At 39.1% G+C, this 127,470-nt stretch overlaps 1 protein-coding gene and 1 long non-coding RNA gene across 15 annotated transcripts; one reads left to right on the top strand and one right to left on the bottom strand.

The window, feature by feature from the left end:
• Nucleotides 1-36,120: 36,120 nt before the first annotated feature.
• Nucleotides 36,121-37,275, bottom strand: LOC138918340 (uncharacterized). Of its 2 annotated transcripts, none has more exons than XR_011427662.1 (2): nucleotides 37,097-37,275; nucleotides 36,121-36,780 (listed from the first exon to the last, which is right to left on the bottom strand). It is a non-coding gene; the product is annotated as an uncharacterized lncRNA (long non-coding RNA). The 2 variants fall into 2 exon arrangements; XR_011427661.1 differs by having other exon boundaries at nucleotides 37,082-37,256.
• Nucleotides 36,696-116,301, top strand: KATNAL1 (katanin catalytic subunit A1 like 1). Of its 13 annotated transcripts, none has more exons than XR_011427659.1 (13): nucleotides 36,696-37,109; nucleotides 55,241-55,416; nucleotides 57,533-57,693; nucleotides 77,603-77,771; nucleotides 85,693-85,820; nucleotides 86,216-86,321; nucleotides 89,915-90,073; nucleotides 91,039-91,165; nucleotides 91,738-91,872; nucleotides 105,754-105,880; nucleotides 107,415-107,624; nucleotides 115,664-115,771; nucleotides 116,120-116,301. XR_011427659.1 is itself a non-coding variant. In XM_070239467.1 (12 exons), exons 2-11 carry the CDS (start codon nucleotides 55,255-55,257, stop codon nucleotides 107,611-107,613), a joined length of 1,473 nt encoding a protein of 490 aa, XP_070095568.1. In that variant the 5' UTR covers nucleotides 36,696-37,109; nucleotides 55,241-55,254; the 3' UTR covers nucleotides 107,614-107,624; nucleotides 116,120-116,301. The 13 variants fall into 13 exon arrangements, 10 of the variants coding, with proteins under 10 accessions (XP_070095568.1, XP_070095569.1, XP_023477236.1 ...); XR_002800970.2 differs by lacking the exon at nucleotides 36,696-37,109 and adding an exon at nucleotides 37,294-37,510; XR_011427660.1 differs by lacking the exon at nucleotides 36,696-37,109 and adding an exon at nucleotides 37,296-37,449.
• Nucleotides 116,302-127,470: the final 11,169 nt, after the last annotated feature.

Here is a 127,470-nt window from a genome sequence, read left to right as displayed (position 1 = left end):
CCCCCTCTAGGAAAAATTATTAAAGTATAGTGGTTGGATTAAAGCATATATACATTTTTAGAGCTTTTCCTATATATTGTCAAATTGCTTTCCAGAGACATTCTACCAGTTTATACTCAATGAAAGTTATTAGTGTGTCTATTTCCTCACACCCTTGCCAGCTCTAAGTAATTAGTTTTTATCTTTCTGGCCTGGTATTTGAGTGGGTAACACAAGGCTTTTTGAAGACATCTAGCTCACATTCACAAATTGGCAGCGGCTCGGAGTGTGAGCAAGCCCCACTCTCACCCAGTGCCCAGTCGAGCGTGCGGGAAACGAAGCTGTGAATTGACTCTTCCTCCCCCAGATTATGCTCAGAAGATGAGGAGAAAGATGTTGAAACTCAGATGTATGTGTTCAGGATGTAAGAAAGATAGCCAAATATAAAATATTCACACCCTTTGATCCTGTAAATATACTTTTGGGAATTTAGCCTAAAGAAAAATCCTAGTGAAAGGAAAAAGGGTATATATGTGAAAAAAAAGTGCATTGCAACGTTACTTATATTAGGGGAACATTGTAAACAATTCAACATGTGAGAAATGGCTCAAGAAATTGGGGTATATCAACTTGACAGAATATTATGCAGTTGTTAAATTAATAATTATAATGATTATGTAGAAACATGTTCATGATATAATGTTAAGTGCAAAAAGGATATAACATTTTTAGCATTAAAGTGGTATACTAGTCAAGGCCACGTAGATGAAGACTGGAAGGAAATATAAAAACTAAAAACAGTTGTGAAAGAGAGTGATACCCCATGTTTGAAAGTTTTCTTTGAAGTCATCGTTGTGTGGTTGAAGGAAAAGTAACAGTTTTGAAAGAGGCGGGAAGAGGTTCATATATAAAGAGGCAAATGAATGTGCTAGAGGAACAGTCATGGAAAATGCTTGGTCAGCCCCAAGGACGTTGCTTAGGAGGCGTTCCTGAATATCGAAAAGAGCGAGGCGCTGGAGGCGAGTAGAGCTGGGCTGGAAGCCAGGCTCCGCTTCATACCAGAAGTATGAGCCCAGACGAGTTACTTCACTTCCTACAGTGTAGTTTACATAGCTCCGAGAAGGGATGAAAAGTGCCTACTTGAGCAGTTGCTGGGGGAGGGGAGAGTGTGTGTTTGGAGGCAGGTACGTAGTGGGTGTTAAATGAGTGTGGGGATTATAAAAAGTGATGCTGCTCTTTTTCCGTATGCGCCTTTTCATAATTATGGATACTACAATAGAGAGAGGGAAACCCAGCTATGAGCAGATACTTGCCTATCTATTTCTGGCAGATGTAAACCACACAATTCTGTCCAGGACAGAAGAGAGCGAGTGAATGAAGACTTCTCTCAGCTGGCTGGGGACCGAGCATCCCTACCGCCTGCCTCTCTGCTAAGTGATTTATCTGGACAGCTTGATTGACAATGACATAGCATTAAAAGTGTCACAAAACTGCAAGCCTTCTGCTGTGTCCTGCAGGAGTGAAATTGGTCATGAAAAGGTGATGACCAGAACAAGAATTTTGGAAAACAGAAAATCTTACATAGTATCTATCTCCGTGTTATTTAAAAGAATTAGTTATACAGTCTAATTGGGGGTGTGGGAGGGGTAAAAACTCAGTGTTGGCTCCTGTTAATGCAGTAGTTTGAAATCAGCCCAGAAAGAGCAAGCTGTACTGAATTTTGCTCTCCATGACATCAACACAATTTGCCAATTACATTTGGATTTCCAGAATCTCTAGCTCCAGGGAAAACCCGGAAGGTGGAGAGAACATGGTCTGACTTACAGATGCTCAGCAGAGAGATTCTGCGGCCAACTGATGCAGCGAACCCTGTGATCTGAAAAAGTCTGTCTGTGTCTCCTCAGGGACTGCTGGCCAAGAAGACAGGGGCAGTTTCTCAACTATACCCACCCAATTTATAGGGAAAAAAGCCAGCACCTTGTTTGTACCGAGTCCCTTCCGACAAATTCCTTGTCATATTGAGAAGCTTTTTTTCTCTCTTCAAAAATCTTTTGCAGTAACAGCAGCTGCAATAACTTGAGTTATTTCAGCATTAAAATGCCAGCTTTGTGGACCTCTCATGCAGGTAGATGCAATTTCAAAGGAAACTTCTTTTGCTGAGTATTCAGCGTTACACAGGGATTTGGGGAGTTAATCGTTACTGTTTCTGTTGCTGGAGAAAAGGAAAGAGGATCTACCCATCCCTCTGGGCACGGTCTCCTTTCGTACCTGGAATCGTGGAGATGCGGGAAGCACTCAGTGGTTATCTGACTATGCCTCTTGAGGCAGGCCCGGCTCTCCTTAAAACCTCTAAGACAGATGGTTGGTGATGATAGTTTTAAAGATCCCAGGATAGACATTCTGCAGCCTCCCCGTTAACTGGTATCAGTGCTTAATCTTCTTTCATCCAAATAACCCATTTTTTAAAATTATACCAACAATAGTGAAAATTTTAAAGTGACTCCCTCCCCAAACCCACGCAAAAGCTCCCCACTCCAACAAATCACCTGTGACTCTGTTGCTACAGTTTAAGTTTACTGCAGAGGAGGCCAGAGTTTACAAGACCCAGCTTTATCAAAGTATAGTATTTTTTTCTTTTGGTGAGGAAGATTGGCCCTGAGCTAACATCTGTTGCCAATCCTCCTCTTTTTCTTGATGAAGATGGTCCCTGAGCTAACATCTGTGGTGATCTTCCTCTGTTTTGTATGTGGGACGCCACCACAGCATGGCTTGACAAGTAGTGTATAGGTCTGTGCCTGGGATTTGAACCTGTGAACCCCAGGCCACCAAAGTGGAGCATGTGAACTTAACTACTATGCCACCAGGACGGCCCCCAAAATATAGTCTTTTTGAGACAGAGTTAGAAGTACAAATCATCCTATTCCTCCTGGGGCAGGGGTGCTTCACCAAGGGCCCTGCCTTCAGAAACCCCAGCTGAGAAGCAAGTGCTGGCCTCATGCTCCCGTGTGGGCCCAGCCTGGCGAAGACAAACACCCTGCCATGCTCCTCTCACATGTTGCTTCACACCAGGGTGGGCCTGAAGTTCTGTAGCTCCTCTGGTGTCCCCTGGGGAGCGAGGTGTCACTGTGCCTTTCTGGCAGGTCCCCCACACTGTCTGCAAGTGACTCTCTGGATTAAGGGTTGGCAAACTATGGGCTAGGGCCAAATCTGGCCTTGTTGCCTGTTTTTGTATAGCCTGTGACCTAAGGATTTTTTTTTTAACCTTTGAAGTGGTTGAAAAAAAATCAAAGAAGAACACTGTTTCATGACACAAAAAAAATCATATGAAATTCAAATTTAAGTGTCTGTAAATGGTTTTATTTGGAACATAGCCTTGCTCATTCATGTATGTCTCATTCGTTACTTCTGTGGCTGCTTTCACGCCACAATGGTCATGTTGAGTAGTTGTGGTAGAGTCTGTATGACCAGCAAATCCTACCATATTTATCATCTGGCCTGTCACAGAGGAAGTTTACTAACCTCTGTCTTAGAGCTTCCCATCCCTTTGGAATGCATCTCCTCCCTTTCCCCACAGGGAGGGGGCAGTAACCTCTCCTCCTGACACTGCCATCCTTGCTCCCAAGGCAACATACCCCAAAGACTGTCTTTCTTTCCCCAGTCTTCTTTTTGATCGTGGGTAGGGCTGGTTCAGCCAAGGTCATATTTGGCTAGGAGTGGCGTGGGGCAGGAAAGATGGAGGTGTCTGCTCTGGTCCCAGTTGTTTGCAGTAATCTTTAGAATGTGAGATAATTAGGACTTGCTGTTTTCGGCTGTGGGGTGTAATCCTCATTCTAAAGAATTAGAACCAACAGGACATGGGACTCAGGAACCAAGGACAACTCCTCTGTCTTGGCTGTGTTTGGTGCTGTGTATGGAGGTAGGAAGAACTGGGGAAGGAACAGGTTTGGGGAAGGAGAAGGAAGATTCAAGATTCCACTTCGCATGGACCAAGTTTGTGGTTCTTTGAGAGGACAAGAAGACAACTGGCCCCCGAGTGTGGGATGGAAGTCTGAATTTGGGAGTCATCAGCAGATGGACGGTATGGAAGCCTAGGCAGTGGACGACATCACCAAAGGACTGATACAGATAGAAAGGGAGATGTCTAAGGTCCATAGGCCCCTCAACATGTGGAAGTCAGAGGAAGAAGAACCTATGAAGGCGGGATTCTGAATGTCTGGTTCAATGCTACATCCTTAGTACTGGATATAGTGCCAGGCACACACTACATGCTCAATAAAGTATTTATTGACTGTATAAGTGAACTTGAATTCCAATTAACTAGAACCTTCCACCTTGAACATATTTCACAATTCCAACATCATACTTGTCTATCATTTCTCCATCTTCCCCTTCTCATGCTGCCTCTCCTTCCCTTTTCATCTGTCTTCTTGTCTTTTTCTCTGTAATGTGTTAAATCCATCAGGGACACCCAGGCACCTTGGCCATGCTTACCTGGTTACAGTTCTGGGTGAAACTGGTTGACCATTCAGGGAACTAGTCAGTATAGATCCTTCTTTTTGTCTATATAGGTTGTTTTAAAAAATGTCTCACTTGTTCCTGTTGAACTTCCTTATGAACAGTTTCTTTACTCGGTTAATGCTATTTTCACTTCTATGCCTACCTTCTTACTAATGCCTCACAACTTGTGTCATCTGTGATCTTAATTAGGAAGTTCTCGGTTACGTCACCGGGGTAAAGATAGAGCTGTTCGGCACGGGCTCCAGCTCTGACATGAGTGAGAGCACGCAGGATGTTTCCAGGTTGAGGCTGAGTCATCGATAAGCCACCTTTCGGGTGATATTATTCAGCTCTTGGTGCCTGAGCCTAAGAAAGAAAAGAGTCTCTCTTAGTTCTTTCTATCTCGTTGATGAAAAGTCATTGGCGACGGAATCTAAGGTCATACTCCAGCATAGAGAGATTACATCTCTTTCCTGTTCCTTATCTACATAGCCTATCTATCATGGAAGAAAATTAAATTGGTCTGCCAAGATTTGATCTTCACATACCATTGAGGTGAGTGCAAACTGATTGTTTACTGTTGCTAGACTCACTCTTGACAATGAAGAGAAGTGGACTTGTATGATGGCCTGCTTGGCAGTTGCGTGGGGCAAGGGAAATAAGAGATACCCAACAAGGCTCGAGGCCATGCTTTGCACCAGGCATGAGGCCAGGCGCTTTACAGTGATCTGTTCACTTAATATTCACAATAGCTCAGAGAGGTTGGGGTGATTATTCCTGTTTTCTAGTTAAGGAACCTGAGGCTCAGAAGGTAGGGGATGCTGGGCAATGCCACACAGCTGGTGGGCGGCACAAGTAGAACTTGAACTTCAAGTCTTCCTGGCTGACTCCGGCAGTTATAAATGTATGGTATCCTGAATGGTATCGCATTGCGGGAAAGACCATCTTTAAACTCCTAAGGCTTCAAACATTGCCTGGGTACAGATTACTTCAAAGTTTGTAACTCTGCTCCAAAGATAAGACCCAGTCCTCATCTCCAACTGCCTTCTGGGCATTTCCACTTGGACATCATTCTAAAAACTACGGCTCAACGTGTAAACTCAAACAATTATCTTCTCTCCAAAACCCAGGATGCCCCCACCCGTCCCGCCACTGTCCTGTGTTTTTCAGTGGTACAAAATTCTTTCAACCTTCTCGAAATCTGAGTTATTTTAAGCCCTTCCCTGGGATCCTTTCTCTAAAATAGTTCTTGCCTCCATCTCCTGTTCTCTATTTCCACCACCCTTATGGCTTTATCGCCTAGGGCTTAGATTATCACAACAGCTAAATACACCTCTCACCAGCTGTCAGACTTTAAACACTCTTAATTAAGTCAGTTCCTTAAAAGTATGGCACTCAATTTTGTCTGCATATTGGAATTACCTGGGGAATTTAAAAAGTACTAAGAATTATCTAAAGTTTTAAGTCTCTCCTTTTCGGCATGACAGGGACCACATCAGGATTATTGGTATCTCTAAGACTCTTGATGTTGTCCTGAGGTTCTGGGAATCAGACAGTCCCCAGGCACCAAGGAGGCGTGACTGTAGCCATACTCTTGTCTCTTGGACTGGAGGAAGGCAAGTGGGCTTGACTGCCAGTAAAAATAGCCAAAGGATGGAATTTGGTATCATTTTACCCTCCACTTTCCAAGGTTCCCGCTGCCGGTGTCTGCTCTGTTTTCCAGTGACTTAGTCAGGTGAATGGTGCCTCTACAAGGTTTTTGACCCTCCCCCTAGAGGGCCATACTTCTGATTTGCCAGTTTCACAGTTTACATTTCTGACCAACTTTCTCAGAATTCTGTTGCAGAAGACAGTTGGTTGGCAAATCTGATCGATTAATCCAAAATACAATGGCCTAAAGCAGTGTTTAAAAATGTATGTTCCATATAACACCAGTACTATAAGTTGCTCTACAAAAACAGAGAATTCCACGGCCAAATGATTTTAGCATATCTCTTGAGATGCACTTTAGCATGCTAAAGGCTCTGAGAAGGGCTGTGTTAAAAACTTTTGTTTGATTTAGTTTATTCCATTGCTAATAAGTTCTCCAAACTTATTTGACCATGGAACCTTTTTATTTTCAAGCACCATATTCTAATAAAACTAAAATGCCAGTGCCTATAAGTTGCATTATGATTTCAGAGATGTTAAAGAAAGAGAAAAATGGTCAATGATGATTATAAGATCCACCAGTTGTAACAAACATCTGGATTTCAGAGACATTAGAAAGGGAAAGATTGTGCACCTTAGTCTTAGTTAAATGCAGTAATACACAATAACTTCCTTCGAGACTAAGGTTTTGTGGAACAACCCTGCAGGGAACCATTGGGCAAGACAGCTCTGTTTTTTTGTGTTTTTTTTTTGAGGAAGATTAGCCCTGAGCAAACATCTGCTGCCAATCCTCTTTTTGCCGAGGAAGACTGGCCCTGACCTAACCTCCATGCCCATCTTCCTCTACTTTATAAGTGGGATGCCTGCCACAGCATGGCTTGACAAGTGGTACGTAGGTCCACACCCAGGATCCAAACCAACAAACCCTGGGCCTCCGAAGTGGAACGTGTGAACTTAACCGCTGCGCCACTGGGCTGGCCCAAGATAGCTCTGTTTTAACATGGATGTTCTGGATATGCCCCAGTGGTGGAATTTGGGCACCGTAGAAAGAACAGGTAGAGGAGGATTTGAGGGGAGAAGGGATTTCCAGCAACTGCACTGGTCTATTTTCAGGAAGACTGGCCTGGAAAGGAAGGGACAATGTCTTCATTGCCAGCAGCCTAAGCTCTGACTGGGAGAAGAACACAACAGCCCAGTAGTAGAGAGCTGAATGGCAGACGCCAGGAGAAGGGAAAAATGCCGTCCTACCTGGCTTTCAAATGCTGAGAAAGAGCCTCTGACTTGTCCATGGGAGTTCTCATAGAATTGCAAAAGTTTCCTTTATTTTGTAATCAGGTGGCAGGGGGCGGGTAGAAGAGTTGAATACCGGCCGTGTGAACTTCGCTGAGTTTCTTAACCTACCTGGACTTCAGTATCTTAATACATAAGTATAATTACCACGATACCAACAACAATCAGACAGATACCGTTTGGGCTGTATGTAACAGATGGCCCACTATGGTGGTGTAACCAAGCAAAGCTTTCCGTTTTCACATTTCTCGAGAATTCCAGAGGTAGACATTTGGGGGAGGGTTGGTCACATCAGGAACGTTGCTTCTCTATTCCTGCTGCATGATCCTCAGGAGGAGGCTTTTGCCTTCACAGCGGTCTCCTCGTGGTCGCAAGATGGCTGCTCTACTTCCCACTGGACTCTGCATTCCAGGCACAGAGACGAAGGAAGGAAAGGAAGAAAGGAAAGCCCCCAAATCTTTCCCAGAGATGGCTAGCCAGCTTCCAGCCAGAACTTGGTCACCTTTGTTCCAGACAGTCACTCTTGGCTATGAGGGAGTCTGAGTCGGCAAGTGTAGCAGGCGCTTTGCCACGGTGAACAAAACTGGGATTCTGTCAGAAAGAAAGAAGGCGAATGTGGATATCTAGAAGTGTTTGCCACAAACGCTGGCCTCTCAGTGCTGTGAGAGTGTGAATGAGATCACACACATGAATGTGCCCAGCTCTGGGCCTGGCGCACGGTGGACACGCAACAAATATTCTTCTTTCTACACTTCCCACAGGGGATGATGGTTGATCACTTCCCCCTTCTTCACGGCTGGAAAACCTGTTGTAACTTGTGGTCATCATAACACAAGGTGGCGTGTAACCAAGAGGGAGCCAGAAACCTGGCTGTGAAACCTGTGGCCCAACACACACAGTGGGGAAGAACGGACAGGACGATTTGCAACAGGAAGCCCTGGGTGGACACCAGCTTGTAGCTGGGACTACAGAGCAGTCGTCAATATGATATTCTGTTTCAATTGGAGAAAGTCAGTGTTTGGGTTCCAGTCCTTCCCTCACTGTCCCAGCCGATTGCTGCCTTCTCCTCTAGACTCCCAGAAGGAACACTGCACAGTCATTCGAACCACTTTATGACATCTCTTTTATTGTTATTTTCATCTGTTTACAACAACCAGCTACAGACTCCTTTAGGTGAGGATCGCACCTTGTTTATAATCCTCCCAATAGGTCGGTGCCTTTGAGAGCCAGCCAGGTAAACGTATGAGTGTGAGGTGAGCCAGGGGAACATAAGCCAGCCCCCTGCCGTGTGCACCACACCTGCCTAGAGGCGCTCACATTTAAATAAAAACCACGCAAACACTGGGGACAAAAGGTCTCGGCAATGACCAGCAATGGCTGCTGAGCTGACAAAAAGAAACGGTTTATCTTGTGCCTTCTGATAGGAGTACACACCTAGAAAGAATTCTTGTCAAAAAAAATCAAACCTGAATCTGATCAAGCTTCTGGATATAACTAGCAACCTACAGGAAAGAAAGGAGATAGGGGAACATGTTAAATAACACCACAGGAATGCAACTAGCAAGATCCAGACTGTGGGAAACCCAGTAGGACAAAATGACCTGGTTTCTCCAACAAATGAATTGCAAGGAAAATAAAAAATTTGGAGGGCAAACCTATAGATTAAAAGAGACTTAAACAATATATCAATCCGTTGCAATATATACCTTATTTGGTTCCTAATTCAAACAAACTGTAAAAAAATATTTGAGACAGAGAAATTTGAACACTGAATTGATTAGGGAATTATTCTTTTTAGGTGTGTTGATGTCATGGTTATGTTTTTGAAAGCCTTTATCTTTTAGAGATGCATACTAAAATGTTTTAGAGATAAAATGATATCAGAGATTGGCTTGAAAATAACGCGGTATATATGGAGGAGAGCAGATGGGCTGTAGATAAATTAGGACTCTCCAAGGACTGATCAATGTGGAAGCTGGGTGGCAGATGCATAGAAGATCATTGTCTTAATCTGTCTAATTTTTGCTTTATTAGAAATGTTCATAGTAAAAAGAAGAAAAAAATAGACTAAAAGAGGAAAAATCATTGGGTCAAACGAAACTCGTGGTGGATAGAGGTAGATATACCACAAAGTTGATAAAACTCAAGCTTCAGAACCCATCACTATACAGGCCCCTTCTCAGAGAATTTTTTTCTTTTTTTTTCGTGAGGAAGATTGTCCCTGAGCTAACATCTGTTGCCAATCTTCCTCAAGCAAAAAGAGGAAGATTGTCTCTAAGCTAACATCTGTGCCAGTCTTCCCTCATTTTGTATGTGGGACACTGCCACTGCATGGCTTGATGAGTGGTGTGTAGGTCTGCGCCCAGGATCCGAACCTGTGAACCCTGGGCCTCCAAGGTGGAGCATGTGAACTGGATCACTACACCACCGGGCCAGCCCTGAGAATTTTGTATTCATGATTTTCCTTAAAGAGAATTCTTTAAATTGTAAAGGCGTCAAGCCTCTCAAAATGATTCGTTCTTAAGCAAAGATCTCCAACTAATGCCAGAAAGATGAAAGAACCATTAATAAATTTCCTGCCTTTTGCATTTCATGTGAAGTCACACTTTCCCCCTCTCTCACAGGTGCTACTGTATGAAAATATTGACTGCGCCTGCCTTTTTTGTGAAATGTAACTGTGCTTGTCAAGTTAAAATAGTTGTATTTATCAGTGGCCACGAAGGGTGAGTAAACAAGATACACACGTTAGCTGAAAGAAGAGCTTATTTAAAATCTAAATAAAGCAACCTCTGCATTTGCTCTCTGTTCCTTGTTTCTACAGAGAATAGCTAGCATTCCCCCTTTAGCTGTGACCTTTACTGTTGCCCTTGTCACTCTGTAATTATCTAATGTCTCACGTATGCTTTGCATCCTACTGTCATGGACCACACTGTGTCTCCTCCAATTCCTATGTTGACGTCCTAAACCCCAATGTGACTGTACTTGGAGATGGGGCCTTTAAGGAGGCAAGTAAGGTTAAATGAGGTCGTAAGGGTGTGGCCCTGAGCCAATAGGACAAGTGTCCTTATCAAAAGGGGAAGAGACACCAGAGCTCTTGCGCTCCCTCCTCCTCCCACACACAGAGGGAAGGCCATGGGAGGACACAGGGAGAAGGCGGCCGTCTGCAAGCCAGGAAGAGAGCTCTCACCAGATCCCGACCCTGCTGGCACCTTGATCTTGGATTTCTAGCCTCCAGAACTGTGAGAAAGCAAATTTCTGTTGTTTAAGCCCCTCAGTCGGTAGTATTTTGTTGTGGCAGCTAGAGCAGAACAATATACTCTGTAGACTATGCTATGTAGAGTAGAACACATAATAAGCATACTTCATTTTGAGAGTTGCTTGGCATAGCAAGGTTAAGCACCAATAAACTGCACGTCGGCACACACACGCTGACACACATATACACATCCTTGGATAAAAGACAATGAGGAGGAGGGAAGGAATGCTCATCAGATTTGAAATGACGACATCTTTAGGAACCTTATTAAGCACACTGCCTCTGCAGCATACAGAGATAAAATATGTCTTGGAAATTATCCAGGAGTGAATTGACTTGTAAACTGGTTACATTAGGAGGTTGAATTAGAAGGGAAGGGAACATGTGTAGGATCAATGTCAGTTTGGGAGGTATGTGTGTATTTTAAGGGGAGTGAATAAGTGAACGGGGAACATTGAATGATACATATTAGATCTGGAAGGAATCTCAAGACATCATCTGGTTCAGCGGTTGAAGACAAGAGTGAATGCTGTCGAAGCAGAGGAACCCTGGTTTCGAAGTAGAGAAGGGCATTGCTTCCCTGATCTGTGCTGGTCCTTCAGAGAAACGGGTGAAGGAAGGTCATGATTTTAGAGGTGAATAAAATTCACATGAAGATGGTAGCACTTGTGGAGAGCACTCATAAGACTTCAGTCATTTCAAAAGGTGGGTTCAATGAAAAAGTGACTGGAACAAAGAGGAGGTGACATGTGGGCTGTGGAGGTTGGAATTAAAGGGGTAAAGAGTCTTTCTGAGTCTTTTGACTAGGATGACTAATTTACTGTCCAAACAGGGAGTGACAGGTGTAAACCTGGATTGTTCCCGGCAAGTTGGGTGTATGGGCATCCTGCCACTGACCGTCTGCTTTCTGACTGGAGATTTGTCTAGGGGTCTCCAACTGTTTGCAGTGTGGACACTTGTCCTCTCACTTTAAGAACCTGCAGAGGAAATATGCCCTCCTCAGGGCTTCCGTGGGAGCAATGAGACAGTCAACCTTCGAAACTGAAGAAGCAGGAGAGGCCCTTGTCCTTGGGCAACACTAGTGATTTTGGCTGCTGAGGCTGAGCCTGATTTTCTTCTTTGTGATACAGAATCTGAGACAGAAGTTTTATTGTGTTGGATCCTAGAATGAGGGGAGTATCTTTTCCCAGCTGGTGCCAGCAAAATAATTTTCTAAAAAGTGCAGGAAAATACTTGTCCCAGAGCCCCTAGGTTTAAAAATTAACAGCATATTGAGAAAGCCTTAATTTCTTGGACCTGGTTTTTAAAAAGCTACTGATTTTAGAATTATTTCTAACTTTGTATCTCTGATTCCCTCTAGCTTAAAAATCACTTTTTCATGCCTCTGTCCAAACAACTGCCTGCCAGCACCTCTTCCCCACTCATTGGACTCAGCGCTGTCTTCTTTCTTTCTTTCTTTTCTTTTTTTTTTTTTTTAAGATTTTAGTTTTCCTTTTTCTCCCAAAGCCCGCTGGCACATAGTTGTGTATTTTTAGTTGTGGGTCCTTCTAGTTGTGGCGTGTGGGATGCTGCCTCAGCATGGCCTGATGAGCGATGCCATGTCTGCGCCCAGGATTTGAACTGGCAAAACCCCGGGCCCCTGAAGCAGAGCGCGCGAGCTTAACCATTCGGCCACGGGGCTGGCCCCACAGCCAAACTTTTTAACTCTTTCTGGTCATCCTGCCTTTCACCTCATTTGCTTTTGCCTACAAGAAGACCAAACAACTCCACTTCTGAATGCCTTGGCCATTTTCTTATTGGGTAAAGCTGGGAGGGATATGAAAGTCACCTAGTCCTACCTGCTCATTGTACAGATGTCTGGGGTTCTGCGGTCAAATGAATACAGGAAATACTAAGTTTAAAAAGTTAAACAGGTGCAACCACTTTGGAGAACTGTTTAGCAGTTTTTATAAAGTTAAACATATCTACCCTGTGGCCCAGCAATTCCTCCCTTAAGTATTTACCCAAGAAAAATGAAAACATATGTCCACAAAAGGACCTGCGCAAGAATGTTCATACCTGCCTCATTCATAACAGTCAAAACGTGCAAACAATCCAAATGTGCACCAAAAGGAGAATGGATACACAAATCATGAGATTTGCCTGCACGCACAATGGAATACAGCTCAGCAATTAAAAACAAAAAGAATGAACTGCTGAGATATACAACAGCATTGATGAAACTCAAAAATCTCACGCTGAGCAAAAGAAGCCAGACCCTTCCCCCACCCCTGAAAATCCATGTGGCATGAACGGATCTGTGTGAAGTCTAAGAAGTAGCAAAACCAGATTATGGTGATGAGAAGTCAGACACTGGTTGCTGCTGGGCAGGGATAGGGGATTGACTGGAATGGGGAAATTTTCTGGATTGATGGAAATAGTCCATATTTTGTTTTGGGTGGTGGTACATTGAGTATTCAACTCTCAAAACTCATCGAACTGAACACTTAAGGTCTGTGCATATGTTAATTATACCTCAATTAAATCTTTTAAGAAGTTTAAACATATTTCTTTACTATGGGACTTTTCAGAGGTGTTAGTCAAGCAAATATGCATCGTACATCTTTAAGAAGGAGACAACGTATAGAGTGTTTCTTAAACATATTTGTAGACAGACCACTCTTTGAAGGAGCATCCGGAGAACAGAAAATGCTTTAGAGGATGTTTTGGTTTGCACATTGACCTTAGTGCATTTCACTGTGCTGTTTCCTGTTGCTTGTTTCCTTCCTTCTGCTCAACATAGAGATGGACTACTCGTGCCGATCCATGAGGCAGGATGATGAGTCACCTTCTGTGGCTAATTCTCCTGCCTTCCCATTGCCAGACTGAGTCCCTCTGTCGGCACCCTCCTTTCTCTACTGGATCGCCACCGCCCATTGTCTCCAGTAGCAAGAGACATGGTTGGACGGAGGGGAGAACGGCCATCTGATGTATTTGCAGGACTCTGCCTATACGGTTCATTTATTCAGTCACATATGCATCCATTCACTAGTTTACAACCTACATTTATGTGAGTACCTCTATGTGTCTGCCTCTGTGCAAGTCTCTGGAGACACAAAACTGAGTAAGGCACAATTCCTGCCTTAAGGGGTCAAGAGTCACATAAACACAACTTTTAAACAATGTAGAACTGTAGTATTGGAATGGTGCTAAAGGTCTTTCTTTTTTCTTATTCCTTCCCCTGCAGACAGGCGGATTCCCTTTTCCTCAGACCTATGGGTCTGCCAAAGGCAAAACTAATAATACCAGCCGCCTGACACAAAAGGAGAATTATCACTTTGACCAAAAGGGTATCTGCTATAACAGAAATACTCTACATGTCAGAGAAGTGATAGAGTGGTAGAGTAGGCAGGGGCTCCAGGGCGTGCCAGGGGTTTGCTGCACTTTTGTGGGTGCAGCAGCTAGGAGAAAACTCAGAAGCTGGTGCTCCAGTGATGAGGTGACATACAGATCTATGAGTCCAGTGGATTTTTTCTTGCTTAGAGGGAGGGGTGAGGGGGTCAGCCTTATAGCAGTGTAGAACTAGAGGGCTATCACACAAGACGACTCCTGGCTTCTTAGTCCTCGTTCAGTTCAAGCATGTGATATTCTTTGTTTGAACTTGTAGCAGGGCAGGCGGGGTGGGTAAATTCAGCTATTAGCTGCACTCAAAGGCAGCAGAAACAGTCTTGCATTGACCATGGCCATGCCCTCATTGATTGCCCTCACAAGCAGGTGTCTAAGGGAGGTGGAGAAGCTTCAAGTATCATTCAAGGACTAGAAGGTTCTTAGGGAGCAACATCTCTCTTTGTTGACTTATTTTTTTAAATTAACATGTGGCAATATTGACTTGGTGTGTGTGTCTGTAGAGTTCTATGCGTTTTACTACATGTATAGAGATTTCTGTAACCACCATCACAATCAGGATACAGACAGCTTCATCACTCCAAAATTCTCTCATGCGATCCCATTTTACTCACACCCTCATCCCACCCCTGACCCCTAGAAACCACTGATCTGTTCTCCATCCCCATGGTTTTATCTTCTGAGAGCATCATAGAAATGAAGTCATTACTGCACATAACCTTTTGAGTCTGGCTTCTTTCACACAAAATAATTTTGTCTGAAGATCTTTCTTTAGTAATTCTTCTAGAGCATGTCTGCTGCCAAAAAGTTCTCTTTTCATTCATCTGAGAATGTTTTTATTTCACCTTCATTTCCGAAGGATATTTTCTTAGGATGTAGAATTCTGAGATGAATTTTTTTCTTTCAGCACGTTGACGTTGTTGTTCAACTGGCTGCTCGCCTCCAAAGGTTTCAGATGAAAATTCCACCATCATTTAATTGTTGTTGCCCCGTACATAATGCGTTGTTTCTCTCTCATTGTTTTCATGATTCTCTGTTTGTTTGTTTCTAGTTTTCAGTAGTTTGATTATGATGTGTCTGGGCATGGATTTCTTGGGTTTATCCTGTTTAGGGTTTGCTGAACTTCTTGAATCTATAGGTTTATGCCTTTTGCTAAATTTAGGAAGTTTTCAGTCTTTCGTTTTTCAAATATCTTTCTACACCATACCCTTTCTTCTGTCCTGCTGGGACTCTGATGACACAAATGTTAGACTTTTTGGAATTGTCCCACAGGACCCTAAAATACTGTTCATTTATTTTTCCATTTTTATTCACCCTGGTTAAGATTGGATACTTTCTATTGCTGTATCTTCAAGTTGTTTGGCCTTTTCCTCTGTTATCTGCATTCTGTTTTTGAACTCATGCTGTGGGTACTTAATTTTTATCATTGTATTTTCAGTTCTAAAATAACTATTTGGTTCATCTTTTATATCTCCTATTTTTTTACTGAGGCTTTCTACAGTGTCTATTTTTACTTCTTGGAGCATTTTTATAATAGTTGCTTTAAAATCTTTGTCAGATAACTTTTGTATCTGTATTATCTCGGCATCGACATCCATTGATTGTATTTTCCCATGTGAGTTGAGATTTTCCCGGTTCATATGTTGAGTATTTTGGGATAATATCACAGACATTTTGAGTAGTATGTTATGAAATACTGGGTCTTATTTAAATCCTGTAGAGACTGTTGATTTTTTTTTTTTTAAAGCAGACAATTGACACAATTGGGCTTAGGCGGCAAGTTCTGTCCAGATTTCTGGGGGTTATGGTTCCAATGTCACTTCCATTTGCAAAGTCTTTGCAATGCTCCGCAGATTTCTCCTGACTACCCGCCATCTCATGGTAAGGCTGGGGCCCAGATGGCAAGGCATCTGTTAGTTCAGTTCTCAAAGTCTCTGTTTGCTGTTTGTGGTCAAATCCAAGCATGCCTATCTTGGGAGTGAGCCCCAAAGTTAGCAAATAACTTTATGGGTTTTTTCCCAACCTCCCTCTCCCCTTGATCTCCCTGGTATTTTCCAGTCTCCTGGGGGTTCTCCTCTTTGTTCATCCATCCAGAAAGTTGGGGTTTCCTTTACCCTGCTCTTCTGTGCAATTCCTGTGACTCTGCCCATGTCCACGGCCAAGTGGTGGGAGCACAGAGAGAGGAAAACGTGTGCTTTTGGGACCACCTCTCCTTTGGTTGAAGATGCAGGCTGCCCTTCCTCAACATTTCCCATGCTGTGGGCCTTCCACTGCTGCTGTCACTACCAGAAGGCTCCTTTCTCACACCTTGAGCCTGAACTAGAAGGTTCTGCTGGAGCTCTCTCTGCCCACACTGAGGCCCACTTCTGGGTTTCAGGCTGCCTTGAGTCCTGACCAGGGACTACCAAGGGGAAAAATGGTAAACCCACAGCCAGTTTGATGGTACTTTGAATTCGTGTTTTCTTCCTCAATCAACCTGCTACTCTTTACTTTTCAAAGAGTCCTCAAATAGCTGTTCTGTCCAGGTGTTATAGCTGTATTCAGTGCGAGAAACAGAGTGGAGTGTGCTTACTCCATCTTACCCAGAACTAGAGCCTGTGCACTGACTTTTGCTGAGCCGTTTGTCCAATATCCCTTTGGTCTGAGAACTGGCAACAGTTTCCTAGTTACAAAGGTAGAATGGATATGTCATCATACGAGTTTATGATGACAATTGTCAAATACTTGAGTTTATATATTTGTGTGTATGTGAGTGCTAATTAAGTGCTAAAAAAGGAGATTGCAGGCTATTATGAAAGCTCCAAGGAGGGGCCAAATCCTTGTCCCAGACGGAAGTGGTGGTCACTATGCTTTTTTTTTTTAAGGAAGATTAGCCCTGAGCTAACTGCTGCCAATCCTCCTCTTTTTGCTGAGGAAGACTGGCCCTGAGCTAACATCTGTGCCCATCTTTCTCTACTTTTTATATGTGGGATGGCTGCCACAGCATTGCTTGCCAAGTGGTGCCATGTCTGTACCTGGGATCCCAACCAGCGAATCCCGGGCCACCAAAGCAGAATGTGCGCACTTAACCATTGTGCCACCGGGCCGGCCCCCACCATGCTCTTATTCTCAGTCACTGCTGATACGAGCAGAGCCTCCTCTGTCTGTGCAGCAGTTCTGGTACTGCAGGCAACAGCTGGTGTGTAGCTCTATTCCTAATGGTCTATTGGACACATAATATTCTAGATGTGGAGCTGTCAGCCCTGCATCTCTTTGTAGGACCCTTCTGAAACTTTGTTTTCTTATCTTTTCCTTATATCCATTTCTTCTGCCTGCCCCTTTTATGGAGTAATGTGATTTTAGGAAAGAATGATTAGATCTAAATGATAGAAGGAGACGGGTGGAGTGTTTACATGAAGAAATGAGGTGCTTCCATGTCGCAGATGTTGTGATCTAGGCTGGGGAGTCTTTTGTGGGGAGAAAAGTGGCAGTGCAGAAAACTCTTGATTGATCAAGATATAGTTGTTCTCGCCAATGTCACCCAAGGGATAAACAGCTTGCCCGGCATAAAATCTCATTAGTCCTGTCAGGTGAATGAAGAAATGTAAAGCTCTGTGGCCCCAGTCTAACTAAAGCCGTCATCTCGGGAATGTCTCAGTGATGCGGAATGGGTCTATCTGAAGATTTCAATTTACCTGTGGTAGGCTTGCTTTCTTTTCTTCTACTGGAGAAAACATTCAGCCTGTTTTATTGTTTTGGATTCATTTTTAGAGTACTGAAACTATCATAGCCCTCCCTCCACAAAGGTAGAAATACCAACCACTGGCCTGTCGTCCCCCAGCAGACAGTCTTAAAGGCGATTCCATTTCTGCAAGACAAGTGTCAGTTTAGTGGGTGCACAGTTGAATGATTTGGTTGAAGTAGTGGTGAACCCATTTGTGGATGAAAAGCATGCTGAGAATCTAAGAAAAGCTCAGAGTCTCTAAAGAAGAGACACTATAATTATTGTAATATTTTCCTTTTTTGTATATTGAATGTGTATCAGAAACATTAATTCTCTCAACAAGTGTTTACAAAGTCCCTCTGAATGTCTGGTCTTGCGTTCAGAGCTGCAGATGTAGGGAATCCATGGAGATCCTGCTCTCTCCGAGCTGGCAATCTGCTTGTGAAGACAAGACACGCCGGGGGTGGTGCTGTCTGAGTGTCGCTCAGTCACCAGTTCAGAAAGCTCAGGTCAATCTTCACCTGCACTGGTTCCCCACTTTCCACATTCAGCTGGTTGCCAAGTCTTCTTGATCCTACTTCTAAAATGCTTCTCAAATGTCCTTTGTTTTCTTTGTTCCACTGTCACTGCGCTCTATCGGGAATTACTATAATTGCCCGGACGACAGCAATTTCCTCCTCACCAATCTCCAGTCAAGTCACACATCTGATCACATCTCTCCTCTATTCAAAATTCCTTCATGGTCATTCGTTATATCCAGAATAAACCCTAAACTCCCTAACACATTATTCTGGCTCTAGCCTTGGCCCCAACTTCCTCTTTCACATCTGTCTTCCACTGAACCCAAAATATTACATAGTTACTCTCTGAGAAGGACGTATATATTCCAACCCTTATGACTTTGTTCTTGCTACTCTTCTGTTTATGATTCTTTTTTCTTCCAAGTAAAATCACATTTGTCCTTCAATACCCAGGTCAAATGCTACCCCTTCAGTGTGGTCAGTCAGTGGCTAAAGCTCCCATTTCTATGCTCCTGTAGAACTTTGTTTACATATCATTCACTCATTCATTCATTCGATCTATTCCTTAAACAATACAAACCGGGCAATAAACCAGCCGCTGAGAATGCAAAGGTAAGACATCATTCCTGCCCTCAAAGGACATAGTCCAATGGAGAGATGAATTTGAGTATAAACGTATGCAATGAGAGAAAATACAATGGCTATAATTGATTTGTGTACAAAGGGGTGTGTGTGTGTCATACGTGTGTGTGAGGGGTCCAGGAGAAGAAGCCCCTAAATCTGCCTGGGGGATTCTGGAAGAGCTTCCAGAAGACAGAGCATTTGAGCTGAGGCTCGATGAATGGGTGGGGTTTTTCCTGGTAGACAAGTGGAGGGAGGGAATTTCAGGTAGAAGCAAGGGCATGTGCAAAGGCACTGAACGGTGTCACAGCCAGGCACCCTTGGGGAAGGAGGTGGACCTCTCCTTAATAGGATGTGAACTTTGAGAGGCAGCTGGAGGTTTTGGTTGAAAATGGCTGCTTCTAAGGTAGAGGGCAGGACAACCACAGACACCAAAGCAGAGGCTGCACGACTCCTGCGCTGGGCGGGAGGGGAGAGCCTGCGCTGTGATTAGATCCTGGGAGCAAAGCATTTCAGGAAGATGTATGCTTTTAAAAATGTAGGTAAGGGGCCGCCCTATGGCCGAATGGTTAAGTTCACTCGATCCAGTTCGGTGGCCCAGGGTTTCACCTGGGCGCTGACATGGCACTGCTTGTCAGGCCACGCTGAGGCGGCGTCCCACATAGCACAACCAGAAGGATCTATGACTAAAATATACAACTATGTACTGGGGGCTTTGGGGAGAAGAAGAAAAAAAAAAAAGATTGGCAACAGATGTTAGCTCTGGTGCCAATCTTAAAAAAAAATGTTGGTAAGAGTGTCAATTTACAATAAAGTCTGTTTAAACTATGTTTAAGCTAAAGGGTACTCGTGCTCCCCCAAGTGATCACAATATTAGAAAAGGGTAACATATTTGTTTTTCGTGCTTGGACCAATATATACATGAAATTAGGTCTTCCCACTCTCTTTCCCTTATTTCTTCCCCTTCTGGAAATGGCCATCAGACAGTACTTAATGTATATAAGTGTTGTTGGATTTTGATTGGAAATAATAAGTTGTAAAATTTAAAAATAATTAGAGGAATATTCTGTCTCTATAGAGATATATAACTATAAAACATATATCTAGGGCCGGCCTGGTGGTGTAGTGGTTAAGTTCAGCACACTCCACTTCAGTGGCCTGGGTCCACAGGTTTGGATTGTGGGCACAGACCTACTCCACTTGTCAAGCCATGCTGTGGCAGTGTCCCACATACAAAATACAGGAAGATGGCAACAGGTGTTAGTTCAGGGACAATCTTCCTCACCAAAAAAAAAAAGTATAACATATGTCTATATATTTTTATGTAACTACAAAACAACTAAATTTATTTTATTTTTAGCCACATGGCTCTTTGTTGTGTTTCTGCTTCCCACCCGCTGTGTGGACCACAGCTTTCACACACACACAGAGCTTCCCCATTCCTGATTAAAATATGATTGCTGGATTCCTGGACCCCACCCCCACTGATTTGGAAGGCGTTAGGTGGGGCTCAAGCACCTGCTTTCTAATCCGTTGCTAGCACAGGCCCCCAGGTGATGCCACGCAGCCCCTCCAGAGACCACTCTGTGAGCAGCGCTGCTCCACACGCCACTGTCTCCATCATTAAATTCAGCACCGAAATCACTAATCTATACCTGACTTGCTGAGTTGAAAGGCGTTTTAGAGGTTATCTACACTAATCATCACTTTCAACTACTATCCAAGCACGGCTGCTCCAAGGAGGTGTTAAGTAAAAGCAGATGCCTGCAGTTTCACATCCTGATACTCATCGACATAGTTGTTCTGCTTATACAGTTTGTAATCTTGCATAAGAAGTGATCCCATGATACAATATGAGGCCTATTATCATACACATAACAAACGACACAGCCTTCTAAACTATGATGCTAATGCCTTGGGACTAAAGCAACTGATCAGTTAAGCTTTTTCACTTGAGCTTCAAGCTGTCATTGTCACCTCTCTGTATCTTCAATCATCAAACCTGTTTTTTTAATCAACTTTACTGAAGAATAATTTAGCTATAATAAACTGCATCCATTTAAAGTGTATACTATTCTAACCATTTAAATTATCAATTTACTAATGGCTTATTAATTGTTATTCACCAATATAAATAAAAAATAGTTTTAAAAACTCTGCACAATTGGGAAGTACCACGTGACTTTCAGAGGGAGTAAGACACAAATATGATTTTATCTTACTGTCTGGAATGTATTGGAAACACACGCGACAGAAAGGCAAGAGGGAGCAAATGGGAATCAGGATGAGACCGTCCACCGGGACACCGGAAGAGTTTCCTGGAAGCCTCTGGGGCCTCTGTCTTCTATCACTAAGAAGAGGGGAGAGGAAGCAGCAGAGCCCAGACATCCTCGGAAACCTCAGGAACGCATCTGGTCCTCCTGAAGTTGGCCTGGTGTGCTCAGATGTCAAGGGTCTAGCCTAGGGAATATTCTGGCTATGAGACTGGAGGGAAGGGGACAAATCTTAGTCATGCCTTTTATGGCTGTCCCTTCTTGTTCCTAATGTCCTCACCTTGGTCGAGGACCTCATCACCTCATACCTAGATTATTATTAAAAGCCATCCAACTTTTCTGTTTTCTTGCTTCTGTTCTCTCCGCACATGAACCTATCTTGCATAGATCTGAGTTTATGCCACTTCTCAACTAACAAAACTTCGAGGACTCTCAGGGCAAAATCAAACTCTTCAGTCTGGTATTTGAAGCCCTCCACCATGTAGTCTATACCTGGAGTAGCTTTGACAATCTATCTCACCTAATTTCAAACACAAATCACCTGTTCCAGGTGAACAGTTCTATTTGCTCGCCTTACCGTCAGGCCTCCCCTCCTGCTAGAACATCCTCCCATTTTCCTTACCTGTGCTTCATGGCCCACATGCAATTCTCCATCGACTTTATGTGCACAATGAAGACTTGATTCCCTCAGAATTCCTTCTCTTCCAAATTTTTGTAGCTCTTGTCGTCTGAACTGCTTATTTTTTTTTTTTTTTGAGGAAGATTAGCCCTGAGCTAACTACTGCCAATCCTCCTCTTTTTGCTGAGGAAGACTGGCCCTGAGCTAACATCCATGCCCATCTTCCTCTACTTTATTCGTGGGACACCTACCACAGCATGGCTTTTGCCGAGCGATGCCATGTCCACACCCGGGATCTGAACCAGTGAACTCCGGGCCGCCGAGAAGGGGAATGTGCGAGCTTAACTGCTGCACCACTGGGCCAGCCCCTCTGAACTGCTTACTTTATACACAATCATGAACTGCTTTAGATTTTTAATTAATGTTTCATAAGTGTACACTCTCTCTCAAATACAGCATAGACTGGTCGAGATCAGGGGCCACATTGTGGAATACTTCCTGGATTTAGGATTGTATGTAATAAGAAATGATACCCTAAATGTGTAACTCAATGGCTTGTTGAGACTTTCCATATAAATAAATCCACAAATCTGAAAACAATCCTTTGTTAGACCATATGTCTTGTTTTTTATGTTGAAAATTCATTAAATATTTTTATAGGCACTAAGGGAAATGCAAATGCGGTGATAATAATAGCAAATATTTGTTGAGTTCTTTCTTACTGTGTGTCGGGCACTTTTCCAAGTGTTTTCTGTGGAATAACTGCTTTAATTCTCCCGACATCCCAATGAGGCTGGTGCTATTGTTATCGCCCTTATACAGCCAGGGAAACCAAGGCACAAAGAGGTGAAGTCATTGCCAGGGTCAGAGAGCTTGGGCCAGGCAGCTGGGCCTGGGGCCCCAGGGCTTAACCACAGTGCACACTGCATCTCATTCATATAAGGAGCATATGAAACGTGGACTGTCTTGAGGAATAAGTGGCAGAATTACAATTAGAGGACAGAGGAAAAGATCTTGAAGACACGTCAAGATTTACGCCTGAGAGGTGGTGAGCTGGAACATAGCTTCTGTATAATGAAGGTGGTGTGTTCTAATGAACTCTGGAGATAGAAGTGTTCATTATCTGTAGAGTCTATTTTTAGACACTTTTTCTTATGTCATTGTAAAGAAAATATAAAGTCTCCAGTTTGATTACTCTGTATATGATAGCTGTGACCTTAATTACTACCTTTTTTTAAGATGCCCTACCAAAGTTTGTGCACTTTGCGGCCTTTTTATTAAAAATCTCCTTTTTGGGTTTAGCAGATGCTTAATCTTTTCCATTTCAACAGTTGGACATTCTCCCAAGGGGGTCCTAAGCTCTTTAAATATTTTTAGGCTACCAAATTTCTTCTGTTGGGTGTCCAGGAAGCCACTTTTGTTCCTAAGCCCCTGAGAGCAGCTTGGCTCCATCTTGCACACACTCGGGGCATCGCCACGAAACGCTGCCAAATTACTGCCTTTGCGGGTTCCAGAGGCCTGAGTATTTGTCTCCAGGCTATCGGTGGACCATACACTCTTCTCAGATGAGAGATAAACCTCTTCATTATTTAAATCTCCGGGTCTTATAACGGGGGTTTACTCCAAACAGATTGTTTCCAGTCTTGGTGAGAGAGGTGATCAAATGAGACGACGTGACTCACTTGAAGATAACTTCCAGTGGGACAAGTTTGAGGGAATGTCCTTTTCTAGCAGTGTCCAGATCTAAGGGGGGATCCTGAAAAATCAAATCGTTTATTCTGTTTCTTCATTTCCGGGATGAGAAGGGAGTTCAGAGGTGCATAGCCGAGGAAGTGTTACTTCGTCTCCTATGAAGACACCAAGTTCTAGTTATAGCTAGACTCCGGATTTTAGCTGGATCTCTTCTTCCAATAATGGCTTTTTAAAGGAATTTAAGAGAAACAGCTAAACCTATCTTTGTTCTATAAACTACTTTTAATAGATATGAAATAGATCATATTTATAAAGTAAATTTATGCTTATTTGCTTAACCATAAAATGAAACACATAGAACATGTTAATTTCTAAGTTCAGCAGGATCAAATGGAAGAAGCTAATATTAAATAGTGCATGATTATTTCCTTATATTAGTGGGAAAAATTATAGGATTGGCCAGTTGTAGATTATGTGCTTATCTTCTGAGTTTTTTTTTAAAATAAAGGTATTCAGTTTTCAAATCCCTGTGACATAGGAAAGTTACTGTAGAATGCTTTTAAAATTTTTTTAAAATTAATTAGTTTCTTCTTATTTTTTTAAAGATTGATGCCTGAGCTAACAACTGTTGCCAATCTTTTTTTCCTTCTTCTCCCCAAAGCCCACCAGTACATAGTTGTATATTCTAGTTGTGAGTGCCTCTGGTTGTGCTTTTTCTTTTTTTTCTTTTTTTTGAGGAAGACTGGCCCTGAGCTAACATCCGTGCCCATCTTCCCCTACTTTATATGGGGGACGCCTGCCACAGCATGGCTTGATAGGCGGTGGGTAGGTCCCTACCCGGATCCAAACCGGTGAACCCTGGGTTGCCAAGCAGAGAGTGCGAACTTACCCGCGTGCCACCGGCAAGCCCCTGGAGAATGTTTTTTGACAAGAGGATCTTAGTGAAGAAACAGGGACGAGGAAAGGGTGTTCAACACACTCAGGCTGCTCCGCTGGGCTCACCGTCTTTCCGCCACATACGCATTGCCAGTGCTTTCCTCCCACGCGGCTGCAGAAAGGACGGCTCTGTCGCCGTGGGACATTAGTATCTTTGCGGTATCTTTGTTGGTATCTTTGCGGTCCAAGGTCCCACCCCTGGATCTCTTCAAGTGACCTCAGACATACTCGGCTTCCGTACTTCCATCTCTGGAACAAATGGATGCATTTGTATTCTCTACAGCAATGGCTCCCAACCTTTGCTGCAAATTAGAATCAAATTAAAGAATACTGACGTCCAGTTCCTCCCCCTGCAGGTTAACATTTTAATTGCTCACAGTGGGGCCTAGACACCTGTATATTTACAGTTTCCCCCGGTTATGCTAATATGTTACAACATTGAGAACCACTGCTCTAAAGTCACTCTGAGAAGAGAGCTTCCTCTTCCCTCACTGGCCAGCTGCTGGTGCCCATTTAGAGACAGTAGCAACAGGGGTGTTATGTAGGCAATAATATGCTGCAATTATTGAATGGCTGCAATGGAAGCTATTGTCAAAATAAAAAGATGATAACAACTATTACTGTTATTATTTTGTTAGAAAAGATTGCCATGAGCTGACGTCTGTGTAGAGTCACACACAGCATAATAATGTTTCAGTCAACGATCGACCGCATATAGATGGTGGTCCCATAAGATTAGTACCATATCGCCTAGGTGAGTAGCGGGCTATCACATCAAGGTTTGTGTAAGTCACTCTATGATGTTCACACAATGACGAAGTCACCTAACCATGCATTTCTCAGAATGTATCCCTGTCAAGCGACACGTGACTGTATTGCCATCCCAGTTATAAAGCATTTTCTCACAGACCACCAGTTTTGTCCTCTTAAGCACCCTGTGAGGCAGACATGGAAGGGATTATTATGTACATTTTTCACAGGTGAGGACATGAAGCTCAGAAAGGCTGAATGACATGTCCAAGATCACACAGCTAAGTAGCCAGCAGGGTTGGTGTTAGAATCCAGGTTTCCGATTGCTATTCCCTTGTAACAAATTGGTACTATTGTAAACTAGAGTCCCATACAGCTCTAGGTACTCATGCACTGTGGAACCCATGAGCAGCTGTTTAACCTCTCAGTTTCCTCATCTATAAAATTGGGAAAGTGCTTGGACCTCCGTCACAGGGCTGCTCCGGGATCGAGTGAGATAAAGCTTCTTCTAGGCTCTAATACTCAGTACAAATACAAGCTGCTGCTATTCTTACTCACTAGTGGGAGAAAGCGGTGATTGAGAGAGGTCAGCTAATTTACAATGCTGTTTTCCCGCACTTGGGATTTTAAATCAACTGCAAAGTGTAAGTTGTTACCTTCCAATATTTCGTTCTTTCCGATAGAGTGTGCATATGGTCTTGGCCTGGTTTATTCAGTAATTTACCAGCCAGGATTGCAGAGTTGACCTGAGCGGACTGGGCTTCCCAAGGTCGAAGGAGGGTCTGAGTGAGACCCTGAATCCATTTTGGATTCACACTTCCCTTCCTGCTGCATTTCTGAATTTTCTGGCTCATAATGCCATCCAAAGCAGCTGCTGTATGTGTCCTTAGCCACCCTTAAAATCTGCAGCCCGTCACGTTACCTCATTTTGGCTCCCTGGGTCTATTCTGGAGGGCCCCGAATTAGTCACGTGGGGTCTTTGATCCAAAATCACACGAACAGTTCTGTTCCTTTGCTCGACATTTGGTCTCACTGATGGAGAGTAGACCTGGGTTAGGAGGGAACATCTTAGGGGTGTCTGAGGGTCTTTCATAAGAGATGAAAATAGGGAATCAAGAGAAGGGATGAAAGGAATGAGTTCTTTCAATCCCATTTTCATCATTCACTCTACTGTCAGTGAGACATCTGACAGTACTTAGTCGTAGATATCAAGACACTCCTTATCTATAAAAGCACATCATTTTATACCTATTTTTTAAATTTGTCACTGTCAACTTCCACTATTTTTTTCATAATTCCCTCCAGCACAATGTTCTGCATACAATAGATTTTCAATAAACATTGTCAGGAACTTTTTCTCTATGACATTCATTCATTTATTTATTCACATAAGGAATATTTATTGTTTTCACTTTATGCTGGGCATGATGCAAGGGCTGGGGATACGCAATGTAAAGACATGGTCCTCATTCTCAAGGAGCTGACTGTCCAGCGGGGAAGCAGAGATGTGAACAGATAAGTAGAATCAGTGTAAGTGCTATGATGGTGGGGGGCAGAGAGTTCTATGGGGCACAAGCAAGGGGGAAAGGGGCAGGGATTCCAGAGGGAATGCCTGAGCTGACTCGTGAAGAGCAGAGAAGAGCAGGAAGGTGAGAGGGACAGCGGGGAAGGTGGTCATAGGCAGGAGGGGGAAGAGCATAGGCACTGAGGTCTGGGAGCGTGAGAGGGCTGGAGTATAGAGAGCAAGCCAATCATAGGGAATATCAGGATGTATGATATATAGTTTTGTTTCATGAAACTTACGTTTCAATTATAGATATATGTTTGAGTGTTTATGTGTCTACACATATATATGTATGTCTGTACTGAGTACAGAGTTTAATAGTAAAAAATGGTTGAGATACTCTGGTGTAGGCTGGGAGTGCGATTGAAGGGCTTTTACCCGGAGGAGTGACAGGATTAGATTTGCATTTTAGCACAATTATTCTGGCCACAGTATGTAGAAGGGATTTTTGTGGTTGGGATGCAGTGTGGTTGCAGGTGCTGGAGAAGCTATCTTGTTCAGTGAGGTAGAAGCCACATGTTGTGAATGGCAGATTAATGAATAGAAGAAGCATGGGTCCCTGATGATTGTGGGGCTGCCATACCAGCCCTACACTGCCTATCCAGTCTTCTAAATGAGAGAAATGAATCTCTAGTCTTGTTTAGCCCACTACTATTTGGGTCTGTAATGGCAAGTAACAAATATCCTTAATTATTATACCTGCCTATGGCAGATAGACTCTAAGATGGCCCATAATGATCCCCACCTCCTAGTATTCACACTTATGGGTAATTCCTTCCCCTTGAGTATGGGTGGGATCTATGACTTGCTTCTAACCAATAGAATATGCAAAGGACGGCATTTCCTGAATAGATTACTGAAGATTCTGACTTCCATCTTGCCAACTAGTCTCACCTTTGCTGGCTTTGATGACACAAGTTGGCATGTTATGAGCTGCCCTATGAAGAGGCTCAGATAGCAAAGAACTGAAGGCAACCTCTGGCATACAGCCAGCAAGGAATGAAGGCTCTCACTCCAACTATCTGCAAAGAGCTGAATCCTGCCAACAACCATGTGTGCTTGGAAGAGGGTCCTTCGCCAGTCAAGCTTTCAGATGAGACCCCAGCCCTGATCAACACCTTCATTACAGCTCAGTAGACACCCTGAGGCAGAGGACCCAGCTAAACTGTGCCTGGATTCCAGACCCACAGAAAGTGAGATAATAAACGTGTGTTGTCATGAGCCTGTAAGACTGCAAATTTGTCATGCAGCGATAGACAACTATTACACTGCCTAATTTATATTTTACTTCCTCTGCTTCCTTGGCTTTAGCTTCATATTCCTGACTTGACAGCACTCATACAGTGATACCATCTCAAACCCAAATACACCTTCAGACTTTCACACTCAGCACCTCAGCAAAAATAAAAGTGTTGGATAACTCCAAGATGTGGTGAAGCAGGAATTTTCTTACACTGCTATTGTGTGTAAATGGATACAACCAGTTTAGGAAATAATTGGTAAAATCTAGGAAAATTGAAGATGACCATGCTTCACTATCCATTTTTTACTTCTTGGCATAAACCCTACAAAACTTGTCACATATATGAACAGTATCCAACGGTATTCATTGTACAATCCTCAATATTAGTGAAGTGCTAGGAGTGGGGAGCTGCTGTAACAAACACTTAAAAATGTGGAAGTGGCTTTGGAACTGGGTAACGGGTAGAAGCTGGAAGAGCTTTGAGGTGCATTAGTGTCCAGTGAAAAAGCCAACATTGCCCTGAACAGACCATTAAGGGCGATTTTGGTGGGAGCTCAGAAAGGGGAGAGCTGTAGAGAAAGCCTCAACTTTCTTAACTAATCCTGAACAGAATGTTGGTAGAAATAGGGATGGTAAAGGCAATTCTGATGAGGTCTTAGATGGAAATGTGGAACATTTTATTGGACAATGGAGGAAAGGCCATCCTTTTTACAAAGCAGCAAAGAACTGAATTGTGTTCATGTTCTAGTGTTTTATGGAAGTTAGAACTTGCAAGTGTCAACCTAAATAAAGAGGTAAACTGAGGAAAGCTCAAATTACCCGAAATTGAGTTTATTTGGGAATAGCAGAGGAACTGGCCACATTACCTGTCTGCAACCCACACTCCTGCACCGTGCTCCTCAGCTGCCCCAGGTGAGGCCCTGGCCAGCCCCCCTGAATGCAGCACGGGCTGCAGTAGTTTCCCCTCGAGAAGGCGTAGGCAGCAAAGTTTGGTGACATCTGCACTGCCTGCAGAGTGTACGATCCCAGGAGGCATGGCTGCCTCCACCTAGATTTCAAAGGACAGGACCAATGTCCCACGGAACCAAGGAGTGGTGCCCAGCCAGAGGGCATAGGGCAATGTCCAGTGGGAGCCATGGGGATGAGACCACCCAAAACCATGGGAGCAGGGCTGTCTGGAGTTGTGGGGGCCCAACTTATGCCCAGCAAAGCTGGAAGGGCAGGACCACCACCCCAGTGTGTCTGGAAGGTGGGACCCCTGCCCCCATGGGCCTGGAGGCAGAGCGTCAAGCCAAAGAGGATGATTCTCCAGGCTTAAGGACTGAAGCAGTTTGCCTCAGTGGGTTTTGGACTTGCAAGGGACCTGTCACTCCTTTCTTCTTTTGTATTTCTCCCTTTCAGAGTGGGACTGTGTGTTCTGTGCCTTCCCACCGTTTGTATTTTGGAAGTACATGGCATGTTTGGTTTCACAGGCTCACAGCTAGAGAGGAATCTGCCCCAGGATGAATCTTACCTTGAGTCTCATCCATGTCTGATTTAGATGAGTTTATATATTTTTTTAAAGATTGGCACCTGAGCTAACATGTGTTGCCAATCTCCTTTTTTTTCCTTCTTCTCCTCCCCAAAGCCCCCCAGTACATAGTTGTATATTGTAGTTGTGGTCCTTCTGGCTGTGCTGTGTGGGACGCCACCTCAGCGTGGCCTGATGAGCTGTGCCATGTCTGCATCCAGCATCCAAACTGGCGAAACCCTGGGCTGCGGAACTTAACCACTTGGCCACGGGGCCGGCCCCTAGATGAGATTTTGAACTCTAGACTTTTGAGCTGATAACATGTGAGAAGGACATGAATTTTCAGGGGCCAAGGGTAGAATGCTACAGACTGAATATCTGTGTTCCTCTCAAATTCATATGTTGAAATCCTAATCCCCAATGTAAGGGTATTTGGAGGTGAGGCCTTCGGGAGGTGATTAAGTCACGAGGGTGGAGCCCTCATGAATGGGATTATTACCCTTATAAAAGAGACCCCAGAGAGCTCCCTCTCCCCGTCTGCCATGTGAGGACAGTGGGAAGGTGGTTGTCTATGAACTAGGAAGTAGGCCCTCACCAGACACCGAAGCTGCTGGCACCTTGATTTTGAACTTCCCAGGCTCCAGAAGTGTGAGGAATAAGTTACTGCTGTTTATAAGCCTCCCAGTCTATGGTATTTTTGTTATAGTAGCCCAGATGCACTAAGACAGGAAAATTGGAAAGAAACTAAACATCCATCAATGAGAAATGAATAAACTGTGCTATGCAGTTACAGCAATTAAAATGAAGTAACTACGTTTATAAACATGGATAAACCTCAGAGACACAATGCTGAATAGAAAAAAGGCCATCTCAGGAAAGCACAGTATAAAAACATTTATATAGAGTCTGAAAACATATAAAGCAATGTTATATGATGCTTACGATATAGAGATACATAGTAACAGTAAAAAACATGCATCTGAAAAATAACATTAAAATCACGATGTGGTGGGTACCAGGTGTTTTTCTGATTGTTTTGCTTTTTTTTTTTGTTATACAACTCTCTAGAATTTTCATATATGTTTTAAATGTTAAAAAAAATCCTGAATTGTTTATCTGTCATGAAGGCATAAATCCTGGCACAGATCAGGGAGGGAGGAACATTACAAAACATAAATAATTGCTGTCCTTACTTTATTTCCTCCTAACTTTGCTTTCAGATAGTAGGACCAGGTAAGCGGTGAGGCGGGGAAAAGGGCCAGAGATGAGGTTGAACAAGGGCTGTTGGAATTCTTTCTTACAGCTGTCTGGGGGTTTTGGAGATGTGAAATTTGAGGTGAGATTTGAGAAACCAGCGAGGTAGCCTGGCGAACATAAGGAGAGAGTGTAGAGAGAATAGGGTGATGAACAGTTTGCTTGAATGGTTAACCATTTAGGGATGATTCATGGAGTCAACATCTACGATTTTTTTCATTTATGAACGTAAGTCACAAAGAAGACCTAAAATGTAGCAGAAAAACAAGAGGCAAGAAAGGAAATGGAATTTACCCCCCACACCCACCACTCTCAATTCTCTACAGCTGAAGTAGAACAGGACACAGAAAAATGGAGAAAAAACAGATTCCAAGAATGGGAGGGGCCCCCTGGAGTGGCTTGTATCTTAGAAGGGGAAATGGGATCCCAGCTGTCCTGATCCTTTTTCCACTCAGACTTAATATATTTTGTGATTGGGGTTGCTGGGGACAACACTGCCTTCTATGAATAGAAAACCTGAGCACAAGCTGCCTTTCCTCTGTGACATGCCACCTATGTTGTGACATGCTTCAGTGGCTAAATCAGAAGGTGACATGCTTCTCAGTTCACTGGAAAACATTCCTGCATGTCACAAATGAAGTAACTCTTGCCAACATTTGCCCGAGTAATTCACATTTGGTTATGTATTCATCTACTAAATGTAAGGTCCTGAAACCGTTAGGTGCGAGACTTGCGTATTAGCATTGTATACACGGTGACCTACTGCAGTGCTCAGTGAAAATACTATTATATGACTGCGGCTCTCAAAGAGGACTATATATTCATTCACAGAGTTACGTACCCACAACACTCCAGAGTGTTACAAATCCACTTAACAGCCTTGAGTCCTGGGTTCTCTGTTCATATTTCTAAATTAGCATAAAGAAATCCAAAATCATAAGCAAGAAGAATCCCCATGGGCTACTGCCAAGAGGTTTTGTGTTTATTTTAGTATACATAAGAAATATTTTGAATTCCTAAAATGTAGAGCAGTTCTTTTCATTAGGAATATGTGATTAAGGGCGGCTGGCTTAATAGTTCTGGTCTTTAAGGACTGTCTCAGTCTCTCTTCTAATGGGAGCACTGAAGCAGAAGCATAGTAAGTTCATGAATAAAATACAGCAAAAGCCTCATTTTGGCTGGATAAGGCAGAAACACAGGTATAAGGTTCCTCATTTCCTTCTCTTGTCTATTATCTCCTCATATTACCTGTGAGAAAAGGCAGCATCAGAGAGACAAAACTGCCACCCTGAAAATCTGTTTCTCTAATCCTTCTCTTCCACTCACCAAGTTCCACTCTATGAGGTCTCTGGCACGACTTCCTTGTTCCCACTAACTTTTTGATTCCCCCGCTTGCTAATAAGAGGTAGAAGGGTGGCAAGTTAAAAAGCTGAGTTTCTACATGTCTGAGAGAGGTCAGATTCCAGATGGAGCTCGGGGTTCCAGCCACGCTCTGGCTCATCTGAACCTACAACTGTAGGTTCATCAGCAGGGATCCTGACAGGCCAGGCCAGACCTGGGGTCCAACAGTAACAGCCAGTGTATTGGAACTGGCTCTTTGCTCTTCAAATGAAATCCGGAGCACCTCTCCATGTCAGGACTGGCCCTCTGGCACTTAGCACATCTGCTTACCTAAGAACTCTGCCACTCCTCTAAGGTCGTGTTTCTTAAACCTTTTGGACTGACAGTCACAGCAGGAAATACATTTTACTTCACAATCCATATTGGTCAGGGTCCCCCAGTCAGGAAAAAAGAAACCAGAGTATTTCAACAGAAAGAATTTAGCACAGGGAACTGATTTACAGATGTTGGAGGACTGAAAAAATTAAGAAAGGAACATAGAATAACACATGAGTAATAATGCCAGAAGCAGCTACCACCTCGGGGGCTGGAGATCAAAGTGAGGAGAGGCCGGGCTTGTCAGAACCCAGCACGTTAGAGGAGAGGTGCCATGGAGCAGGACCCAGATTCGGAAGAGGGGGCTGCCTGGCTGATGCTGCTAAGACTGGGGTCGAAGGAGAAGAGGCTTGAGGAGGCTGATTCTGGAAGTGCAGTAAGAAGCTGGAGACAGGAAATGCTGGTACCAGGCAAAAAGGCCACTGCTGGGGTGATGCTGACAGGCACAGCAAGCCAACAGGAAGCAACCTCGTGAGCAAGTGGCTTCCCCTCTTTTAGCCTGTGCTCTTCCTCTAGTGCATCCGGGAGCCAGATGACAAACGGGAAACGTGTTTGCTTGTTCCAGCTCCATGCACACAAAGCAGTAGATGGAGGGTACGCTGAAGCTGAAAGCGCAATAACTGCCATACACTTCTGCAGACTATGAGCATGCGCTCTACATGTAGATTTCTATTGCCTCTATTCTGTTTCACCTTACCCTACTCTACCTTACCCTAACACATTTTAAATATTAAACAGCTGGATGGAACCCATCAAATTGATTTCATGACCTACTAAACTCTGTTCTAGGACATCTTCAAGGGTAGTGGTGACTTTGAGCACTGGAATTCAGTATCACTCACCTCCTGAACTCCCTCCATATCAAGAATGGCTTAAAAGAATTGCCTCCCAATGTACCCAGCCACTGAATACATATTGGGACCGACACTTTTCCATAGGTTTCAGGGATATTTATAATAAGAGGCTGCAAATGTCCTGTATAGTACTCGAAGGGGAGAGCTACCAGAGAGGAGGTTTTACCAAGGACAATCAAAAATATTTCTTGTATCATTATTATATAAAAGGTATTACAGAGATATTTTGGGGAGTATCCAGAAATGTACATCATAGGAGTCTGAAATCTAATGAGAAGAAAAAACAAAAGCCAATGAGTAAACAATACATAAGTGGCCACTAGGCAGTATGGTTAGTTGTCAAGTAGGTGATATATGCAGGAAATATTGTGAGCACAGAGCAGGGTGATATACTGCGAGCAGGAATGACCTAGAAAGGCTTCACGTAAAGGCCTGAGTTAGTGTTTGTAGAATAGGTAGAATTTACAGCAGGGGGATAGCATTCTAGGTGAAGAGCACATTAGGAGCGATAGAGCAAGGGAAGGGAGCACACAGCATGCTTGGGGAAGTACTGGAACCTGGGGATCAGAACTAGCCTGGGGAATCTGAGCATCGCCATCACTGAGAGACGAAAGCTTCGAAATGGAGAGGGTGTGTCGACTGAATGTTGGGAACTACTCCCACATTTAAGGAGTAGGTAGAGGAGCTGGTGAATAACACAATGACGTGTGCTTTGAAGAGAACCAAGGGCACGGACCACTAGGGAGGGTGGCCTGCAAAGTCCAATGCTACAGAGGCCAAGAAGACTGAGAACCGAGGAAAAACTTCTGGATTTGAACCAGACGCACTAGGTCTCTTTAACAGGACAGTGGCTCTTAACCATATTGTGCATTGGTGTAGATCAATCTGTTATTACTTTCAGCTCCATCTTTTGAATTTACACAGTGTGTTTAACTATCGCTTGAACTGGTCCAAAGTATGTAGTGAAAACAATAAACTAAAGTTTATTGTCGGTCCTCATGGTGTCCCAGCTGTCCACAGCCATGCTAGCTTTTCAAGGCTGTGCTTCAGTGGCTCAGTCTTCCTTTGCGTGACTGCCCTCCTTCAGCTTACTGCAGAGCAGCTGTTTCCTTTCACTGCTGTCATCCATTCTCCTCAAGTAGCTTGTCCTGCTCAGCGGATGCTATGGGATCCTGACTTCAAAAAACAAGGAGGGTTATGCATTGGGTCTTGCTTTTGGAGACTTCCTCATGGCTGGAGGCTGCACTACAACCCAGCTGCTCGGCAAATGCAAGCGACTGGTAACAAGGAAACCAGATGAGGGATAGATGGATCAGGTGAAACGCTCATTCCCTACTACAAAAACATGTGTTCAGCTGATAGCGTATCAGTGTCATCTTCTCCAGGAGTAAAGGAGAATCTATTTATATGCTCATTATACATGCAGAGTTGTGACCAAATTGCTAGAGGTGACAGATCTAGGTGTTGCTTCTATAAGGATGTCATTATTGCTTAATACTCAGATTTCGTTCTGGATTTTATTGCTTGAATGTTGTCATTTCTTCCGTGCAATATAAACTATGATCATGGAGACTTTGGTTTCTTTTCTTTCTCAGACATCAGATTCCAGCTACTATCAACTGCTTCCTCATTTACACTAAATAGTTTTCGTAATTGAACCCACTATGTAGGTAGCCTGGACAGGTCATGTGTGTAAGCTGTATAATATTTATTGAATAACTACACTGTAGGCTGAATCAAACAGAATATGCAGATATATCCTGGGGCGAAGAACTATTATTTTAATAACTGGCACTACAGTTCCTCCTGGGGAACTTACTTTCTTTGTGTAGGAAAATACTTAGAGAAACAGCTTAGGAAGGGAAGGGAGCCCTGAAGGTATTGATTAGGAGACAGAGATAACTCAAAGTACTATTCAAAGAGAGAAAAGAGGAGGAGAGGGAGGGGATCAGAGAGATGGTGGATAGAGGGAAGTTGCAGTCTATGCTGAAAGAGGATGGGGGTCAGAGAATCCCAATACTGTGGGGATACTGAAGGATTTTTAAGAGCAGGAAATTCTAATTTTAGTTTATTTGCATCCTTCATTTAAAATCCCTCAGCTGCTCCAAACCTTCAGAAGAGTCTGCTTTACAAACAACCAGCGAAAAGGGCTTGATTTCCACATTAGTTGTCAGTAGGAGTAGAGAGAAAAAGAGTTGCAGGAGGTGAGATGTGAGGAAATCTAAGTGTTCAGAGAAAGCAAGAGCTCAGAGCCAAAAGTGACCCTGAGATGGTAAGCCCTCACGGAATGTGCAGTCTTGGAGAGGACACTGGCCTTTCCACAGGAGGTGCAAAGGGGACTTGAGTCAATTTCAACAAAAATCTCTGTGGACAAGGTGACCCCAACTGAGAACTGGATGACATACACAGTAGCTTGCTATTTTCAATCATAATTTCTCAAGAGATATTTATTACTAGAGAACGACAGGGTCAGACCCCTCCCACCCCCGATTTACTTAAATCTCTAGGCCTCATTTTCATCATCTGCAAAATCTGGGTACCGGACCTAGAACATCTCCATGGTCTGTATTAGCGTCTCTAGCTCTAATAATAACTAATATTTTTGTTCTTTTTGAGGTAAATTTACATGGTGAAGTGTACAAATCTTAAGTGTACCATTTCACGAGTTTTGACAAAAGCACATACCTCTGTAAACCAAACCCTCAGCAAGATCACGACAGAAAATACCCCTTTCCCTCAAACCCCACCCTCAACTCCAGGCTTCTCTCTTCTCTTATCCCAGTGGATTAAATAACCACTATTTAAAAGTTACTGTTAAATGCGAGGCGTTGTTTTATAACGCTTCATCAGTATCAATACTTTTATTTTTCACAAGCACGTTGAGATAGATACTATCTTCATTTTGCAGATTAAAACGTTGAGCATCAGAGTGGGCAAGCTGTCCCCGGTTATCAGCTACGAGCGTAGCAGCAGGACGTGACCTGAGCAACGGGTGAGAAGCCCGTGCTCTCAACCCCAGTTTACACCATACTGCATCTCTGAGGCGGGTCAGAGAGAGCCACACACGATTTCCTAAGGAAGATTACAGGTCAAAATGCAATTTAAATCAATGCCACTTACAAGTTCTCAAAATCCTAAAGGCCATATGCGTTACGTGTTGCTAAATGATTCCTTTCTGTCCCACTTCTCAGAAAATGGCAGAAAGAAGGGGTGAAAGACTGCAAATTCGACTTTACTGATGAGAAGCCTCAAGAGAGGTGGTTTAGGGTCCAAACGCGCCATGCGGCAGAGCCCAGGAGAAAGCCCGGATGGGCGCGGAGGAGGGCTGGACCAGACGCTCTTCACCGAGCCGGGCGCGGAGACGCCCTGCTGTTCCTTCCTCTGACGCCACCAGCATCCTCCGAGAACAGCGCGGGCAGCAGCGCGCTCCGCGAGGACAGACACGCGTCCTGCCACGGGGACGAGGCGCTGCCGCGGCAGGCAGAACCAGCGCTCAATCAGTCACGGCCCTCCTCAATGTCACCGGCTGCCTCCTCTCCCAGACCCACCCTCGCGCCCCGCTTCGCCCGCACCGGGGCGGGGTTCCCAGGCTCCTCCCGCCAGCTGACTGGAGCACCCGCCCTCCCCCCTACCGCGCGGCCCACGGCTGCCATGGCAACCGTACGCCGCCGCCGCCGCCACCGCCTCTTCACGCACGTCGCGAACTAACGGACTCCGGGGCGGCGGCGGCGGCCTGTGCCCCACCCCCACCCGACCTGGCCCGCATCACCTGCGGTCGGCCGACCTGCAGCACCTAGGTAAAGACTCCTAGGTAGACGGGCGCGAGCAGGACAGCAGGTGGTGGGGTGCCGGCCAACCCCCTCCACGGTTGACAGTCCCACCCCGTCTCCTGCCGCGGGAGACAGCAGGACAGGGCGCGGCGCGGGTTCTCCGGCGCGGGCCGCGGTGCGGGAGGGGGAGAGCAGAGGACGCGCGAGCCTCGCGGGGCATTATGGGGATTGTAGTTCAGCGGCTCCTCGGCCTCGCGGCCTTGGCGGGGTGGCCTGGACGGGCGAACTACAAAGCCCGGCGGCCCCGACAGCTGGGAAAGACCGATAAACTTTGAGCCGACCAGGAGAGAGAAAATCTCTCTTTGTGGTGAGGGGCCTCTTGGGTGGTCGCGGAATTGGGCTCTGTGCGCTGGGAAGGGGAAGTGGAGGTGAGACGTGTGCTTCCCGCCCTGCCATTTGGCCGGCCCGGGCTACAGCGCTCAGCCCCACCCCGGCTGGGCCGCCGCCCGCCTAGTCTCAGGGATGAGCAGCCGCCCAGGCTGCAGGGCCTCGGGCCTTCGGCGCCTCTCACCCTCCCAGGTTGCTGCCGCTCGGTGCAGAACCGTATGTATGTCACACATGTGATGGGAGACCCGAGAAACTGTTTTAACAGGCTTTTCTCCTTTCCCGGATACATTTATTTCTAGGTATTTAATGCTTATTCTGAAGTAGCTCAGAGGTTTTGCATATTAAACCCATTAATAATTAATTAATTCAAAGGGTATTAATGTTGAAAGGTTAAGTGTAGAAGTAAAACAAAGATACCATGCTATTATATAGTATTTGGTATTCTTACCGTTTTGCGTGTTGCATTTTATTTAATGAGGATCAGAATTGCAAAATGAGTACCTCCCACCTCGACCTACTAGCTTGAACATTGCCAGTACATCCTTTGATTCTATTTTGAAGATTAGTTCAACTTTAGATTACTAGTAATTTTTAAAGCACAGAGTTGTCCTTTTTTTTCTTTTCTTTTTTTTTTTTAGCAGTGGGTAGTAATAATTATTTTCTTTGATTATTCCAGTGTTTTAAAGAATTTATCAGGAGCGTGTTTTCGGAGTGAAAAAGCGCTATGTTCTAATTGCTTTTTTAATGCTCTGGAATAAGAGCATTAAAAAAAAACAATCATAGTCCCTATAGTTGGCTCAGGCCCTGGTGATAAGGAAGCTGACACAGATTTAGAAAACCTGCCTGACTACCCTATAAAATGTTTCCAATAGGCAGATAACCATTCTAGAAATTTGGTATTTTATGTAGTATATTGGAAAGTTGTTGACAGTATTGTGGGCTTATTTTGTGTTTGTGTGTTTTTAAACAAAAAAACAACATAAAGCCCTGTAGAACTCCTTTTTCCTCAAAATCAAGCTGGCCTCTGTAAATTTTGCCTAAAGTAGCCATTTTGTACAGGAGATGGGAAGTAGTTTAGTAAGACCATTAGAAAAAAAAAATTTGAGGCCTTGTATAGTACAGGGATTTGAAGTGTTTATTCATTCAAGATTTGTTAAGCACCTATTATGTGCCAGGCATTATGCCAGGTGTTGGGAATAAAGAGAAGAAAGAATATAGTCTGTCCGACATGCACAAACAGTCCTATCATTGCAATAATGTGATTGAGAGAGGTGCAAGTTACTATATGAGCCCAGAGTGGGAATAAACAACAGTGACATTTATTGAATCCTTACCATGTTTGAGGCACTGTGCAGCGTATTTATCATGCATCCCCTTGTTTGATCCTCACAATCCTGTGAAGCAGCTACTGTTATTTAGAGAGGAGGAAACAGGCTTTGAGACCTTGCCTGAGAGTCATAGCTGATAAGGCGTGAACCTGGGATTTCAACCCAGATGGGTCCAGGTCATCTAAGTCATGATCTCAACCACTGATGCCATTCTCTGTACCCTTTGGTGAAAAGATCCTGACTGTCTAAGGAGATCAGGGGAAGTCTCGGGTATGATGTGACGTTTGACTTGTGCTAAGAAAGTTGAGTAAGCTTTCACTGGAGAGAAAATGAGGAAGGTCATTCTAGGCAACTGGCAGAACAGAAGCAAATGATGGATGTAGGTGTTTTGTGTTTGGAAAACCCTAGGTTGTTCTGATGACTGAATCCCAGAATACTTGCAGTGTAGTGCAGAAATGCAGTGTAGTGGGAGAGGCCAGATCTTAAAGTACTTGGTACCACGATAAAGAGTTTAGAATTTTTCTTCAACGGGGCTACCATCGAAGAATTTCAAATGGAGTATTGGCGTTATTGGGTTTGTATTTTGTAAAGATAACTCCAGCTCCAGTGTGGAGAATGGACCTAGGAGAGGAGAGATTAGAGTGGTTTTAAGAGAAACCAGTTTTAGAAAAAAAAAAAGTCCAGTAGAGAAATGGAGACAGTCTGAACTAAGCAGTCGGAGTTGTAGAAAGAGATGCATTGTAAAAATATTTGAGAGGTAAAATTGATATGACTTAATAAGAGTTTGAATGTTGGGGGCTGGAAAGATTTGGAATCCTGAGACAAATGATTCCTAGTTTTCTGGCTAGGATCACTGACAGGATAGTGAAACCATTGACTGAGGTGAGCAGGTTTTTGTTGGAGCGAAAGATAGACATAGATCAGCTCAGTTTTGAGTATTTGTTCATGGTTCCTGTGGGATATTCAGGTAAGGATGCGTTGGCTTCTGGAGTTCAGGAGAAAGTTCAGCACTGGAGGTAGAGGTTTGCATGTAGGTAAGTAGCTGCAGTTATAGGAGAGAATGGACCAGCTCACATAGGAGGAATGTGTAGAAATGAAACAGGAAGAATTTTGAATATGGAACTCTTGGGAAGCAGCATTTATGGAGTGTGTGTGTTTGGGGGGTGTGTTTGAGAGAAAGTGGGAGAAAAGCCCACAGATGAGACCCAGAGGTTAGGAGGCAGAGAGGAAGGAGAGGACCCCGAGAGAGCATGCATGACAAGTGACAAAGGAGGGGAAAGTAAGAAACAGGAGTGGTCCAGAGTGTCAGGTGCCTCAGAGAGGGCGAGTAAGGTAAAGGTTGAAAAGTGTCCAGTGGATTTGGTGGCTGCGAATCATTTCTAAACTCTGCACAAATGAAGAAGAGGAATCTGACCATAGGCTACTTGAAAAAAAGTGTACATTTTTCCATAATAATACATGTACCAAAGAAAACAGAATAATGAGCCCCCATGTAGCCATCACCTAGTTTGAAGAATGAACACGTGACCAATTTTGTTTCATCTCTAACTTGTGCCCCTCAACTGGATTGTTTAAATCTAAACTCAGATATCATATCTTTTATATCTGTACTTCAATATCTATCTTTAAAAGTTAAGGATCCTTTTAAAAAATATAACTGTAATATTATGCTACTGAAAAAAATTGATACTACTTCCTTAATATAAAATTTCCAGTCACTTCTATTTAAAGAAGCTTGATTATGAAGAAAATAAAGAGATGAGGCAGTAACGAAAATAGGTTTGTAGGTTTGTTTTTTTTAGTTTTTTTTTTTTAGATTGATAACAAGCTATTAGGGAGAGAGCCAATAAAGAGGAACTGTTTGAAGATGTAGGAGATGGAGAGAGAGGAGAGAATTTACAGAGGTCCTTGAAAATGTAGGAAAGGATGGGATGAGCAGGGTGAAAGAAGTAGTCTAGAATTAATTTGTTACATTTTATAAGCATCACCTAAGTGCTAGCTGTGTGCCTAGGCAGTGTGCTAGTGTTGATAGGTGAAGAGAGAACACTGAAAAAGGAAGAAAGGAAGTGAGAATAGACACTTATAAGTTGGGTGGTAAAAGGTGAGAGAGTTCAACGCTATGGCCTCTAAGAGGTAGATAGGAATAAAAGTCAACTCATGAGAGAAGAGATTGGGGTTGGGAAAGGAGAGTGGTAGAAAGGAAACTGAGCTAGAACAAGAAAGAATTGTTTCACTGAGCCAAGATTAGAATTCAGTAATTTTCAATGACGGTAAAACAAGAGGTTGTGAGATTTTTTTCCCCCTTAAATTTCGATTGATTTACTAAGGAAGAGCTTAAAATATTGAGGAAACTAAAAGCCTAAGGTGTTACTGAAGAGACGGGGATCCAGGCCAAGACCTTATGATTACACCATTCCTCAACAACTTTAAATTTATTCATTTAACTGATAATTATTGTCTCTTTTGTGTAAATATCACAGTAAAACTAGAAAGGCCCTTACAGATATTTTGGATCAATACTTTATTTTTTCAACATGTACAGTGGTATTCTTTTATAGAGAACATCTCTCCAAAGATCGTTTGCTGAATGTGATATAGTGGAAGGGGTCAGATAGATCTGCGGTCCAATTCTAGAACTACAGCTTATTTTCTATGTGATGATGGGCAAGTTTACAAACCTGTACCCTTACTCAAAAAGATGTTAATGCTATCTATTTTATAGGATTGTTGGGAAGATTAGACAGTTTGATGGAGGTAAATCCTAAGTGCTCAATAACTGAAGGCCTTTCTCTTCCCCTTCTCCATCCTTACCGACAATGTGACAGGATTGTCAGTCTGTTTGACAGAAGACCATGTTCTGTGACTTTACCTGACCATATTAAGCAGGTAGATTAGGTAGTAGTTACATTACAAAATGATGATTTGATCTGTAAAAGGATTCATCAATTATTCTTTTAAATGAGGTGTCAAATGCTATAAAATGTTATTATATAGACTATTAATAGTAACAACATCTTTGCCTCGGTTTCATCTTCAAAGACACAGAAAGTTCCACTACATGATTTGAGATCCCAGTAGCTGTAGAATTCTTCTATTCTCTGACTATATCTCATTTCTAGACTAATTTATATTATGATTTCACTAATATTTAAGCATCTGTTTATAAGTGAAAATATGTGTATATTTTAATGTACTCAGCATTATTTTAAACATTTTCTCTCCTAGATAACTATACTTATGTATGGTAGACCTAGTGAAAGTGTACCTTAGAATGCCCAGTGAAAGTCTGGTACATACAGGCATTTGCTAGGTGAGTTTAAGGCATAGATTGTGAGAGGAGTTAACAAATGGAGTCATTTTCCAAGGCTGGTTGTTTAATCTCCACTAGATGTCTTTGAATCTGTTCCCTTTGCTAGGGAAGGCTTGATTGTGGTCCTCTGTGAAGGTATGGAGATGACATGAGCGACCTTTTAAGTCTCTTCCTAACTTTGTAATTCTAAATTAGTAACTGTCTATTCGTAATTGTTGATCAAAAACTCCTATTAAGCAACCTATTACAAAGTGAGCTTAATTTCAAATTTTTGTTCTTTCTAATATTCTTTTGATATGAAGTTTTTTTTATAAACACTTTTATAGTTTATAAGCATGTCTGTATTGTTTTGTGTTTTGTGCTTAGGTACTGACCACTAATCGCATTTACTTCCCAAGCTATTCTTGAACTCTTTAGAATGAAAATTACATGGATCTTTATCAAGCACATGTGCCTGGCATTTCAGTTCAAGAAACATTGTGTGCCTCTTTGTCAAACGTTGCATCAGACCTGGCAACACACGAATAAGATCTGGCCCCTCTCTCAGAGGAGCTTGCTGTCTAGTCAATGCTCAGTAGATATTTAATTGTGGTATACTCACTCTTGTGGTTCTTAAGGAGATAGTCTCCAAAGAACATAATCTATTTTATTTCTAACCTTTCAAACTTTCACATGTTTGAGGGACAAGTAATATAACTTCATTTGTTACATTTCGATGTCCTCTTTCTTTATTCTTTTTTTCTTTTGTGAGGAAGATTAGCCCCGAGGTAACATCTACCACCGGTCCTCTTCTTTTTGCTAAGAAATGTTGGCCCTGAGCTAACATCCATGCCCCTCTTCCTTTACTTTATATGTGGGATGCCAAAACTAGCGAACCCTGGGCTGCCGAAGCAGAGTGCACGAGCTTAACTGCTGTGTCACCAGGCTGGGCCCTTTTATTGTCTTTTATGCCTCTGTCTCCGTGAGTGTCTTTATCCTTCAGTATCCTTTCCTTTCTGATGATTTTCCTTTCTTTTCAATTTTCTTGGCAATTAGGAGGTAGAAGGAGGAAATGAATGAGAGGGAATCAGTAGGTTCCGTTTTATTTTTCTCATCTACTTATGGGAGAATATGGATGAAAGTGGTATTTAACACATATTTCCTGGTGTGAATGTAGATATTTTTATACTCTTCTTATTTCCTCTGCATTATTATATATTCTTTGAAGTCAAGAATTATGTTGGGGGCTGACTCTGGGGCCTAGTGGTTAAGTTCAGTGTGCTCCACGTCGTGGCCCAGCTTTGGTTCCAGGGTGTGGACTTATACCACTTGCTGGTGGCCATGCTGTAGCAGCGACCCACATACAAAGTAGAGGAAGATTGGTACAGATGTTAGCTCAGAGTGAATCTTCCTTGGCAAAAACAAAAAAAAAAGGACTATGTTGGTAACTCCACGTGGCCTTACATATACATAGGTATTTGCTAGATGGGATAGGTATTTACTAAATAGTGTAGATTGGATGATGAATGTATGAGTGAGTGAATATGATAAAATTACTTGTTTAAAGACTACTTGTTCAGGTAATACGAAGAAGACAGGGTTTTGAAAGATTTTATGTTATATCCTCAAAACACCATGAAATTAAGGAATGATGGTATTTAGTTACATAGGCAACTGGAAGAAAATACATTTTTTGTTTCATCTCTACTAATTAGCATTTTGTTTTTATTTTTGGATTAGCTGTATAACTTTGAAGGGGTGGATGGATTTTAAAGGAGTTTGAGGCAGCAGAGTATAAGGAGCCAAGAGTGCAGGCTCTGATTTAGACACATCTGGGTGAAAATCCAGCCTCTGGGCAAGTTTAAAGTCTTTGAAGCCTCAGTCTTTTCTTCTATTAAATGGAGTTAACCATTTTTGTTTAGTAGGATGGTGAGGATTAAATAAGCTAATGACTAGAAAGCCATTTTTATTACATTGCCTGATGTGGAGTAAGCATTTGGTAAATATTGTTACTATTATTTTTGTGCTAAAAGGGTATTTATGCACTTAGGATAAAATTTGTAGTTTAAGTTGCCATCTTGAGACAGAGTGGCAGATGATAAACATTTTCTGTCTTTTGTAGTGTTTTAAAGATGCCGTGGAGGGGCCGGCCCTGTGGCCGAGTGGTTAAGTTCTCATGCTCTGCTTCGGAGGCCCAGGGTTTCGCCAGTTCGAATCCTGGGCGCAGACATGGCACTGCTCATCAGGCCATGCTGAGGCAGCATCCTGCATGCCACAACTAGAAGGACCCACAACTAAAGATACACGACTTTGTACTGGGGGACTTTGGGGAGAAAAAGGAAAAAAACCAAAATCTTAAAAAACAGATGCCTGTGGAATCTAGTACGTGGGCAGGAATTATTGTGATGGTTACTTCTGAGAAACATGTAAAGCTTAGAATTATCTATCTAGATTCTTTTATGTTGCATGGACAGTTATTTTTCTCTTTTTCAAGTATTTGAGATGTGAGCTCAGGTGGGGAAACAAGTGAAAAGGCTTCATTGCTACAGGTATTCTCCTCTTATCCCTGGGTTTGTGATTAAGTCATATTCTTCATTGTTGATGGCAAGCTGCAGTCCTTGAGAATATAACCCAACATAAAGAGATGGGAGGTATTGTGACTTTCAGAGTTAACTATTTTGGTGTCTAGTACTCACATAGTAGGTTAATTTCTTGCTATTAAAACATACTTGAAGATGCAATAATTTGAGAAGTTGTGGTTATGTGTGTGTTTTCTTCTTTTTTTTGGTGAGAAAGATTGGCCCTGAGCTAACATCTGTTGCCAATCTTCCTCTTTTTTTGCTTGAAGAAGATTGTTCCTGAGCTATCATCTGTGTCAATCTTCTTCTTTTTTGTGTGTGGACGCTGCCACAGCATGGTTGACAGGCGGTGTAGAGGTCTGCACCCAGGATCTGAACCCACAAACCCTAATCAGCTGAAGTGGAGCATGCATGCTTAACCACTATGCCATGGCGCTGGCCCCTGATGGCATGTGTTTATAGCAGTCATTGCATGAAATAAACTGGACTTTGGTGATTTGGATAAAGAATTTTTTTAAATATATAGAGCCTGGATGTTGGTAGAAATCAGTGTGTTAGAAAATGCTGAAAATCAAACTTAATTTGCTGTTATGCTATCACTAACTAGTATTACTTTGTTCACATTGTTATAGCCAATCTTCCTCTTTTTGCTCAAGGAAGATTTACCCTGAGCTTCAGTGTTTCTAAAATGAACGTCTGCTTTCAGGAGTTTACAACTCCTAGAAGGAAAAGGAGGAATATGAGAGAAATATGGAAGTGAGAGAATGAAAACAGTTTAAAGCAGAAATTTTTTTAAGCCCCATATGTATTATAATTAAAGTAGATACATGTCACTCACATAAAAAATTAGTTTGAGAAAATGTTTTCTTCCCTATTTAAAAACCATTGCTGTAGAGACAGAAGAATTATAAATATTATGATTTTAAAATTATTTTTAAAAAAGAATTCTTGGTTACGTCCTAAGCAGTTTTGGGTTCAGGATATAAGCTAGTTTCTAGTTTTCCCAAATATATATCTTAGTCTCAGTGTGAGATAAAAATCCAAGTATGTTGGGAGAGAAGGCTGTGTGTGTGCATGTGTGTTTGTGGTGCATGTGTGTGTGGGAGAATGGTGAATTTAAAGGAGAGAAGAGTGTGGTTGGAAATGTAGCTGGAGAAAGAGGTTGGAACCAGGCTTTATTTGTTATGTTTAGTTAGATCTGAGTCATGGAAGAGACAAGTCATAATTATCTAGGGCCAAATGAACCAGTATTCCTCCTTCTTGGTCTGAGCAGGAACTTGAACTGATCTCTTCTTTAATTCTGAGCGAAGAACTCTCCTTGAAGATATTACTTGGATCATTTTGTATAAGATGACCTTACTGGATTAGTTTAGTAATAAGTATTGCAAGAAGATGCTGAATTCATTTTTGAATGTGTAATAAACTCAAGGGAAGTATTGTCAAGTATTAATCATTGCTAAAATCTGTCTTGCTTTCTGTAGATGTAACCTGACCTTTTAAAAGTCCTAGAAACTTTTAATTTGTATTAAAGGGATTTTTTAAAAACCTGTATATTTCAAGATTGTAGTTAAAAGTAATTACAATCATGGTATAGCTTCTAGGAATTTATAATGAAAACTGGATCAGTTGATTTCTTGTGATTATTGAGGAGAAATTAGCTGCTCCAAACCTCTATATTAATGTTGAGTGTGGAGTAAAAATAATAGCTTACATTGATTCAATTATTATTATATACTAGGAGTGATGCTAACATCACATTTAATTTTTGGAATAAGCTTATGATGATAAATATTATTTTCTCTGTTTTATAGACGTAGAACTGAGACGTAGAGAAATTACATGATCTGCCTGAGGTCACAACTAGAAATTTGTGGTGCCTGGATTCATACCCACGTTTTTCTTTCTGAAGTTTTTATATTGCCTTCACACTTGAATGATTTAGTTTGGGATATAATTCTGGCTTGGCAATCTCCCTCCCCACTCAACCCCCCTTAGCACTTGGAAGATGATATTCCACTGTCTCCAGGCTTCCAGTGCTCCTTTTGAAAAGTTAGCTGTCAGTATATTATCTTTCCTTTGCAGACAATGTATCATTTCTCTGTATTGCTTTTAGTGTTCTTCAGTTTTACTGTGTTGTTTCTAGGTGTGAACTTATTTTTATTTAGTTTGAAACAGAGTTATTGTCTTCTATAGATTTTGGAAATTTCTTAGCCATTGTATGCTTGGATATTGCCTCTCCTTTTTTCCTTCTGGAATTCATAATAGACTTAGGGTGGACCATCTCTCCATTTTGTATTTCTTCTCTTGGTTTACTTATTCTATCTTTATATGCTGCCTTCTGGGCAATTTCTATAGCTCTGTCTTCTGGTTTCTTGATTCTCCTTACGTCTGTGTCTACAATGCTATTTCCTCAGTCCATTGCATTCTTAATTTCAGTGACTATATATATATATATTTTTTTAAGATTTTATTTTTTCCTTTTTTCTCCCCAAAGTCCCCTGGTACATAGTTGTGCATTTTTAGTTGTGGCCCCTTCTAGTTGTGGCATGTGGGATGCTGCCTCAGTGTGGTTTGATGAACAGTGCCATGTCCACGCCCAGGATTCGAACCGACAAAACGTTGGGCCGCCTGCAGCGGAGTGCGCGAACTTAACCACTCGGCCATGGGGCCAGCCCCCAGTGACTATATTTTTTAATGCTAGAAATTCTGTTTGATTCTTTTTTATATCTGCCTATTCATTTTGTAAATGTCCCTATGTTTTTAAATATACTTATTTTTTTGCAGTAATAAATAGATTTTCAAGTGCTTTAGATAATAGTATTAATTCTGCTATATGTTGTATCATTTCACTGTCATGGTGGATTGTATTTTTTGTATCTTGAAATTTTGGGTGTAACCTTAGTGGAAATACTGTAAGGTCTGGATCAAGGATATATCCTGTACCTTTGTGTTTGTTTCTGTGAAGTGCCTTGTGGAGAACTGGTGAATTATCAAACAAATTTTAGTATGCTACTGAGATACTATTCAGTAATAAAAATCATTGAATTGCTGATACATGCAACAAAATGGTTGAATCTCAAAAGCATTATTCTAAATGAAAGAAATCAAACACCAGAATGCATACTGTATGATTCTATTTATGTCACATTCTAGAAAAGACAAAACCATGGTGGTTAATGAACAGAATAATGCGCAGTGGGAATAGGGATTGACTGCAAAGTGGCAAGAAGGAATTTTCTGGGGTGATGGGGATATTCTATCCGTTGATTGTGGTGAATATGCAGTTGTATATGTTTTTCAACAGAAATCAAATTGTACACTTAAAATTAGTGAATTTCATTGTATAAGAATTACACCTCAGTAAAGATTATTTAAAAAAAGTGGACAAAACTCATTGATAGTAATAGAAGTCTGAATGATAATTGCCCTTGAGGAGAAGTAGTAACTATGAGGGGACATGAAGGATCCTTCTAGGGTGTGGAAATGTTCTGTATCTTGATGTGGGTGTTACCTGGGTGTACCCAATGTTAAAATTCGTTGAGCTGTACACTTAAAACTTGTGTACTCTATATAGAGTTATAAATTCAGTAATAGACTACAAAAGAAAAAAATACTGTAGGGAAGGATTAGAATATAAAGTTGAGAAAATCTCAAAGAAAGTAGAGCTAAAGGACAAAGAGATGGAAAATAGGAGAGAAGAGATAAGAAAATTAGAGGACCAATCTAGGAAGTCCAATATCTGAATCAAAGGTGTTCCAAAGAGAACAGAAAAAATGGAAAGAAATCATCAATGAAACAATTCAGAAATTTTCCTAAAATTGAAAGATGTTAATGTCTAGATTGAAAGAGTCCCAAATAGGCCCATTTCAAAGCACATCAACAGTTTTAGAAAGCTTTTGTCAATGAGAAGATCCAGGGCCGGCCCTGTGGCCCAGTGGTTGAGTTCACGCGCTCCGCTTCGGCGGCCCAGGGTTTCAGTGGTTAGGATCCTGGTCGCGGATATGGCACTGCTCATCAGGCCATGCTGAGGTGACGTCCCACATGCCACGACTAGAAGGACCCACAACTAAAATATACTACTATGTTCTGCGGGGATTTGGGGAGAAAAAGCAAAAAAAAAAAAGAAAAGAAAATTGGCAAGAGTTGTTAGCTCAGGTGCCAATCTTTTAAAAAAAAGAGAAGATCCTACAAGCTTGCAGCAAGGGGAAAAAAAAGATGACATATAAAGGATCAGGAATTTGAATGACTTCAATCTTCTTAATATTGAAACCTAGAAGGTAATAGAGCAATGCCTTCAGAATTCTGAAGGAAAATTATTTCCAAACTAGGATTCAATAGCCAGCCAAACTATCACTGAAGTTTGAGGGATAAATAAAGGCATTTTTGGACATATTCAGTCTCAAAAATTTTACCTCCCATCTAGGGAAAATGTGCTTCATAAAGGTAAAGGAGTAAACCAAGAAAGAGAAAGGTGTGATAGACAAAAAAGGATTCAACATAGAAGAGGCACACGGCTCTCCAGGATGAAAGGAGATACCAAGTTGAACAGCCTTGGAAGGGAGATAATAGTGTCTTCCTCCAGAGCACAGGTTAGGCTTGCATAGAGCCCTAGAAGAAAGAGAGAGTATCTTCCTTTGGAACAAAGAGTAGGCATGCATACTGTTCAGTATAATAGACTTGGGTTTCCTAAACTTAGGGTTCCTCTCCTGTAATGCAGCCTATACCATCTGCAGGTGTCACCTGGCCCATTGTGTGTTGCCCCGTGGCAATTGGGGCTTGATACTGGTGCGAAAAAAAAATACTTTGGGTTGCATTGTCTTCTGGAAGTTTTACCCTTTTAGCTCTTATGTTTAGGTCAATAATTCATTTTGAGTTAATTTTTGTATATCATGTTAGGTAGGAGTTGAGGTTCAGTTTTTTTTTGGCATATGGATATCCACTTGTTTCAGCACCATTTTTTGAAAAAAAATTGTCCTTTCCTTGTTAACTTACCTTGACAACTTTGTTGAAAATTAATTGGCCATTTATGTATGGATCTATTTCTGGACTCTCTAATTTGTTCCATTGGTCTATGTGTCCATCTTTATGCCAGTGCCACACTATGTTGATTCCTGTAACTTTATAGTAAATCTTGGAATCAAATAGTATAACTTCTCCTACTTTACTCTTTTTTTGAAACTGTTGTGGCCATTCTGTGTCCTTTGTATTTCACTATAAGTGTTAGAATCAACTTGTCAATTTTTACAAGAAAAGATGCTGAAATTTTGATTGGGATCAGATTAACTCTGGAGCACTTTCAAGAGAGTTGACATCTTACCCATATTGAGTGTTTGAATTCATAAACATGCTGCACACACACACATATATTGTATCAGTTAATTTAGGTCATCTTTAATTTTTCTTAGCAGTTTTTTGTAGTTTTTAGTGTTCAGATCTTGCGCATATTTTGTTAAGTTTATCTGAGTATTTAATATTTTTGAATGATTTTAATTTTCAATTATTTATTGTTAGTATGTAAAAATACAATTGATTTTTGTATATTGACTTTGTATCCTACAACCCTACAAAACTCACTTATTAGTTTTAGTAACTATAGTAGATTTCCTAGGATTTTTTTCCATTAAGAATCATGTTGTATGTGAATAAAAGCAATTTTACTTCTTCTTTTCCAGTCTGTGTGCTTTTAATTTTTTTCTTGGCTTATTGCACTAGTTAAGACCTGTAGTTCTAATATTGAATAGAAGGGGTGAGAGCAAGTATACTGGCCTCGTTCTTTCTTGATCTTGGGAGAGAGCATTCAGTCTTTCACAGTAAATCTGATGTCAGCTGTAGGTGTTTCGTAGATGCTCTTTACTAGGTTGAGGAAATTCTCTTCTTAGTTTGCTAAGAGTTTTTTATTGTGAATGGTGTTGAATTTTGTCATATGCTTTTTCTGCATCTATTGAGATGATCATATGTTTCATTTCTAGTTTCTTGAAATCATATTGATTGGTTTTTTAGTATAAACCACCTTGAAGTTTTCGTATTAACCCCACTTGGTCATAATGCATTATCTTTTTTATATATTCCTGGGTTTGATTAGCTAAAATTTAAAGATTTTTGGCTTTGCATTCCTGAGGGATATTGGTATGTAAATTTCTTTTTTTTTAAATGTCTGGTTTTGGTATCAGAGTAATGCTGGCCTTAAAATATGAGTTGGAAGTTTTTCCGACTTTTCTTTTTTCTTAGAGAATTTGTTTAGAATTAGTTTTATTTTTCCCTTAAATGCTTGGGAGAATTCAGTTGAAGTCATTTGGATCTGGAGGGTTTTTTTGTGTATGTGGGAAAGATTTTAAATTACAAATTGAATTTCATTGATTGATATAGGACTATTCAGATTAATTACTCTATTTCTTCTTGAGTAAGCTTTGGTGTGTTTGACCTTCACAGAATTTGTCCATTTCATTAAGCCCTCTTTTGCCTTTTAGTATTTCTAAAGTTTGTAGTGATAGCCATCCCCTCCTTCATTTCTGATTTTGGAAATTTGTGTTTTCTCTCTCCCTCTCCTGGTCAATGTTAATACAGGTTTATCCATTGTAATGATCTTTCCGAAGAACCATCTTTTGGCTACATTGAAATTTTCTTTTGTTTTTCTGTTTCTATTTTATGATTTCCACTCTTAACTTTACTGTATTCTTCCTTCTCCTTCTTTTGGGTTTAGTTTGCTTTTATTTTTCTAGATTCTCAAGCTGGAAGCTGAAAGCAGGAGTCAGCAAACTACAATCTGGGGGCCAAATCCAGCCTGCCACTTGTTTTTGAATGGCCCACGAACAGAGAATGGTTTTGCATTTTTTTAGTGGTTAAAAAAGTCAGAAGAATACTGTTTTGTGAAATGTGGAAATTAAATGAAATTCAGATGTCAGTGTGGATAAGTAAAGTCTTATTGGAACACAGCCACACTCATTTGTTTACATATTGTCTGTGGCTGTCTTTTGCTAGAGTGGCAGAGTCGAGTGGTTGTGACAGACACTTGTGTTGTTCTCAGTGCTTCGCACTGCTGCTTGGTGGGCTCTAATCACAGTGCTTCAAGCGCCATGCATATCACTGTACTGAGAGATTTTGCTTTAGTTATTTATTATCAGCACATGCCCATCATGTCAAAACAAGAACAGATAAGAAAAATGGACTTGACATGTTATACTTTTAAGGCACAGTGGAATGTGGATTATTGAGTTAGGTGACAAAGCATTGTGATTATTATGCAATGGCACCATAGCTGTGCTAAAGAAATACAGTATATACTGACATTGCCAGACTAATCGTTCCTCACAGTATTCTCTATACACAAGAAAACAATGGTCAGAAAAATTAGAAAACTTAAGGAGTGTCTTACCACAGCAAAATTTCTTCACAAAATTAAAAAACGAAAATCAGGTTGCACTCAGAGTACGTTTATGAGTGTCTCATTTGTTAGCTAAACAAAGGAGTCATTTACTGATGGTAACTTTACTAAATCTTGTTTGATTGTAGCAGCCAAAGAAATGTGTCTGGAGAAAATAATTTTATAGTCTTGTTAAGACTATTAGCTTTTTGGCAAGAACAGTTGATGGGAGAGTTGAGAACATCAATAATCAATGGAATAATCAAAAAACAAGGCAAATGATTTTGAGTGGTTTTGCTGGGCTCTTGATGAATTGACAAATGTTACCAGTGCAACTCACTTGTTGTTAATTGAGAAGTCAATGCTGAGTTTGAAGTTACTGGAGAATTAGTTTTAATGAAAAGTGTTCGTGGAATAATTACAGACCAGAATATTTACAAAAAGTTGAGAAAACACTAATTCTTTACAACCTAAAGTAGAATCTGCTAAGATGTGTTACAACTGATGGTGGTAAAAATGTGTTTAGAACAGAAAAAGGCTTAGGTGAACAAATTTACAAAGCTGTGAAAATGTGGGTGGTTAATGTCTATGGTTATTCATTCAGGTATTTTGGTATATTCAGGTTATTCAGCAGGTATTTTGCAGAGGAATTTGAATCTATCATGTGATATGGAACCAGGAGTGCCTCAGGACTCAAGAATGTTGCTGTTGTGGACATTGTCATTCCATGTCAGTTCCATGAATTTTTGTCAGAAATAGAAGCTGAGTAGCGTGACTTGCTCTGCCACACCACAGTTCAGTGGCTTTGTAGTGGTAAAGTTATATTGCAATCTTTTGAGCTTAGGGCTGATTTGAAATTTTTCTGAATGAGAGGAACTACTCTCAGGTAGTTTTATTGAACACTGCATGGCTTTGGCAGTCAGTTTTTGCCGCAGACTTGCTAATGTTTCTTAATGAATTCAACATAAAATTACAAAACAAAACAGTGCTTATATGCAAAACTAAAAGTTATTTTGATGCCAACTAATGTTTGAGTCACAAGTGATATGGAACTGTTTTGTGTAGCTTTCCATGCTGTCAAAAGTTAAAGCAAAGAAGCGAGATCTCCATTCCTACCCAGATTTACAATAGGTTTATTTTCTGAGCTCAAACTACAGTTTCAGCAACATTTTTCAGACTTTGATGCAAGTGCAAAGGAAATTTCCATATTACAAACTCCATTTAACTCTGCAATTGAGGCGCTTCCACCCAGCTTTCAGTTGGAAGTGATTAATCTGCAGTGTAAGGACATGCTCAGAGACAAATGTCAAGAGGAGAATAAATTCCTTAAGTGCCCTCCAAACAATGGATATGCTGAATTGAAATCATTTGCTTGAGATTTGATAGCAATATGTTACAGTACCTGTCTGGGTACAATTACATTTTCAGACATGAAATACATAAAATCTTATTAAAAAGCAGCATTAACATATGAACGTTTGCAGTTGGTTTGGATGATGGAGAAGACTAAGTGAAATACTATCCCCTCATAGAGTTCCATTCCCTTTAGTAGACCTGTTTTTACAAAAAGTTGTTCTCAGCTATTATTATTATAATATTTTGAATTTCATCAATAAAAATTGTGGAAATTTTTTTCTTGTTATATAAGTCCATACATAAAATCCTCAGTTTTGCCTGTTGGCCTTCAAAGCCTAAAATATTTACTGTCTGGCCCTTTACAGAAAAAGTTTGCTGACCCCTGCTTTACATCAAGATATTTTTATTCTGCATAGTTGTGTACCTGCACTTATTAGCAGAATTAAGGCTTTTGTCTCACAGTAATTTTAAAAGAAAATAATATATGGAACAGTTTTGTTTCTGCTGGATTTGTTAATTGCAGCTTATTCATTGTAATAAGACCTTACTGCTTTGTGTTCGTGTTCTAATTTGAAGAAGAGGCTTTCAGTGTTCTTCCTGTAGTCTGTGGGTAGATCTACTGTATGCTGAAATATCTTACTTTGTGAAAGTAGTATACTATTTGCTGCAGTGTGATTCTTAAGCAACATAGATGCTGCCTTCAGGGAACCTATGCTGGGGGAAGGGGCAAATAATATGCCAAAATACAAAAAGCAAACAGCTCTCAAGGATGTGCTGGAGTCAGTTGAAATGCCTAGAACTAGATGTGGTTAATTTTGAAGAAGAGTTTTTTGCCCCTCAAGAATAGATAAGAGGCAGAGAGAAATAGCCAAGCTACCCACACCAAAATTTAATTCCCTCAGGAAGGCATGGAGAAATGTTTTGATTTTCTCTACTAAGTGTATTCATTGGCTTATTGTTCCAGGAAATGAGTAGGGCAATTTGGACTCTTTCCTAGGATGTCATTCTTCTCTGTCTCTGGACTTCCTACTCTTTGTAGTCTTGGGTGGCAAGTGTCTTTGCATAGAAGCCTTGGATGATTCTGGGAGACTTTTGGGAAGCCTGGAAGAAAAGCCAGAATTACTGGGCTGGAGGGCCTTGGTGGAAACCAGGGGTTCACGTGATACCTTCCTATCACCTCTAGAAGGGAAAAGATGAATGATAGTTATTTGCACAGACAAAAAGTCAGAGAGAAGAACAGGAGCGTAGAAGATTACGAGTTGAGGAGCCAAAAGGGCTCCGGTAGTTTAATTCAGAGGTATTTGCTTAGATTTAAGTTATATGGGACAATTAAATGTATATAAATGATGGACAGACAACTATAGGCTGTTCCTTTAAAATGTATTCCTTAAGTAAGATTCTTTTTGTTCTTGGGGCCAAAAAATTTTAATGAGAAGTAATTTCTGCAGTTTTAATTGACATCAGTGGAAAATATGTTATTCATATATTTATTTCAGGATTGTCAAGAATAAATTGAATAAAATAAAGCAAGTTCGTCATTACTGTTATTGCAGCTCGTGTAATTATAAATGAGGCTGGAAAACTAGTGTCCAATTTAGGTACCTGTAACATAAATCAGTAGTTCAGAGCTGCGTGATTTCTCTCCTTTATCCCCTTGGGTGTTCTTTTATGATCTCTTTTGCACTTCCAAAATTAGAAACTTTGTTCAGTATTATAAGATGCATTCGGATAACCTCAAAGACTGAGAGAACCACTTTGACTTCCAAAGTAGTTTTAAGCAGATATTTTAAAGAATAATAAAAAATGTTTTAAAGTCAGTGCTGAAAACTTAATAACAAGTCCTTATGTTTTATGTTTAGGTCTCTGAAAGAAGATGAATTTGGCTGAGATTTGTGACAATGCAAAGAAAGGAAGAGAATATGCACTTCTTGGAAATTATGACTCATCAATGGTGTATTATCAGGGAGTGATACAGCAGATTCAGAGGCACTGCCAGTCAGTCAGAGACCCGGCTGTCAAAGGCAAATGGCAGCAGGTGAGGCCACATCAACGTGTTCAGTGAGTGAGGGCGGTAGTCTATTACGCTTGAAAGATTAGAGTTGGAAAGTTAGTTTGAGATTTTGTAAATACTTCTTAATTGATTACTGAAATATATTTAAAATGTACTCTGAATAATTTTTTGTCTTGCCCAGTTAATATTTTATATATTTTTGATAATGTATTTCATCAGACATATTTCAAAGATATTTAATTCTAATTGAATCTACTTTTTTTTTTTTAAAGATTTTATTTTTCTCCTTTTTCTCCCCAAAGCCCCCCGGTACATAGTTGTATATTTCGCTGTGGGTCCTTCTAGTTGTGGCATGTGGGACGCTGCCTCAGCGTGGTCTGATGAGCAGTGCCATGTCCGCGCCCAGGATTCGAACCAACGAAACACTGGGCCGCCTGCAGCGGAGCGCGTGAACTTAACCATTCGGCCACGGGGCCAGCCCCTAATTGAATCTACTTTTAATGTTTTTTTTTAATTTTCATGATCAGTTGTCTGATTGTGTGTGATTACAAATTTTTGAAATCAGGTATTTCTATTCACCCTTTCTCCTTTCATTTTTACATGTATTTTGACCCATTTCAGAATTTTTACGTGTATTTTGACCTTTTTCTTTTTAAGAAAGTTTCCTCTTCTTTTGAAAGACTCCTTACATACAGAGAAGTCAGTAATCTAATAAAAAACACTAATGTATTTGTTATGTCTCTTGACTATACAACTTGATTATATAATAGGACAGTTAATAAAAAGTTGAATTGTATTTCCCCACTTATTCTTAAAACTTAAAATCCTTTTAAAATTAAAAGTACAAAGTCAGGCATTTCTTTGAAGTTTCCATTTTATGTAGTAATGCCTTTCAAGTGTTTCTTCTAATTTCTTCGTTAGTCAGAAATTGATGTTTGATTAAGTTTTCAGGGTAAATTTGGCTTATTTTCCGACTTAAGTGTTACCAAATTATGTTGAGTGAGAAGAATATACTTGCTGTAACTGAAGTTGAAATTTTTAGTTGTATTCTTGTATTCTGCATACTAGCCAGAGGCAAGAGTTGTTTATTAATGTAGCATGGAAATGTTTTTGACATGTTCTTAATTGTCTTAGTGACCATTTCTATTGAGATATTTCTACTATATTTCTTTTCATTAGGTTCTGAAGTTTCGTCTCTCCAAGTATAGCATATAATTGCATATATTAACAGTTGAATTTTACCTAGATTTTTCTTTGGTTCTACAACTCCTATATGTTCCTTTCTATATATTAATCAAGATAAAGTTAAGGGAGAGTTTCTTATGCTCTGCTTTACAGTAAACTCTGCTTTCTGGTTAAAAAAATCAGAACTGTTAAAATGAATTTGTAAATGTAGTTTTCAATCTATTATCTGTTTGCCTTTGAAAACTAGTTTGGGTAAACAAGAATTTCCACCTAGTAGGTGCTCAGCGAAGTTTTGTAAATATAGGAAGAATCTTGCCTTTGAGCTCAAAATAAATTTTACCCAGAACTTGAAAGAATTTAAACAAGTGCAAAAGAATTCAGATTTTAGGTGAAGGAGAATTTAAATAAAAATAGGAGGTGGGTAATTCATACCCATTGCCATGGTATAAATATGTGGAATGAACTCATGTAGAATGAACTGAAGTATTGTACCACTTCAGGCTTTCAGATACTCACGGCAGCATTACATAGTGATATTGGGGGTAGAAAATGCTGGTGAAATTTTAGCTGATAATTGTTTGGAAGGTATTTATAAATATATTAAAAGTGTTTAGCATAACATTATAGATTTCTGGGAATGATTAACTTTTTGCTGACTCAGTTGCTTTTTTTAAATGGTATAAATGGTTATCACATTCTTTGGTGGAAATAGAGTTCCATTATGAAAAATAAATAACTACTTTTCCTACAAAAAGGTATGTAATTATGTCTTTTTTCAAACCGATTCCCACCTTCCTATCTTAGTTTAAGTAGTTCTTTGTTTTCTGGCTATGTTTTAATGACTCATTTTGCATACTTTAAGTGACATTAAGAAAACTTGCACTCTATGGCAATTTATTATTTGCAGTTTATATAAACTTTAAACAGTTTCTAGCATAAAGGTTATTTTTTTAAGGTTCGGCAGGAATTATTGGAAGAATATGAACAAGTTAAAAGTATTGTCAGCACTTTGGAGAGTTTTAAAATTGACAAGCCCCCAGATTTCCCTGTGTCTTCTCAAGATGAACCGTTTAGAGATCCCGCTGTTTGGCCGCCCCCTGTACCTGCAGAACACAGGTGGGTGGGACTTTATGTTCTCTTTAGGTACTTCTGTAATTAATTGATATTCAGAGTGAAGAGGGTGAAGCTTTATTTGAACAAAGTATTAAAAAGTATTTTGGTTGGGGGGCGGGCGTGTAGATTTATTTGATAAGGAACAGAAGTAAGTCACTTGTCATATATCTTGCTTTTAGAATGTTTTACTACTGTAATCATAACAGTAGAAATCTTGTAGTCATAAAATTTATCGGTTAAGTGAGTTCTTTTAGATTTATAATATCAGCATCAAAACTTGGATGGCTTTTTTGCTTTAAAAGACTCTAACAACTTTAGATGAAATGGTGGACAAATTGGATTCATCTGGTTGAGCCTACAGCCAGTTTCCAGAGTCCTAGTGTAGAAGGAACCTTACCATTCTTTAAAGGTTAAAGATCAGATTCCCTAGAGTGGCAGGTAAGGATCTAAGTTTATCTCCTATGCATTATCTACATTAAACCTCCCTCTTCTTGTTCTTTCCTGTAATCTTGTCTTTGCAGTCTGTTCCTTCTTCAAGGACTACCCATAATCCCCATCTAAGCAGCTCGTATTCATTCTTCAAGTCTTATCCCCACTGTATTTCCTCTCTGTAGTCTTTTTCAATTTGCCCAGGCATTAACGGTTTGTTCATAGCAGTTATCATATTGCATTTCTTTGTCTCTTCACAAGATTAGGAGCTTTGTAAGGGAAAGAACCATGATTTTATTTACTCAAAACGAGTAATAATGGGGCTGGCCCCATGGCCGAGTGGTTAAGTTCACGCGCGCCGCTGCAGGCGGCCCAGTGTTTTGTTGGTTCAAGTCCTGGGCGCGTACATGGCACTACTCATCAAACCACGCTGAGGCAGCATCCCATGTGCCACAACTAGAAGGACCCACAACGAAGAATATACGACTATGTACTTGGGGGCTTTGGGGAGAAAAAGGAAAAAAATAAAAAATCTTTAAAACAAAACAAAACAAAACAAAACAAAAGAAACGAGTAATAATGAACTTCCCTTGGTAACACAGAGTTTGGCGTATAGTAAGCATTCAGTCCCCATTGAATGAATAGCTCCATTAATTCTGTAGGTGAGGACACTGAGACCTGAGAGACCCTGACCTATAAGATAGGCTAGACCAGATCTGAGTGTAGGTCTTTCTGGCTTTCAGTCCATTTGATTGTGAAGTGGTATTGTGGCCAGAGCGTTGCATCATAAAAAATAATTTTCCCCTTGGTCAGTAGCTGTGATCGTGTCTTTTACTTGTTGATCTCTTAAAATTTCCTAAAAGCATTTGGAGAACTGTGAAAAGTGGTTAATTTATTCCTTCAGGGTTTTTTCCGCTGAACAGATAATTTTGTGATTCATATTATAAAAACACTAGACAATGATTCTTTTCTAAGGTCTACAACAATATAGTGCTTTCCTCCATGTGTTTTGGATTAAGGTAACCTTAACCCCTCAAAAGGCAATGTTTCAAGTCATAGGATTGTAACCATGGAAGTTCTAAAGTAAATATTGAAAAAACGAAATAGTGGCATTTTAATCTATCAGAACTTGAACATTTTGTGAATGTATATAAAATAAAATACTTTGTTTTTTTCTGAAAGTCATTAATTCAGAAATATACTTCGTTTGTTTATTTTTATTTTTTTGTTAATTTTATTATTTATTTATTGAGGAAGATTACCCCTGAGCTAACATCTACTGCCAATCCTCCTCTTTTTGCTGAGGAAGACTGGCCCTGAGCTCACATCCATGCCCATCTTCCTCTACTTTATATGTGGGATGCCTGCCACAGCATGGCTCGCCAAGCGGTGCCATGTCCACACCCAGGATCTGAACCGGCGAACCCCAGGCCACCAAAGCGGAACGTGCGCACTTAACCACTGTGCCACTGGGCCGGCCCCTACTTCTAGTTTAAAGCTAAAAGCTGACAATAACTATTTTTATTTAGATGTAATGAACATATCACATTGTGTAAGATGTGTGTACAACGTGTTGATTTGATATATTTATATATTGCAATATGATTACCACCATAGCATTAGCTGATACTTCTATCACGTCACATAGTTATCATTTCCTTTTTTGTGATAGGAACAACTAATATCTCGTCTCTTAGCAGCTTTGAAGTTTATAATACGGTATTGTGTAAAATCATTATGCTGTGCATTTCCAGGACTTCTTTCTTTTCTAATTGCAAGTTTGTACCTTAAGCATCATCTCCCCAATTCCTGCATCCCCCAACCCCTGGTAACCACCATTCTAATCTGTTTTTATGAGTTTGGCTTTTTTAGATTCCACATGTAAGTGATATAATACAGTATTTGTCTTTGTCTGACTTATCTCACTTGGCCTAATGCCCTCAGAGTCCATCCATGTTGTTGCAAATGGCAGGCTTTCCTTCTTTCTCATGGCTGAATAATATTCCATTTTATATATGTACCACATCATCTTGATTCATTTATCTTTTGATGAACTCTCAGGTTATTTTAGTATCTTGGCTATTGTGAATAATGCTGCAGTGAATATGGGAGTGCATATATCTTTTCGATGTCCTGTTTTCATTTCCTTTGGATATATACCCAGGAGTGGAATTGCTGGATCATCTGGTAGTTCTATTTATAACTTTTTAAGGAACCTCCATACTGTTTTCCATAGTGGCTGAACCAGTTTACATTTCCACCAACAGTACATAAGGGTTCTCTTTTTTCCACATCCTTGCCAACACTTATCTCTTGTCTTCCTGATGATAGCCATTTTAACAGGTGTGAGGTGATATTTCATTGTGGTTTTGATTTGTCTTTCCCTGGTGGTTAGTAATGTTGAGCATCTTTTCATCTATCTGTTGGCCATTTGGATATCTTCTTTGGAAAAATTTCTATTTTGTTCCTTTGCCCATTTCTTTTTTTTTTTTTGAGGAAGATTAGCTCTGAGCTAAAATCTGCCATCAATCCTCCTCTTTTTGCTGAGGAAGATTGGCCCTGAGCTAACATCTGTGCCCATCTTCCTCTACTTTATAAGTGGGATGCCTGCCACAGCGTGGCTTGATAAACACTGTGTAGGTCTGCGCCTGGGATCTGAGCTGGCAAACCCTGGGCCACCGAAGCACGTGACCTTAATTGCTATGCCACTGGGCCGGCCCCTCCTTTGCCCCTTTTTAAATCAGATTGCTTTGTTGTTGTTGTTGAGTCATATGAGTTCTTTATATATTTTCGATATTAACTTCATATCTGATATATGGTTTGCAAATATTTCCCCAAATTTAGTAGCTTGCCTTTTCATTTTTTTGATTGTTTCTTTTGCTGTGCAGAAGCTTTTTAGTTTGATGTAGTCTCATTTGTTGGTTTTTGCATTTGTTGCTTGTGCTTTTTGGTATCATATGCAAAAAATCATTGCCAGGACCCATGTCAAGGACCTTCTTTCCTATGTTTTCTTCTAGGAGTTTTATGGTATTGGTTCTTATGATTAAGTCTCTTTAATCCATTTCAAGTTCATTTTTGTGAGTGGTAGTCCAATTCAGTTTTTCTGATTGTGGTTATTCAGTTTTCTCAACACCGTTTGTTGAAGAGACTATCCGTTCCCTATTGAGTATTCTTGGCTGCCTTGTCAAATATTTGATCATAAACGCAGGGGTTTATTTCTGGGCTTTCTATTTTGTTCCATTGGTCTGTGTGTCTGTTTTTATGCCAGTACCATACTGTTTTAATTACTATAGCTTTGTAGTGTAATTTGAAATCTGGAAATGTGATGCCTCTGGCTTTGTTCTTCTTTCTCAAGATTACTTTGGCTATTTGGGGTCTTTTGTGGTTCCATACAAATTTTAGGATTTTTTTGAATTTCTGTGAAAAATCCTATTAGCATTTTGATAGAGATTGTGTCGAATCTGTAGATGGCTTTGGGTAGTATGGACATTTTAACAAAATTAACAAAATTAGTCTTCTCATCCATGAACGTGGGAGGTTGTTCCATTTGTTTGTGTTTTCTTCAATTTCTTTCATTAAAAACTAAATGTAGTTTTCATCATACAGATCTTTCACTTCCTTGGTTAAATTTATTCCCAAGTATTTTATTGTTTTTGATGCTATTGTGAATGGGATAATTTTCTTTACTTCTTTTTCAGATGCTTTGTTTTTAATGTCTAGAGACATAACTAATTTCTGTATGTTGATTTTATATCCTGCAACTTTACTGAATTTGTTGATTAGTTCCAACAGTTTTTTGGTTGAGTCTTTAGGATTTTCTGTATATTAGATCATATCATCTGCAACTAATGACAGTTTTGCTGCTTCTTTTCAGATTTGGATGCCTTTGATTTCTTTGTCTTGCCTGATTGCTCTCGCTAGAACCTCTGGTACAGTATTGAATAAAAGTGGTGAGAGCGGGCATCCCTGTCTTGTTCCTGGTCTTAGAGGAGAGGCTTTCAGTTTCCCACTGTTGCGTGTGATGTGAGCTGTGGGCCTGTCATGTATGGCCTTTATTATGTTGAGATATGTTCCTTCTATACCCAGGTTGTTGAGGGTTTTTATCATGAAGTGATGTCGTATTTTGTCAAATACTTTTTCTGCATCTATTGAGGTGATCATATGATTTTTATCTTTCATTCTGTTAAGGTAGTGTATCATGTTTATTGATTCATGTATGTTGAACCATGCTGACATCCCAGGGATAAATCCCACTTGGTCATGCTGTGTAATCCTTTTAATGTGTTGTTGAATTTGGTTTGCTAATATTTTGTTGAGCACTTTTGCCTGTGTATACATTAGGATATTGGTCTATAGTTTTCTTTTCTTGTGATGTTCTTATCTGGCTTTGGTATCAGGGTAATGCTGGCCTCATGAAATGAGTTTGGAAGGATTCATTCAGTTTTTTAGAAGAGTTTGAGAAGGATTGACATTAGTTCTTTAAATGTTTGGTAGAATTCACTAGTAAAGCCATCTGGTCCTGGGAATCACTTTCAATATAGGAAATACCTGTTCTAAATTGATAAAGCACCATGATGTATTTCAAAAAGCGGTAGCCACACATAATAACTCTAACAGGGCTCAAGCTGAATAAAAAGTGTGGCTGAAATTTTCCCATTGATGAACACTTACCTGAAAACATCTCATCAGAGAGACACCAGCCCAGTTATTTCCTTCTCTTTGTCCTCCCTTAACTGCCCATTACACAAATCTTATTTGTTTTTATACTTGTGTTTTAATCCTTATTTATTTTTTTGGTGAGGAAGATTGGCCCTGAACTAACATCTGTTGCCAATCTTCCTCTTTTTGCTTGAGGAAGATTGTCCCTGGGGTAACACCTGTGCCAATCTTCTTGTTTTATGTGGGATGCCACTACAGCATGACTTGATGAGCGGTATGTAGGTCCAAGCCCAAGATCTGAACCGGCTAGCCTTGAGCCTCTGAAGCAGAGCATGTGAACTTAACCACTTGCCACCAGGCCAGCCCTTAATCCTTATATTTAATGAAAGCAAAAGGTGAGTGGACTAGAATATATTTCTCCAAACCTCCTTTCTTCATACTAAGTTAAAAAAAAGTTTACCTTGTATATAGCTATTCTGTGTATTTTTTTTTCCTCTGTGGATGAGAAAGCCTTAATAAAAAAAAATATAAGACTGTATATTGCCTGAGGAAAAAAAAGATTCCCATTCCCACATATGTCATCACAACAGTAGAAAAACCTCCAACACATCCACATGGTTCTGCTAGTGAAGGAATTCTGTTTACTATCTTAGGTGATAGCATGGGATTAGGAGTTTTAACCTTTATGAATAAAATCTTTAAATAAGCAAAGCCACAGTTCCTTCATCAAGTGATAGCATCGTAGTGACATATATGTAAGGCAGATGTTAATGAAATAAATGTTACACAGGTTTGTAGCACAGAATGTGTGCATAGGCTGATAAAATAAGGAAATATTAAGATTATAAGTTTAGGGTTGAAAGTTATGGGAGGTTAGAGTTGTATAATATTTTTCTGCTTTTACAATTTTGTTTTTTCACAGGTCGTGGAAAACAAACATCATAAAATTTTCAGCTAGAGATAGTGAATAGTGAATATAGTCCTTAGATACTCTTGGTTTAACGGGAAGACACTTGATTTGAGTCCATGAGATCTGAGTTTGAATTCTGCTTCTGACACCTACTTGCTTTATGACCTTGAGCAAGTTATTAAGCCTCTCTAAACATTAGTTTCACTATCTGTGAAATGGAGATCTCTACCTCATGGAGTTAATTAAGAGAATTTAATGTCTCAGAGTAACTGATTTGTAATAAATAATTAAAATGCATGTGAATTCTGAACATACTACAGTGTTCTTTCAGAAAAATGGTAAGAGAATAACAGAATTTAAAAATAGTGGCCAGAAATCTGTAGTTTTCTGAAACATTTTGAATAATTCTGGCAGAGAGGATGTGGTTTTTTAAATGTCCAAGTCTCATGAAGTTGATGATCATTTTCAGGAAAAGGATGATAACTAATTATTGGTCACTTACTGTAGGTTTCACTAGCATTGATTATCTTATTTTATACCTCCAGTGATCCCAGGAAGTAGCTAGTGTTATTGTGTACCCATATTACTATTGCTAACTTATTATTAGGAACCCCGTTTACAGCTCAGGAAATTGAAGCTTACAGAATTTGTTATTTTCCCAAAGTCATCTGAACAAGAAAGTGGCAGAGCCAGGATTTGAACCCAAATCTCCTCAGCTTCAGGAGTCTTATTTATACCCACTCTGCTGTGTTACTTTCCCACCTATGATTCTCAGTGGTATCTGTGGGTATGTTTTGATATACATCTATATATCCTAACACATGCTATATAGATCTCTTATCCATTTGGTTTACTTCTTTTTAGAGGTAGTAGGAGAATAAAGAAACTGAAAATGCTTAATGAAATAAATATTGATATGTTAAATGTAATTAAAAAAATTTATTTCTGGGAACACTACACTGAAATTACGGTGTAATTCAATAGGAAAATATAATTTACTTTACCTTGCTTTGTACAAAATGTTTCTGGGATGCATGGCAGACATTAGCCACTAATTTGGTGGCCTTGTTTATGGCTCTGTCCTTTTTACTTCACAGACTTTTAACACAAAACTTATCCTCTATCCCTGTTGCCGCACACCAAGGTAATCTGTACGCTGTGGTTTCCAGCAGTGGTTTGCCACATCGTTTGAAGTTATACCTTATATGTCATGCATCTGCTGAGTTTAATCATGATCCTGTTTTAAATCACCAGCAGCTGCTTGGATAAATCAAAACAATCTTTTAAAATGAGTTAGATTCATTATCCTAAACATAAGAAGTTGAGCTACAAAAGTAGGATTACAGTGGGAGGTAGTCAATATCAGAATTAAAACTCCAAAGAAACGAAGCCTCCAAGTCATTCTTAGTGTCCTAAGTTAAATGATATCTGGTGTCAATTAAATTATTTTATAATATTTTCCATATGCGGGTTTTAAGTACATTGTTTTTAAGGAGACCATTTTAAAATGACCTCTCCCAGTGAGACCTGAAGCCACGAAACTAAGATTTTCTGTGTTGGAGCGTGTTTGACATAGCATATATTCAGTAAACTATTCTTTCTTCAACTTAAAAAAAAAAAGTGTGTTCTTTTTAAGTTACGTCTTTTGAGAGAGATGGCAGTAAGAATAGGATTCACAAGCCCAAAAGTTGGCTTATTCTCTGTAGGTAAATTAGAACTCCAGTAGAACCTCTAACATTATTTCATCTGGAACCGAGGGAAAAGGCATAATAATGTGTTTCTGTGTACATACAGATAATAAGGTTGATTTTTTAATCAAATTTGTGCTGTTTTGTAGAATTTCAGCAAAGAGGAAATTCTTACTGACTTGGTATCAAAGTTGTTGCTTTATGTTTCTTTGGGTGCCCAAATAGATTAAGTAACTGCTAGCATTTAAGATCCCAATTTGCAGTGGAAAAAGATCAGTTAAGGCCACATCAAGTAGAGAGTAAACTTCCGTCTCATCCTTACAGGGGTTTCACCCGGGCTCCAGCTCGGCTATTTTCCTAGGGTTAGGGGATAGGAGAGCAACTTTTTGTATCAGTTCCACTGCTGATTGAGTCATCCTCCAAGTTAAGTTCACTTCTCTGTGCCTCATTTTTTCCCTTTATAAAATGTATATCGTGATGAGATTGTTTTGTAAAATTGTTTTGAAGTCTTAGGAAGAAAAACACTCTATCATTGATCTCTCCAAAATGTGTTTTATGAATATTCATCGTATACTAAACATGGTCTTTGGCCCTGTGGAAAGTTTAAAGGTGAAAAAAGTCCCACAGACCTTGGCCTCAAGAAGCAAGAGAAAATAATCCAGACATTCTGGAAAACTTGAGCTAGGATGCTGACATCTATTATATGCCAAGTACTGTGCTAGGTGCTGGTACTATGCTGGGATGTGGTGGGATACAGAAACAGACACATTCCTTGCCCTGTTAAGCATGTGGTCTTGTGAAATGGGTGTGAGAGCCTTTACTGAGGTAGAATGGACTGGATTTGGTGATTAATGAGATACAGAGAATGAAAGAAAAATTGGAGCAGCTAATTAAATATCTAGACCAAGCTGTTGAATAGGAATTGCGTATGAGAACCAGAGTTTAAAAGAGATTGGGATTAATGGCAGTTATTTAGGAATCATCAGCAAGTACGGAATTTTGAGAAAGAAATTTTAAGGTCATTCTTTTTATGGTGGAGTAGGTTATTTGTCTAATGATTGGTAAATTGAGATTACACTCATTTTCTCAACATTCTGGAGTTACCCTCTCTTCCCACATTCCATTTCTGGGGTATGGGATGGACTTTCGACTGTGGGTAGAATGTAGGTAGCAGTAACTGGTGTTGAGTTCTTAACTGTGAACCAGGCAGTGTGCTAACAAACTTCTTATGTAGTTTTTTTCTTAATCTTTACAACACAGTCTGGAATAGCTACTGTTATTATCATCCCTATTTTTAGAAGAAATTAAAGTTTAAAGATTCTAAGCATCTTTATCAAATGCTATGTGTAGGTCAAATAAAATAAAGATTGAGAATTGGATTGGATTCAGCAATATGGAGCTCATTGGTGACCATCATGATCAGTTTGGGTGGAATTGTAGAGAATAATGGAGTTGGTTCAGAGAATGGGAAGAGAGGAATTAAAAACAATGAGTATATATAGTTTTTTCAACGAGTCTTGCTGAAAAGGGGAGCAGAAAAATTGAGTGATGGTTGGGGAAGACATGGAGTCAAGATTTGTTGTTGTTTTAGAGAGGAGAGGAATGACAAGATGTTTGTATGCTGATGAGAATGCTACGGTAGAAAGGGGAAAATCGCTGCATGGAAGAATGTGGATGACTACTGGAGCAATGACCTTGAGTAGCTAAGAGGAGATGGAATCTCGTGTACAAGCGGAGTGGGTGCATGGATAGCTGATTCACAGTAACAGGAGTGAAGGCAGTTAGTTATAAGGGTATGGATGTAGAGAAGTGGCTAGATATGGAGGTGAGCGCTTGTCAACGTTCTCGTCTGATTATTTCAGTGAGGGAACAGCAAGCAAGATCATCTGAGACTGAGGACAGAGGGAGCAGATGTTTTCCAGGGTCTAAATTCTGATCTGAAGTATCCCCAAAGTGGGAGGTCATTCCATTTGACTGTTTTATTTTATTCCTTTTATGTAAGTTTTCTCTAGGGAGCATTTGTCTTATTTTATAGAACTCAGTAGTCACTCATTTGAAATCTTTATTTTGGAACCTAGGTATTTATTACAGTAATTGCCTAAAAACTTGGTATTTCTATAATTTTTTTTAAAGATTTTATTTTTTTTCCTTTTTCTCCCCAAAGCCCCCAAGTACATAGTTGTATATTCTTTGTTGTGGGTCCTCCTAGTTGTGGCATGTGGGATGCTGCCTCAGCGTGGTTTGATGAGCAGTGCCATGTCTGTGCCCAGGTTTGAACCAACGAAACACTGGGCCGCCTGCAGCGGAGCGTGCGAACTTAACCACTCGGCCACGGGGCCAGCCCCTATAATTTTTTTTTATATTACAGAAAAGACAACTGAAAGATAGAAATTTTAATTCATTAGAGATAAACTAAGGAATGGGAACAAGATAGTGGTAAGTCAGAATGAAATCATAACATGTTACTTTTAAATTTTTATTGAAAAAATCTTTGCCTTGCTGCACTTTAGACACTGTCATTTCCCTTCTTTGTTCCTTTTACAAACTACTGTAAGGTATACTGTACATCTGTTGCCTTCACTGCCCTTTTTCCTTAATAACTAGAAATCCTGGATCTCTGTTCATTGCGGTATTGGGACTGAATTCTTGAAGATAATTTCCTAATTTGATAATGCAGCACCTATCCTCAAGACTTATTTCACTTTTGTAACTTTCGATACTGTTTACCATCGTTCTTCTTTGGAACTCTCTTCATCGTGTAGCTGTTGTGATGTTAGACTATTCTGCTTTTCTTTTTTCTGGCTGTGGCCTCTTCTCTTTTATCTCGTTGTTGTTCCCTAGTCCTGTGCCTGTGTTCTTTCTGTGTTCAGTTCAGCTCAACATATCCAGCCCATTATGTACTAGGCACTATGGGTGCATAGAGGAGGAGGAAGGTTCCTGCTCTCCAGGTGCTCAGATTCTAGGAAGGCTGTTTCCCTTGCCCAGAGATTGGTAATTAACCAAACACTGAGGGTTCTTATCCTAGCTCTGCCACTTAGTGTGTGTGAGGACAAGTCATTCAACCTCTCCTTCATTCTCCTCCTCTATAAATTGGTGATTGATATTACACTACCTCATGGGGTTATTTTGAGAATTAAATGATTGAATATAAGTAAAGTCTAAAGAGCAGCCTGGATATAGGAAGTGCTCAAGAGACATTTGCAGTCTTCATCACTCACTCCCCTCCCCCTCACCACTGCCCCACTCGGTACGCAGATAGCCGGTGCCCTCACCTCACTGAAGTCTTTGTTCAGATGTTCCCTAGAGAGTCTTTCCTTGACCACCTTATTTAAAATGTTTACCCCCTTCTCTTGTCATCACTCTGTCTCCTTACTCTGCTTTATTCTTTTTCCTAGTACTTACTGCTTGTATTGTGTGTTTATTGTTTGTCGTCCCCTATGTTGTGAGCTCTGTAAGTCAGAGCCTTTGATTCTTTCCCTGCGGCACCCCCAGCACCAAGAATAGCGCCTGCACAGTGTAGGCATTCAATAAAACTTATCGAGTGAATGAGTGAATAAAATGCTTTTTTAGATTTTTCCATGTGTTTACCAACTGTTTTGTTCACCATTCCTTGCATTTCGCTCTTTCTAGTTTCAGTTTCTTCTTTGCTGAGGTATATTCTTTAGTAGTTCTTAACAAAGGTCTCTTGGTTTTTTTCTCAAAATATCTTTATTTTCTTGTCACTCTTAATTGATAGTTTAATATAGAATACTAGATTGGTAGTTATTTATTCTCTGCTTTGAAGGTGACATTAGTAATAGTATTATTTTGCCTTCTGGCTTACGTTATCAGTCTAATTGTTGTTTATTTGTAGATAACCTCTCTTTTCTCTCTCATTGTTTTTATGATTTTATTTTTTGTCTTTGGTGTTAAACAGTTTTGCTATGAATTATCTAAGTGTGGATTTACTACTTAAGACTTGTGTTTCTTTTGTTTCAGATTTTTTTTAATGCTTTTAACCATTTTAAAGATTCATTTTATAGTCTATATCTGATAGTTCTATTATCAGAAGTTATTGGGAGTGTTATCTTTTTTTGTTATTTCTGGTGACTCTTGTTTGTGGTAAATTTGAGAATGTCTCTTCAAGGTTTTAGTCATTCTAATGTGTGGCTTGTTTAGCGGGATGTCACTCCTGAGAGGGTCTTTGTTTGCTTCAGCCAAGTGCCTTAAGGATATCACCTGCCTAGGACCACTTTTAGGTAAATTTCTTTGCTGAATCCCAGATCACATGAGAGCAGACCCTTGGTTTCTATGTCTCGGGGAGACTTTTGCCTCGCTCCCCAGATACAGAACATAGGCCTGGAACTGTGTGTGTGTGTGTGTGTTTTAATTCTACCCCTTTCACTGAAGGTGTAGCCCTTTGAGAGTCCTGGCTCCATGTGGTAGTCTCCGTTCAACTTCTCTGACTTGTGCAAACTTAAGACCTTGTCTCAGGTCTCGCTGTGTGGTCTCAAGCCCTTAGGTGTCTCCGGCCTAGAAACCCTACTGGACTGCCATGTCATCAGCTCTCTTCTTTTATTTATTTTTTGGTCATTAGGTATTTCTCTTACCCTCTGGTAGGATCATGTAAAAGGATATTTGTTTTATTTTATCCAGAGTTCCTACATGTTTTATAGTGGGAAGGTTTTCAGCTTATTTTTGTTGTTGTTACCATATATTTATTACTGTTGTATTTCTATTGTCATAAGTTCTTGGGGGTCTTATCACACGGTTTGTTACTTTTGAGGACTCTTCTTGATAGTTTAGTTGGGAACTCTTCTTCAGTAAGGCTTTAGTTGTAGGATTTATGTGTGGACAGAAAGGGATGCCCGGTATAATTCTTAAAATATGTGTATATTTTTAGCTAAATTATAAGCTTCTTGAATACAGGGACTATGTCATGCTTTTCATATCCTCGTGTTTTGAAAATCAGTAGAATCCTCTCAGAGCTTGGCTGTAAGCTAGACAGAGGACTGTGAGGTAGCTGAAGGTAAAGTGGTGTCATGTTAATATCTGTAAAAGTTGTGTAGTCCTTCTAGTCCGAAAGAATGCCATTGTCCATCTAGTTTTAAGGTCTTTAGGGTTAGGCAGAAAATAAATTAAATGTTTTAAGTTTTGCAAGTTCAAGGGTCTTTAGAGTTAAATGGAAAAGACAAGCGCCTATCTTTAGAGCCACAGAAGAACAAGGTACAATCAAGTAATTACCCTGCCGGGGAGTGGTGGAATTCTACCATTAGACTAAATCAGTAGTGTTCTAGTCGGCTTTCCCCACACCTTTGAAGCGAGAGAACCACTGGCTTAGCGACTTTAAATTAGGCTTAGCGTGTCCCATCAGAATCACTGACAAGAATTCAGTCACTATCCTCGCTGAAATATCTGGTTGTGGGTAACATCAAAATGCTAAGAAGACAACCCCCATGATATCAAATGGGATTGTATAATATTTGGTGTGAGAAGTAATGTAGCTCTAGATCTCATGTCAGCTGAAATTTCTGGTTAAATGTCACCTTGGTTAACTTGGATGATAATTGCTTTCTATAGTGGGTAACCATCTTTTAACTGCAGGAAGACTTAGAATTAAGAATAGACATGTCTAAGAGAATCAAAGCTATAGTAATAATATTTTTTTGTTAAGGGATATGTGCATATTTGCATATTTATTTTATTATTTTTATGTACTTGTAATTTAAGAAAATATGTCTAATAAGGGTGATAGCGTGCAAGTCCAATTTAAAATGTATTATGGAATAATTTAGATCTGTGAATTTTTACATAAAAATTTATGTTAACTCCTCTTGGGGAACATTTAGGAGAAATTTAGGCTTGCCATATTTATAAATTTAATTTACTAGGTTTATAAAAGTATTTATATGTAAGTCATTATGCTTTATTAAGTAAGACAATTGGAGAACTAAGAAAGAAATAAAATATATTAAATTTATAAATGTAGGTAAAACATTTTGGTGGCATTTAATTAACCAGATTTGTAAATGGGACCAAACATTATTCAAAAGCCTCCTAAAAGTGACTTCTAAAATCTGCTACTTGTGCATAGAAGAAGATTGGTAAGCTGAATCTAAAAAATTCAAGGAATAACTGAGTTTTTGCCTTTTTTACTTTAATAAGTTGAATATTTAAAAAATCAGAGTAAGCCTTTGAAGAGTATATTTTCTGCACAAAAAGTACCCTTGAGTATAGGAGACAACTCATGTCAGCATGGCTTGTTGTCCTTAATGTATTCTGAACGTCGCTGATTTGCTTGTTAGACAACGAAGGAAGACTTAATCTAATGACGTCTTTCGTGTTGTGTGGCGTAGCATCTTGGATTCATTAGGAGTTCAGATATTGAAAAAATTAATAATTTTGAACAGACTCCGGAATATATCATAATAAAATATTTGTTTATAGTCTTCTGATAGCAAACAACTAAAATTTTAAACTTCTTTTTAGAACTGGAACTTCTCATTAAAGGTTAAATTTTATGAAGTCACTTGATTTATGAAGAAGGCACTACTGCAATTCAATAGGGAAAGGTACATCTTATCAATAAATGCTTCTGGATTAACTGAATATCCATGTGGGGGAAAAACCTTGACCCCCTGCTTTATACCATGTAGAAGAACTAATTTGAAATAGATAACTACCTAAAATGTAAAAGGTAATAAAATAAAGCTGACAGAAGAAAACATGGGGGGATATCATCATGACCTTCGGGTGGCAAAGATTTATTAAACTGGACACTAAAGCATTAAAGATAAAAGATTGATGACTCAGAATTCTAAAATTATGAACTTCTCTTCTTCAAGAGACTCACCATTAAGAGAGTAAAAAGGTAAGCCATATACTAGGAGAAGATAGGACTTATAAGAAGGATTATATCCAGAATATATAAAGAATGACAGTCAATAAACGAATAGGAAAAAGTCAAACAGCCTGATTGAAAAAAAATGGGCTAAAGACTGGAATAGATACTTTATAAAAGAAGATACTCACGTGGCCAATAAGCATATTGTTGAAAAGGTATTCAACGTCCGTTGTCATTCAGGAAAGGCAAGGTAAAACCACGATGAGATACCATTACACCTCCACCAAGATAGCTAGGATGGAGCAACTGGCACTCTCATATGTTGTTCATGGGAGTGTAAAATGGCATCACCACTTTGGAAAACTGTTGGGCTATATTTACTAAAGCCAATCTTACATATACCCTGTGATCCAGCAGTTCTACTCCTGGGTACATACCTGAAAGAAAGGAATGCTTATGTTTACCAAGAACATGATCCCCATATGCATAGAAGCTGCAATAACAACTTCAGATGGAAAACAACTCGTGTCCATCAACAGTAGAATAGATAAATTGTATTATATTTATGCAATAGGATACTACACAGCAATGAAGAAAAATAAACTAATGCTATATGCAGGAACATGGATGAATTTCACAAGTAATGTTGAAAGAAAGAAACCAGACACAGAGTATGTGCTGTAGGATTCCATTTATATGAAACTATTAGAATAGGCAAACCTAATCTATGATAGTAAGCTCAGAATAGTGGTTAGCTTTAGGGGCTGATACTGACTAAAAGGAGCCATGAAAAAACTTTCTGGGATATTGGGAAATTTTCTGTCTTGATTTACTGGTGGTTATACGGTACCAAAATTTATTGAGTAGTATACTTAATATATGTACATTTTACTGTATATATGTTATATCTCAATGAAAAATAGATTTAAAAACTTCTGTGAAGTATTATCATCTCCATTTATAGAGGAAGAGCATGAGGCTTGTAGATGTCAAGTGACATACTCATTTAATCAGTAATTGGTGGATTTGGGAGTAAAAAGGCACCCAGGTTTTAGGATTCTAAATCTAATGCTGACTTCAAATCACCATGCTATTTGTCTGTGAAGGTAGGAATTATGTTTCTAACACTTTTGTGTCAATATAACATCCAGCATAGTTCCTGTACTTATTAGGTAAACAATCAGTAATTTACTGATTTGAAAAAATAGCAGTCATAAATTTGATGAGAGTGGACATTAAAATTCTTAAACATGAATGTTTAATTTCAAATCATAGGTCTTCTAATTTCTGTTTAAGCCTTGTTTTTTGCCTCCTAATTTCTTACCAAATAATTTCCCTTGGACTCAGAAGCCTCATGTATTGATTCCAAATCCTTATAGTAAAAATATCAGTATGAACTACTTGGAACTTAACTTTCTTGTCTTTTTATTAGCTCTGGAGAGAGATATTTTCCTGTTTGTTTAATTCTGGAGTTAGCAAAGTAAAAATTTTTTTTTCTTTTCCAGAAGTTAACTGTAGGTAATCTGGCTTATCTTCTTGGGCATGTATAGGACCTGTTCCAAATTACTTTTTCTTATACCAAATTCTAACAATGTATAAACAAATAGATATAACCAAAGAATTCAGAATAACTGCTAAACAGAAAGCTAGAAGAAATGGAAAGAACTTAGTAGATGGGAATCTTAAGAATGCGCCTAGATAGCAACTAGAGAAAATTGTGAAAGTATCTTAGACCTTCTTTCTTAATATGATGTGGAATGAAGGCATCTTCAGAAGAGGTCTCTTTCCCTTTGATTTCTGGAATCATGGAAGAGTGGTGCTCTGGGACAGATAGTCTCATTTCTGTTGTCCGATCTCTTATGGAGATTTGCCAGGCAGTAATCCTGTATATTCAACTGAAGGTGGATACTCTGAGCCCACATCCCTAGAACATGTGTTTCTGGAACATGCCAAAAACTTTGTAGCAACCCACTTTTTAGGTACTCAGATATTTTAATTAGTGTTGTTGAAGTATAATCATAATTAAAGTTTTGTTAACTACTGAGTAGATAATATGAATAATTAAAATTTGTATAAGGTATAGGGAATCACAATACAATAGCATCTATGTACTTACCATGGAGTTTAAGATAAAGCACTTTACTGTTACCTCTGAAGTCCCCCTATGAGCTCCTCTGCATCCTATTTCCTTTCCTCCCCTTTCAGAGTTAGACACTATCCTGAATTTGGGGTTTATCATACCCTTGCCTTTCTTTATACTTTTGGTACATACATTTGTATTCCCAAAAAGTAATTCCACTTTGCTTGGAATTATACTGTGTGTATTCATTGAACTTACTTTTTTACTCAACACTATGGTCTTGAGATTCGTGTATTGTTACTGCGTGTAGCCGTAATTCATGTTCATGTGAATGTAATATCCCATTATGTGAATATATAATAATGTATCTGTTCTGATACTGGACATGTGAGTTGTTTCCATGTATTTGCTATTACAAGCAGTGCTGATAAGAACATTTACATATCATAGTGATATTTAATATAGCTTAGAAAGAGGATGTATTGGATTTTGGAGGAAATCGTTTATTGCATATGATAGAATAAGGCATATTTTTTCACTCCTTTAGGAAAATGTCCTCAAATAGGAGAACTGAACATGGTGTAGACATTCTAGTATTTTATCTGCAGATCCACCAGTTATTCTCTGTATTTGAAATATATAAGCTAGTACAGTGTCAGTCTCTATTTGACCGTTAGGGCAGAGATTGATGATGCTGTATAACCCTCCTAAAGTCTCTTTTTAAAAAGAGACTAGTAAAAGAAGCCTTGAGACTTAATTTTCATGCGGCCTGGAAGCTGTCACTGAGTCCGTAAATTGAAGTATGACGTTGTGCAGTGATACGCTAATGGAGGAAGAAGTGCAGAACAGCCTCAAGGGTGTCCTTCGGGAAGTTGACAGAGTTTGTTACAAATGTGATATCAAACTGCAGTGAGGTGGGACTGAAGACCTGCAAAGCACAGGCAGGCTTTCTGTGAGACATGGGACTTGCCACAAATGGCACATCTGGCTTCTTGAGCAGTTTCATTCAGACTGTTTATGAGCTCATCAGAATATTGAGCGGCAGGACAAGGTCAGCAGCAACAAACACTTGGAATGCAGCCTATGTACAAGCTTTGAAATAATTCTTCTCATAACCGCTTTGCCGAGCTGGATGTGAGTGCAAAATGAACTACAGCAGGACTCCTAAGCACCTGTTAAATAGCAAGCTGAGGTGGGGAAGCACAAGCCAAGAAGGCAGAAGAAATGTTTCAAGATTCACTATAATTCACCCCTAAGCAACGAGGCCTATTGGGGTAAGCCCAGCAGCTGACGAGCAGCCTGGCATGCAGCTGTAAGGGATGGGTTTGCTGCTTGTGAGCAAAAGCTTCAGGCTGGCTGTGCGTTGAAAAAGCAAGACCACAGACAATGCCAGGCTATTTACATAGCAGACGCAGCTGCTAACGGAAGGGCAAACTTGACGTGTGTTCTGTGTGGAAGAGATTGTTGCTCTCATTTTATTGTCTTTGGCCGTATGCATGAATCTGATTCAGGAAAGACATTTATACATACACAAATGTGTATAAATAAGTGTAGAGTTCTGCTCTACTACTTTCCACCCCTTCGTCAACCAAAACAAACATTCAATCAAAAAATAGTGATTGTGATGAAATACTGGGAATAGAGCAATGTAACCTTTTTAGTTTTTTATTTTTTACTAGTCTCATCACATTTTTATTTTATCAGAATGCTTAAAAGACTAATAATGTACTCAAACTAATAATGTAACAGTACCTTTAAATTTGAATAGTACCTTATAAATTTTAAATTATAAAATACCTTATAACCATTTTACTATACACTATTTTCTAGTTCCTTTCCTATGGATTTCTTTCACAAGATTGCTTATTCCTCTTTGTCTCCTGCTAGGGCCTGGCACAGTAAAGGCTATATACCTCCTAATGGGTGTTCAGTAAAAAATTGTTTCACTGCATTGAACTCCAAGGATTCAGATATCAATGTATGGTAACCTAATAGATAGATAATTTTCACCAGCGTCTCTTAAATCCTTAGCAATGTCATGTGGTGGTCTAATTCCAACAATCTGAAGGTGCTATATTAGACCCGCAATATGTTAACAATTTTTTACCTTTTTTGACTTGAGTTTGCAACATTCCTGGCCTTTCATCCGTTTTCCTATTTTCCTGGGTTCTTGAGTTATATACTTGTGTCACTTTTTCTGATACCAGGGAGAGAAACTCCATGATGAGTTAGATGAACTAAAAGCATGAAGTTGGAAGAAGGATAATAATAGATATGGCATATGGGTGAAAAAGGAATACACATATGGGATCTGAAGAGCTAAAATACAGGCAGAGCTGTAGAGAGAGAAAAGGTAGGAAAACAGAGGCAGAGAGAGTTCAAAGAAGAACTGAGAGATTCACACAATGCTAGAGTCCCCCCAGCACCCAAAGAGAGACAAATACTGTGCTGAGAAACCTCACAGCTACACTCTTTGAAGAAGACATGTTTCTTATTACATGAAACAAAATATACCACTTTGTGTGCATGGTTACATTTATATATTTATAAAAATTATTTTTTTATTGAGGTATAATTGATGTACAACATTATATTAGTTTCAGATGTATGACAATTATTCAGTATTTGTATATATTGCAAAATGATCACAGTAAGTTTAGTTAAAATCTGTCACCATATATAGTTATCAGAATTCTTGATTTCCATTTAGAAGCCTATATAATTGGAATGATCCTGTGATTTTTGACACCCTCAAAGCATGGATGATATTTTTACCCAGAAATTACTTTTGTTTATAAGGAGATTTCATTGTTAAGCCCTGCTGTTTGTAATTTGTTGAATGAAATGTTGGATTTTCCAGTACAGAAGCAGAGAAAATAACTTTGGTTGTAAAATATAAATTAGTAAACTGTGCAAAAAGATATATTTTGAATTTTTGTCCTTTCAGCTTTTACTGCTTTTTTTCTTTAAAGTTACTTATTCTTGGTTTGGGATAGTAATGAATAAAGTAATTGACTTTCCATTGCACTGTTAAGATTATTGGATGGGAATAGTCTGTATTGCCCTCTATTGGTGATTATTAGTTATTGTTTACAAAATAATTGCTGCTATATATGTCATTTATGTGTATTTAATAATTGTATCAACCAGTATATTTTATAGAAAAGTGCTTTTAAAAACTGACCTAATAGTTATGGATGTGAATTGGCAAAAGGGAGAAAAATTGATATTTTGGGTTTCTTGATTTAATAGTTTTATTGACTAAGATAGTATTGAAATACTTTTGCCTTTGATTAATTTTAATTTTAATTTTTTCTTCTCAGAGCTCCGCCTCAGATAAGGCGCCCCAATCGAGAAGTAAGACCTCTGAGAAAAGAAATGCCAGGAGTAGGAGCCCGGGGACCTGTCGGCCGAGCGCATCCTATATCAAAGAGTGAAAAACCCTCCACAAGTAGGGACAAGGATTACAGAGCCAAAGGGAGAGATGACAAGGCAAGACCGTCTCTTTGTAACTCACTCACGTGAAGCCTGTGACTTTTGGTGCATATTATAATTTGTGTTGGCTTTTCAGAGTACCCTGATTTTGACATGGAAGAGATTAGAAAAAGTCTGATTCAAAACCCTAAGCAGTCTTTGCATTTCGAAGGCCATTCTACAATGCCAGTAACCTCAGAGGTATATTAAAAAAATACACACACACGATCTTTAGTAAAATGGGTCTTTTGTAGAAATATTTAAAATAAAGTTTTAAAACTTTAAAAAATATTTTAATGAATATTCTCAATTGAAATGAACAATAAATGAAAACATAATTGTGGGGAAAAGACCTATAAAGAAATAGATGTATACATTCATAGAATAAAATGATGGATGTGATTCACTGCTGCTAAAAATAAAAAAAAAATCTTTGATTTATCTGTAAATTTCAGAGTAGAACATGGTTTTCTTTTTTCTTTAATGAGAAAATTTCCCTCGATTAGGGTTCACTGTGTCTATTGACTTTATCTGGGAGGTTGGTCAGTGAATAAACATAGTATTGGATGGAAATTCTGTACTGCCGTACCAGGCCCTTTTTGAAGCTTTTTACTTATTTTGGCTTATTTAATTCCTATAAATTCCTGTGAACTCATCTTTATGTCTCCTGTTCCACGTAAGAAGAAACTGAGGCACCAAAGTCATAACTGCAAGTAGATGGTGGAACTAGGATTTGAACTCTAGTTCCTGAGCTTTTAATCATTAGACTGTGCAGCCTCTTATTTGAAAATGCTTACTGTCTTATTTTAATGTATCATGAATACCTGTTTCTTATGAGAGTACCAGTTCATTTTCTGAGAGTGATTAAATCTTTTCTTTAACTTTGTTTAAACTGTTGACAGGCTTCAAGTTAGATCCAAGCTTAAAAACACTGTTTTTCAGTAAGTAAGAATCACTTTCTATGGTGATGTGTTGTTCAGGCCTTACAGTTTTTTCTCCCCTGATGGTCACAGAATCATCATAAGGCCAGTTTGTTACCCCATTTACTTGAAGCACATTTAAGTGAGTATTTGTGTCAGTCGTTATGTCTAGGTACTAGGAATACAAACTTTAATAAAGTATAACTCCTGGCCTCAAATTGATCTTTTCTTATTGAAGAGAGGGAGTCAGATGAATAAATTAACTTTTACAGCTGTATTTTTCAGTCTTATTTGAATGTACCTGAGAAAATTAGATGTATTATTATTTTATTGTCTTGAATCAGTATAGAAATGTGCATAGAAATAACAAATCCATTTTTTATTTAAAAGAGATAGTCTAAAAATATTAGTTAGCAGAAGAAATGTTTTGTCTTATAACAAAAAATAAATTTAATTCATAAAACTCTGATTTTCAAATATTTTTAAGACTAACTTTATGGTTAATTAACTCTTAGTGAAATGAGCAGTGTTTCCATTATGATCTCATGATTAAAGCTGTATATACTTTTAAATAGAATTCAGATTAAAGTATGATAAATTATATTCATAAAATTAACTTAAAGTTATTAAACTTGACTTCAGCCTTGAATTACCTACAACAGATGGCCATTTTTGAATACACTCCTTCTCATAACTGAGTAAGTCGAGGGATGTCTGATGTACAGAAATGTTGTAAACTGGGTTGGAGTATTCTTTTGAGAGCTGTTGATTGGTGATTGCACAAATGAACAGTGACTTAAAAAAATTATTGTTGAAGAAGTGTGCACAAATTAGAAGGGTACTAACTGATGAATGATGATCATCTAACCAGCAGTGTACTGGTACGTGTTTAATAATTAATTTTCCGAAAAAAAGTGTGTGTGTCTGTCTATAAGAATGTGTAGCACATAATTTACAAATAATAAAATATACAATGCTCTTTATTGTAAATTTCATTGAGCCAGTGGTCTCTCACAGAACCACCTTTGCTGTATTTTGCTCAGCTCGTGTATCTGTAGCCAACCTATGGTTGCAGTGGACAGATGAGTGGGAATGTAGTTCTGGTGTGAATGTTGGTTGATATTTTGTTTCCATTAATTAGTAAGATGAAAGTGAGACAAAAACACTGGAACTTCACTCATTTGTCCATCACTCGAGCAACTTTGATGAATCAGATAATACTTTTCAAATACTCGAAAAATATTTCCTTAATTTTTGTGCTATTTACAATGTAGCAGCTACAGAAATGACACACTTTTAAGTTTCATCTGCATTATTAACATTTTCCCCATTATTTTCTTAAGTCTAGACAATTAATAAAATAACAAGTCAAGCCCCGATTTGTAGTATTTGCTAATTTCTATGGTATAAATACTTCCACTAAGACCAATTTCAAGCTGAACCGAACTCAGAGTGGAGAGGAGGTATGGGTAGTAGACTACCATTATGTAGTGTTTCCACTAAACAGATACAGTGAGCTTATAAACTCCAAGTGCATGGATAATAGGTAAATAATGAAAAGGTGAGCAGTTTTGAGTATTTTTTTACCTTTGTTTTTAATATAATTTAAATTTGTGTAATTTAATTTTTATTAATGGGTGTGTGTTACAGCTGGCTTGCAAATGTCCTGAAAATTTAATGATGGGCTCTTGCAAACCATTAAGAGTCAGCTTCAGCATACCACTGCATGTAACCCCAGTAACCACCGTATAATCCACGCAGCTATCACTCAGAGGTCAAGAGCAGAACAGTTAGCGCCTCGGAAGGCATGTTCACAGTCCCTCCTGATCCCTGCCATGTCCTTCCCCCAAATGACCACTGTTCCGCCACTTCCCCCCCAAAGGTGACCACTGTTCTGATCTCTAATACCGTAAATGACTGATGCCTATTTTGAAACTTTATGTACAGTAAGTATTATTTTTTGTCTGGCTTTTTTTACTCAGCATATGTTTGTGAGATTTCTCCATGCTGTTGCATATATCTAAAGTTTGTTTGTTTTCATTCATACGCAGTATTATACCGCAGTTAAATCTGTTTTACTGTTAATGGATATTTGGATTGCTTTTTGTTTGGAACTATTATTAGTAGTGCTGTTTTGGGTAGTTTTCTGCTTATCCTTTGGTATATATGTGCAGTCATTTCTAGTGAGCTTATACCTAGGGGTGGAATTGGGGGGTCTTAGGATATGCGTGTGTTAAGCTTTAGTAGATAACACCAGATAGTTTTCCAAAGTGATTATACCAATTTCCACTCCCACCTCAGAGTATAAAAGTTCTGGTTGCTCCCATCCTCACCAGCACTTGATATTGTCTGTCTCTCGTGGGTGTAATCATAGCTCGTTGTGATTTTATCAGTATATTTAACGTGTATTGTATATTTACCTGATAACTTACAAGGTTGAAAATGCTTTTGTCTGTTTATTGGCCACTTGTGTTATCAATGACTTGTTTTTAAGAAATATCTTCTCTATCCTTTGGATATTCAATCACTCTACAGATTCTTCATCTGATGGCAGCTAATTTATAGTGGTGTTTTTTGCTTTTATTTTGCTTTTTACCTTATTACATTAGATTACAGTAAAGTAGTTACTGTTCTGTCCCTAAGTGTTTTACTGTGTGTTTTACTTATTTATGAGCTGTGTCCCCTAATGTGAACGTGTGCCTCATGAAGGCAGGGATTTTGTCTGTTTGGTTCATTGCTGTTCCCCAGGAGGTAGAATAGTGCCTGGCACATAGTAAATATTCGTAGATAGAAATGTGTTGAAAGAACATATTTATTGATAAGTATGCAGAAGCTGTGGGTTCATTATTTCAACTTAAATGTATTTTGTATTAACATCCCAGTACAGGGCATAGCACTGAAATTAGTAAGCTCTGTTTTGCATTGATCAACCTATTTTCCTTTGTAAAATAGTAAAGACTTAGAATGAGATGCAGTTGAGAGATCTTGTCTAACTTTTCCTGTGTTTGCTTCCCACACCGGGGTAGGAGTAGCCCCAAGTGTGCAGCAGTATGCCGTAGTGTACAAAGTAGTTGGAAGCACTGATTCTGGAGCCAGACAGCCAAGGATATAGCTGTGTGTCCTTGGACAATTTACTTAACCTCTCTGAGCTTCAGGTGTCATCTATGAGATGAAAATAATCAGAGTACCTGCCTCATAGGACCTTTAAGATGGTTCTGTTAAGTGCTTAGAACAGTGCCTGGCACACAGTAAGCAGTAGGTGAGTGTTAGCTATAAAGGTAACATGAAAGTGGGGAACTAACACAGATATGGTACAGAATATAAATCACTTTCTTAAAAAAGAGAAAATGAGGTTTCCAAGAAATTTTGCACTTGCCTTGGGCTGTTGAATTCAGGAAACAAATGAGTAAGTGGGCAAGTGAGAGACAGTGTCTTTACAGAAAGAACCAAAGGTCAGCTATCATTCAGCTTAGACGTCCCTGTGACTGTGGATCGGTGGTTTTTATTACTAATGAGCCAGTAATTCTGATGTGAGACGCTCACTACCTAACAAGAGAGATGACTCCTTTGTTGGATAGAACTCATTGTTAGAAAATTATTTCTTTTGTTGATCTGAAATTTACCTCTTTGTCACTTCATCGTGGTCCTGGTTCATTCCTTTGGAGTAATGTAAATAGAGGTAAATAGGTCAGTTGGTTGTATTGCTATTTTAGCATTTTCTTCTTCAGCTTAAATGTCTCTAGGGCCCTCAATCCTCCTCTGTATGACTTGTTTTTTGAACCTGTTATCACCCTGGTCATCCTTCTTTGGGTAATTCACTTGTCAGCATTTCTCTTAAGATGTACGACTGAGAGCTAGTAACTGACCGTGTCTCACTTGAGCTGCCGCCGTGAGAAAGCACACAGTAAAGTGCAAAAACCATCTGCATTTTAGGTCAACCTGTGTCATGACTGGCTGTATTACTTTGAATAAGTCACTAATTTTAGCTCCATTTCCCTCAAATAGAATGATTAGCCAATACTAGTGAAAGATCATTAACAGACTTTCTTGATAGGGGTAATTTGGATATTAGTAAAAAGAAGCTAAAATGTTTTGCTTTAACAAGAAAAAAAGTGTTTCAAATTTCACGATAAATGTCAAATTTTTGCCAGTGTTGACCTTAGTCAATTAATATGAAAATCTAATCAGAGAATTGTAAGATCATTTCAGTGGCACTGCAGCTAGTATTATTATAAACTGTACAGGTAATAATGTCTTGGGTGAAGTTAGCTTTATTGCCTAAAAACGAAGTTTCTTTTGGGTATTGCAGTTAGTCTAGCTGGTTACCTGAAACCAGTTACTTATATTTGATATCTTATTCCAATTTCTTTGAGTACATATTTTGAAAGGTAATAGTCCCCCATTTTGTTTATTTCCCAATGTAACCAAATTATTTATTTTTACTTTTCCTACACCTATTTTTTAATAACCTCACCATTTTGATTTGAAAAAGTTCCTAGAATCTTCTTTGGAGGACTTAATTTGTATTCGAGTCTCATCCCTACTGTAGAGGAACTGGATTCTAGGGCACGTCATTTGACTGGCTTGTGCCCACGTTTGCTCTTCTGTGGCTTCAGAGGCTTGGCCTGGAGTGCTCCACTCCATAGGCTTTTCTTTCTCTGCTTCTGCTGCTCCCTCTGCTTCATCCTTTTTCCACACAACAGCCAGAAGGGTCGTTTACAAATGTGAGATCCTGTCATTCCCCTGTTTTAACACATTTCAAAAATTTATCCCTACACTCAGAATAAAATCCAGACTCCTTCCCATGGCCTATAGGAGCTGGGGTGAGCTGGCCTCTGCCCGTCTCTCCAATTTATTCCTTTTGCTCAATACCTTTTAGCCACAGTGACCACTCAGCTTTTTCATAGCACTTCACAGTATGTAATAATGTGTTTTTGGTTTGTTTACTTGTTACTTGTTTCCCCCACTAGACTAGATGCTCCATGAAGGCAGATAGTGTATTCTCAATCACTAATCTAAGACCTAATGCACAATAAAATGTGTTAGACATAGATGCTCACATCTTTATTGTCCTTAAAATCCTATGATTCCTGTTACTTTCAGGTAAGTGTACAGCTTTTCCTTTCCCTTGGTAGTGCTTATCAAGTCCTCCCGACCTCTTGGACATTCATATTAAAATGGCTGTCTGCTGATATTTCTTAATACTAAATTTTGGTAAGTCTCAAATTGCAATGCCATATCGAGGCTTTTTAAGTCCCAGATATATCATTTCTGTTGCATTCTTTAGTTGATTTATTTCTAGAAGAGTTTTAAAATGATTATAGAGTGTTCCAATGATTTGTTTGAATGTGACTTTGTAGCCTTGGCCTATCTTATTATAAAATGTTATTCTAGGCTGAGTTTATTTTAAATTTGTTGATGTTGTTATGTTGTTGTTGTGTAAGTATGTCAGACATTTACTCCTTTTTTTTTTTTTTTTTTTTGGTGAGGAAGATTGGCCCTGAGCTAACACCTGTTGCCAATCCTCCTCTTTTTGCTCGAGGGAGATTGTCATTGCGCTAACATTTGTGCCAGTCCTCCTCCATTTTGTATGTGGGATGCCGCCTCAGCATGGCTTGTTGAGTGATGTGCAGGTCTGCACCTGGGATCTGAACCAGCAAACCCTGGGCTGCTATGTGTGAACATAACTGCTATGCTACCAGCCTGGCCCCATGAAATTTACTCCTTTTAATAGTGTCAATATTGGTATCTGTCATCTGAAGTACAAGAATCTTTCTGAAAATTTAGCTTAATATTGTCATCATGCTACCTAGAAACAGTAAATTATTCATTTGCCCAAAGGGACCTATTTAGTCCCCTCTCAGCACTTACAGTCAAGCCTGTAGTTTATCTCAGCTGAAGTGTGGTAGGAGGGGTTCATCCTCTTCTCTCTCTTCAGATTTAAGCTTAGGAAATGGACTCATGTTTTGAGCGTTTCCCCCTTCATTTTTGTCTTCAGCAGTAGCTGTGGGGCTGACGTTCTGGGGGGCACTTGGCTCTGTCTGCTGAAGCAGTTCCAGTGGCTGAACCAACTCTGGCGCCTGAGCACATTTCATTTAAAACTCCTCACAGCTCCCCAAGTCTTGGGAGAACCCCATAGAAACCATAGTATATAATTCTTTTTTAAAGCCACCATATTTTTAAGTAAGGAATTTGGGGTAAAGTATATTGCTTTGATGGTATTAATACTACAATTTAAAAAGCTCCTTTACCATTGTCATTACGGTGACTTTATGATGTGGTCCAAGGACCTTACTAGGAAGAAACCCTGAATGCTGTACTTAGAGTAACAGGGAAAAGACTTTGTGAGGTGCAGTTCAGAGTCCCAACTCTTTCCTCACCCGCAGGCTCTTTCCTGGATGCTTTGGAGGGTGTGATAGTTCTGCCGTACGCAGCCCTCTCGTAAGCTTTAAGCTGACTGGGCCAGGCGCGAGGTAGTCTGATGTCGTGGAAGGGGCACGGGTTTGGGGGGTCAGGAAGACCTGAGTTAACCTCTCTACTCAGATATTTAATAATTGTGAACTTAAGTTACGTAACCTTTCTGAGTCCCAGTTCCTTATCCTTAAAAATAAGGATAATCATGCCTACCTTGTGGGGTGGTTGTGAGTATTGAATTAGATAATGTAGGTGAGATTTCTTGCCGTATAGTAGGCTCTCAGTAAATTAATTTTCTTTCTTCCTCTGCATTAATATTCTAAATATTCTCTGGCGGTGGTGGAGATCCCCTGCATCCACAAATTCAGAGGTTTCTAGCAAGTATTAGTCTCACCTACAACTGTCCCCAAGAATGTAAATTTGAAGAAGTGTATAATAAAGTTGGCTAGTTCATCTGTTATTGATGAATTAAATAGGGGAGGATGGCATTGGGTAATAAGAAAATAATAAAAAGTCATTTTAAAAATGATTACATTACAATATTTTGAAAGCCTAACGATGTTAATTTAATTATTGACCAGTATTTTTTTTACACCTGTCCCCAGGGAAGGAAACATATGCAAGATGGTGCAAGTGATGGTGAAATTCCAAAATTTGATGGTGCTGGATATGATAAGGACTTGGTGGAGGCCCTCGAGAGAGACATCGTGTCCAGGAATCCTAGCATTCATTGGTTAGAGTCTTTTAAGTTCTTTAATTAAAACGGTGGAGAAAGTAAGCTATAGGTTGGCTTGATGTGAGTCTTCTCTTGTTATCCATTAACCTCCTGACTGTGACTTCATCCATAACGTGAGTGTGTAGAATTGATAGGACAGATCTTTCAGAATATAACCAAGACATTTTACATGTTAATTTGATGTTGACATAACTGACAAAGGTTGTTAATTGAATAACATGTCCTAATTAATAACTGCAGTATGTTTTCACTGATCATTTTATGCTGTAAGAATTAGAATAATGTTCTTAATATAATAATAATTTCATAAGTAAAAAAATTTAAAAGAATCAGTATTAACCATAACTGAAAGTTGTCCCTGAATAAACATGAAACTTGCTGTTCTCGCAAAGGGATGACATAGCGGATCTGGAAGAAGCTAAGAAGTTGCTGAGGGAAGCTGTTGTTCTTCCGATGTGGATGCCTGACTTCTTCAAAGGGATTAGAAGGCCATGGAAGGTGAGAATTTATTAAAATAATATAGGGATAAAAATGCTGCTTGCGTGATAATGAAAGACAGCATTGTAGTTTCTTAACGTATTTATTGACACAGTTTGTAAAAGTTAGGGAGGTTTGGGTGCCCTCCAGATATCTGGATTTGAATTTGTGATTGAGGTGGGCTCCCTCTGCACAGCAGGAGAGGCGCTTGGAGTTTTGGAACTATAGTCTTTATTTAAAGTCATTTCCCTCAGGGGCACTGAGCTAGAGATTAGTTTTAAGAACTTCCTAGATGTTTGTTTCTATAAGTAAAAAGTTAACAAGCAAACTAAATAGTAATAATGCATAGTCTTACAGAATAAGTGTTTTATCAAATAAATATCTTTCTAAAAGTTGGCATATTTCTCACGAATTAATTATTTTGATCACTTCATCAAGGCTTGGTATAATTCGCAGACATAATCAGAATGTTTGCTTCTTTCTAGCTTACCCTCTGCTTTGAGTTTAAAGCCTGCCTGGGACTAGTTCCTCCCAGGTCCAGTGTTTCCATTTTGGCGTATTAAAAATCCTTCCAGCGACTGCTGCCTGGAACTCCTTTTGGTCTTAGCCATAGGCAGAGTCTTCCTTTATTCTGGCTGGTAGAGGGGAATAAAAGCGTGATCTTACTTTGCACTTCTGAATTAGCTAGGAAGGTCTCTTTCTCTTCTCAGTAACCTCCTCTTTCGAGGTGCCCAAAAGTAGAGAGGAGGAGAAATTGTGTATTTACATAAGTAGCTTGGAACACCTGTGGCATTTTGATTGCCTCTCACAACTTAAAAACTTTTATAGACTGTTTGTTATAGATTTAGGTATTTTGGGGAACGTATTACCATACGTTTTCCCTTTATTATAACTTTTACAGCAATATTTAAAAGAGAGACTAAGGTCTTAAAATAGATATTTAAAGGAATTGTGAAACACCTGGAGTGATAAGTGTAACCTATCCATCATGATGAGCTCTGTAAAGTTTTTAGCAGGAGAGTGATTTGCAAATATAGAAAGATGGATTGCAGCAGTATGGAGGATGGGTTGGAGATGGGCATAGATGGATGTAGATGAGGAATCTGTTGCAGTAGTCTAGCTGGATGATGAAGACTTGAACAAAGGCATTTTTTATTTGGCTAATGAAAAATGGGTGTGTTTCTGAGAGGTGTTTAAAAGGTACAAGTGATAACATTATGGCTGATAATTTATAGGGATGAGGGAGAGGGACCAGTTGTATGACTCCTAGATTCCAGGTTTGAACTGAAGGAGTATACAGTTACTTCTGACACCAGCTACCCCAAATTGAGCCAGACTTCACAAGTTGAGGGCAGTTTTCCACAAGACTGCCCTAATTTCAGATGCTGGCTGCAAACTTGGGGGTCTCCAGGTCCCCTTCACTTCTGACCAGTGGGCTATAAAATTCAGGGATTCTCCCTACCTGCTCAGGTTCAACAATTCCCCAGAATAACTCACAGGATTTAGGAAAGCATTATGCTTGCAATTACAGTTTTGTTATAACAAAATGAATCAAATCAGCACTAGGCAAAAGAAGAAATGCACAGGGCGAGATCTGGGAGGATAGTGAAGGTGGAGCTCCTGTTGTCTTCTGCCTGTGAAATGAGGATGCTGTACCCTCCTTGTGCGTGGATGTGTGACGATACGTAGAGTACTGCCAACAGGGAGCTTCACTCAAGCTTCGGTGTCCAGAGTTGTTATTGGGGTTTCATTACAAAGTCATGATTGATTGAATCATTGCCCATGTGTCTCAGTCTCTAGTCCCCCTTCTCTCCCCAGAGGTCCAGTTGATAGCACTGGCTTAAAGCCCCAGTCCTCTAATCTTGTGGTTGGCTTTTCTGGTGAGGCCAGCCTCTGTCCTAAGTCATCTCATTAGCATCAAGTATATAGGGGCCCATCATGAGTCACCTCATTCAGGGCCCAACATGAACAACAAAGGTAATCCTGTCACTTTGGAAATTCTGAGGATTTAGAGTCTACCTCCCAGGAACTGGGGGAAAAGGCCAGTACAATGAGCTGATATTGGATATTGAGAAGAGGAGAAGGTTTAAATAGAAACAAAATATATGTAGGTAAATACTCAGTAAGTAATTGGAAATAGAGGTTTAGCGCTTAAATAGAATTTGAGTTTAAATTAAAATTGTAAGATGTAAGTGGTGATTGATAATATACATATAGAAATTGTTCAAGGAGTTTTATAAAGGGAAAAGAACAAAAGACTCAGAATTGCTTTGGGAATGTAAAGGGCAGGGGAAAGAGGAGACCTGAAAGACACTGTCTTGAGCAGGAGAGGCATCAGGAAAGAGCAGTGCCACAGAACCAACCTGGGGAGAAAGGGCTTCAAGAAGAAGAAAATGAACACCAGGTATCAACAGTGTCAAAGGTCAGAGAGAAGGAAAGAAGATATGAATTGAAGATTGACCACTGACTTAGTGAATTAGGTACTTTTAGTGAGGTAGTGGAGGCAGAAGTCAGACTGTAGCTTGTGGAGAAAAAATAGTAAACATAAACCATTTATTCAGGAAGCTTGGCTGAGAAGGGAAGGAGAGGTGGATAGTAGCTAAAGGATTTGTAGGGTCAAGTGAAGGGTTTTTTTCAAATGGGACAGATTTGAGTATGTTTCTCTACTGAGGAGAAAGAGCCAATAGAGAAGGAGATGGAAAATAGAGGAGATGATTGAAGGAGTAATGTCATGAGGAGGTGAAGTTTATAAATATTGTATCTATGAGCTGTACCTATGTACAGGTGCTAACGGTGGAAATTAACTCCTACTGGAGGGCCATTTAATGACAATACAGGAACTGAGAGGGCATTGAAAGGGGACATTAGAAAGAGAAATATGAACTTTGCTACAGTTGTTCCTATCCCATTAGTTGTTTTTACAATTTTCAAAGTATCAGTCTCATGCACAGCTAAAGGCTCTTTGCAAAGCACGAATTTTTTATAAAACTAACGTTTCAAATCCTAGTGATCCCTAGTTGTTCTGGGTACCAAAACTCTATAGCTAGAAAAGGATTTGGACAGTTTCTGAATTTAGACTTTATGAAACTTTGATGCACACAGTTTTCAAAGTTTAAATCCCCAGAATAACTAGTATTAGTTACTAATAGCTACTGAATGAATCTTTATTTTTGATTAAAAGCTATATATTGTAAGTGTGTTTTGGAAGATTAGTTTTGTCCCTTAGAAGGGCAAGGAATGTATAATTCTACACGTGGTAGAAGGTGTTGTCTGGTTTTCATTGTGTTTTAACAGCAGTCATTCTTAAGTGGTGTTCAAGACTCCACATAGTTATCTTCTGCCAGGTTCAGGAAAATTGGCTAGATTCTTTCTAAATATATCAGAAGATTCCTTTTCTGTAGACCGTTTGTTAGCCCATCTCTGAGTACCTCTGGTTTGAGACATTTTATGGAATCACTCTTCATTTTTTTTCTGTCTGTAAAGTGATACTTGTGCTAAATGCACCATGATTTTACTGCGACAGTTGAGTTTGTCTTTTGATGGGAAAATTTTCATGTACATTAAGAAGGCATTTTAATCTGATAAATCATTTAATACACCTTTTGAAATTTCAGGGTGTGCTGATGGTTGGACCCCCAGGCACTGGTAAGACTATGCTAGCTAAAGCTGTCGCCACGGAATGTGGCACAACGTTCTTCAACGTTTCCTCTTCTACACTGACGTCTAAATATAGAGGTGAATCTGAGAAGTTAGTCCGTCTGTTGTTTGAAATGGTGAGTGATGATATATTCAGATTTCAAGGTACTGTTTGTGTAGACGAATGATGTCCCTATAATCTAGATCCGTTCACCCAAGGATTTTTTTTAAAAAGGGCAAGTGTAGTTTCGTTTGATAGTTCTTAACACACTAACAAGATTTGGGGTGGTGAGTTTTGTGGACTAGTCGATGTGTCTTCAATGTATCCTCCTCTCTGAGGTAAAAGAAGGCCCTTTGGCATCCTGTCCAGTGAGTGTGGAAGAGACTTTGGAAATGTGTGTGGTTTGACCGATATTTCTGGATCTTTAATGAACTGATTGAACAGAAGTATATTTTAAAAACTAGTTAGGAATTAACCTGTCATTAAAATCTGTTTCTTTTTCATAAAGGATTTGCAGTAGTTACGTAAGAATGCATATTTGAGGCTAGAGGTTGATAATTTATCTTAAAAAAAACTTTTGAGGAGCTGGCCTTGTGGCTTAGTGGTTAAAGTTCCCTGTGCTCCACTTTGGTGTCCCAGGTTCATAGGTTTGGATCCCGGGTGCAGACCTACTCCGCTCATCAGCCAGGCTGTGACAGCATCCCACGTACAAAGTAGAGGAAGATTGGCACAGATGTGAGCTCAGGGCTAATTTTCCTCAAGCAAAAGAAGAGGAGCATTGGCAACAGATGTTAGCTCAGGGTGAATCTTCCTCACGAAAAAAAAATTATATTACAGAAATTTTCAAACACAAAAGTAGAAATAATAGTACTATGAATCCCTGTGTATCTGTCACTCAACTTCACTCAACATACAACTTACCTGTTACTTTTAGAAATTTCTTTTTTTCTGATATGAATGATTGATTTAACCTCTGTCAGTAGCCAATTGGTGGGATTAAAGCAGTGAGAATGTTGTTTAAGAAGGAAGAAATGGCAGTTTTAAAAATTCAGGTTATTTTATGAGAGAATTGAATGATTTCTTTAAAATCTTTTCACAAAGGCTAGATTTTATGCCCCCACCACAATCTTCATTGATGAGATAGATTCTATCTGCAGTCGAAGAGGAACCTCTGATGAACATGAGGCCAGTCGCAGAGTCAAGTCTGAACTACTCATTCAGATGGATGGTAATTGATATTTTATTACTGTCTCAAAACTGTTGTATTGCCTTTTTGAATTTTATGTAGATTCATACTTTGGAAATTCTTAATGAATGAACTAAATGGCAGCCTGGATTTACAGTGTAACCTGTCTTTCAAATTTATGGTTGCACGCATGTTAAGTAAATGTGAATCCTCTTCTGTTCTCTCTTCTTGAGAAAATCAAGTAAATTAGACTAACAACTAAAATAACATTTTTGAGGAACTTCATGATTTAAAAAAGTAAGAAAGGAATAAAACAGCGTAATCTCTCCTGCTTTTTCTATTCAGAGGAAATATACATTCATTTTCTTACAGAAAAAATTGGTTTTTCTTACTGGATTAGAATCCTGCGATAGATTATGTGACTTCTACACTCTTTGTTTTATAGTTCCCTGTTGATGTGTCTGGTTTTGCCACCATATAGAGGTCGGCAGGACTGCATTATTTTTGTCACTAAGCCTGCCACCAAGCCTGCAGCTGATGGTTAGAAATGTTGGTCGAGTGAAAGAATAAAAGATTGTAAGAAAAACAATCTTTTTCCCCCTTACTGTGTACAGGAGTTGGAGGAGCTTTAGAGAATGACGATCCTTCCAAAATGGTTATGGTGTTGGCTGCTACTAATTTCCCATGGGACATTGATGAAGCTTTGCGAAGGAGATTAGAAAAAAGGATATATATACCACTCCCAACAGGTATGATACCTTCCTTTTGCTGTATTTTGCTCTTCCTTTTACTTTCTGTTACCTTTTTCTATTTCTCTAGGTCTTTATTCCATTAGTATTCTGCTTAAAGAAGTTTGTAGCATCACACCAGCAGTTTGTAGTAGACAGCAGGTCACAGGACTCTGTTGAAGTTCCTTACATTTCAGAGTAATTCTTACGTTCAGAGCTGTATTCGTGTTAATAGACCTGGTAGGACATCTAAGTTTTTAGTTTTAAACTTGAAGAGTCTTCAGTAGACCTTAAGTGATTACAGGTAAAGTTCTCTTAGGATCTTTTTCAAAATATGCTGCTTTGAAAAATATAATTTCATCCTATTGATGAATGTTGAAATTTTCATAAATGAATTTTTTCTTATTGTATTGAGATAAAATTTACATACAGTGAAATGTTAGATCTTAAGTGTATAATTTGGTGAGTTTTGACAAATGAATACTCCTGTTTAATCAATACCCTAATCAAGATGTAGGACATTTCTGTCACCTCAGAAAGTTTCTCTGTGCTCCCTACCAGTTAATTCAAGCCCCTTCTAGGCATTCACTTTTCTGATTTTTATCACCATTGATAAGTTTTACCTATTGTTAAACTTCATATAAATGGAATCACGAGGTATGTACTCTTGTGTGTCTGGCTTCTTTCACTCAGTGTAATGTTTTTGAGATTCATCCATGTGGCTACATGTATCAGTAGTTTATTTGTGATATGATAGTACCAAAATTTGTTTATTCTCTTTTTGATGGGACATTTTGAGTTATTTTTAGTTTTTGGCTATTATGAATGAAACCATATAAATATTCTTGTATAAATCTTTTTATGGATGAATGTTTTCAATTCTTTTGGGTAGTATAGATAAGACTAGAATAGGTGGGTCATAGGGTAGGTGTATGTTTAACTTTATAAGCTCAAACTGTTTTCCTAAGTGGTTGTACCATTTTTACTCCTACCATCAAGGATTGAGAATTCCAATACTTCCACATCCTAGCCAACATTTGGTATTGTCAGTATTTGAATTTTAGTCATTCTAGTGAGTGAGAAATGCTGTCTCATTGTGGTTTTAATTTCCATTTCTCTGATGACTAATGATGGAGCACCTTTTCATGTGCCCATTGGTCATCGGTATATCTTTTGTGCAGTGTCTTTCCAAGTCTTTTTCTCAGTTTTTAATTGGCTTATTTGCTGTTTTACTAATGCTGTGATGTTCTTTATCAGATACGTGCATTGTGAATCTTTTCTTCCAGTTTGTGGTTTGCCTTTCAGCTTTCCTTATGTTGTCTTTTGATAAGCAGGCATTTAAATTTTGATGAAGTCCTCTTGTCATTTTCCTTTTATGCATAGTGTTTTTTATGTGTTAAGAAATCTTTGCTTACCCTAAGAGGGCAAAGGTTTTCTCCTATATTTTCTTTTAGAAACTATAGTTAGATCTGTGATCCATCTTGAATTAATTTTATGTACATGTATCAGTTAGGGGTTGAGTTTGATTTTTTTCATACGTATGTTGAATTGTTTTAGCACCACTTGTTAAAAGGAGTTTTCTGTTTTTCCATTAAATTTCTTTGGCACCTTTGTTGTAATTTTTTTTTAATTATTAAAAAAAATAGATATAGTGCCGTCTACTCAGGTTATCTATTTTTTCTTGAGTAAGCTTTAATAGCTTGTGTTTTTCAAAGAATTTATCCATTTCCTTTAAGTTGTCTAATTTATTGGGATTTGACCTAATAGAAATGTGGAAGCTCACTAAATGGTTTGTGTGAAGCTGTTGATTTCATGTCTGCTTCTGGAGCCTGAACTCAGCAGGGAAAGCAGTCAGATAGAAAAGATGAAGTGGTGGAAACAAGGACAAACTGTAACCTGTGGGGATGTGCTGGAACCCATGTTGGGCTCTCATTTCCCCTGAGACTTCCAATTTTGATGGTTGGGGTCTCCTATAGAAGAAGCTAGCACTGTTTGTGACCAACAAATATAAGTACCAAATATACACCTGGCTCAGGAGTCAAAAAAGCTCAAAGAGGAAATCTGGCAGGATCTGGAAAGAGTTGGAGTTCAGGTGTTGCCCCTCACTAACAAAGTGAGCCAGCAGACAAGTGACAGTATGCATGGGCTGCAAATACACCTCATGCCCTGAACCAGCTTTCTGAGTTAATTCATTTCTGCCTTTCAAATCTCACCCGTAATGACTCATGTGGTCCATACTAACCCAGAACCATGTAGTGAAAGAATTCTGGGAGGTGAAATTCCAGCTTTGCTGAAGTGAACATAATACAAATCCATACACCTTATTTTCCTTTTATTGTGTGTAGGATCTATAGTAAAGGCTCAATTTTCATTCCTAAAATTGGTAATTTGTGTTTTATCTGTATTGTTCTTGATCATTCTTGCTGGAGATTTATCAATTTTATTAATCTTTTCAAATAACTAACTTTTTGCTTTGTTAATTTTCTGTTTCCTATTTCATTGATTTTTTCTCTTATTTTTATTATTTTTCCCTTATATGTTGTTTTATTTTCTCTTCTTTTCCTGAAGTTAGAAACTTAGACTATTGATTTTAAACCTTTCTTTTTATTTTAATATAAACATTTAAAGCTGTAAATTTCTCTTTAAGTACTTCTTTGGCTTCATCTCACAAATTTTGCTATATTGTATTTACTATTCATTTAGAAATAGTCTCTAGTTTTCCTTTTTCTTTCTTTCCTTGATCCTTGGGTTATTTAGACATGTGTGACTTAGTATCCAAATATTTGAGGATTTTCTAGGTATCTTGTTGCTGTTGGTTTTTAGTTTAATTCCATTATAGTCAAGAACTACTATATAAGATGTCAGTTTTTGAATTTTGTTGAGATTTATTTTATGATTCAGCATATAATCTATCTTGGTGAATGTTTCATTCTGTACCTGTTGATTATAATATTCTATAAGTGTCAGATCAAGTTGATGTGATAGTATTGTTAAAATCTTCTAGATTCTCTACTGATTTCTTACTCTGGTTTTTCTATCAATTACTGAGAGTGGGTTGTTAAACTCTTCAACTATGATTGTGAATTTGTGTCATTTTTGCTTTAATTCTGTCAATTTTTGCTTCATGTATTTTGAAGTTCTCTCATTAGGTGTACATAAACAATTGTCTTCTTGGTCATTCTACCATTATGAAATGTCTCTCTACCTCTGGTTATACCCTTTGATTTGATATTTAATTTGACATTAATATAGCCTCACCATCTTTCTTTTGCTTACTGTTTGCATGATGGATCTGCTTTCTTCCTTTGATTTTTACCCTCTCTGTCTTTATGTTTGCAGTGCAGTTCTTGTAGGTAGCATGTAATTGGGTCTTGCTATTTGTCCAGTTTATCTCTGTGTTTTAATTGGAGTATTTCATCCATTTAAGTATAATGTAATTATTAATATGGCTCTATTTAGGTCTGCCATCTTGCTATTTGTCCCTTTTTTAAGATTGTTTCTCTGTACCTCCTTCCTAACTTCTTTTGATAATTGACTATTTTTTATTTATCCATTTTAAATCCCTTATTGGATTTTTAGCTATACCTAATTGTCTTTTCTTAGCAGTTACTCTAGGGATTACAATACGCATCTGTAACTTATTACAGTCAACTTAGAGATATTGTACCATTTCATGTAAAATGTAAGAGCTATTTGCCTCTCCCAGCCTTTGTGCTGTTTTGTTATGTCTTTTACATCTTCATACATTATAAATCCCACAATATAATGGAGTTTAAATTGTCAATTTAAACTTAAAGAAATTAAGAGGAGCGCAAAAAAGTAGTCTTTTCTGTTTACTCACATATTTACCATCTGCTGCTCTACTTTCCTTTTTTTTGGTAGTTGACTAAAGTACTTGTTTTTGGTGAGGAAGATTGGCTCTGAGCTGACATCTCTGGCAATCTTCCTTTTTTTTTTTTGTTTCCCTCCCCAAAGCCCCAGCATGTAGTTGTATATCCTAGTTGTAAGTCATTCTAGTTCTTCTGTGTGGGATGCCACCACAGCATGGCTGGATGAGTGGTGTGTAGGTCCATGCCCAAGATCTGAACTGGTGAACCCTGGGCCACTGAAGCGGAGCACACATACTTAATCACTTGACCCTGGGGTGGCCCCCACTGTTTTCCTTTTTTAAGGTCCAAGTTTAACTTCTGGTTCATCTCCAATTTATCTTAAGAGCTTCCTTTTGCATTTCTTCTAGTTAAGGTCTGCTAACATCAAATTCAGGTTTTGTTATCTAAAATGTATCTGTTTCACCCTTATTTCTGAAGGATATTTTTCATTGATAAATAATTCTGGGTTGGAAGAGGGTTTTTCTGTTTGTTTTTTCTTTCAGTACTTGTAGAGATATCATTCTATCATCGTCTCGCCTCCATTGTGTTTTGATGTGACATCAGCTGTCCTTCATGTCATTGTATGTAATGTATCTTGTATATAATGTATCTTTTTCCCTCTGGCTATTGTTTTTTAAAATTGACTTTATTGCATAATAATTTATATATAATAAACTTTATCCATTTAAAATTTGATTGGTTTGACAGTTGTATACAGCTATGAAACCACCCCACAAATAAGATACAGGACATATCTTTAATCATGAAATTTCTTATGCCCCTATGCTTCTCTCCCCCCAACACTGCCCAACTCAGGCAACCACTGATCTGATTTTTGTCACTATAGATTATTTTGAATTTCATATAAAAAAGGATCTATAGTATGTATTATTTTGTGACTGGCTTCTTTTATGCAGCATAATTATTTTGAGATTCATTAATTCCATTATATAACCATACCACAGATTAGTTATCTGTTCTCTTCTTGATGGATGTTTGGATTATTTCCAGTTTGAGACTATTGTGAATAAAGCTGCTATCAGCATTCATGTGCAGTTCTTTGTGTGGTCGTGTGCTTTTATTTCTCTTGGATAAATGCCTATGAGTGAAATAAGTAGGCCATGTGGTAGTATATGTTTAACTCTAGAAAACAGGTTGACATTTTCTTGAGTAGTTGTCCTCTATGGTTGTTTTAAAGTTATTCTGTTTATCTTTGTTTTTCAGCAGTTTGACTATGATATACCTCTGTGGGGTTTTCTTTTTATTTATCCTGCATATATGTTGGACTCTTTGATATTGTTGCACAGATCACTGGCAATCTGTTAAATTTTTTCAATCTTTTTTCTTTCTGTTCTTCAGGTTGTATAATTTCTATTCACATATCTTCATGTTCACTGACACTTCCTTCTGCCATCGCCAATTTCTTTTTAATCCTGTTCAATGAATTTTTTATTTCAGGTATATTTTGTAAATCTAGCATTTCCATTTGGTTATTTTTTATAATTTGCATTGCTTTGCTGGGATTCCTCATCTGTACATTCATTTTGTATATTTTTTCCTTTAATTCTTTGAGACTTTTCCCCTTCAAAAATAGGAGCTTAATTCCCCTCCCCTTGAAAATGGATTGGACTTAGTGATTTGCTTCTGGGGAATAGAATATGGCAGAAATGATGCTATATGACTTCTGAGGCTAGATCATAAAAAGGATGGTTTCTGCCTGGCTCTCCTTCTCTCAGATAACTTGCTTTTGGGGAATCCAGTTACCACGCTATAAGGGCAAACAGCCTGTAGAGAAACTCACATGGGAAGGAACTGAAGTCTCCCACCAACAGCTGGCACCAGCTTGCCTGTCATGAGTTAGCTGCCTTTGTGTGATTGTAGTCCTGGCCCATAGATTGACTGCAGCCTTATGAGAGACCCTGTATTAGTCAGCATTCTCCAGAGAAATGAAACCAATAGAATGTGTGTATATATATTTTAATGAATTTGCTCATGCGATTACGGAGACTGGTAAGGCCAAAATCCACGGGGTAGGCAATTCAAGTTCAAAGGCTTTCTGCTGGCAGAATTCCCTCTTGCTCTGGGGAGGGCTGTGTTTTGCTCTGTTCAGGTCCTCAACTGATTAGATGAGGCCCACCCATATTACAGAGAGTAATCTGCTTTACTCAGAGTCTGCTGATTTAAATATTAATCTCATCTCAAAACACCCTCACAGAAACTTCTAGAATAATGTTTGACCAAATATCTGGGCACTGTGGCCCAGCCAGGTTGATACATAAAATTAACTGTCACAGACCCTAAGCTAGAACTTTCTAACTAAGCTGCTCCCAAAATTCCTGATGCACAGAAACTGTGAGAATAATAAATGGTTGTTTTAAACCACTAAGTTTTAGTGTAATTTGCTATTCAGAAATAGGTAATTAATATACTGCTTTATAGTTTTTGTCAGCTAATTCTAACATCTGGAACATTTGTTTCTATTGGCTACTTTTTAAGTTGCTTGATTATGGGTCATATTTTTCTGTTTCTTCACAAGTCCAGTAATTTTTATTGTATGTTCTACATTGTAGGGAGTCTGGATTATGTTGTTTTCCTTTAAAGAGTGTGCAGTTTTGTTCTGACAGGCACACAGATTATTGGCAGAACATAAGAAAAAGCCACCTTACAGTCTTTGCTGTCTCTTGGCTAATGCCTGAAGACAGTTGCCTCTTACGTTTTGTTTTAAAGTTGTTTACCATAGAAGGACAAGTCTGGTACGAATTTTTTCATAATGACCGGAAGTGGAAGCCTCGTCTGTGAGTTTTGAAGCTTAATTTTTGTAGCATATTCATTACTCACTTTTGTGACTAGATCTCAAGGCTGTATCCTATAATTAATTGGTAGATTTCTCTCAGATTCCATTTTGTATTGTCTTTCCTGGCTACTACTGTGTATTTTATTAATTCTAATAATCTCATTACTTAAAAAGAACAGTTTTCTTTTTCTTAAAACAGTGCTTAATTTACTGATTGAGCTTACAAAATAGTAAGCTTATTGAAAGCAATAGTGGAAGTGATTCAATTTAGCACGTATAAGCTGTCCTGGAATATTACACCTCCAGAGGCAGCTCCTTCCTACCTGGCTCACTGCTGTGTTAGCTACTTGAAGATTTGAGATGTGAATGGTTTGTTATCACTTCTGATTTAATAAGCTTTTTCCCTTCCTCTTTTTCCCCTTTTTCTCTTTTTCCTTGCTTTCTAAACAAAAAATGTGTGTGATATCTACTATATTTATATGAAATATTTTAATTTTACTACCATATACCATGATTATAAATAAAAAATTAATACTGATGGGGGAAGAAAAGTTTTACTACTTAAACTGATGTCATTTAAACTTTTTTACTTTGAACTTTAATTCACTATAATAGGGAGAAAAAAATGCAATTGGAAAAAGAGTTAATGACAGCAATTTTATAAATTGCTGGAAAGCCTAGGTGTTGAGGGAAAGGCATGCTTTGTGGTACAAAGGTGGGAATTTAGCTTTCTTTGAAGTATTGGAGAAGAAAATAGATTTGGCTGACTAAAGGACTTTCTTCTAAACTTGTTTTCCTTTATGAAAAGGTTGTGTCCGTTTTAGGTAATCGTTTTTGGATGGTCCCTTTGCTCATTACTAGTCTGAAGGTGTGTACCTTATGACCATAGAACTTGAGAAATTGCTTTCTCTTAGAGGGCTCCCAAACAAATAATCATAATTAGAATGCCACTTTTTCTAACTTTTTCTTTCATCTTTATTAATGAATTCAACAGGTGGTTTTTGACTCTTTGCTATCTGAAAGATATTTATTAGGTACTGTGGGAATATAAAGGTAAATAACATACAATCCTTGGCCTTAGAGAACTCACTGTGTGGTTAGAAGGTGGGCATACACTAACCTAACTGCAGTGAAAACTACAGAACGTGTGATACTGGAGTTCTCCAGACTACATTTGGAATGGAGAGTAAGGAATAATAAATTCTGACTGACGTGCTTAGGGCAGACTTCCTGGAGGAAGTTGCATTTTCACTGAATTTCCATAGAGAAAGACAGAACAAAGGCCTGGTTGCTTGAAAATGAATAGCTGTCATGGCTCGCGCATCTGTAGGATAGAAGGGTCTGGAAGAGGCAGAACAATGAAGACAATTTGGAAAGATGGGAGACACATGAAAGAATGATTTGGAAATCCAGAGTAAAATTAATGGAAAATTATGGATTATATTAAAGTAAAAAATTGAAGGACATTTTATGAACAAAATCAACATGAAAAGAAACTTGTAGTTGGAAAAGGCAAGAATGAAAATAGATAAAACAGGAAAAGCCACCCAAAAAGGCATATTATAAATTATGTAATTTACATAAAGAAATATGCAAATTTCCTTAAGACTGAGAGGCAATTAGAACTTGATGGCAAAGAAAGTCAGTGTATCAGTTACTCTTGCTGTTTAACAAGCCACTCCAAACAATCTTCTTTTGCTCACAGATTCTGTGGATCAGCAATTCAGATAGGGTACCACAGGGATGGCTTGTGTCTGTTCTGTGATGCCTGGGGTCTCAACTGGGAATCAGAGACTGGGGGTGACTCTGCATCTGGAGCCTGAGATCGTCTGGAGTGTCTGCTCACATACCTGGGGGTTGAGGCCTGGGGCCTCAGCTTGGGTTGTCTTTCTTGAGCACCTCTGTGTTACCTGTGGCCATTCCATGTGGCCTGGGCTTCTTCAGGCATGGTGGTCTCAGGGTAGTCACATTTTTTACACGGTAGCTCAGGGCTCCACTGGAAAAGATGGAAGGTGCATTGCTGTTTATAAGCTAGCCTTGGAGGTCATGTAGTGTCACTTCTGCTGTACTCTGGGTTGAAGCATTTACAAGCCCACCCATTTTCAAGAGGAGGGGAATTAGACCAGCTCTGGGTGGGAGAGTGGCACAGCCACATTGTCGAAGCACGTGTGGGATGAGAGAGACTCTTGCAGCCATCTTGTAAATACAGTCTGCCATGTTCAACAACAGGCAATGACAGGCACAGGCGCAGCTTAGCCTTACACTAAGTCTCTTCTTTATGCATCTAAATTATGGCAGCAACGACCTGCTCAGCCTAGTGAACTCCTTTCTCCAGCCTCTTCACTTAATTGTATTTTGCTTTTAGACTAAACTCCCTAAACCACCAAGGCATCATAAAGTCTCTTAGACTTTAATTTCCTATCACATCATTGTCAGAGTCCTTTTTTTAAATTGCAAGTTCACACCTTATCTATCCTATTTGTGCCTATTTGCATCTCTTGGTGCTCTGTTGTACTTTTCCACTTAACCTTTTTTTTTTCACTCTGATATACACTTGCTTTTTCCTACTTCCATGTCATTATTTATGGTGTTCCCATTTCCCAGATTGTTCCATCTCTTTCCTCCTGTTTCAATGTTAGTGATTTTTCAAAGTTGACATTAAAGCATACCGATTCTATGAAGTCTTCTTTGCTCTGGCCTGTCTCCCTTGTGTGGACTTACTTTCCTGAGTGTTTCATCTGTCTTATCTATCTCCCAGATGTTCGGTAGTAGAAGATATCTAGGTTTTCTTTGTCTGCCTCTAATCCTCTTTGTTGATTGACTGATGGTGGTGGTGATAGAACAATGGACATGTATTGAGTGCTGACCGTGGACCAGACTTTACATGTATTAACTCATTTAACCCTCACACCAGCTTTATGAGGTAGATTCTCTTCTTATCTTTACTTCACTTACGAGGAAACTGAGGCATTGAGAGGTTAGGTATGCTACCCAGTGTGGCAGAACAGGGATGTGAGCCTGGACAGTCTGACCCCAGAGCACATGCTCTGTCCACTGCCCTTGACTGCCCAGTATGCTCAGGAAGAATTGGTATTACAAGAAGTGTATGATCCTTCTAACAGTGTTTATTTAAATTTAGAATGTGTCTTAACTTGGTTATGTAGCATTCGCAGATCTTTATACTATTATTAACACATTAACCCCTCGTTAAATCCTTTCATAAGGTTATTAAATATTGTAAATTTAGTTTTATAGAGCTGATAAATCCTACATAGTCTCTTCTAAGAAATCACTGATACAACCAGTATTAAAAGTTAATTTTCACCAAATCATGGTTACTAGGGAAAAGGAAGATGCTTTCTACTCAGCTTCAGTATCACCAGGCCCTCATGAATGAACAGGTCTGTGCTCCAAAGTTCGTTTAAGTTGGCTGTCTGGAACTTTGTTTCTGTGGGAGAGTACCTTATGTTAAGCTTGGTGTTTAAGTTCTTAGGGCAGGCCACAGTAAAACATTTGATTTACAAATACAGTGGTATTCTAACATTGGGGCTAAAAGAGCAAAGAGATACTCCTTCACTAACGTTCACCTGCTGCGTGTGGAGCACTATGAAAGGATGCTCTTATGTTAAATTCAGAGTTCTTACTGGGGCATCAGGAGCATAGCCACCTTCTGTAACAGCAAACCTAGGATCTTCCTCCCCTTCCCTCTTTCTTTCCACACCCCTTTGGCTGACCACCTGAGAGCACTTCTTTGGCCATATACCACCTGTGGTGTACCCCTGTGAACTGTGGGCCTGTTGGCTGGGGATGGTCAAGGACAGGGAGCTCCTGAGATTAAGGACTTCTGGAGGTAAAGGTTTCGTAGTCACACCTTTTCTTTTTTTCTGACAATGCCAGATAAAGCCTGCTTCCTTCTCTTTCCATTGTGGCTGCTCTTTGTGTTGCTTTGCTTTGTCTTACTTCAGGAATGTGTGTGTGTGTGCGTGTGTGTGTGTGTGTGTGTGAGAGAGAGAGAGAGAGAGAAATGTAACTCAGATACAGAAACATGTATTAAAATGTTCAATTGATCCAATAATTGGCAAAGCAAACAACAATATAACCACCTTCTAGGACAAGAAATGGAGCATTATCAGACCTCAGAAGCTCTCCAGTATGTTCCTTCCCTAGCATAGCTCCCTTCCTGCCCCCTAGTGGTAATCACTGTTATTCCTTTTATGGAAATAATTTATTGTTTTTCCTTATAATTTTATTACCTACTAATGTATCCCCAAACGGTTTTACCTCCTTTTAAACTTTACATAAATGAAATCACACTGACTGTGTTCATTTATATCTTGCTGCTTTTTGCTCAATACATTTTTAAGACTCACCCATATTGTGACATGTAGATGCAGTTCCTTTTTGTTGCTGTGTGGTATTCTGTTGTATTAGTTTACAAGGGCTGCCATAACAAAGTACCACAGGCTGGGGGGCTTACACAACAGAAATTTATTTTCTCACAGTTCTGGAGGCTGGAAGTCCAAGATCAAGGTGTTAGCAGGATTGGTTTCATTCTGGGGCCTTTTTCCTTGACTTGTAGATGGCCGTTTTCTTCCAGTGTCTTTATGTGGTCTTCCCCCGTGTGTGTCTATGTCCTAATCTCCTGTTCTTCTAAAGATGCTAGTCATACTGGATTAGAGCCCACTCATATGACCTCATTTTACCGTAATTACCATCTTTAAAGGCCCTATCTCCAAATACAGTCACATTCTGAAATATTGGAGGTTAGGACTTAAACATAAGAAGTTAGCAGTGAACACAATTCAGCCCATAACATGCCTTATGTGATTATACCATAATTGTCTTTCATATTATTTGATGGATATTTTGATTGTTTCCAGTTTTAGGCTATTATGAACAATGCTGCTATGAACATTCTCACACATGTATAATGGTGGAAATCCCTAAGCTTCTTTAGGCTGGGAGGGAGCTTTCCATCCTGGAGTGAATTGCCAGGTCCTGTTGCATAGCTGGAACATCAATAAATAAATCCAATCTGTCTTCCAAAGTGATTGTTCCAATTTACATTCCTACCAGCAGTGTATGAGAGTTCTTCTTGTTTCACATTTTCCCAGCACCTGATATTGCCAGACTTTTTAATTTATACCAGTCTCTTGTGTGAAGTGCTATCTCATTGTGGTTTAATTTGTGTTTTTTTATTATTGAAGAATTTGAACATCTTCTCCTTTATTTATTGGGCATTTGGGTTTTGTGATATATCTGTTCAAGTCTTTTGCCCAGTTTTCTATTAAGTGGTCTGACTTTTCCTTAATGATTTATAGGAGTTCTTTAAATACTCTGGATATAAGTCCTTTGTTACTTATATATGTTGAATATAGCTTTTCAAACTCTGTAACTTAGTGTTTTCACTGTATTTACTGTCTCTTTTGATGACTAGGAGTTCGTAATTTTAGTGTGATCAGTTTATCAGTCTTTTCCTTTGTAGTCTATTTTTTTTTTTTGACAGGGAAAGATTCGCCCTGTGCTAACATCTGTTGCCAATCTTGCTCTTTTTTGTTTTTCCTTCTCCCCAAAGCCCCAGTGCATGGTTGTATACCCTAATTGTAAGTCCTTCTAGTTCTTCTATATGAGCCACCACCACAGCATGACAACTGTATGGCATGAGGTAGGACCCAATTTCATTTTTCCCCCCGTAGATAGTCAGTTGTTCTGGCATCATTTATTGAAAAGACACTCCTTTCCCCCACTGTGTCATAAGTCAGATGTCCATAGTATATGCTTTGATCTGCTTCTAGGCTCCTTTTCTGTATCACGGATCTGTTTGTCTATCTCTGCAGAAGTATTACACTGATTTGAATCCTATTGCTTTGTAATAAGTCTTGGAATCTGATAGAGCAGTTCCTGCTAGCCTGCTCCTGTTCTTCCCGAGTGTCTTGATTCTTCTTGGTTCTTTCCATTTTCATAAACATTTTAGTATCTACTTGTTGGGTTCTGCAACAGACCTATTGGGATCTTTATTGGAATGACTTGACTCTATAAGATCATTTGGGGGAGAATTGTCAATGTCATGAAAGACAAAACAAACAAACAAATACTGGGGGCCTGTTTTAGATTAGACTAAAGAGATCTGATAACTAAATGTATCATGTGATAGTTTTTAAGAAAGTTATGAAGACCTGGGACAAATGGGGACATTTTAGTCTGGATTGTGTATTAGATGATACTCATGTACCAATGTTAAATTTCCTGATAAGTTTGATAATTGTATGGATACGTTTGTTCTTAGGAGATACATGCAGAAGAATTTAAGGTGAAGTGTTTTGGTGCCGACAGCTAGCTCTCAATTCAAAAAAGTGTTGGGGGGGAGGAGAGGAGATGCGAAAGGAGTGATAATGGCAGAATGTTGACTATTGGTGAATCCACATGAAAGGTAAATAGGTGTTCATTGATTCTTTGTTTTTGACCTGTAGTTTTAAATTTTTTCGAAATAAAAGTTGGGGAAAATTATGTTTCATTTTGTATGTCAGGATAGTAGAGAACCAGATCCATGCTAATTTTGCATTATCTTGGTATGCTGTGTTAAGGAGATGTACCACTAAAACTGATAGTAAAACAGCAAGTGCGATTGTTTTTTTAAAACATGCTGTAGTTTGCTTGCGCTTACTCAATACACATTTCAATCATACTGGAACAGCAAATGTCTGTAGGCTGGCTCTCGAAGTAAAAAAATACATTAATAAATGTTTTGTGCCAATTGTTGATTTGCAGAAAAAGAAAACTGAGTTTTTTTTTAAACTACTGATTAGAGTTATGGAAATCTTTTCCTATATCGTACCAAAAGGTGAGCATAGTAATTCATCAGAGTTACGCTTCATGCAATCTAGTTTTATAAAACTAGGCTAAATATTTTTCTACTAAAAGCATTTCTGGTGCTTGCATGCTAATGTTTTTATTTTTCATAAAGGATCTCAGACCCTTTGTTCTCACAGCAAGTATCTTCCCAATCTATAAGGAAAACTCTGAGTTTTGTTTCAGTTTTTGGTTATTGCAGCCAGGGCACTTAGGAAGTTAAATGATTCCATGAGTCATGCAATGAATTGATGAAACTCGTGGACTCACAGTTATTGATTCTTCTTTGCGTTAGTGTCTCTTTCTTTTCCTGAATGTTAATATGTGATTTCTCATCAAAATGACTTGTAAAATAAAACATCTAACAGTAACAAAAAACTCTTCTAATAGCAAAAGGAAGAACTGAGCTTCTGAAGATCAATCTTCGTGAGGTTGAAGTGGACCCTGATATTCAACTGGAAGATATAGCAGAGAAGATTGAGGGCTATTCTGGTGCTGATATAACTAATGTTTGCAGGTATTTTTTTAATGATCTGTGACCTTACACATTAGTTATAGGTTTGGCAGGAGGACTGGTCTTAAAGTCAGTGTAGTTATTAGCCCTTGACATGAAAGCAGCTGCCTGTTGCCTTGAAATGATTTCCCCTTTGTCTTTTTTTTGCATAACTTCATTGGTCCTTGTTTGATTGAATAATTACGTAAGAATACAGTCACCTTTTCTGTCCTTTGATTTTTAAGAAATTATTGTATCTAACTTGGTACTAGTGACTTTGACAACTGAAGTTTAATTTAGCCCTAAATTGGAGCCTAGCTGCATCAACATAAAATATCATCATTTAGTTTTGGTTGGCATTTTACCACATGCAGATGAACAAACTTGATCAATTTGAGCTGTGAAAGATATATATTAAAATTTCTCTTTCAATTTAGTGACATCATAATTTTTAGACATTTCACATCACTCAATGAAGAGGATTTTTTTCTTCTAGTTCTTTTTTTTTTTTTCCTTTTTCTCCCCAAAGCGCACCAGTACATAGTTGTGTATTCTTCGTTGTGGGCCCTTCTAGTTGTGGCATGTGGGATGCTGCCTCAGCGTGGTTTGATGAGCAGTGCCATGTCCTCACCCAGGATTCGAACCAATGAAACACTGGGGCGCCTGCAGCGGAGCGCGTGAACTTAACCACTCGGCCACGGGGCCAGCCCCTCTTCTAGTTACTTCCCTAAGTGTACTTAAATTGACATCAGTAGGCTTTCTTTAAAATTATAACATCTGTATTTTTCACTTTTTCTGCTAGTATTTTTTCTGTGTGCATCTAAGTTGGGTGGCACTCAATAAGCTCACACAAGTTTCCACTATCACTATAGTAAAGTATATAAAAATTTGAAGTTTTGGTTGGCTTGGCTTCCTATAAGCTTTTTTGTGAGCAGTAATTGTCCATTTCTTCCAAACCTTCTTAATTATTTGCAAGTGATCAGAATGGGACTGAAAATAGGATCTGGAGAAGTCAGATTTTATCTCTTTAGTTGCCCACAAATACTCCATGTAGGGAATTCCACATCCTATATGTAGATATATTCATGTTCCAGAGAGACAGCTTCCTGGCTTTACTTCCTCTAATTAGGTTGTAGACAAACCAGGATAAGATTTGAATTATCTTAACATTAGCCATATACGCATTTTCAAGTGTGCAATTCAGTATTTCAAAATTCTACTTCATTTTCCTAAGCTTCTTGGCTGTCTTTGAAAGCAACAGTGGGGAAGAAAATTCAATTTATCTGAATGTACTGAAAATTACACTGAAAATTCAGTACTATCTGAGCACAACCTAGACTTTTAGGATTCATTAACAATACATTTTATGTTTAAGTCCTTTGCTTGCTGTTTTAACCTTTTCTGAACTTTCAGGATATCTCTGAAGTAGAAAATTCTGAGCAGCATCATAAAATTATATAAAATGATCTTTTGAATGTTTTCTTTTAACTTGGTTACAATTGAAAGTGTTTAAAATATTTGCCACAGTGAGTATTCACTGATTTTGGTGTATTTTTAGGGATGCCTCTTTAATGGCAATGAGACGGCGAATCAATGGCTTAAGTCCAGAAGAGATCCGTGCGCTTTCTAAAGAGGAGCTTCAGATGCCTGTGACCAGAGGAGACTTCGAATTGGCTCTTAAGAAAATTGCTAAGTCTGTCTCTGCCGCAGACTTGGAGAAGTATGAAAAATGGATGGTTGAATTTGGATCTGCTTGAATTTCTGACAGGTCTTTCATTTCTGGTATTTTTGTTTATAAAATGTGAAGAATTCCTGCAATTAAAAAAAAAAAATAGGTTTGGAACTTTTCGTTGGAGAGATTTTCACGTAAAGGAAAAAAAAAACCCCTAAAACCACAAAGAATATAAATGTAGTTGAGAAATAAGAAAAGCTTACGTAGAGAGCCTGATAGTCTCCGTCCCCTGGCTTTGTGCTGGTATTCCACGTGCTCATGCATTGGTATTGCACGCCCAGACCAGGGCGTCAGGGGGGCTGCAGAAAGAGATCAGCATGCTGTGGTAGGAACTTGTTTACAGAAGATTTAGAAGGACCTCTATTTCTCTCCCATTTGTTGTTTTTTGTTTTTTTCTATTCTTTGCTCTGAACATGAGGGACCTGTATATGCTGACTTTCAACACCAAAACTGGGTTTGTGTCAAATTCATTATTTGTTGTTAAGAATGACAGTTTTGGATTAAATAATGAATTTGCTAGTTAAACCTTTAGAATTCACCTATGACTATTAGAGTCTATCTATGTAGTCTGGAGTTTTACCCTGTCTTCCCCACCATTTCTTCTTTTAGCTATTTAATCACTTATTAAGCTTTATGGGGGAATATCCTCATGTTTTGTGGTTTTTGAATCGTTTTGCCAGGTTGTTTCTCTGTTCTTTATTATTTTTTGCCGGTACTTTTTATATTTCATATCAGAAGAGTGGGAAGTGTATTATGACCGCAGAAGATGCACTTCTTCATTCTAGACTTCTAAGTTTGTTTTCACTTTTCTTTCAATATGTTCAAACACATAAACCCTTTATTTTTCTCAGCTCCAACATTGTTTGCGTTTTGCTGAATTTGCCTTTTGTATTCTAAATAAATACTTTGGTATTCTAAACAAGTCCACTCTCTTATGGCTAATGCAAAACATACAAAACAAAATCTTTGTAGTTTTCCAGACAGCTTGTTTAAGAAAATAACATCGTACATAGTGGACGATGTTTATTTGAAAATGTTAAAATTGTTCCTTGCCTAGGTTGAGAACTTGTACACACAGTAAGATTAGGATAGAAACCTGACATTCTCATTCAGTTTAGCAAGAATTACACAATAGAAAGAGGCCAGAAAAGGTAGATGGCACATGTCTAATTGCAAGTAGAGTACAGGCATGCGCCACGTAGCGACGTTTCAGTCGACGACAGACTGCGTATAAAACGTTGGTCCCTTAAGATTGGTACCATACAGCCTAGATGTGAAGTAGACTACACACATCTAGGTTTGTGTAAGTGCGCTCTATCATGTTCGCACAACGACAAAATTGCCTAATGACACATTTCTCAGAGTGTATCCCCATTGTTAAGCGATGCATGGTTGTAGTTTGGTGTTAGTTTTTAAAAATTACATTTATCGTATTTTAATTGGGCAACCTGTGCTTTAATGGTCAAGCTTTTTAAAATTTGTATTGATGATATCCTGAATTTCCAATTTTTGACAGCACCTACTGGTTTAAAACTAAAAATAATACAACTTTTTAGATACTTAAAAACTCTTAGTATCTTGCTTAAGAGATTTTTTTTCACTAAGAACTATGTAGTTTTCAGATAACTTAAGTCTGCCTTTAAACTTCATTATTTATCTAATGCTATAAATTACCCCCCTTTCCTCTGAGGCATAGATTATAAGAGTTAAAATCAGAAGGCATCGTGATTTTATTTCAGTTGAATTAATTCATCTTAGAAATTGAAGTTTCCTTTTATTCATGAACTTTTTAAATAAAGAAATAAATAATCCCACTAAGATAATCTTGCAAACTATTGCCATCCAGTAACCTGTTTTTTTCCTGAAGTCTTAGGAGCAATCATTAAAACATTAGTGTTTTATTGCTAAAACTTGTTTGTGTATTTTAGTTGATTAGTTAGACCATTTTTCCAGGTTTTGTGTTATTTGTTTTGGCATGCCTTTTGGGGTTTTTTTTTCCTGAATTCTTCATGGATAACATGGTATTTATGATTTTTAAAAATGATCAGTTAAGCAGTATTTGGAGTTACTCAGGCTTCCTAGAAGCTTATCTTTACGATGTTAAGTGTGCTATTTTGTTTCTGTTGTTTCTCATTTTGCTCTGTCAGTAGATAATGCTTTGTATATCTTAAACTCCTTAAAGGCTCTTGAGGAGGTCCCTCTGGTGTTCTGTCCAACTGTTACTGTCCGTTGTATGTACATTGTTTTTATTGCAAGACAGTGTGTTGCCTTACGCAGAATGAAAGAATTGTTGTAGTTTGCTTTGTTTTATTTTTTGATGTTGTGTTATCAAATTAGAAAGATTTGGTTCCTTTAATTCATCTGAAAACATGAGTGTTTTGGGTTCTGCAACACAGTGATGTTAGGACTAAGTTTTGTACCATTCTGTCTTGCAGATATTTGATCAGAGGGTTCCTTCATTCAGCAGACTTGCGTTGGTTGCCTACTGTGTGCACCACCCTCCCGTGGGAGCTCTGTGGCTTACAGAGTCGGACTAGGCAGTGCAGTTCCGACTGGGCACTTTGTGTAATTACAGTGTACAGCGTCTTAACTCCAACTGATGAAACGAGTTCATATCATAAACAGAGAGGGACAGTAATCTGTGTGTGCTTTGGAAAGATGATACATAAAAGTTTTTCTCTCTTTAAATCTGTTTTAAAATTAGAACCAATACCCATTTGTTTGAACAATATAACTGTTATAGGTCTAACTATTTTCATGAACCATTTCTGTTTCCCAGCTACATGTTTATTGTAAACATTTTACTCTCATAGTTCCTTTATTTTTTAAAGGAAATTAATATTGATGAAATGTACCAGACAAATGGCCCTCTAGCGTAGACTGAAACCTTCTAGTAATCCAAGTAGAAAATAGACGATGGCGTCACAGTCTGCATCTTCTAGTCAGTAGCAGCATAGGTATTCCAGAATGACCAAAACGTCATTTGGACTCGGAACTCTGCCTCCAAAACTACCAAGACAGCTTGGAAGAGGAAACATGTTGTGGTCCAACTGTGTAACTAGGGGCTTCCTTTGAGCTCCTGAAATGGCCATTTTTATGATGTGATATTTGACTGTCAAAAAATAGGCTGAAATCACTAATTACTAAAAAGTGAGCAAGTATCTGGTGAATCTGCTATTAACAAACACCAGAAAAAAATATGTGTATACAGCCCAAATTTACAATATAATTGTCACGCTTTCACTTTGCTCCCTGTAGCCTGACTCTATTGAACATAAAATTATTGATACTCTAGGTTTTGAACGGCTTGAGTTTGTTTGAATTCCTTCCTTGGAAATAGACACTGTCAAATCCATGATGAGAATCACAAAACAGTAACTAGTTGACATAGATATATTTCACTTTCCCCCACCCCAGCCTGAGAGAAGTGAAGGACTTAGGCAGGTGTTTCATGTGGTGTGGGCTTTGGCTCCTTCAGTATTGTCTGGATTATTGTCTTTTTTGCATAATGGTAGATTCCCACGCTTCTTATTAATGATAAATCATCTTAGGACATATCCTATATGACAGGCATAAAATGTTAAGGGTATTTGTTGGCCTTTTCCAAGAAAGGGCCACCTTAACTTGTATGAGGAAACAATAGTAATTATTTTTTTAACCTTTTTTTGTACCTACTGTTCCTTAACTGTTTTGATTGTATAATATTTTTTACATACCAATTAATTTGTGATGCACGTAATATTTACGTGACTCTAAGAATCTGTCACAATAGAAAAGAGTAGGAATTACAGTTGGAGGGCATGTTAAGGGGATAAAAATATTTAAACCCCAAATGTTTTATTCTCGACTCCACCAATTATTTTTGTGGAAAAAACTAAAAATGCTGTTATAACACTATGTTTACTTATTTATACTAAGTTAAGCTTTTCATATTTATTTATTTAATTTTTTAAGGACATTTACTTTTAGTATTGTTTCTTAATATGGAAACTGTATGAGTATTTTAGAAATAAAATCCCTAAGATAATATGTTTTTACACATTCAGAAATTAACAATAATTCTTTGAATTTTTGTTAGATTTTTTAACTCTGGACAGCCTTCGGCTTTAATGGTATTTCTACATTTCCTGGTGACTTGTTAATAAAAACAGGAAAAATATTAAGGTAGAGTCATATATCACCTAAGACAGGGATAAGTTCTGAGAAATACAGTGTTAGACAGTTTCGTTCTTGTGCGAACATCATAGAAGTACTTACACAAACCTAGATGGTATAGCCTACTACACACCTAGGCGATATGGTACTAATCTTATGGGACCACCGTTGTATATGTGGTCCCTTGTTGACCGCAACATCATTATGTGACACAAGACTGTAATGTCATAAAATTTATTCTTTTTATTTTACCTTTCTCATTTCTTGATTGACCTTATTTTGTATATGTATATAAATAACCTGGATACTGCTTGGTCACCAGGAGTGTACAGGTTTTTGAACATTTGGAAATTATTTTTTTTTTAAAGATTGGCACCTGAGCTAACAACTGTTGCCAATCTTCTTTTTTTTCTTTTTCCTGCTTTCTCTCCCCAAATCCCCACAGTACATAGTTGTATATTTTAGTTGTAGGTCCTTCTAGTTGTGGCATGTGGGCGGTGCCATGTCCGCGCCCAGGATCTGAACCAGTGAAAGCCTGGGCCGCCGCAGCGGAGCGCGCGGACTTAATGACTCAGCCACGGGGCCGGCCCCTCTTTGGAAATTTCACACAGCAAATAGGGAATTAATATAGAGGTTTTCCTCCTATAAAAGGGCTTCCATTTGATTTTATGTTCAAAACTATATAATGTACTTCTGTTTTACTGTCTCTGAAATGACTAAATCTTGCCCTTGGAAAACCTGAATCTTTGCACATGTTATTTCCAGAGTCTACCTCAGTTAACCAGGTTTAGTTTTAGGTAGGAATGAATTGAAACCATGTTTAAATTTGGTTCATCATCTATGCAGGTTTGTTTGTTTAAGCAGTTCCTTCTCTCTCCTCTTGCCTTACTCTAGTTAATTTTTTTTAATCCTGAAATTTTAATTTAAAACATTTGTCTTTCTTCCTCTGGCAAAGCCATATATTCCAAATTAAGCCTCTGTGAAATGTCTGAATTCTTTTTCTCTCTTTGTTATGGCTATCTTCATTATTTGGATGTATTTCATTTCAAGGAGGAGTTTGAAACACAACACACGTCCTCCTATTTTCTCATAGCTTCATAAAGACAAATTAATGTGACAACATGAAAAGCCTTGGACCCTAGCAGTTCCTGTGTCCGTTCTCTAAGAACCTGAGTACTTACTGACAGCATACAGAAACGGACACCTGTCTGCTCATATGGCAGAGCAGCAGGGCGTCTCCTTCAGTTAGCGTTGTGTGGACATGTCCAGCGAGATCACTACAGCTTACCATGGTTTGTAAGGGTGTCGTTAAGTTTTTTGTTTCATTGTCTGTCTCCCAGTATTTTGAACCTAATTTAAAGAAAAAGACGTTTCTAAATTGTATTTATTAAATGTGCTTTTGCCTACATTTTGTGCTGCTACTTTGCCAGTCTCATGAGCTTAGTTGTGTTTGTACATAGGTTGTAGTTTGGTAATAAATTTATAGTGTTGCTTGTCAGTGTTTTCTTTGTGGTTCATATTTGATCTATAGTCACTGGTCCACTTATTGCCACCAGTGGGAATAACAAACCCCTCACCAGGAAGGAATGACTTTTCCCAGAGTTTTAGTTCTTATAAAATCACGTGGTAAACCTGACATTTTGTGTTTGCCATGCATTGTACTAATAAGTTCAAGGTTGATGCAAGTAAGATAAGAGTGGCTTTTCAATTAATTCCAACTGGTTTAATAAATATACTTGTCTTATTTGTGTGTCACCCTTGCAAAATGGATGTTCCATATGGTGAATTTTCCAGATGACTGTGTCTTATTTTATGAATCCTCCAAAGCTATTTTTTTAATTCATAGACTTTATTTTTTTGAGCAGTCTTAGGTTTACAGAAAAATTAAACAGCAAAGAGAGTTCTCATATACTTCCTACCTCCTCCCCGTAGTTTCCCCTTTTATATCTTGCTTTAGTGTGGTATTTTTGTTATAATTTAATCCATGTTGATACATTATTATTGCTAAAGTTCATAGTTTACATTAAGGTTCACTCTGTATTGTACAGTTCAGTGGGTTTTGACAAAAGCATAATGTCGTGTATCCACCATTACAGAATCATACAGAATAGTTTTCCCGCCCTGAACATCCTCTGTCCTGCCTGTTCATCTTTCCTCTGCCAACAACCAATCTTTTTATTGTCTCTGTAGTTTGTCTTTTCCAGAATGTCACATTGTTAAAATCATACAGTATGTAGCCTTTTTAGACTGACTTTTTCACTTAGCAGTATGCATTTAAGGTTCCTCCATGTCTTTTTTGTCGCTTAGTGGTTCATTTCTTTTTATCATGGGATAATATTCCATTACATAGATGTGCCAGTTTGTTTATCGATTCACCTATTGAAGGACATCTTGGTTCCTTCCAAGTTTTGGTAATTATGAATAAAACTGCTATGAACATTCATGTACAGGTTTTTGTGTGGATGTAAGTTTTCACGTCACTTGAGTAAATACCTAGGAGTGCGATTGCTGGAAGGTATGGTGAGAGTGTGTTTAATTTTGTAAGAAATTGCCAAATTGTCTTCTGAAGTGGCTGTACCATTTTGCATTCCCACCAGGAATGAATGAGTTCCTGCTGCTCCACATCCTCACCAGCATTTGGTGTTGTCACTGTTCTGATTTTGCCATTCTAATAGATGTGTAGTGGTATCTCATTGCTGTTCTAATTTCCAGTTCTCTAAAGACATGATGTTGAGCATCTTTTCATATGCTTATCTGTTTTTAAATTGTTTTTTATTGAAACCTTGCTAACATGTATCATACTTGTTGTCTGGCTTTGTAAAATAGAGAATTTGAACTTAACCCTTTCTTTGTGATTCAGAGTTATCCTTATGATATGCAGCTAGTGGTGGGGTAGCAGTGGTTTTCTGCCTGTCCCTATGTGAGTTTTGATTTTGCCTTTATAGCCTTTTTTACTTGTCTGTTATCAGGCTGTCAACCTTTATTCCTCTTGCGATTTCCCACCTCTAGTCTTCAGTGAACCTAGCGAAACAGTTGTTAGGCTTGTTAGAATTATGAGTGAATTAGGAGTACAGCCGTTTGGGGATAAGGAAGTGGTGGGGCAGTCTCCTCTGTGATCTTTAGTGCTTTATGTCATTTCTCTAGGCCATCTGTGGCCTTTTTAGCACTATCTTTGGTTCCCAGAAGTGTTCCAGGTAGACAAGTGTGAAGAAGATGTTTATGCATGATTGTGTTGTCGTGTAGTTGTGTAATACTTATAGCTAGAAGGCCCCTAGCAACAGTTTAATTCCATGGCTCCACTCTTTTTTTCTTGCTGTGACCATTAATGAGGATTTGATCTATTAAAGGATATAAAGGAAAAGAGGTAAGTGGGACAAAAATAGGAAATATTTACGGCTAGAGCCTCCCCCTCTCCCTTCAATCCTTTCTACTTTCTCCAGTGCATATGCCCAGTGCTGCCTAGTGATGTGACATGGCGATGGGCTCATACGGCAGAACATACTTGAGCGTCGGGATGTTTGCCCAGAGAAGCCAGGAATTTAGCTGGAAACTATGAGGGAAGATAAAGGCGTTGCCTGGCTAGCGCCAGCTGCTGCCTTTCAAATGGAAACACGGAAAGGCAGGGTGGGCTCAAGTCTCACTGACTGATTCCATCCACTGAGGCTCAGATCCCTGAGGCTGGTGCCAATGTGCCTTCCTCGCTCCCTGACTGGATGTTGCCACAGGCAGCTGCATCTGTCCCGGACACCCCTGGGGATTCACCTGGGGTTCCTCCAGTCCTTACAGCCATTGCTCCTTCTACCCCGAACAGTGGGAAAAGGGATCGAGGGGGAGGACACATGTTCAGTGGCTACTTTCTGTCTTCTTTCTGAACAGAAAAGTTTTATGGCCAACTCTTCTCTAATTTTAATTGTTCTAAGGTCTTCTTGGGACCTTCCCTGTAAATTTGGAGAGGCTCAGCAGTGACCGAGGGCCTTGAGACCTGAAACTGGGAGCAAATGGTGTGGTCCAGTCCCCTCATCTTACAGGTGAAGGATGAACCCAGGGGGATTTTAACATACGTGTTCAAGATCACATTCTGAACTGGGAAATAAGACTTCTATCTATATCTGATCTTGAAGAAGGCTGCAGATAACGTGCAAAGCAGACAAGCCAGATGACCAAACATTTATTAAGGATCTTTAAGCCTCTGAAGCATGATACCAATACAGAGTAGTCACCCAAGTTGATGTTAAGAATATGAAATGGAGGATAAATTGACACCATAGGATTGGAACTAACATTTATAGTGTTTACTATGTGCTAGATACTTTTATTGTTTTATTGAATTCATACGCTAGTTCTAAAATGTATTTACTGCTATTCTCTTTTTGCAGGAGAGGAAACTGAGCTTTATAGAAAGACTTGCTCTAGTTATTTGGCTACTAAGAAATGGAAGAAAGAATGGAACCTAGGTCAGTTTAGTTGTAGAACCTATTCCTTTGCCATATTCCAAGATTACTTTCAACAATGTTAAATGCAAACTCAATTCTTGAAATAAATATGTTACATTCACCCATTTTTCTGAGGTTATTAATCTGTCTTTTACCTTCCCTTTCCTGTATGCTTTTTTTAACCAGACTTTTAGGCAGACTGCTGTGATATATTCTGTTACAGTATTTACATTTATAATGACAGGAAAAAATAGTGGCTCTTGTGTTATGAGATTAAAATGAATTTGGGAATATTGCTGCCATTTATTATTATCAGAGTGTAAATATATACCTACTTGTTTTTCATGGAAGGCTTTATGAAATGAGCCTATCATTCCAAGAGTTTTTATGAATTACATTTAGACCACCAACTTCAGTGACCTAGAGCGCTGTCAGTCATTTTTGTTAGTAAGCTTCCTGACAGCGGTCTGCCCCCCGGATGGCAGCTCCAGAGTCATTAGCTGTATGCATGGTCTCCGTCAGTTACTAGGAGAGCAGCCCCAGTGTACTTGGCCCAGGGTTCAGTGTCCGTGTTTGAAGCACTACCCCAGAGCTGAGTTTAGTCCTGAATGTTCAAAATGGTTTCACTTAGCACATCTTAAATAACTTATTTAAAGACATAACTAATCATGATATGACTACTGTATTCCATAACATAAATCTTAAGCTATAGTGTTAGTAATTATTGTGTAATTAGAGATGGGTGAATCAACTTCATTTGGGATTCGTAAAATACCTCAAGCTATTTTTTAAAACATTTTGAAATATATTTTGTAACATTTCTCAAACATACTTTACCAAGCAGATTTCCTCTAATTTTTAAACCCTTGTGTATTTTAAGGGAAATTTAATCCATATGTTTCTGATTCATTTGCACTTAACTCATCTAAGTTATTTTTTAAGAACAATTTGGTTTCCAAGAAGCCTTAGGAACCCTTCTCATGAATTCTATCATCCTTTGAAAGCCTTTTCCCCAATCAAAACTTTTTTCTCCAAGGATAAATGTGCATGAAATGTTTCAGTTCATTTTACAATTTAGAGCCCATATTTCACAATCTAAGCTAGTTCTGAATTTAATGTAATGTTACTCTGCCTTTACTGTAAGAACTTGCTTTGTCTCTCTTCAAAGCAAGTCTCTGCAGAGAGCTTGTAATCACAGTGTGCTCTTTTGAAAACACAGTGCCCTGACATTCTATGCTGTCATAGCACAGGTGACAGACGTGGGTTGATCAAACATGTCAAACTGAAGTGTCTGTTTAGTGCGCTGAATATGTATACATATTTGTACATATTCAAATATACATGTACACACTCATAAAAATGTTTAAATTTTTATAGGCTATCTTTTTTGTTTTTACCTCTACTTATAATTCTCACAAGACATTACTGTATTCTGGATGAATTAGTGATTTATTGTTCTCATCTCTCTTCAGAAATGTCTTTCACTTGAGACTTAGTCAACAGGTTTCTGTTGCCTAGCAAGTAGGTCTTTGAGAACAGCTCTTTGTGTAGTTTTAATGGAACAGCTTGATTGTATGAAATCTTCTTAGAAAAATTAAGGTCATTGCAGTGAAGGTAAAAGGAAATAAGCTGACAGCTAATTGGACAGAGTGTCATACACCACAGCAACTCTGGAAAAGATTTGCAGAAACATAGCAACAAAAGAATGGGGTTTGCTTAAGGCAGCTAGAACCTGCATTCAGAAATGTTCACGTTAAAAGAAAGACAGCAGCATTTTCTTGGGTTCTCATTAGGGAATTGTGTGAAATACATAGGTGCTAATCACAAGAAATAGCCTCTTAAGTTCCTATTTTTAATGGAAACTATCGTTTTTTCCCCTGAATTTTTTAGTGTGGGATTTTTAAACAATGAAACCATCTTCTCTGTACTTTTTAAACCATACAGTTTCTTACATATTTTGTTAGTTTGTGCTATTAATGAACTCTTAATATTTTAGGAAATATAGATAAATAAATTAATAGATAAATTCCTTTTAAGAATTAACACCTAAATTTTTCTTTGTTTAAACCAAAATGAAAAACTTCATGCGTGAGGGGAGACTTTTAAGTTTTACTTTGTATTTTTCCGTATGGTAATTATTTTACTTTACAAAGGAAATATGCTTACAAAATATTAAGGTAGTTTTTAAAAAGCAATATTTATAGAAATTGAGTAAATGCCTGCTCTTACTTCTGCTTCCCAAAAGCCTTTGGCCTAAAAGTCGGTCGTGGCTCTGGACCTTATTTCATTTGACTCACAGGGCAAGATTGTTCTGGTCATTGTCACTGTGACAATGATCCTGGGATCATTGATCAGTGATCCCCATTGTCACTGTAACCTGGATCAGTGATCTGCAAAGTTCTGTGATGATGCCTCTCCATCAATAAAATGTTTGTGAGTTTTATACTGTTACTATGTTGATGCTTTACAGAATATTTGTAATTTACAGTAGTATTTGTATGTAATTTATAAAAATACAAAATTAGAAAATTTAAAGACTATAAATATGAAAACACTGAAAAATAATTTTATTGGTACAAAATGCCCTAAAAAAACTGAATAATATTTGTATTGAGGGCCATGAGATTAAATATGCTTCGTTTTTTTTAAAGCTTGTACTAACCAGGTACAGCGATTTAGTTTATTTTAGTGCTTAATTTTAATGACTGTTGGAGGTGAAAAAGTTACTTCACAATGGTGTGTGATCCAAGTGGAAGAAATGAATCACTGGCTGCAAGTACATGTCATGAGCTTCATTTTTTAATCATGCCCTCTAATTATGCAGAAGTTTCCATTTAACTTTGGCTGTTAAATTTGCATCTTCCCTGATATCAGTCAGTTCTTGCAAATTAATTGGAAGTTTGCATTTTATATGAATAGTTTCAAAACCCACTGAACCTCTTCATTTGGAAGATTTTTAAACAAATAGGAAAATTGTTTCAAGTTTAAGTTGTACATTTTAGAGTTTTTAATGAGAGATTCACTGTTTTGTTTTTGGCAACAAAATCACGGAACAATGGAAATAAATGCTCTAGGTCAGGGAGTCTTCCCTCGGCCTGCCTGACCCTCATGTGCCCAGGAATTCCAGTTCTCAGCCAGTCCCGCTGAGTGTTTTCCTGGTTCTGCTCCATCTGGACATGACAGTCCTTAAATGACTTAGGATAAGTTTAATTCCTGTTGTGAGTTTTCATCCTCCTCAGTCTTAAAGTAATTCCTGACTTGTAGGTATAGTATGAGTGTGTCACTGTACATTTCTTCCACTTCAGTTATCAGTGGTCTCTGTGCCAGTGTCCACAGCAGTCCCTCCAGCTTATGTCAGGGACTTCCCCTGGGAGGCACCAGCTTGTTGCAGCTCCCCAGGTTCTGGTGCAGGACATTCAGATGGCTGTCAGCTACCAGAGGCAGTGCTGTTGCTTGCTGACTCCTTGTTCATGTTCAACTAGATGTGAGTGGAATTGTCAAAGGGAGGACCAAGAGTAGAAGAGAGACTTTTAGTTACTAACAGGAAAGTGGTAAGGTATGAGAGTCAGACTGGAAGGAAGAATCAGGGAAGGAGGACCTTGAGCTTTCCAAGGGAAGAAATCCCCATGTATTCTATGACTGGGTGAAGAAGAGTGGCATGAACCATAGATGTTTGGTCTTACTTGGATGGTGCGTACTCTAGTCAAAGAATCTTTCTTGGTCTGTGGCTAGAGATCTGTTAGCTGTTTAAACGAGGGGTCTGTCTGTTGGATCATGAGAGGCATTATGGAATTATGAGAACTTCAACTCTGGAGTCAGAAACCTAGATTCCAGCCCCAGCTCTGCCACTTCCAAGCTGTGTGACTTTGGGAAATTTACTTATTCTCTCTGAGCCTCTGTTATCTCATCTTAAAATGGATATGATAATAATAGTACATTCCTTATTGGACTGTTGAGAAGATGAAATGAGATACTGAATTTAAAGTGCTTATCAGTTTCTAGCATTGTGATAAAACCTCAGTATATGTTAGCTGCAAGGTGTGCTAGAGCTGGCACGTAACAGGCTTTCCCAGAGCCAATTGTTGAATATTAAGGAAGGTTGCAAGTCTTTCAACTGCTGAAATTGGCCATAGTGAGAGTCCTTACACTCTCTACAAGTCAAGGCTCCCTCCTTCACACAACTCCCTTGGAGAGCCAGTTTACCGGCACATCACTGGTTACTATCTTTATTTTGTGGGGTTTTTTTGCTTCTGCAAATAGAGCAGCTCTGGATAACTAGCGTGGCTCTTTGTCAGTCCCTCTGAAACAAGTAGTTGTGGTGATGAATAATACTCCTAACCCTCACCAGTCATAGCAAATAGGGTCAGTTTAATTTGCAGTGAGCCACTTTCGTCTCCAGGGGTGAATGGCTGTTTGGGATCTGCCAGAATTAGAGACCACTCTCTTCTCTGAGCTAGACTTTGCTCTGATGCTTTCACTGCAGTGTAACAGAAATCTTAGGATGCCAGAAATAGATCACAGGATTTCACTGCCGTTTCATTCCCTGACTGATCCAGTCTGAGCTCGCTCTAGGCAATACCACAGTGCCTTCAGCCTTTTGCTAACAGTGAGATTCTTCAGTCTCCCCAAAGGTTCTGAACCCCCAAACTGGGCTGGCTTACCTCGTGGTCATGTCAGACACTTGCACACGGACGTGTTTTGCCAAGTGCTTGTGAGAGGTGTTTGGCTGTTTTTCAGCAAAGGTAGGAGAGGCAGGAGGAAAGGGAGTTCTGTCCTCACTTCTTTTAGTATCTTCCCTGAACCAAAAAGTGGAGTTTGGTGGTAGCACCCGGTTAGAGGTCTCTTTTAGCACACTAAGGATCAAATTTTTCCCTATTTACAGTAGAAACAAAAAAACAAGCATAATTTCCCAAAAAAGCAGCTCTTTAAATAGGGAATTTACCAACTCCACTCTGTCTTATTGCAGCTAAATACATATCTTCGCAAGAGGATCGCGCAAGTTTTTGTGTTCCTTTCTTAAGAATCACAGACTAGAGTTGCAGGTTGTTACTCATTTGCTTTTTACAAGAAAGAAAAAGCATTACATCACGTCAGAGGGTCTCAGGTTCCAGAAAGGGGAGCTTTCCAAGGTTTTCTGTGTAAGGAAGTTTCTGTGTAATCCATGGGGAATTATGCAGGAAAGGGGGCTGGAGGATCTAGCCAGGACTTATTTTTCCATCTATTTGAATTTGAATCTTAGACAAATATGTTATTATTTATGTAAATTTATTTAGACCTTTATAAAGTCAGTTTAAGTTATTGAATGCCCCACAGATTCTAAGCACAGCCCGTGCCTTAAGGAACTCGTCCTGGTCGAGAAAGCCCTGAAACAAACCCTCATAGAATGCTACAGTCATACGTCACCTAACGACGGGGATATGTTATGAGAAATGCATCGTTAGGCGATTTCATCGTTGTGTGAACGTCATAGAGTGTACTCCCAGAAACCTAGATGGCATAGCCTGCTACACACCTAGGCTATGTGGCACTAATCTTACGGGACCTCGTCGTGTACGCAGTCTGTCGTTGACTGAAATATTATGCGGTGCGTGACGGTATGTGCATTAATAACAGTGAGTATGTGACTGAGAAGTGTGGAGGAGGAAAAGGACAAGGAAGGCTTCACAGAGGAGGTGATGTCAGCTATGTTCTGAAGCATGAAGAAGAGTATACTAGGTGGCAAGAGAGGGAAAACTAACCCATGCAGAGGAAACAGTCACCACCTTCCTGGTGACTTGTGTTAGAGTTACAGTTGCCTTTTATTAGAGCGAGTTCTTTTCTTCACTAGATGGTGATCTCTATGAGCACAGGGAGCAGTCTCTCATCATTGCCTCCTCCACAAGGCTTTGAGTATTGTAGGTGTTCATATCCTCAGTGGGCAGTGAGAATCTGTAACCATACAAGAAGGTCACTTTTCTTCGTCGTGACCCTGTAAGCAAGGCTGTTCTGAAGAACACTGACATGAAGAAACGTATTCACTGCGTGATGATGGCAAAGCTCAGAATTGAAGTCAGATTCTAAGAGAAAGCCCAGAGCAAAATTGGATGTCTTGTCTGTGACCATGGTCTAAATAAACAGAAAACTTCACTTCCTTGCATTTTTGTGTAGCTTAAAGGTACGTTATTGTGATTACTGGTCATTGAGTTGTTGATAAACTGCTTTGCCTGCTTTCTCAAGAGGCGCAGCAGCTTTCCTCTCAGTGGTTTAATGTTTATGTGCCGTGGATGATGACACAGCGCTGCAGTCACAATATCTTCTTGGTGCTATGAAAGCCCTCCATTTTTCCAGGTCCGCATGCAGTCTGTTAGTCCATCTTGGAGTTGTCTATAGGATAGAATGTTTTCCACTTATGAACCAGGCCTACTTTATGAATCAAAAGGCACTTCTTAATTTGCAGTTGTATATTAAATTCACACATTTCAGATGGAAATTCACACAATCTATTTTGCATTACTCACACTTAATAGTAATTTCTTTTGGCTATTGCCCTCAGGCCATATAAGAATGAAAAAAAAATTTGAGCCCTTTATTTTGACTATGTTCACAGATTGTAAATCTGATTAGTTCTCTGATTTTTTTTTTTCTCTTAAAGTAACATCTGCATTACTCACTGAACAAAGACTGATAACTAGGGGCAGGTTTGCCTTATAACCATGTTCATCATACCTAAGTTATTCTGTCAGTTCACTTGGAAGATGCATCTGTTTTTCTGCACTAATTTGCTGCGTCAAGTTCATGTGTGCCACTAATAGATGTGATATGCACCTGTGAAATGGTGAGGAAAATTATGTCCAGATTAGGTAATGCTTTAAGACTGATTTATTTCAGAGCTGAAAGGAACCTTACAGATCATTGAATCCAGTGTTTCTCATACTGAGCTACAAAATCTATTTGTCCTTTGAGAAATGTTTAAATACTGTGTTTTCATTAGGTGAACAATTACAAAAAACATATAAGCACAGTCTGGCCTATGGGGATGACCTCTCTGAATTGAGAACCATGAGATTTCAAAGGTCGCATGATTTGGCTCCAGTGATAGGATCTAGGTTTCCTGCAAACCTAAAGGAATTCAGCAAGTGGGAGCTGCCTCGGGCCTCTGGATGGCAAGTTCAGGGTCCCTCTCACCACACTGGACTCCAATGAGATGTATGGTGTTTTGAGGGCATGACTATAATGGTGGTGTCATGCCAGCCCCAAATTCCTATGGGAGGCAGCTTGTGCTACAGATTTGAATAGTTGTATATTTCTGATGTCTATCATACTGTCTGAATTACAAGGTTACTGCTGTCAGGAGCTTTCATTCTTAGGTCACACATTAGCCAAGCCATCCTTGTCATTCTTTGAGTATTTATCACATATGCCCAGTGGAGGGTGGTGGATCAGTCAGCTTTCTCTAGGTAAGACTGAGGTAATGAAATAACTCCAAAATTTCTGTGGCTTGCAATAACAAAAGTATATTTCTTGTTCACACATCATCTGCAGCTCTGTTTTGGCTGTGATTCAGCTCCCTGCATTATCTCATTTTGAGATCTATGGTACCTGCAGTTACCCCTGTTTTCAGGACATAAGGAAAAGAGCAAGAAGGCTTTGAAACACTCAGGCCCTTAAAACTTCTTTTCAGATGTCCCATACATCATTTCTGTTGTGTTCCACTGGCCAAAACAAGTTGTATGGCCAAACCCTTTGTCAGTGGAACTGGGAAATATTATTCTCTCCACAAGGCGTCACATGGCCGTGGATAGAGATGTACAGTCATATGTCGCTTAACGATGGGGATATGTTCTAAGGAATGCATTGTTAGGGAATTTCATCGTTGTGTGAACATCTTGGAGTGCACTTACACAAAGCTAGATGATACAGCTTGCTACACACCTAGGCTGTGTGGTACTAATCTTATGGGACCGGCGTCGTGTATGGGGTTTGTTGTTGACCCAAATGTTGTTGTGCAGCACGTGACTGTATAATCCTCTTCCAGGCAGGGGGTTGAGTAATTGGGAACAATAATACACTCCACCACAGGCAACCCATAGAGCTGTGCACCTCACCATCGCTCGTCACTCTGGCTGGCTGGGCTCTTCAGTTTGGCTTTCTGTTTTTAATTTTCATTTTTTCTCAATTGCAAGTTTTAGAAGTGGAAAGCTTTAGGGTTGGATGGACATTTAGAGATCTCATCTCGTGCTTTTATTTTTCTAGTAGAGGGACTGAGGCCTAGTGAGGTGATTTGCCCAAGATTGCACAGCAAGACTTTACTACAGTGCTCTCTTCACAGCATCAACTTGGAAAATGTTGGAGAAGAATTGCTGCTTTGCTAATTGTAAGGGAAAATGGTTCTCTTGTTCCTGAAATCATACCCCTCCTGGGAGACAGAGGAATAAAACAGAACCTGAATGGTCAGTCTTGGAATGAAAACTGGCTCAATTTTCTATCAATTTTTTTTCTCAGCCACATTCGTATTAGGGGCAACTTATTTAAATTTATTATGTAGCATCAACAGAGCACCAGGATTTGTTTAGTGCTACAGTAAGTCACAGTTCCTGCCAAGGCAAATTGCATCTCTATTTTATAAATAGTCTGTACCCTGTGCTTATTTGATTTAAAATAAAATCTGTATGTAGTATGCAGTATGTTTCCTTTGAGCCTTTGTGTGGGGGAGCAGTCTGTGGATGAGTTCATACTGGAGACGTTCAACTGAGTGAGAGCTGTTCACTGGATACTCCATGGGCTTCTAATGTTCTCCTGGTGCTTAACTGATAAAAAATAAAACCCAGCACTGCCTGCGGGAAATGTGGATAATCTTTATTCAGCTACTGACGTTCCCAGCACCCCACTTCACAGATTTCAAATTCTGAAGTCAATGACCAATGACAAAGTGATAAAATGGATAGAAGTTACTGGAACAGCTCCCATGTAGAGGACTGTAGTTGGGAGACAACAGGAGGAGGCAAAATAGGAGCTGCCACTACGTCGGGGAGGGGGTGGTTATGGGGGAGACACAAGTGCTTACTGCGTGAGAGGATTACAAATAAGATTTGAAAGGAAAGTGAGTGGGATGATTGCTCAAGTGCCCCACTAAGCCTTTAATGTACAGTGTAATCTCTTTTCTCGGAGGCAAAGCTCACAGACAAGAACCTATTGATGAATGACTGCACAAATCTAGGTTAACAATCATGCTTCTCATTCTAAAATCTCTTGCATCTGTGACCAAAATAATTTAAATATTTGATTGCATTTGTCAGTGTCTTAGACAATGTAGGCCACAAAAGTAGGGAATTTCTTGAGGTTAAGTGGCACATATGAGTAGTGCTATAGGGTAGAAGGGGCACCCCCTCCCTGGACACAGTTTCCACCTTTACCCTATGGCAGTGGAAAGGGGAGGAAAGGGGAGGAAAGGACACACCTAAAAGGAGTTGGTTGAAAACTGCTTTGGCCTCTGGAGACTAGAGGTAAGGTTAGTCCGACTAAATTTTGAAAAGGCCTCTTTCTGTTTTTTCACTTCCTCGCCTCCTAAAACATCTCCCTACAAATCACCTGCCCAGTTCCCTTAGGTTTTCTAAAACCTCACGCTTTAACATCCACTCAGCCTGCTCCATATTGCGTCAAGGAAATATCCCCACCCGCCGTCTCAGTCAGGGTGCCTTTGCCCTGAGTGGCGGTGTTAGGAAAGCAATCTGGTTCAATTTTGTTGTATGTACTGACATTGCAGTACTTTGCGTATTCTTCAGCTTGTTTTCCCCAATCTTTCCTTTCTCTGTGGCTACAATTTCTAATTACCCTGAGGTACAAAACTTAGATCCATAAAGGTTCTAGATAATCAGTTAGGGTGATTATCAGGACCACGTAGGGAGCTTTTAGAAATACACATGCCTAAACCCCCTCCCTTGAGATCCTGATTTGCTAATTGGAGGCTTTGGAGTGTTGTAGGTGTCTGAATTTTTAATAAGCTTCCTAGATCATTTGAATGGAATCATGTAGTTCTTTGCCTCCCTGGGAAAGAACGCTTGCATAGGAAAGCCTGCGTTCTCTTGATGCTTGTCGTAATAGAGGGAGGTGCTGCTTGTCACCTTAGTACCTTAGTAATACTCCTAGAATCAGCTTTAGTTGATTTTAGTTGACTTTTTATTTTTAGAATTCTTCAATTTCTTTTCTCTTAGAAGGGCTGATTAAATATTCTTAGACTCTATTCTGCCTGCCCAATTCCTAGCTTGTAAATTCAGCCACCAGCAGGGATTAGAAATACTATAGTCCTTGAAACTGCTTGGTTTAAGGAAGGGCAAAACCCACCCCTGAGCCTGATCTTATTAGATGGTCCTAATTCCCTCCCCCATATGCTTTCTTCCTTTTTATTGGAACCTCTCTTTACCCATTTTTCACCCCAGGGGTTTTTTGTTATGTAAGAAAGTTATTTCAATTGTTGTGAATGTCTTATCATTCTTAATTTCATTACCATACAGCACAATCATGGCTGTGCACATCATTAAAATGTATTAGATTTACTTTGTTCTAAGTTTTATTTAATGCTAACACTGAACTGTGTTTGTGTGTTGCTCTGATACCATGCCTGTATACTAAAAAATTAATAAAACAAAGTAGGACGATTGTCTGGTAACATTACATTTGTGTTTGACTGACAGTTTGGCACCATTGCAACAAAACCCAAGTGTAAACAATGGGCCTGAGCTTGCTAGTAAGGCTCCAGCCAGATAGTTGGGTATTCTCATCTTACGTTTTGAATCTCAAAGCAATTATAGTCTCCCCAACCTTCTATCAAGATCGAGGGGTGTGTGTGTGTGTCTTTGAAAGTGGAATAAGGATCTTTGCCAAGGCATCTGGCAACATCTCCAATGATGTCTTTATGGACAAGGTAGAGAAATGTAACTGAATGATAGTTACGTGGATCCCTGGCTGGTCGAATGACTACCTCAAAGGGTATTAATTAGTGGATCTGTGCTGGACTACTCCATTAATACCATGCTATTGGGCCTTGTACTTGATCCTCTTCTCCAGGTGTTTTAACAGGAGGTGAAGATGAATTAACAAATTTCTAGCTGACCCAAAGCTGGGAAGGACAGATTAGATTAAGACTATTGAAACATTTAAAAAGAGCTCAGTAGGTCTAAGGCAGAGCTGGAATGATCAAAGTGAAATGTAAAGAAGTGAAATGAGGTAGGAACAGATGTAAAATCCTATACTTATCAATTGCCTGATAGACAAGTTAGGGAGACCTGATATAATAGTCACTACATGACAAAATTGTG

The sequence above is a fragment of the Equus caballus genome, chromosome 17, assembly GCF_041296265.1.
Source record: "Equus caballus isolate H_3958 breed thoroughbred chromosome 17, TB-T2T, whole genome shotgun sequence".
NCBI classification, from domain to species: domain Eukaryota; kingdom Metazoa; phylum Chordata; class Mammalia; order Perissodactyla; family Equidae; genus Equus; species Equus caballus.
The sequence above is the reverse complement of the archived record's forward strand: the minus strand, read 5'-3'. Positions and strand labels throughout refer to the sequence as shown.

Bases quoted from the DNA above. Each gene is read 5' to 3' on its own strand.
- KATNAL1 (XM_070239467.1), top strand. From the start codon at position 55,255: ATGAATTTGGCTGAGATTTGTGACAATGCAAAGAAAGGAAGAGAATAT. The intron at 57,694-77,602 runs GTGGGTGGGACT...TTTTCTTCTCAG, and splicing joins CCTGTACCTGCAGAACACAG to AGCTCCGCCTCAGATAAGGC. The intron at 90,074-91,038 runs GTGAGTGATGAT...CTTTTCACAAAG, and splicing joins TCCGTCTGTTGTTTGAAATG to GCTAGATTTTATGCCCCCAC.